At 42.9% G+C, this 123,555-nt stretch overlaps 1 protein-coding gene across 1 annotated transcript; it reads right to left on the bottom strand.

Moving 5' to 3' along the window:
* Positions 1 to 19,658: 19,658 nt before the first annotated feature.
* Positions 19,659 to 107,666, bottom strand: Rnf130 (ring finger protein 130). The gene is given in 10 exon segments (XM_032912039.1): positions 19,659 to 19,868; positions 24,931 to 25,024; positions 28,334 to 28,538; positions 30,799 to 30,895; positions 37,593 to 37,675; positions 39,272 to 39,343; positions 56,499 to 56,749; positions 79,622 to 79,816; positions 107,421 to 107,648; positions 107,651 to 107,666. Coding segments are annotated over 10 exon segments (1,257 nt in total). The 3' UTR covers positions 19,659 to 19,852.
* Between the last annotated feature and the right edge of the window lie 15,889 nt (positions 107,667 to 123,555).

Genomic DNA, 123,555 nt, shown 5'->3' with positions numbered 1-123,555 from the left:
TGTTTGCTGGACCACCAGGCAAGCATGGTCCTGGGCTACAGACATAGGTGTCTTATTCCAACATTCCTTCCAGTCCACAATAATCACAGCCTGTAAAGCATTTCCCCAGTCTGGCAGTGATCTCAACCACATCCAAGCATCTTACAATTCCCCCTTTCCAGACAGCTTAAAAATGATGCACCCACAGGGCCCAAACACGGCAGAACTCCATGCGCTGTTTGTAAGCACTGCCTCCTCTGGATCTGCATGGAAAGGCGCTTGTTTTAAGCTGTGGGTATCCGGTCAGTCGCCCTGTGTTAATGATCCCTTATTCTCACCTCCTCACACTCCCTTTGAGCTTAAGGGCACAGACCTCCCGTTCTGAACACTGGAGGATGGGAGCTGCCGGGCTCACCTTTCTTGAGTGGAGAAATCACGCACAACCATTTCTCTACACCAGTTTCTCTGATAGCCTTTTCTGTGTGCTGTACATCCCAATCAACGTTGTCTAGCCCAGGGTCTCTCTGGCTGGCACCATCACCTGTACTGAGTGTCCACCTCAGTCAGGGTGGGCATGTGTGCCCAGTGCGCACCTCTGCACAGGGTTGGGGAGAGGAAGAGCAGAGCCTCCCAGTGCCTGGGATCATGGAGACATCATTCTGGGGCTGAGTTTTATGGGTTCTCCTGCATCCCACTAATATTCACTCAATCACTGAGGTTAGAAATCTACCTTCCATTTCTTTCTCACAACATCCCCACTCCTGTGTTTCCTACATTTAGTCAGTTCAGTCTGGGGTCCCTTGGTCCCAAGCCAGCCACTAGGATGCCAGCCCCCAGGAGGGCCTGTCTACCCTCTGCCTCTCACACTGCCTACAGCTCAGTGTTCTTTTCCCAAGCGGACCGAGAAGGGGAGATGGTGGCTCCAGTGTAAGGACCTTGCCTTACTCCTGCTGCTCCTCATGACCCTTCTCCACCCAGACTCAGCAGGCTGCACTCTACCTTTCCACCTATGTCCAGGGAACTGTCCCCTTGAGACCCACCCCCATGTCACATGCTCTCCCTCTGCAGAGTGTTGCTAACACGCCAGATTCCAGGACAACCACTGAAGTGCTTGAGCGCTGAGTGCACCCCGAGGCTCCCAAGTCTTCACCACTACTCCACCCGAACGCTCAGTGTACAAGTCAGGTACACAGGGAGAACTTTGTAAAATGCCTGTCGACAGGCTAGGCATGGCGGCACATGCCTTTTAAACCAGCACTCTGTGGGGAAGCGGGGAGAAAAAACCCCCCAGCACTCGGGAGGCAGAGGCAGGTGGATCTCTTGAGTTTCAGGCCAGCCTGGTCTACAGAGTAAGTCCTAGGACAGCCAGGGCTACAGAAAAATAAACTCTGTTTTGAAAAACTGAAAAAGACAAAAAGGGCGGTTGTCGAAAGTAACTGTATGGTCTTGCCTTTCCCTTCTAAGTGCCATGGTTTTAAATTCAGCAGTTTTCTTTCTTGACATTTATGAGCCCTTGTCAGGAGGACTCCTGATGTGAAATAAGTCTTGTTTTTGTTTTTGTTTTTTGGTTTTTTTTTTTGCAGCAGGTCGAGGACCCTTAGAGCAAAGGTGAACAGCAAAGGAACTAGTGGCTTTCTTTCCCTCGGTTTGGTGTCATTTAGTGCATAGATGAGGGAGACCATGGAGGTGAAGGGTAATAAAGCCAGGGAGGCTCACAAAGTCCGAGGGACATGCCGGTTAGTAAGGTTCAGCAGCCTGTGGTTTATGCCTTTCCGACTACACATTTTGGCATCCCAGGCTGTCATGCCTCAGGGCAGATGGGATGGAGGCACAGGCTCAGCTTCAGGATGGACTGGCATTCAGGGACGTGTCCTATGAGGGAACAAGTAGAGGAGCCAGGAGAGAGAGAGGTTGATTCAAAAGAAAGGCTTAGTGGGCCTTGGGGGTTTTAAACTGTTGATGGTAGAACCTGTTTTCCTAAGAGGGGAGCAAAGTTGGGGCCCTGGATAGACACACTCATTACTTCTGGAGACCCTCTGGGGACTTTATACCTGATGTCCAGGCCAGTGAGCTGTCCTTTCTCCCTGAAGTAACAGGACCAGAGTGGCCCCTCCACAGGGAAGCTAAGTATCTCAAAAGCTTAAACCTCCGTATCCTGGCTGCTGCAGCCCCCTTCGCAGCTAATGCCACCCGTGGCTGTAGATCCTGATGGGCCTGTGCTCTATGGCACAGCCAGTGACGGCTGTGCACCCCGCTCCACCTGGGCATCCAGGGTGGCTTCATGGGAAGTCCCCTCATCATGGCTCCTGGTAGGAAGCGCTTATCCTCTGTACTCCCAGAGCACACGCCCTCAATGAAGACGCCAATGACCTTCCAGACAAAGACAGGGCATCTGGATCTGAGTTGAAGGAGACCCCAACTTTCAGGAAAAGGGGGCCGCCCTGGTATCTGGAGCACTATTCGGAGTGAACTCCGTCACAGGAACTGCCTTCTGGCTGTTCTACAATGACCACATGCCCCAGTTCTTCCAGGGATTCAAACACTGTCTCAGTAGATTCTAGAGGACTCAATTTAAAATTTCCCCCAAGAAGTCCCATTTCTATTTTTAGTAAAGAAACCGTCTAGAGTGGGACTTAATGTATATGCCTTTATAAGACAGGTGAGACCTGAAGAAAACGAGTCGCTGGGATGTGAGTTTTGGTTGTGGAGAAGACAAGGCCAGGCTTCGGAAAACACGGCAATTTCAGCATCCATCTGGTCCACCACACCAGACACTTCTATCTGAGCCTGTGACCCTCGTAGTCTAGTCTCCTGCTGAAATGCTCTCACTGAGAACCTGTCTTTCAGAACGATAATCTACTGAAACTTTATCAAAAATATTTTTATAGTACAAAGACTATAAAAAAGAAAGACAAAAGCCCTTGGTAAGCAGTAAAAGTGAAAGCAGGTTAGACCTTGGACGTCGGTCCTGTTCCAGCCTCGCATATTCAAGCAAAGTGCGGAGGCTCACCCTGCAACCACGTTCTTACAGCTGTCAGCACTCAGGCTCTCTGAGGGTCTGCTTCAGGCACAGGGGCCTCTGAGGGATCTTAGGGACACGTTACAAGATGCTGTGACAGAGAAGAAGCCACATGTGTGAAAATGACATGTACATGCCACAAACTTACGACCCATAGAGCCAATGAGAGTGTCAGGGTAGGAGCCTGTCCCCCGCTGTCTGTGTTGCCATGCGCATGGCTAGACACAATGGAGATGCATTCTCCTAACAAGGGTCTGGACACCTTTGCAGCTCTGAAGAGAAGCAACTTCTCAGAAGTTGTGAAGAGGCACAAACTTCTATAGAAGGGAGGTGTTTTGCTGATCCGGGTTCCACAAGTTTCTCATATGTTAACTTGATGTCATTCTGGATGTGTGGGAAGATCACACATGTCCCCAGTGTCCACCATGGTGGCCATAGCATCCTCTTCTGTAAGTCTGTCTGCCAGTACTCCAGTGTTTCTTCATGTTGGTGCTGAGGCTGGCAGGATGGCACTGGATTGGACAATCAAGATGGGGAAGGAGGAGCCCCCATTTGGTATTTAAGAGTAGGAGGTTGGTTTGCACTTCCCGATAAAACATTCAGAACCATTTTGGTGTTGATGACTGTTGACCTTATCCCTTGCAGTCATTGTGCTAGGCTCCTGGTGCCACCTCCCCATAGACACTACAGACAGCGGGGACGAATGCCTCCCATGTCCAGTGCCTATGTAAATACTTGTCATCGTAGGTCATGCTCATCACAGATGCTGGAAAACAGATGACAAAGCAGATGACTGATCCTGTGACAGCAGACTCTGGGCCCCATGGCCTGTGTCCTCCAAGCTCTGGAGGACGACAGGAGGTCGGAGTCTCACAGGGGGAAAGGAAGATGAAGCTTCTCTTGAAGGACTCCCTATGGGAAGAGGCCTTTTACCAGAAAATACAGTAAGGACAGAGGACAAAGGGAGGAGGTCGGGGAGCCATGATTCATACCCTGCATCAGTGGGACGTTTTGTCTTCAGGCTTTCCTGTGCATGTGAGGATCACAAAATGTATTTTACAAAACCCCCATGCCACCCTGACACAGACAGCGTGCAACTACTTGGGGACACAGACACATTTGCAACAAACGCATCATTCACCCCTGGCCCTGCCTCTTCTCTGGAAACAGCAAGGCTCCTGAGGTGCCCATGCTCAGTGATCAGCTCTGGGTGGTACCATGAAGCTCACTTGGGCAATAGCGCTGCCCTCAAACCTCACTGTGGGGGAACTCTGTAATTTAACCCTGAACCCCAACTTGCGCCCAGAGTTACTGCCATTCTTCCCAGATGGACGATGACAGAGGAATACAAAGTAAGAAAGGTGACCATAAATCAAATCTCAAAAGGAGAGACCCCCAATAGCCCATTTTAAAAAATCAGGTTTTGTTCTCATCATACATGTCCAAAGAAGGTTCGATTGTGGAGAATTCACTTTCATACACCAGGCTACGAGGCGACAGGGAGTTCCGGTGAAAGACGTGCCCACCTGAAGAAGGAACAAGAAAACAGACTTAGTATGGCCTTAACCTGGGTCAGTAGGGCCTTGGAGGAAGATGTTGAGTATCTTTGAAATGCTGTCTCTCATCACTAGAATGAAGATAATATGGGGGATCTGTTCCTGAGAGCTGGTGCTGGAACACAGGGCCTCTGACGTGCTTGAGGAGTTCTGCACCTTTGAGCCACCTCTGGGCCTTGTAAGCATGATTGACTTGGTTTTCGACTTTGCCTTTTTATTTATTTATTTATTTTTGAGATAGGGCTTCATATAGTCAAGATTAGCCTTGAACTCACTATAGCTGGCCTTGAACTTCTGGTCCTCTGGTCTCTATTTCCTGAGTCCTGGGGTTACAAGCATGTGTTACCTCATCTAGTTTATGAGATGTACAAACCCGGGACCCTGTGCACGCTAGGCAAGCACTCTGCCAACTGAGTCACATCCACAGCCCATTGTGGGCTCCTTTAAATGCATGCATTCCCAGGGCTGGAGAAATGGCTCAACAGTTAGGAACACTTGCTGCTCCCGCAGAGGTCTGGAGTCCAGTTCCTGTGACCCACATCAGGACTCAACTGTCTACAACTCCAATTCCAGGGGATCCAATGTCGTCTTCTGACCTTCATGGGTGTTGGTCGCAGATGGCACACATACACATATGCAAACATTCATACACATAAAACAAAAATAGATCTCTTTAAAAGCCTTCCAAGATATGTATACCCGGTTAGGATCCCCGAAGGCATCACTGTGTCTCTCACACACAGCTGCAGGTGCTCTTGACAGGAGTCCATTGATAAATCTGAAGACTTCTTATGGACACAGTCATGTGAAGAACTCCAATCCTCCCCGCCCCCTGAACATCTGTCCTGGCCTAGCCTGCAGGCGCGAGTACGCAGAAGCACTCCAGCCGCTGGGAGACCCTGGGGATTCTGGGTGGTGAGTCTGAGGAGCTGATAACACATCTAAAAGTTGTAGACAGAAGAAGATGGTAAAAGTGCGTGATGTCGAGTCTGGTGCCTTGAGTTTGATCCCTGGGACTCATCACGGTGGGCCCAGAAAACGAACTCCTGCAAGCTCTGCTCAGAACTCTATATGTGTGTTACAGCAAGTATGTGTTGTTGTATAATTATAAAAATAAAACGGTAATGTTGGTCTTTTACCCCGCTAGGTCCTGCACCTCAGTGCCCCAGATATCTGCTAGATATCTTGGCAGAAACACAGCCCAGCCCCACACTTTCCTACATTCAAACCCTCACATAAAAGAACACACAACACAGTATTCTTAGATCCAATTGGTAAGATATAATTGCCCACTTAAACATACAAAGTCCAGTACCATCTATCCCTTGAGAACATTAATAACAACCTATAAATATACAGAACAGAATCTTAACATCACCTGCCATGGCTTCTCCCCTCTCTTCATCTCCTGTCTCCTCCTCTCTCAGTTCCCCATCGTGTGCTTAAACAGTCCCTTTCCCACTTTTTTCATTACTAACTCTGCCAACTATATCAACTGTTCAATGCTTTCCCCCCTTCTCAGGTTCTACTGGCTCAACTGTCGCCAACTGTCTTCTCTAACCCTATTCTCTGAATCTAATCCCCCTCTCCGACTCCTCCCTCTCTCTCCCCTAGTCTCCTCCTCTTCCTTCAAACTTCTCTCCCGCCCATCCTTCCTTCTCCTCCAATGACAGGCCTCCTTCTATCCTGTACCTGCCCCTCACCAGTACATTACAAATTCAATGGAGAGGTGGCTCTGGTGAAGTCACCTGAGTTCTGAGTCCATGACTAGGCAGCTGTCCTTGGGGCAGTGGAATTAGCATCAAAATACAGTAACTTCAGGGCAAACCACAACAAGTATGTGCTTGGAAACATAGACTAAGTCAAATTTAATAAAACAGTTTTTAAAATTAAATTTTAATTTAGGACCTAGTAGGCAAAAGTGCTCCAGAGCCTAAGGGCCCTAGTCCCACATCTACAGTAACATAAAAGGCCGAGTGTAATCCTAGGTCTGGGAAGACACACACACCCCAGACCAGCAGACCCAGGGGTTCCCTGGCCAGACAGTATAGCCTAAGAATCGAGCTCCAGGTCAAAACAAGGCGGATGACTACTAAGAAATGACAAATTCCCAGTCACTCTTCTTGTCTTTGGGACAGAGTCTGGCTAAGTTTTCCAGGGAAGCCTTGAACCGGCACTCCCTCTGCCTCAGTGACTGCGCAGACCTACAGAACCAGCTGAACTACGTGTTCTCAGGGGCACAGCCGCCCACTTCACTTCGTCAGGGTGTACAGTTTTTAGTGGCTCTTGTAGAATTTATGCTTTAAATAACATACTTAATTTTTTTTTTCACTTTTAAAATTTATTTTGTGCCAGGTGGTGGCGACACATGGCTTTAGTCCCAGCATGAGTATGGAAGATCCTGGGCAGATCGCTGAGTTCAGGGCCAGCCTGGTCTACAGAGCGCGATCCAGGACAGCCAGAGTGACATGGAGAGACCCTGTCTCAAAAACAAACAAAACAGATTTTATTTTGTGTGGGTGTCGGGGATGGTGACTGCGTGTCATTCGGCCTGTATGGGGGTCAGAAGACAACTTTCGGGAGTAGATTCCACCTTGGGGGCGTGGTTCCTAGAAACCGAAACCCAGGCTGCAGGCTTGGTGGCAGGTGCCTTTTCCTCTGAGTCATCTTGCCTCAGAGGTACCAGTATGAGATGCCAATTCTCTCTTGAATTCCCACTAAGGAACGTTAGGATTTTTTTGCCCTATCTTTGTCCCCTCCTTCTCCCATAAACCATGGTCCAATTAATTACTTTTTGAAAGTTTCATACATTTAGTGTTATACACTTGACTGAGCTGCTGAGAACTAAGCCACGCTCCTGTTTTCTGCATGGCTCCGTTTTGTTGCTGTGGTTTTGTTGAGGTAACAGGGAAATAAAGTAAAATGAACATGATTAGAATTTACAACATCAAGGGCTTCTGTAGGGGGCTAGAGAGACAGTTCAGTGGTTACAAGTGCGCTGCACAATCATGAGGACCAGAGTTCAGATCCCAGTACAGAAGTACAGCAAGCCGAGCTTCTCATGTCCAGCTATCCAAGCCAAGCTATCTCATATGGTCTCTCCTGGCCTCTGCATCTGCACAAACAAGCCCGCCAGCACATATTTGTATACACTCCCTCACACACAAATGAATACAATAAATCTAGGAAAATGGAGATCTTTATGCGTATACCTACCAACATAGCCAGACAATAAAACATGAACATGTCCAACACCTGCCAAAATTTCCTGGAATCTTTTAGTAATCCCTTCCTCTCTTACCAGCCTACTCCATCACCATGGAAACAGGCTATCTTGTATCCTTTTAGAATGTTGAATCCTTGAAAGTTGCTATGAACATTTATGTACAAGCTATGTGTGATTATATGATTTCACGTCTCCTGGGTTAAATGCCTAGGAGTGGAAAGCCTGGGTGGGGGTGTCTGTGCTTAACTTTTTAAGGGGCTCCCAGGTTGTTTTATGCAAAGTGCTTGTGCTGCTTTCCGGTCCTCTGAGCACTGTATGAGAATACCAGTGCTCCTCACCACCCCTGTGCCAGTCTTGTAAATCTTAGTCCTTTAAGAAGAATGTGAGTGGTATCTTCTTGTTTTCTTACCCTTCTTCTCTCCCCCTCTCCCTTCTTTCCTCTCTCACTTCCTTTGAGACAGCGTCTCAGTAGCCCAGGCTAGCCTGGAACTGGCTGTGTAGCTGAGGATAACCTTGAACTCAGGATTACTCTGCCTATACCTCCCAAATGCTGGACTCACAGGTATGTACCGCCCCACCCAACTTTCCTCATAGCTTTTAAGATTCTATTTTCATTTCTTGTGTATGAGTGTTTTGCCTGTGTGTGTGTGTGTGTGTGTGTGTGTGTGTGTGTGTGTGTGTGTGTGTGTGTTGGTACCTACGAAGATCAGACCAAGGCATTGGATGCCCTGGAATTGTAGTTATAGATGGTTGTGAGTCACCATGAAGGTGCTGTGAACTGAACCTAGATCCTCTGCAGGAGCAGTGAGTGCTCTTACCTATGGAGCCATCCTTCTAGCCCCTCTCCTTGCAGCTTTGATTTGCCCTTTGCTGGTGATTAACCAAGCCAGGCATTCTGCCATGCTTGTGTCAACAATTCTATTTCTTTTTCAGGGCTGGGTGCTGGGGCTTGAACCCAGGGCACTGAGCACACGAGACTAGAGCTCCACCATGCAGCCACTCCTCAGGTCTCCTCCTTCTTGGCGGGGAGATCTATGTTGCCCTGACTAGCCGGGAATCTGCTGCACAGACCAGGCTGGCCTCAGACTCCCAGAGGTCTGCCTGCTTCTGCCTTGAGTGCTGGCATGAGCCATCTGCTCTTGTTTTTTGAGTTACATAAAAAAGAACTGAGATCCAAGCCCTTCGTCAGAAATGTTCTGAAATGTTTTCAAGAGAAGCTTTTCATTTTAATGACATGAATTTTGAAGAGCAAGCTCCAAATTTTGGTAAAATCCCATTTATTGACTTTTCCTCCTTTTTCTTTCTCTCTCTCTCTCTCTCTCTCTCTCTCTCTCTCTCTCTCTCTTTCTTTCTTTCTTTTTGTCTTTTCCCCCTTTCTTAGCCTGCACTTTTGTGTCAGATTAAGGAAATCTTCACCAATTTCAAGGTTATTGAGATTCTTCCCCTATGATGTCATTGAGAAAGGCATCGGACATCTTATAATGTTTGAATTGGTAGGGATTAAGGTTGAAGTTCCATTTTATACACACAATATCTTACTGTCACGACTGACAAATGCTTCAGCAGCTAAGAGAACGGCAGCTCACAACCCCCTGTGCCTCCAGCTTCAGGAGATCGGGTGCCCTCTTTTGTCGTCTTTGGGACCTGCATGCACACGGTGCAGGGGCACAGATGCAAGCGAACTACACATACACATAAAATTAAAAAAATATATCATATTTTAAAAACCAGACTGAATTTAAAGATACTTGCTGACTGTACAAAGTGGCCCTCAGCATCAGGTCCCAGACAGAAAATGAGTTACATGTTTTCTGACAACTGAATCTTGGTTTCCAGTTCAACCTGTATAATCTAACGGTAGTAAAGAGTACAGCATGTTTCAAAGTGCTAAGTCTGGACGCTTTCTGTTCTGCAGGAAGAGCTAAAGCCATCAGAAGCTCGGATGAGTCAATGTTTTCTGTTAGGATCAGCTGAGACCATCTGACCTGCCCACCTCCCTCGCTGGTCAGAATGGGGCTCAGTGGTAGAGCGCAAGATTATTATGCTAAAGCTCTGGGTTCAAACTTTAGCACTTAGTAAGAGTAGAAACTTGGGGCTGGAGAGATGGCTCAATGGTTAAGAGCACTGACTGCTCTTCCAGAGGTCCTGAATTCAATTCCCAGCAACCACATGGTGGCTCACAACCATCTATGATGGGATTTAATGCCCTCTTCTGGTGTGTCTGAAGATAGCTACAGTGTACACATGATAAATAAATAAATACATCTAAAAAATAAGAATAGAAACCAAGAATGTCCACACTTCGTTCACTAACCTGTATCTGTTAATTAGTTTCACTGAAAGCAAACACACACACATACACACACAGACACACAGACACACACACACACACACACACACATTTTCAGACAGAGGTATGAGGCTGCATTTGTTAAGGAAGTAAAGAGTGTCTGTGAACCCTTTCTTGGTTTTGCTGCTGTTGTTATTGGCTACATGATATTATTATTAAATGTGTGAATCTCTGAATTCCCACAGACGGCACACCCCTGGTCTTGGAAGCCGAATGCTACTGCAAGTTCCAGTGCCCTGCTAGTCCTCTTGGGGCTCTCTAGCATGATCGCCTCTCCCTTCTCCTTGGGGAGGACCATGTCCAGACTCTTCCTTGAACCTGGACCTTCCCACCTCAGCTCTGAGCACTGAGGTTACAGGGATACCCTGCTAGCCCTGGCCATCTTTATTCTGAGCCAATCTTTAGTGATGGATATTTATTTCAGGAATCTTTTCCCAACATAGTATATTCTGATAATTTTCTAATTGTGGTGTGGATCAACTTATCTATCACTTGGTGTGTCCTTTTTTTACATTTTTATTCATTTATTTTTTGAGACAGGCTCTTTCCACATAGCCCTGACTGTCCTGGGACTTTACTGTGTAGACCAGGTTGGCCTCAAAGTTACAGAGATCTGTCTGCCTTTCTTTCCTGAATGCGTATACTAAAGCCATTCACTACGATGTCTGTCTTGGTTTGTGTGTGTGTGCGTGTGTGTGCGTGTGCGTGTGCGTGTGTGTGTGTGTGTGTTTTAAAAAAATTCATATTTATGAGTACACTGTAGCTGCCTTCAGACACACCAGAAGAGGGCATTAAATCTCATTACAGATGGTTGTGATCCACCATGTGGTTGCTGGGATTTGAACTCAGGACCTCTGGAAGAGCAGTCAGTGCTCTTAACCGCTGAACCATCTCTCCAGCACTCAATTTGTGCTTTGTTAAAAAAAAAAGTCACAATTAATTCTTTGCTTCTTTGCCAAAACCCAAAGTTTTGAAGATACTCAATTTTACTTTCCAGAAGCTTCATTTTTTATTTAGCCTTTCATATTTAGGCCCAAATTTTCAAGTATAGCAGGACTTTTGATTCTTTTTTCACCTGTGCAGACATGGTACCGTCCTTCGCCATCGCCTCTTGCTGCAGTGTCCCTAGATGTAGTGTTTGGGAGTTAACTCTGTGATGCTCCTGTCTGTCCTTGAGTCAGCACTGCATGGGCTTAACTGTTCTTGGTTTATGCAGTCTCTGTAAGTCCTCTGCCTATCTGCCCCAATGGTCTTGCTATTCTTGCCCTTTTCATTTCCACATAAATTCTAGAATTTAGCAAATTTTTAAAATTATGCCTTTTCACACTTGCCTCCTAGAATCTTACAGAATCTTCAGGGGATCTGTAGATTAATAGGAGACAATACTGAGTTTATCCATCCTCCAACTTGTGAAATTCCTTTTATGAGATCACCTCAAATGTCTTAGCAGTGCATGGTAGCGCTCTGTGTAAAAGCCCCACGTCTCTTTCAGCGTTTTTCCTTCACAGGCTGTCTACTTGATACTCTTGTAAGCAGTATCATTTTGAAAATTTAATTTTAATTGCTTATTGTTGGTGTTTTGTTTTTGTTTTTGTTGTTTTTTTTTAAAAGACAGGATCTTGCTGACTGGGTCCAGAGCTGCTGGGTCAGATGGCCCTCCTCCCTCAGCCTGTGTAGCTGGTTCATACTACTGGGCCTGGCTTGATACCGCAATGTGTGACTGATTCTGCTAAATTTGCTTATTCATTTTAAGAGCTGGTTTGTAGGCTCCAAGGATTTTCTAAGTTGTCTGTGGACAGTGGTAGTTTTAGTTCTTACTTTTTACTTACAACTTTCATTTCTTTTACTTGCCTTATTGTAGTAGCTAACACTGCTGATGGTGTGGCAGATTTCACAGTTGGTATGCTTCTTTCCACGCTTGTGGTCAAGATCTGGCATCGGTGATAGACGTTGTCTGAGTAAGTTGCCATATGCTATGTAAGCTCAGGGAAAAGCTGGCTCTGGAGGTGGGGCTGCCACACACCCTGCCCCCTTGTCCAGCACAAAGCATAGGACTCAGTTACAGTTTATCCCGGGATTCAAGAGCGCCAGATGTGGGAAGAACTGACTGAAAGTCTCATGGAGGAGAGGACACTTTGCCTGGGACCCTCTTCATTGGTTGGACACTCAGATGGACTCTTTGGTGCCTAGGTTTTCCAGTCAGCCTGTTGGACAGTAGAAGTGTCAGATCGAACACTCTACTGTCTTTCTGATGTACACTGCTTGCTTCTTTCCCTCAGTCTTCCTGTATATCCAATACTCTTTTGGAATGAAAGTCATGGGTTTGTGGTTCATTCTCTTTATGAAACAGCATGGAATTCTAGCAATTTTTTCTCCTATAATTATTAAGATAAAAACACAACCTTCCACTCCCCTCCCCCTGCTTGTCAATTAGTTCAAACATACTCATTTTCAAAGAAACAAACCCAAAGATGGCCAGGGCCAGGTCTGTAGTACATGGCTGTAATCACAGCACTTGGGAGGCCGAGACAGGGATGTCCTAAATTCAAAGCAAGTCAGGAATATCAACAGAACCTGTCTCAGAAGAGACACACAGACACATAGACACACAGACACACAGACACACACATACACACACACACACACACACACACACACACACACACACACCCCAACAAACTCTTAGGTTTTCCTACTTACATGCTATCAAGATTCTTTCCCCTAGTATTTTGTTTAAAACCCCTGTATCTTTGGAGCTGGGATGGCTGCTCTTCCAGAGGCTTTGGATTCAATTTCCCACCCACATGGCAGCTCATAACCACCTAGGGGATCCAATGCTGCCTTCTGTCCACTTGGGGACCAGGTATGCAGGCAAAGCACCCATACATATGCAGAGAGAACAAAACCAAAACCAAAATATTCACACCTATATTTGCAAAATAACCTACCTCTCCTTTCTTTCCCTTTCAACTGTAGTTAATTGTTACCAATGATATGTGGATCACAGAAAGGAAGTTTCTACCTTTTCTACTCTTCCTTAAATGTCACAAAGAATTCTCCAGTAGAAGCCCCTAGATTAATGATTCTCAACCTGGGGTTCGTGACCTCTTTGAGTGGTCAAATGAGCCTTTCACAGGGGTTGCCTACCACCATTGGGAAACACAGATATTTACGTTACAGTTCATAACAGTAGCATAGTTAGTTACGAAGTAGCAAGTTTACATAAGGTTGAAGAACTGCAGTAAAGTTTTGCATTAGGAAGGTTGAGAACCACCACTCTGGATCTTAGGGTGTTGTTTGAGGAATGATTTTTAACTTAAAGGTTTAATGCATTACTTAGATGTTGGTGAATTTAATTTCCTATTTCTCATAGCAATTTTGAATTGGGAAACATTTTATCAACATTTAATCTTCAGCATTTATTGACAAAATTATAGTTTTTTTTATCATTACTTTAAAATTTTTCATTTTGTATTAATGTGTTTGGGTCTGTATGAATGTATGCCACATTGAGTGCAGATGCCCAAAGAGGCCAGAGACGGCACTGACTTCCTGAAGTTGGAGTTACAGGCAGTTGTGAGGCACCTGACATGGTTACTGGGAACTGAACTTGGGTCCTCTGGATGAACAGGAAGTGCTGTTAGCTGCTGCTCCAGACCCCATGGCTACTTTTAAAATTTTGAGACAAAAAGTACTAGCAGCATTTGGTATTTTCATCGTTTAGAAACGTTAGTACATCTTGAGCACTTTCACGTATGTTATTGTGAAGGGCGTCTCCAGGGCTTTTCAACCTGCAAGCCTGAAATGCTAAAGCCACCAAACAGCTCTCCATTCCCCTCCCCAGGACTGATCTCACTGCTCTCTCCGGTGTTTCTTTGTAGTTCCTGATGTGTGCACTCTCTAGTCATGTATTTTCATTCTTAGTATTGGGTATTGGTGCCTCCTTGATCAGGAAATGGCATTAATTTCATTATCTTTTTAAAGGAATGCCTTTGTGCTTGATTTGTTCATTTTTCTCCATTCCTGACAGTTCATTGAGTTCAGTTTGCTGTTCTTGAGAGAAATGCCTAGAGCACTGGCTTCTAGCCTCTCTAAACTCAGGGTCATAGATTTCTAACATAAAAGGGGCATCATACAGGTTTTAAGACATTTTTAGTACTTTAATAATCACTTAAAATTAAACACTATTACCCTTTCTATTCTCTATCTTCTCCTGAATTTCTATTTGTAATTATTTTCCTTATGTGTTTTTGTTGAGGTCTCAACTATGTAGCCAAGGATCCTCCTACCTCAGCTTCCCAAACGCTGGTTCCCTACTCCACTTTGCCTAACTCAGCCTAAGTCATAACTATTTCTACACTAGAAAGTCTAGTGACCTAGTAACGATCACTTCTGAGACAATCAAAACTTAATCGAATTTCAACAGCTTTCCAGGGTCTTTAGATGAAGTGGATCCAAGGTTGTTATCCTGTCTTTTGATGAAACAAAAACAAAAAACAAACAAACAAAACCACCACAAAGTGAAGGCAGCGGGGCCCAGCGGTATCCAATAAGCCCACTAAATAACTCGGATTTGACAAAATTTAAGAATTAGTTTGGAAAGGCTGGAGAGTGTAATCAGTTGATAAGTGCTGAACTAGCATGCATGAAGCCCTGGGTTTGAGCACCATCACTGGGAGAAAGGGGACAAGAAGTTTAGGACTTCAAGCTCACCCTTGTCTACCTGTCAAAGTTGAGGCTAACTTGAACTACTGGAGGCCTTGTCTTAAAACAACAAAAACAGCCCTCAAACTCTTCACTGTGGGAACCTGTGTTCTAAAATTTAACAGTGGCTTATAAATCTATTGTCTTGAATATTATTTTAAAAAACTAAATAAACAATGTTCAAAATCTGCTCTGATTCTCACGTTAAAAAGGCTTGGATACTGGTACAGGCCCTATTTCCAGGTCAGGTGATGGTTCATGATCATAGGTGAAGGCTGTTTTGTCACTGTGTCTTGGGCTTCATGGTTACTGCATGGGTGGAAAGCAGCACGGCTAGGATTTCCACAGAAACCTTTCCTCATATAAAGCAGTGGGAAGGAGAGTGAGTCTTTCTATGATTCTGAGCATTGGCTATGCATTCTCCCTGAAAGAGGGCCCTCTTGTTCTTTCGTGGTGAACAGCTCAGCCTACCCACTGTTCAGTTTGTGAACAGGAAGGAAGGAAATGAAGATGAGCTGTAAGACCTCAGTGGTCAGAGTCTTTCTTAGGCTGAATATGCCTGACAAGGCTTTCCCCTTTTCAATAGCAGGAAAGACTTTGCAGGATCAGCTCTTTTTTTTTTTTTTTTAAATAAAGATAGGAAATGCAGAAACTACTAAGCCAGGTACCTTCACTAACACAAATTTTCAAATCTTCCAAGCCCTATATGCTGCTACTGTAACCTTTACTCATTGGTGAGGAGACTGAGGCTAGATGAAGCTCAGTGAGTCAGGCAAGGGTCTCATGCTTGTCTGCTACACATTCTAATGCAGACCGAGTCAACATAAAACAGACACTGGTTCACAGGTCAGCTTTAGGCCCAGGTGAAGCTCTCTGGACAGACGGTGAAGATTCCGTTTACTTTGTCCAAAGCTTACGCCTGCCTGGACACAAGCCTAATGCCACAGGCTTCTGTTGCTTGTCCTTATTTCCAAATGAGAGAGGGTCCCAGACCAAAGCTGAGCTGCAGCACTTGCAAGAGTAAGTAGAGGGAGGGAGTAGACAATGGCAGGTTCAGTGTTTGAGTTGTCTGGTGCTGTTAAATCCAATTCTTAAACTCTGGATAAGGAATTTACTATAGTAAAACCAAACAACTGGTAAGGAAGTACGTTAAGGACACTTTGGAATCTTTTCTCTGCTATTTAAAAAGTCTAAAGCTAGAACTTTGCTGGCCAAAGGGAAACAGGCTTGCTTCTCCAGGCTTAGTGGCTGCAGCTGCCTTTGGCCTGACATAGGACCAGAGGACTCTGCAGGTTTCTCTTTAGACACACTTATCAACACTTATCAAGACACACCAACTCTGGGTCCACTGGTGCCAGGGCTTCCCTGACACAAAGTATTCTTACAAACATTCATTTTTTTGTAAAAACAAACAAATAAACAAACAAACAAAAGAACTAAAGTAAAAACAACGTATGCTTTACCTATTACAAAAAACTTCCCCAAGGATTTAGAGCTGAAATACCTGCCTTAGCCTAAATACGCTCACATTCTAAGGTTTAAAATACTAAGTGAAAAAAAGCATTCAATTTTATATATTAACTAAACCATATCATGCATATCATGTCGACAAAAAGTAAACAATTCCATTCTGATGCTAATTCTGTACGGTGCCCAATGTACAACACACACACACCCACACGAACACACACCCACTCCACTGCTTTCTTGGTTACTGAGATCACGGTTAGAACATGAAAACCTGATGTCACTTAAATATCAAAGATACAAAATACCACATTCTTTTTTTTTTTCTTTTCTTTTTTTTTCGGAGCTGGGGACCGAACCCAGGGCCTTGTGCTCGCTAGGCAAGCGCTCTACCGCTGAGCTAAATCCCCAACCCCAAAATACCACATTCTTATCTCAGTTACTGATGACCTGCATTTCCAGTCTCAACCTATACATTTATTCCTTTTTATCTTTTAGTTCTTGCAAAATTATTTAACAATACTGTTTTAGAGACACAGTATGGAATGTTAAAGACTTAGAATCTGTGCAAAGAGGACATACATCGACCTTGCAGAAGCAGTGACACTGATGTTTGAGCTCATCCATCTTCTGACGACTGTTGTGAAAGAAAACAGCTGATCACAAATGAGAAGAAAGAGCAGAGGCAGAGGCTCTTTGATTGCACTGGAATAAAATGAGGTGGCAGGGACTCTACTACTAACTCTCCAAAGTGTACTGAGGAAGACGGCAGGTCCACAAACTCTTCTGTTGGAGAACAAGGTCAGCTGACAGCTATGCCACAAAGAGGGCCCTTGAACCAGTGAAGCTCACTGTGTGGGAATGTAAAGAGCAAACTGTGTGGCTTAAGCATTTCTCCAATTCCATATGCATGACAGAAGAACCCAATGTGCACGGGTAAAACCTAATTGGATCAAAGGGAGAAGCAGAGGATTTAACAACAGTAGGTGAGAGTCAATGCCTACAGTCGGTGGCAGGCAGAACAGACAGACGAGAAGCACTAACTAACTAGACACGACAGACACCCACACAGCCCTGCACCTAGTAACAGCAGAATCCTCCCAGGTGCGCACTGAGCGCCCCCTGCCTCAGATGCGGTGCTCGAGTAAAGAAGCCTTGGTACATTAAGCAGGGTAAAGGTCACAGGTCCACCTACTCCAACCAACACATCTGGAAGAATTTAAAATGAAATTGGAAATCTGTAACAGATTGGGAAAAATCTATAAATATGCAGGGTTTAAAGAATATAACTGCTAAATAATCAGTGTGTCAAAGAAATCGCAGGGGAAAGAAGAAATTCGCAAATAGAAATAAATATGGTTAGGAGAAGTAGGACTTGGAGGGTCTGGCTACAAACTTGTATACTTTAAACAGAAGTGAAGCATGCATAATCCTGCCTACTGAGGCCACTGAGAGTGAGGGTTACTGGGCTTGAGTTCTAGGTTAGCCTGGTACATACAGACTGTTTCCATACAAAACAACAAACCTAAAATACCAAAAACTCCCTGAAGACTTCAGATCAACAACCTAACCGAGGGAAACAAGCCAGGTGTGTGGTGCACATCTGTAGTTGAACATTTGGAGGCAGAGGCAGGTGTGAGTTCAGCCTGGTCACATTTACAGTGCCAGGACGATCAGAGCCATGTGAGAGGGCGAGAGGTCAAGTGGTGGGCGAGCAAGTGGGCCCCAACCAGTGTAGGAGCACACGACTGTTGTGGGAACACTAGAGAAACTCAAAACTCTCTAGGAGGAAGTGCCTGGACCATGCAGGTTCTCAGCATCTGAAGAATTACCATCCGCCCTTGCACTCTTCCTAAACACAGAGGTCAGAATGTCAGCGTTCCAATGATGCCAATGTAGGGGAAAAACAGACGAGGAAATGTTAGCCATCGATCTCTTATAAACTGAATTTGTGTCAGAAAATCCTAGCTAACTGGGTCCAGCGGCTTAAAACGACTCCATGAGTGAGATTGCTCCTGGACCGTGGGCTGGTTCAGTAGATGGAAAAAGTGTTATCGTTGGGATTTGCATGGGCTGCGGACAGCACTTGGGAGAATTGTAGGTCTGAGGTCATTCTGAACTGCATAGCCAAATCCTGTGTCAGAAAACCAACATCATAGACTACGTTAATATGGGACAAATTGTCACAAGATCACTGGGATAGTCACAGGGAAAAGTTGACACAATCTAAAAGTCCCATGGTAGAAACACCCCATAACCTAGGGATATATTACTTTCTCGAGTTGATGGACAGTAAGTATAAAATCCTATAGCTAACTTTCCACTGATGATGACAAACTGAAATCTCCCTTCTCCCACCAAGATTGCAACACAACATGAAAATCAGTTCACATCCTTTGTGTTCACTGTCCACCCACGGATGAACAAGCAGGAAAGTAACAGACTATAAAAGACACAAAAGACCTCTCTACTCAAATGACATGATCCTGTATATACAAAGTCCTAAAGGACACCAAAGATTAGTTAAATTCAGCAAATTTGTAAAAACGGCTTGCAAAGATAAATCACCTTTCTATCGGAATGAAGAATTGCTACATGATACGACACAGATGTAAAAGGCTGCACACTGTAAGACTATATGCATATGAAGTGCTCAGTAAGGTACAGAGAAACACAGGGTTTTACAGTTCCCAGGGCTGGCATGACTGGGAGGTCCTGTCAGTGGGTGTGAGGTTTCCTTGTGGAGTGATGAACTGTTTTGGAATTAAGAGACCTGTGAAGACCCACAGAAATATGACAGTTCAGAGATCTTAATGTAAAAGGCCAAGAATTGACTACTCTATGGTTTACAAATATCGACCATACTTCAAACATGCAATAGGACAAAATAGCTCAACATTTTCCTCAATAAGGCAAAAATATTTCATTTGCACATGTTAAAATGGATAATTCTTTTGTGTTTACTTTTTAAAAATATGTACTATACACACTAAGTGAAAGGAGTATCTTGGTTTGCCAGTCCTAATAACTCATTCCTTCATCCCACAATTTATTGAGCACTTACTACATGCAAAGCACACTCCCAGGTGTGGGAGATACACCTAAACGTTCTGAGTGTGAAGCTAATGTCCTAGGACCACAGACAAAGGAAGGAGAGGTTACCAGGTGAATAGGCGTCCTTGAAAATAAAAGAGAGTAAATCAGCTGGGCACTGAGGGGCAGTGCCACACAGGATGTCCCTGCTCTGCCATGCCAGTCAGGCACATAAGGAGTCCATGGTAAAGACCATCAGCCATACTGTCCCTACCCTCTTATGGAGTCATGTATCAAAATCAGCCTCTGAAACACACGCTGGCGAAGGATACTTAGCAACACGGTACTTTTATTTTATTATTTATTTATTTTAATACAAAGCTTTGGCATTAGCAATTTTATGAAAAAATAAAATGTACTAAAAATAAACGCTTGTGTGGCATGATTGGTAAATGATGCACAAAAATAGGTTCTTTTTTCCTTCAAGGCAATCAGTCAGAAAGCAGTGTTTTCCTTCTTCAAAACCATTCTACCCTATGGAATAAAAGGAAAAACAGAGGTCATTAATTAGTTAAAGGGAGGTTGTCAACATTCTAAAACAACAGATGTGATCCTAACTGCAGGATGGCCTGGGACTGTCCCCAGTCCCTAGTATTTGTCAGAGACCAGCAGTTTCTCACTAGTAGTTAAGCAGCTTGTTCTTTCAAAGTGTTTTGATATTCCCAGAGTGAATACAGGGAGAAGATGGGCTAACAGTGCCCGTTTTTCACACAGGGATAGTGCTATCCACGCTGGGTTTGTGGCTGCCTTGGTTGAGCATGCTCCTCTTATCACCCTGGACTACTATGGCTTATTTGGAAGAGCTAAAGAGCAGACTGCAGGGATATGTGGTGCTGTTTCAGACTTGCTCAGATTTTGGTGCATGGCATATGACCTTAGAGCCTCTATTAACAGGAGCTGAAAAGTGCCTGCAGTCCTCTGGAAGTTCCCTGGTGCCCCAGGACCCGGTTTGTCCTTTGCAGCCCCTGACCTATCTGGCTTCCTGGCCCTTTGTACTTGACTTATTCCCTAAGCAAGGCCTCCCTGCCACCATATCTGGCTCATTTGCACTGTCCCAAATCTGAGATTTCCCCTGTGCTGAGGATCCATGCTTCAAACCATTAGACCTTTGGCTGTCATACAACTCTGTAGGGCCTCTTCATTCTTCCCCACTGTGATCATTTCTTCCTTCAGCTCCCACTTTATCTATCTTTCTGCCTCCATATGTACCTTCAAATTTATAGCCACCATGAAAAGCCGTAAGACACTCCCAGCACTCCCACCTCCAGTGGAAGCATCGGACCACACACTCCTGAACCTGCTTTGCCTCCCCTCCCTTTGCTCCTCTCTCCAGCGAGGCTCCTCTGCAAAGGCAGCAGCACTCTTGGGTGTGCCCCAAAGTGCACAGTGCCCCCTCCCTAGCTCCTTTCTGCTTCTTTCTTCACTTCTAACTCCGCAGAAAGGGCTAGGTCTCTAAGCACACCCCTGATCCCATGAGGCTGGTGCCTAGTGTGCACTGGGATGTGGGATTGAAACGAGTAAGGGAGCTAGCCAACGCTTTCTGGATAAGGCTCTGATGTGAACAATGGTCACTTGTCATAAGCGCCCCTGCTCATCTGTCGTAGGCCCCACTGAGGGTACCACGTCTTCCTTGTAGTAATCTCAGAAAAACTGGGCCTTATGATACAGGAAGGCTTTTTAGGAACACCTCAACATTAGGTAGTCGCTCTGAGAAAAAGGAAAATGGCTACTGCCAAAGACCGACAGAACTAATGCTTTCTTCGGTCTCTTCTTCTGAACCATCTTCTCAGAAACTACACTTTCTTCTCTGGTCACAACTGCATCCCTCACTGTTCTTTGGAGCAGTCAGAGCCAAGTGGTGTAAAGAAAGGAGCTGGGATCAGAGGCACAGGCCTGAATCCCACTGTCCTCCTCTGTGGTTAAAGCCTCACACTCAGATTGGCTAAAGAGAATCAATATGACAAGAAGACTTATTGCCCACACACACCTCAGAAAGTAGCATTAAATCTTTGTGTTCACAAGAAAGGTATTCACGGTAACATAAAAAAACAAAAATGGATGCTGGTCTGACCAAGAGTATTTGGCTGAAAAAGTAGACATCTAAAATTCTTGACAAGTGTTTCTCAAACTGCTCCTGAGGTTAGTTTAGAGCTTGTATTGACAGGGTAATAAAGCACAAGACAGTTTACATCACAGATGTGGGAGGCAGTAAAAGCCACCTTTGTGAACTTTTGTTTTTAGTCATGTAAGAGAGAGTACTACTAGGTCACAAGGTAAAACAGCTTTCACTCTGGGAGACGGCAAAAAAGATGTCTGGTAACTTTGCTTTTGAAATTCAGTCTTGTAAATGGGAACTAGAAAGCAGCCAGATCCTTGTCACATGGGCTGGTCCTGCCCAGTGGCATGTGACTCAAAGGGTGACTGACCTGCCTTAAAGCCCTAGACTGTAGGTTCTGGGTGAAGAGCCAGGCAACAACTGGCAAATTCATTAGCTTACCAGTTGTCCAACTCTGCCTGATACAAAGTTACTTGCTTCCACTAAATCCATTTCTATGTGGTGTCTCAAGGCTCTAGAACTATAGTGAGCACTGCCCTCTTCTTCACTAGCTGTACAGTGTGAAACCTCGGTGCACACAGAGGGGCACACATCCACAGCAACCCTTCTCTTCTCTACCAGTCCTTGAGACCCTGCAAGACATCTAATGCCTTCATTCTCGGGGCCTTCTATACATCAACACTCTGCTCATCTGTCAATGTTCTTTTCAAACAGAAGCCTAATGAACTGGCTGTGGTGATACATTCCACGTCTTGGCTATAAAGTTATAGAAAAAGGCAAAATGAGTATGTAGATTTAAAAAAATCCACAAATGAATTATAAAATTGTTTAAAAAACCCCTTTTATCTGGAATAAAATCATTTAGAAATTTCAACCAACCTGTTAGAAAGACATTGGCAGATTGATCTTTCTTCCAATAAATGGTCTTTAAAAAAAACCCCAAAAAACCAAGTAACTTATGCTTGCAAAAACAAACCCCAAGTTACAGAAGCTCACAACGGAGAAGAAAATATTATCGTAAACATAGAACCTAAGGTACTCACCACCAGTATTTTGGTGACTATCTTTTTATGTACCCTCAGGTGTGTATACACACATGTGCACATGCACACACACATTCATTCAATTTTTTCTCTAAATGGGATTATGAATACTGTCCTTTAGGATGGTTTTGAAGGCAAAGAAGTAACAGTCAAATGAACCATTGCAAATCACCCATCTACAAAGGGTAATGGGAGAAGGGCTGTCTAAGACATGGCTATGAAGACCCATGACTTAGGTTTATGCATGCAACTGAAGCTTATGACCAGGTACTTGGGCTCCTTCGGCGTCCTCTAAAGTATCTGATGTATAGACTAGCATCTGGGAAGAATCTGAGTGAGAGGACCATTGAATTGTCTAGTGATTCTAGACAAGTGCCCAGAGCATCACTCTTTACTTATTTACTTGTACAGGTTGTTACTTAGAGTTGAATTCTTTAAAATATTTAATTAGATTTATGTGCAGAAGAAACGTGTGTGTGTGTGTGTGTGTGTGTGTGTGTGTGTGTGTGTGTGTGTGTGTGTGTGTGTGTGGTGTGGGTGAGAGGACAACTTGCAGAAACCTTTTTTTTGTTTCTTCCATGAGGCAGATTCTGTGAGTGAACTCAAGTCAGGCTTGGCAGCAAGCGCCTTTACCCATTGAATCATCTCACCGGCCCCCTCACTGGTAAAATCTTAAGAACTGGGCTTATATTATTATCTAGCTTGATTGGGAATAAGCAAGACAATTGGCTACAGACCAAACAATGACTTCACTTTAAATGAAAGTGTTTTTGAAATCATGGGCACCCACAGAGTTCCTATGCTCTGTATCTGATTTCATGGATAAAATTAAATTAATTGGCTTTATAAAGGTAAATGGTCGTATCTTAATTTCTAAATTATATTTATCTATTTTTGTCTGTGTGTCTGTTTGTGTGCATGGTGTGTGTGTGTGTGTGCCTTTGTCCGATGGTGTTTGTATGTATGTGTGTTGGTCAGAGGAAAACTTGTAGAAGTTGGATTGAACTCAGGTCATCAGGCTTGGCAGCAAGTGGCTTCCCTGCTGAGCCTTCCCACTGGCCCCAGGTGGCCATCTTTTACACAAAACTATAGCAGAATCTCAGTGAAATTTGGTTAACATTTATTGAGCACTTATTACGAACGAGGCACTATACTAAGTCGAGAGCCCTATGATGTAGACTAATCATCTATTTATTTTGATGATTAAAATAATCTTCAGAAAATTTAAATGCCCGTCTCACAACTGGAGAGGAGGAGCTGAGTGACACCAAATCTACGTGTCTGACTCTAGAATAAGACACTATGTTCTGATGTAGCATCAACAGAGGTAGCTAGCTGCTGACCAACCTAATACATAGGTGAAGAGCAGTCCTCTACAGGGTGAAGAATGTCAGTGAACCACAACAGCCTCTCAATATGTATGGGGTCATGGATGCCAGAAGGTATTTCCTGTATTTGTCAACAGATAAGATTAGAGGTAATAGTCAGCGGAAGTTAAAGTTATTTTATTTCCTCAGCTGAACAATATTAATTAATCCAAGAGACTGGTTATTGTTGGCAACTTAAAATGCTAGGTCTACTCCCTGACAGAGAGCACACGATGGGCAGCAGCAGCAATGTAGGCTTGAATGAGTACTGGCCCAGGGTTGCACCCATCTCTAAGGAGTCTGAATACTCCAGTAAAAGAAAGGACTGAATAGAAAATGGCAACATTTAAAATGAAGGCAGACAAGACCCCCCAGTATCACAGCACTGTGGATGCTACTTCTGGAAATCACTGCATCAGAATGACCAAGATGTTTCCCCTACGACAGCCCTCATAGTAACACGCAGCTTCTGCCAACATTCCCAGCTCTGTACACTCCTCGGGGGGCAGGGCCATCTCACCATTAAGAAGCCTGACTGATGTTCTTCCTCATGGAGGTCAAATTTGACTTTCTGTATCCTGTCATGGCCTCTGTCTGCCCTTTGAGAGACTGTCTGTTCTGATACTTCTACTCCCAACTGTGTTCTGAGAGCTGTGGACTTCCTTCCCATTTCTTTCCTGTCCTTGATCACAGGCAAAGGTTTCAGTGTTCTCCTGTAAAGTCCTATGAGCACACACGGAGTGGAGTTATTCCTCTCAATGCTGAGGCCACTGACATTCTTCACATACAAAGACTGTTCTGGTGTCCTGGCATCTACATGACGCTGTGGATCCAGCATGCACTAAAGAGAGCCTCCAGAGGCTCGTGTATGCTGGTCTTACTGAACAAAGTGAACTCCCATTCTGTGTGACTAAAATAGATTCTCATGAAATAAATTATTTTGCTAATTATGACCCCATTGGGATCAGCATGAAATAGGTGGGAAGCTAAGTCTCACCACCTTCATAAAAACTACATGTTTTCTTGGGATCATCTGGCACATGCAATCCAAAAAACGATTTGTTACTTACTCATTAGCATTCAAGCTAGCTGTGGCTCTGATGATCATGTAGCAGAGTGTGAGAGCACTGAGGAGGCCAAAACTGGCAATAATAAACCATTCTTCTGTTGACAAAGGAAAGGGAGGAAATCACTCTGGGGAGAAGGTTTAAGTCAAATCGATGTCAACACTTCCCTCAAATACGAAGCAGACGTCAACGGAGGTGTAAGCCAAGGCTGGCTCAAGGAAGTCAAGCAGGAGAAGTTTGCCAGAAAGCTACTAACTAGAGAAGGTTAGTGGAAGGACTGGGAAAAGCTGCAAGGAGAAAGGAAAGCATGGCTCAACCATCTCTTTCAGTGTAGATCCAGAAGTACACGAGGGGTCTGGCCACCAAGAGGCACAGGGAAGTGAAGCAGGGGGTCTGTACATGGACACATGCCACTGCAGACTTAGAGGACAGAGCAACCATACTTATAACCATCTCCAAATTTCCTTCTGCTATTTCTGCATGATTCTAATGCTCGGTCTTAGATAAGGGTTAGGAACGAAGAGTGGGTTCTCAGAAGTCTTGTGGGTACACTAAGCAGCAAGCTACCCCTCCAAGCCACTCATGTCTGCCTTGTTTTCTCTTACTTGGAATCTTCATATTAAAAAGATACATCACAGTTGTGTCAACAAAATAGGTTCACAACTCCTGCTGGGAATGGGAAACAAAGCTGTCTATCTGCCTTTGTAGAGAAGTAGGAGGCTGGTGACCGAGAAGATACTTGGCTCATCCGAGAGTTGAAACTCTGGTGTGTACAAGTCAAAATCAAAGTCATGCATGCCTGGGGAGGCCGGGAGACTAACCTGGAGCCTTAGAACCAATCCAGAATCTTAACTATAAAACATTCCCACAACAAACTAAGTAGAGATAGTTTAACAAAGTAATTCTATAAAGTTCCTCTACATTTGTATCAAGGCACGACAAATGTTCATTTGCAAAATTGTGCCTAAAAGGAGAAGAAATCTTCATTTTAACATTTTAAAATTAGTATACAAAATAATGGCTTTCATAAGACTTCATATATGTGACATGGGTACTTCTTCAGGAAATATTTTAAATTATGTGTAAGTGCGTCTGTAAGTATGTGCGTATGCATGGATGTGAGCACAGGTGCCCATGGAGGCCAGAAGGTGTGGGAGCGCCCTTGGAGCTGGAGTTCTCAATGGTTGTGGGGCACCCATGTGGGTGCTGGAAACCAAACCTGGGTCCTTCTGGAAGAGTATGAACTACTCCTTACAGTCCCACCTTGGGTATTTGTTAATCTGGGTTTCCTGAATCCTAACTGCATAAACTGTGCGTGCACACGCACACTCTCTCTCTCTTCTTTTCTCTCTCTCTCTCTCTCTCTCTCCCTCCCTCCCTCCCTCTCTATCTCTCTCTTTCTTTCTCTTCCTAGAAAAGGCGTAGGGAACCTGTTCTCTAGGTTCCCAGGATGCTGAGTTTGTTCCATGAGCTAATCTTTGCAGGCCTGATTGGTTTATATGATTAAAATTCCTAGTACGCTCTTTTCATAGGACACTGCAACCACTGCTTCTTGGATTACAGATTTCCATAGCATTAGATTTAAGCTTTTTATTGACATCAAGATGAACACTCAAGAGTCCTTGTAAAAATCACTGTTTTAACCTATATATTTTTTTAAAAGTTGGGAATAACATATACTGATATTCTTAAAAAACTCAAGAAATGAATGACTATCGACAGCAAGGAGCTTAACACAATATTCATTTTGTTCTCCTTTTCTGTTTAGCTACAGCTGAGGCTGGTCTTGAACTTCTAACCCTTCTGCCTTTCCTCCTAAGTACTAGGAGTGCTGGGATTATAAGCATATCCCACTGTGCCTGTTTCTTACTTGTCTTCCTTAAAGGCAGACTCCTCCACACTGGGATTGAACCTCGATCCTCACAGACTGGATCCTAGCAGTAAGCTGCCAACCCACTTTCTAATAAACCTTTGATAATGATAAGCAGACTGCTATTTAGAAACTTCAAGTACATTTGTATTTCTGAAATCTGAGAAACCACCCAAGCACCACCTGCGTGGTGCCACTCCCCAGTACTGCAGCACCATCTGCTGCTGCCGGGCCACCCTTTGCCCTCCCACTGCTTACTCAGCACAGGGCCTTCCTTGTGCACAGTGGTGCTGGCTGAATAGACTGTACTTGCTCAGGGCAATGCAGGGATTTGGATGGAAAAGAGGTACTCTGGCTCTACATAATCACATGAATTTTCTTTACCAGCATTATGTGTAAATTCTGATAAAGGTGTTTTATTTGGTATGTGAATTATTTTTATCATCAAAAGATTTTATTATCAAGATTTTGAAGACATTTCCACATAAAAATGATAAGATGTGTGCTTAATGTAGTAGGTGCTCAATAAATGCCCAGTTAATGAAGGACTTACAAAAGCGCAATTTTAATCATCTTTATCTTCTTTAATACCAGTGAACTCTAGACCATAAAACCTGAATGCCAAGGAGAAAAACCATGAAATGTTGCTAAAACAGACATTGGGAAATGGTAAGAAATGAGCCAAACTATATCAAAGAATAGTTTTACCCCTAAAGGAATGGGCTCTTGGCATTCAGACAAATGGCAATCTCTGGATGGTTTAAACCATGCATTTCAACAAAACAGAGCACAGAAGTCTTAACAGGTAGAGAGCAAGCTAGTCCATAAACTGTTCCCCATGTTTGTTACTGACTCCCAGAGTGCACGGAGCCTCATCAACTCCAGGCTTGAAGTCCTGGGCAAGCGCAGTGTAATTAGAAAAGGCAGCACCAGAGTGGCGACGAGAGATGGGTGAAAGGTTGTTAGATGGAAACTGCATGTAAGGATGAAAACAGGAAAGAACTTGCTTGTTACAAGATGAATGCCTACAACACCCATACACACGCCACCAGCCCACTCACACTGTACACAGACGGGCACTGCCCTCACTACATTTTTGCTTATTAACAGTTCAACAATTAAGACATTGATAACTATCTCAGAATACTTTCTAGGTTCAAATTCTACATTAGTTTTTCCCTAAGTTGCTGACAGCCCGGGAGATCTTGGGTAGCAGTGCTCAGCATGCAGCACCCCAACACTGCTGCCTGCCAGCCCACACTGCCCTCAGTGCTTCCCTTTAAAGTAACTATTTGTGATGCAATGATTTCAAAACACCAAACAGTCATTAAAGCAAACCTTTAAAGAAGTAACCACATAATCACCAGCATACACATTCCTTATTATAAAGTTTGTTATCCCAAACGTGTTTAAATGTACACATTACTCTTTACAAAACTGCTGGACCACGTGGCTGCAACTTTCTCCTTGACAATCATCAGGTGCTCAATACAACAGCAAGGCTCTCTGGTGCCTGGAAAAAGGGTCCCCACTTACTTGTTACTGCAATGTTGATTTCACCCGTTCGAGGAGTGAGCTCCCCATCTTGAGGAAGAGGCGATATCCCCGAAGTTCTCAGTGGCTCAAGGCCAAGGGAACTGTCATTGGCAAGGTCACCAAGGGCTGATCTTCGGTTAACTGCCTGGGTTCTGGTGAGCCTTTCCATATCAAACGCTACATTATCAGTACATGGCAGATTTGGCTGCAAAATATTTCCAGATTAAAAATCATTACAAGAACAAGTTCATAAAATCCTGAATGTTTACACCCCCTGCAAAGACTTTGTCATGCTTTCCCCACATCTCATTTATCTTTCCTGTCATTTAAGAAACCTTCTTCAAAGAATGAGCTCATTCCTCCTTTACCGAACTCCCTAAGTGGTACAAAGGAAAACCAAAACCCACAGGTCCAAACCGGCCACTGTAGCTTTGCAAAGAAATGATAGCCATTTGTAGCCACTGTCACGGGCAGAGGGAGGCTAGCATCATGTACAAAGCTGGAAAGCTTGCAGTCTGAAAATATAGTTCATTATCTTACTTAACACTAAATGCTATTGTTGAGGGTCAGCAGGTAACAGAATTCCTCGTTCACTCTGTAACCTCTCTAAAATGCTCCATTTACTTGGTACCTAGTAAAGAAAAACAAAACAAAACAAAACTTCTACCTTTAAAAACAAAGCATGTAACCAAGAGCAGATCAGAATCCAGGCTTGTAAACTGTAAGAAAGGAATCTGCTTCAAAGCCTAGTACTCGCTCCAGCCAACCGTCTACCTGTGTGCAGTGAGTGAGAGACGCTAACAGCAGAGGAAGAGGCTGCCCTGTCTGCAGTAGGCAGCACAGGAAAGGCAGAGCCCAGAAAAATGGCTCACACTAGGGACAGTCATGACCCAGAACCTATGGCTTCTAGGGCAAGAGAATTCTGTTTTAGCGCCTCCCAAAGTTCTATTAAAAACAAAAACAAATCTAAGAGCTGATGCTTATAGTAGTGTCATATCCAAAGAACCATGACAGCTATCATTTATTCCAGAAGGCTCCATTAAAAATGGACACAGGAGGGTTAGAGAGAAGGCTCAGTGGTTAAGAGCACTGGCTGTTCTTCCAGGGGTCCCAAGTTCAATTCCCAGCAACCACATGGTGGCTCACAACCATCTGTAATGGGATCCGATGCCCTCTTCTGGGTGTCTGAAGACAGCTACAGTGTGCTCATGTAAATAACATAAATAAAACTAAAAAAAAAAATAAAATAAAATAAAAATAAATAAAAATAAAAAATGGACAAAGGACAAGTTAATATTTCTATGTGTTGGCCATGTGAGAGTGTCTGTAAAATTAGTCTCACATGGAGGATAACTTTGCTCTCAGAGAACAGTTGAGAGACTTAATTTTTTTATAATAAAAAATATACCAGGGGGGGGTGGGGATTTAGCTCAGGGGTAGAGCGCTTGCTAAGGAAACGCAAGGCCCTGGGTTCGGTCCCAAGCTCAAAAAAAAAAAAAAAAAAAAAAAAAAAAAAAAATATATATATATATATATATATATATATATATATATATATATATATATATACACACACCATGGACTATACCTTTATCGGCATTTTGTCAAAAGTCTTAGCCTTTAATGGCTGAGCTATCTTTATTCCTACATACCTTTCTTTCCTTTCTTTCCCTTTCCTTTTCGTTTTTCTTTTTCCCAAGACAGGGTTTCTCTGTGCAGACCAGCTATCTTTATTCCTACATACCTTTCTTTCCTTTCTTTCCCTTTCCTTTTTGTTTTTCTTTTTCCCAAGACAGGGTTTCTCTGTGCAGACCTGTCTGTCCTGGAACTCACTCTGTAAACTAGGCTGTTCTTGAACTCACAAAGATTCGCCTGCCTCTGGCTACACGGTGTTAGGATTAAAGGAGTGCACCACCACCGCCTGGCTTCTACACACCCTTCTTACGGAATGCAAGGAAGTCTTCCACATTCTCACGGTATTGCTCAGGCACCTGTCACACTGACCTCTCGGCAGCACACCTGGCTCACACACCTGTAAGCTGTTCGAGGTTCTCTAGGGACTTTGTTGTCACCATCTGCTTTCGCTGCTTACAAGTTACTGACACTCAGAGACGTGAAAGGCAAGCTTAACTGGCAGAATATGACATCACTTCATACTATGCCAAATATGAGAAAAATTACCACTGAACCACAGTTTGCTACGTCCTTTATGTACCCTCAACCAGAAGCACACTTCTCAAAGTAGACTAGTACAGTTACTTATATTCTCTTCTAGTGCTCCCAAAAGGTAGTTTAGAGCCTCCAAGTCATCTGAAATGAGGGCACTGTTGCAGCAACAAGGTCTGTGTGGTGAAGAGAGCTAGTGTATTCTAACGAGATCTGGGCATGGCTTGTGTTATGTCAGTTGTATTATATTATATATGGATATGATACTGCATAAAAGTAGGGACAATCAGAGGACATACCACAATTCCTAGGGCTTTCAAAATATTAAGTTTGCACATAGGACAGGTACAGTGTTCACTGAGCCAGGGATCCACACAGGATTTGTGGAAAACATGCCTAGAAAAGAACAGAGAATTACATCATAAATTACACAGTGAAGAACTCCTAGATCAACATTGAAAGATTTAGTGTTTAGTTTTTTTTCTGCTTTAAGGGATTTCAACACTGAAGAGATAGTGGGGGCATATAAAAACATAATTTACAGACACTCTTCTGTACCCAATCTCGTGTGGTAACAGCACTGAATAATGAGAGTGAATAAGATGTGTTTCTGTGTTGTGCTGGAAATCTAACACAGGCCTTATGTACGCTGCAAGTGACGATCTTGCTGAGCTGCCCAGGATGGTCCCAAGCTCAAGTGATCCCACAGTAGCTGGGGCTACAGGTGTAAGCTACTGTTCCCCAGCTTACCTTTCCATGCCACTGATTCCAAAAAAGGCTTGCGATCTAAAAAAATGTATTAAGAATAAAGACAACCAGACTTTATAAAGAAGCTATATTTTAGAAAAAAATTAGAGCGCTTGCCTAGGAAGGCCCCTGGGTTCGGGTCCCAGCTCCGAAAAAAAAAGAACCAAAAAAAAAAAAAAAAAAAAAAAAAAAAAAAAAAAAGCTCGTGTAGAATTGCACAAAGATATTGTCACAAATGAATTAAGAGTACTCCTGATAAATATTAGTTTTATGAAACTCAACCTCATGTTGAACGTTGGTAGAAGTCCCAGGGCAGTTAGAACTGTTTTAATGTGGTGAACTGTATTTAAGAATAAGACCATCAGCTGCAGTTCTCGGCTGAGATGCTAACGGGCTAAGGACTGGGGGAGTGGGAGGTGGATGACATACTCTCCTACTCAGGAGAACAGAAAGTCACATCCTCCTGATCTCTGTCATCCACCCAGGGAGGGTCTGTATTCTGTGACGAGGAACGTTTTCACATGGGCTCCCCTGCACAAGAACTCGAAGAAGCTGCCACCCATCATAGGGCACCTGAGGTGCTAGGCTGACGCAAGGGACCATCAACCGATACAGTTTTAGAACATGTTGTAATCTGAGTTTAGAATAAAAGACAATTTGACAGATAGCAAATAGGGCCATCAGATCTTTAAAACCTTAGTTCTTAATTTATAATTTAATGTTTTGTTACTGTTTATAACCTAACTGTTCCTTTGACCTTTGATTTTTTCTTACGTTGAATGTTTAGTTATTCTCTTTTAGATTTTGACTTAGAAGAAAAAGTGCCCCGTCCCATGTTCCCTTTTGTAAGAGAAGGTAATAAAGACTACATGGCTGTCTGTAGACTCCGTTAGCTAACTCAGAACCTGTAAGTAGTACTTTTTTCAAAACAAATGTTCCTTTTCTATGCAGCCTCACTTGCGCCCCAGACACTCCAACTCTGCATCCCATAACTCAGAGCCAATCTTTTCAGCTCTCCGCTAGTCTAGCTTCTGTGTATCTCACCTTCTGTCTCTAACTCCCACAGCTTTTCCAGGCCCTGTGGGGAGGCTGTGATTGGAATATATTGTACGAGAGATGAAGAAATAAATTTAAAAGAAAAAGAAAATAAAAACAACACTCCCTACCCAAAAACCAAGCCCTTGCTCTGTAGCAGTGGCCTTGGGCACTCCTGCACTCCCCACCTGCTCCCCGCTGAGCAGGTGCTGGCAGCTGCCCTTCTTCACCTATTGTCTCCACGTCCGTGCTCATCTCCGCAGCTTACTGCTCACCATACCATACCTACTCTGCCCTTCATCTTCTTCCTGGGCAACGCTTCGCTACTAAGCTTCTGGAGCCTTGGCCCACCTCCTCTTAGCTGTGGCCCCCGAAGGGAAGGACTATGTGGTGGGAGAGTGGGAAGGCAGGTTTGACCACCTTACGAGGCTAAGTACAAGGACAACTGTCTGTGAAATACCTTGACAAGTTCTAAGAGAGGGAAGATGAAAGCTTTTCTAAACTGGCAAAATGACCTCAAGGATCACACAGTATCCCAGTAAATGGCAAAGAACACTCCTGTAATGAGCCTCAGGCACTAGCACATCCATCACGGTGCCCTCACACTAGCCAGAGGGAGCACCGCAGGGGCCAGAACTTGAAAAGCAACCCTTCCATCACTCTTGAAAAAAACGCTTGTAATAAAAATACACACAGCAGCAGAGAGGGGTAGAGGTGGACTGAGAAGTGTAGAGCAGTGCACTGATGTGTCAGAGCTTCCACCATGTCCTTTATTTCAGCAAGAAATGCTGTGAGATACAGAGTGGGAAATGCACAGAATATGGAAGGAACAAAGCCTGTAGCACTGAAATGCAGGGCCTCTTCCCTCCTACTCCCCAGGGACCAGAATAGAGAGGTCAAAAAGCAGCAGGGCTGGGGGAGGAGTGTGCGCTGGAGGTGAGCTGTTTTCACAGCTCGGCAGCACCCTGTTAAGGACCTAGCAAACATAAAAGGATCTAGGATTATTAAAGGTCAGAGACAAGAAGTCCTTTCCCAGCCAGGACTGGCTGACACTGTTTAAGCTGACCTCCCTCCGTGGTGGGGGTGGCTGCAGCAACTCCCCAGCTAGCAACCAGCCAGCATCCTGTCTGTTTTAGCTCCAGCAGACATCTTCAGCTGCAGCACTCTCCTTCTGGGTATTTTTACCTCCTCAAATCTTTGGCTAACCTTTAAATAAGGTGACTGTTTTCAGTTTTGAAGCCATAATGGCTAACATCCAAAAGATGATCAACTGTAATCAACTGACACAAGCAGGAGGTCCCCAAAGCAATGCTGACTGCCATCTGTCCACAATGAATTAGTGCAGCAGAGGAGAAAAAGAAAAAAAACACGTGACAAAGCAATTCACAAGAGGTTTGCTATCTATAGAGAAAGGTTTGGTTCAGAATAGGCTTGTTAAAAATGAAGGACAGAAAGACATAGGCATCTGCTGTCTTCCTCCAACTGAGGAGAGACAGTGAACACAGATTCTACCAAAAGCTGGCTGCAGGGCAGTATGGGTAAGGGATGGATTTAAAACAAACTATAGGCTCAAAGGCTTGAGTAGGACTAAATGCCGATAAGCAAAGACAGACAGAACAAAGACAAGGGAACAGTGAGTCAATAAGTCAAGGCCCCCTGGGAAGGGAAAGAGCTGATAGAAAAGACCCAGGCAGGGACAGCAGTACTGGACCAGGACCAGGCAGGGACAGCAGTACTGGACCAGGACCAGGCAGGGACAGCAGTACTGGACCAGAGCTGAGCCGCCTCCTTCATCCTAGGAGGTGCCCAGGGGGCTGGGGGCACACAGATGCAGATGCTGGAGGCCTGGTGATGTAAGTTCAGGAATTCCATCAACTACTCTCTCTACAAAGCTCACTTGGCCAAGAAGGAGAACAATGGGGTTAGGGAGGTGTTTAAGGAGACCCTGCTGTGATAGATAGGGAAGGCCAATCAAGACAGGAGACCGGTGTGGTTAGCACTTGGCATCCAGCCAGGGTGGAACTGTTGCTGTCTGTTCAGTCTGTTCAGTCCAGGTGGAAAGCAGTGAGGGGCAAGAGCGCTCAGCCACAGCGGATGAAGAAACCATGGAAGGCTCACAGTCAAAGACCTTAAAGGTAGAAGATGGAGGGTATTCCAAGTGGAAGGACACTGAGCAGGAACACCAGGTGGAATTACCACAGGCACCAGTGTCACTGACTGGAAACAAGAAGCTTGGGGAGGATTTGGGGTAAGACGAACTCCCTGGGTGGACATGTTCTAGGTTAGTGGTTCTCACTGGGAGACATCTGAGTTGTCAAGATGTGTGGTTTTGGGGAGTAGTGTATAGGCTAAGGACACTGCCAAAGTCCTGTGACGTACAGAACAGCTTCCCCTATCTTCTCCTGCAAACAGAGACTTATCTGATCAGAACGTCTGCAGTGCCAAGGCTGAGAAACCCCAAACAGGTCAAAGGTTGTCCCAAAAGGTTGCTCAATGGGAAGAGTTAATTTTTACTGCACCTGGGGATGTTGTTAGGGTGAGGAGCCAGCATACTCTGACCTGGCAGAACAGTATAATTTAGAGAAAGCTGCAACTTGCTGAGACGTAAGAGAGTAGCTGGCTGCAAAGTAACATGGAGAACAGACACAGGCAGTGGTAGCACATCTAGCATAAAGTAAGGAGAGACAGTGAAGGGGATGGTGCTGCAGCTGGACTGCAAAGAATTCCCTAAAGTCTGCCAGACTGGTGCTCTTTAAAACAGCTCACAGACCAAGGCTAAGCAGCTGTGTGGTTTTAGCTTCAGTAGCAGCTAAGGACCCACAAGACTGCAGACCCCAGCAGGGAGTGTGACCCTGTGATATCAGGGTCACTCAGGGACTTACTGAAATAAAGATGTATGGTGGGGCTCCACTTTGGATCTTTATAAAAATCTCTCATTGATCTGATAGGGAGTCAGGCTGAGAAAACTTGGTTAAACTAGAGATGGGGGAAGGAGAAGGAGGGAGGGAGGGAGGAGGAGAGAGAGAGAGAGAGAGAGAGAGAGAGAGAGAGAGAGAGAGAGAGAGAGAGAGAGAGAGACAGAGACAGAGACAGAGACAGAGAGACAGAGAGACAGAGAGAGAGACAGAGAGAGGACAGAGAGAGGACAGAGACAGAGAGAACACTCAGAATCAACCTGGAAAAGCCAAGGCTTCAGGGCTGGCAAGAATGGGAGCAGCAGCCCAGAGTCATCTATTTTAGGATCAGACTCCCTTGAGGAAGACACTTTCATTTCAGTAATAACCACAACTCTTTTTCCCCCTACTTTAGGTACTAGCTGGGTCCAGGGGTTTCTGGGCAGGGAGAGGAAGACAAGCAATGTCTTACCTCTCAGCTTCCTGGTCAAAGCAGGCAATTGCTGACTGATTTTTAGTACACCCCACAGACCCTTTTCCTCACTTGCTTCTTGAATGTGTTTTCTTCAGCATTACACACGTAGATTTTAAATAACCGAATGAAGAAAAATGGTCAGTACATAATTTCCACAGGGCTGCTTACATTGAGCTTGCTAAGATTTCCCTTTATATAACCTAGAATTAAAATGCTTACTCCAGAATCTTGCATTTCTATTTTTGTATACAGGATTCTTCTAGAGATCCAGATCTTAAAAAAAAAAAAAAAGGTAATCTATTTTGTATATATTTCCTAAGGCACAAAATGTTACTTTCTGAGTAAGTAAAAGAGGACTGTTAGCTTCATGGAGACACAACTGCCTACGAATATTTTACCCAGTCCCAAGCTGACAAGGCAGAGCCATGTGTCTATCTTCTCATGAGATAAGAGAGGAAAGTAAGTCTTTGGGTAGGCTTCTTAGGTGACATTTTACACTCAGGACAGCACATCCTGGTGTTTCCCATGCCCCAGCTCTGGACAGAACCATGGTAGACATCATCATGCTTATGAGAAAACCTGCATAGCCCAGTCTGATGGTGCAGTGTTACCTTAGCTACACGGGAAGCCGAAGCATGAGTTTGGCTGGAGTGAGTTTGCGGTCAGCCTGGGCAATGTAATGAGAGCCTGTCTTAAAGTAAAAAGAATGCTCAGGATATACCTCAAAAGAGAGGGAGGAAGAGAGAGAAAAAGGAGGGAGGGAGAGAAGGAGTGAGCTAGCTAGCTAGGCATTAGCAAGGGAAGAGAGTCCCTTTCACTGGCTCTGCCATATTTGATCTGAAATCTACTGTTGCTTTACTATTCTTCACCAGACAACTCTGCTACGGTCTGGGTACAGTCTGAGTGTCACTCCCAGAGGCCACTGTGGTGAAACTCTGGTCATTGGATGGTACTTGGTACTTCTGTAGGTTGCAGAACTTCTGGGGTTCTAAGGGCACTCACTGGTGGTGCAGGTATTTCCTATGGACCCTTTTGTTGGTTCTCATGAGGTTGTTACAAAGCAGCATGCATGCTGTCATCCATCATCCTCACCAGAGATAAAACCGCAGGACGTTACACTGAGAACTTCCAAGACTACAAAACAAACCTTTTTTCAGTAGCCATGTCAATTTAGCTCAGTGGTAGAGTGCTTGCCTAGCAAGCACAAGGCCCTGGGTTCGGTCCCCAGCTCCAGAAAAAAAAAAAAAAAAAGTAGCCATGTCAGATACTTTGCCACAGTATGAAAAACTAGCCAATATAAATAAGAGGAACAGCCACTCTGGATTGTTGTGGGAATCAGAAAAGACAGTAAGTGTGATCCACACAGGGTAGTGAACTGGCTCAGAGCAGCTATAAAGTAAATGGCAGACCTTCCATTCTGCATAACTCAGGCCCCTAGCCTTGTGGAACCCAGAGCAAGTGGTGGAGGACTCATGGAAGGGCTTTGTAATGAACTCTGACTTGAGATGGAAAGAAACAAGAAATGGTTTTTGTTTGTTTGTTTTGTTTTGAGCTTTTTTTTTTTTTTTTTTTTTTGGCTATACTAGGAATTACACCCACAACTGGAACATGCTAGGCAACTGCTGTACCACTGAGCTAGGGCCTAGCGCAGGGGGATCACTGTGATGGTTTGTATATGCTTAGCCCAGGAAGGTTACTTAACACACTCTTAGGTTATGATGTGCCTGGATGTTGACATGTTTTCTTATACAAACAATTCTTTCATATGCAAACAATTGAGAGGGACTCTGGACAGAGTTGACCAAGACCTCCCATTATCAGCATTTAGTCCTTAGCCTGTTAGCCGAGCTATTGGTCAGGAGGTAATTCAGGAGCAAGTAGATACCCACACTGGAAGGGAGACATTAACACCATTCCTTTCAAACAAAGAAAGCTGACATACTTGCAGGGGAGAACCCGAACAACATCATTCTGCTTATAGCTCTCTATGCAGACTGCACAGTGATCGAAGTCTGGGTCTGTTTCCTGAAACAAAAGCATAAGAGCTGAGGAGCATGTACACACGAAAGCTGCAGACAACTCAGCTGAGAACACTCCTACCACGAGCGGCTGGCTATAAAGGGAAAGAAACTAAAAATAACAAGTTTTCATTTGCTTAAGTATGTTGACCCAAATTACATATGAGTCAATCATATAATTCATACCAATTCTATTTATGATATGCCTTAGAATAAGTCAGAGCTCTAATTTTTCCACAGTTCACAATGGATCACCTTGGATTATCATGTGTGTATCCCATTTGCTCTATAACTACCTACTCTCAATAGGTTTTACTACTACAATCTAAAAAAAATGGAGGTCCTCATCAGGATGCTCATGTAGCAGATCAATTCCTGAAGCTGTTCAAACAATGTGGAGTGCTGAGGAGACTCCTATGCTACAGTCCTAACTCAGGTATAAGGATTGTGCTCTGGTCACAGACTTGGGGCAGTCAGTAGTTTAACTCAGTAATGGGCATTTATAAAGAATCGGCCAACCAGTTGTTCAGTCAGGTTAACTAACGTCCTTCACTCTCCGGCCTGGCCCGAGAAGGGTTCCATGAGACTTGTGTTAAGACAAGTAACCAATAACCCGAGCCATGGCCATACGGTTGGCGGTCAACCTTGGCAGATGTCGGGTACAAAAAGTATACTAGCTTTAATAATCACAGGAAAGATTACTTGGTAGGGAGGGGTAGAGAATGATATGGTAGGCTGTACCAATCCAGGGAATTTCTAATTCATAGCGGCTGGCCAAGCCAAGAAAGCATTTTTACCAGGAACTGGTCTGAGGCTAAATCCAGCTGTCTTGATGCAGCCTCTACTTTCTGCAAGCGCCTTTTCCTTCCCTAGTGTGCATGACACCCAGTGAGAATGCTTCTCCCTCTGGAGCTGTTTCAAGATGACAGGCTCCAGTATTCAAAGGCATGGGAACAAAAATAGTAAAAGAAAGAATGTGTCAAAACAAAGAAAATAGAGAATCACACAAAACCCTCCTACCAGAGCTTTCTGCTAAAATATTAGCACTGGGTGGAGGATGGCACAGTCTTGTTTTTTCACCTCTAGAGCTTTTTACAATTTTTAATTCTTGATAAGTTTGAATCCATGGAATGCAGAAACTAACAGTTAGCTGCTATAAGCATTTGAGTTCTGACAGGAACGCTGATGAAAGGTTTCCGCTGGTCTTTGTCACCATCTCTTTGACTCGGTCCTCTTAGGCTTTAGGTCCAGCACAGGTCACCAGAGTGTTCTCTAATCCTTGCTAACTGAGACACCCTAGAATGAAGGTCTTAAAGTCTTCACGTAACCGGGAAGAAACAATCCAGAACAGATGCGGCAGTCTTAAGGAAGGGAAGAAAATGTACCTCTGCTGGCTATTTTATGTGCGATCTGCCTCATCGGGGCTCCTGTGCTAGGCTCTAAGGGCAGAAACTACAGAGGAGCAGCCAGTGCAAGAAGGCACTTCTGCTACTAACAGTGAGAGCTCGTGAAGCCCAGGGACGCTGAGAGACTAGCTGAAGGCTCTCCAGATAGGTAAAGCGCAAGCGAGATTTCCAAGGGAAAAATAATTTCATTACTGTACCTTATCGCCCTTTTTCACTGTTCTAGTTGTCAATTTACTGATGGCTTTCTTGGCTGCGTCTCCAAGACGACGCTAAGAATATAAAAAATACAAAGATTAAATGAAAGATATCTGAATAATAGCCCTCATTTTCGTATGTGATGCTGAAGTGAGTACAGGATCTCTATTTTAAATAATTAAAGGTATGATGCCTGTCTATTATTCTAGACTACTTCTGCCATATTATGTAAATGGGTTCTGAAAAAGCAATAAAAATTTAGAAAACTGGCAGCTATACCATCAATTCTTCATCCTAGTTGAAAAAAAAGTGCATTTGGTGAGACAAATCTGTGAATAGCCACTTGTGTTTCTGTCTACTGTGTGAGGCCATGTTATCAGTGCTGCTGTGTCCTCTCGGGCTCCCGTTCCTGCCCAGAGGCTTTCCCAGAGTGCTCTAACAGCGAAAGAAACCTCCAACTCCCCACTGAGTTATCACAACTGCACTGAAAACAGATACAGCATCAAGTCTACTTCTGGCTTAGCTCACAATATACTCTGTGATCTTAGCAAAAGGTGAATGCTTGTCTAGGTTTAATAATTTCTAAAATTGGACTTAACTAACATTGCCAGACACAAACAGCAACACTGGGCATCAACAACCCAAACACAGCACGACAGTAAGTCTGTGGTCTGAGAAGCCACCTGTACTTAGGAAATGAGCAAGGAATACACCTCATGTGGTGGTGGGAGATGGGTCAGGAAAAGCAAAGAATGCCTGGGACGGCTTTGAGGAAGTGATGCCAGAGCTAAGACTTGGGAAATTTGGCCAGGAGAAGTTAGTAAAGACTCAGGGACAGGATGGGACTCTAAACAGAAGAATCCGAATGCTTCGGGAGTCACACTGGGATGACAGATGCAAACTGAGACCGTCTCAGACAGCCACTCTAAATACAACTATATTTTAAACCAAGTAGAGGCAGATAAAAAAAACCTGAAGGAATGGGGAGGGGAAAGAAAACCAAGGCAGACCTCGCACTGTTCTGTAAGGACTTAAAAGGAAGACAACTAAACAGAAGAGCATCAGAGGAAAATTCAAAATATATTACACAAAATAATTTAATAACACCTTCATCTCTATCAGAATGGTTTAACTATCAATATTTTGCTTGTAATTTCATCTAACAATCCCCCGTAACTTAAGGTTTCAAAGTGTATCATATCAACTCATCATTCCATCCATCTTCATTTGCATCTGACGGGGGCTTTTGATGATTCTGTCCTACTTAATGTAATCAACCCTTAATCAACACTGTCGCTTACTGAAACTATGTGCTTCAATGGCTACGGAATATCTTTTTAAAATGTTTTTAAGATTTACTTTCATGTTACGTGTGTGTGTCTGTGCGTGTGCGTGTGTGTGTCTGTGCCTGTGTGCGTGTGTGTGTGTGTGTCTGTGTGAATGTATGCTGGGTGTACATGCTTTCAGAGACCAGAATAGAGTTCAGTAGAGTTGCAGGAGGTTGTGAGCCACCCAATATGGTGTTCAGAATTAAACTTTGGTCCTCTGGTAGAGCAGTAAGTACTCTTAATTGTCGAACCATCCAGAATGTCTTTTGATAGGTGGCTTGTATAAATCAGGATATAATGTCTAAATGGTTAGTATTTAGCTGTTATGCTTTTCAAGTTTCTTTTGGCCCAAGTCTCATTTATCATACTTGAAAAATCAAAGCTGCCCTTTTAAAGATATAATGGGCTTTCACTGTCTATATAAGGGGTACATGTGATACTCATTTAAAGACACTGGACACCCCATGGTCAGAGCTTAGTCTATTTTCATGCATTGCTTTAGAGACATCATTCTAATTTTCATAGACTGTTTTCATTTGAGGGTTCCTGAGATTTTCCTGTTATCAATTTATTTAATGTCAAACACATTGTATTTTGTGTAAACTTGACTCTTTTGTTCTGTGGTCTGGAATGTTTATTTTGCTTTTGTTGGATGGAGTTCTCTAAAATGTCAACCAGGCTAAATTCGCTGGCATGTAACTATTTCCTACATTGGCTGCCATTGGCTGTCTGTCCTTCAATCACTGAGAAGGCAGAAGCTTCTGGGGTCCTTCCTCAGTGCAGGTTAGCTCGTCTCACCTCCCACCTGTGAAGCTTGGTTACTAAGCATTTAAGATTGTTCCATCTTCTTGTTTAAGTGACTGCTCTGTTAAGAATAACTCTGATTTCTAGAGTGATGGTTATTCCCGGTTGTCACCTTGACTGCATCTGGAATGAACTATAATCCAGAAATGGAGGGCACACCCGTGATCCAGATCTTGAGGCTGGAAGACACAGACTTCTGACCTGAATCTTGTCATGGAGATCTTTAGGCATAGTGGCCATGAAAAACTTAGGCCCAGGTAAGGTAGTACATGCCTTTAATCCCAAGAGATGATGGAAGCAAGCAGATCTCTGAGTTCAAGGTCAACCTGGGACAAACCAAGTTCCAGGCAGGCATGGTGCAGGTGGAGCTGAGAGTTCTACATCTTCATCTGAAGGCCTCTAGGAAAAGACTGGCTTCCAGGCAGTCAGGACCTGGGTCTTAAAGCTCCTTCCCACAGTGACACACTTCCTCCAACAAGGCCACATCTATTCCAACAAGACTATACCTCCAAATAGTGCCACTCACTAGGCCAATCATATACAAACCATCGTTCCCAGTGACAGCTCCGCTTTGAAATTTACACTGGCATTAATGCAGCCACTTAAGGTTTATTTTAATTTGTGTCCTAAGGGATGGCTCATTCAGGTCTTTTTACATATTTGCATTTTCTCACTCATTTATACAAGCCGCGCTCCTGAAATACCTCCTCAGCCAGGCATTTTATATTTAAAGTGGCTTTTGTAGGCAGCACATAGATGGTTCTTGCCCTTTTAAAAAGCCCGTTTTCTTTTTTTCGGAGCTGGGGACTGAACCCAGGGCCTTGCGCTTGCTAGGCAAGCGCTTTACCACTGAGCCAAATCCCCAACCCCAAAAGCCCATTTTCTTAATCTTTGCTCTCAACTGACGTGTTTACACCAAGTATTTCAGATCCCAGGATTATTGGATCTTTTATCTGTAAATCAATCCACCTGAAACTTGCTCCGTACTCCATATGTCCTTTTCTTCTCCTCTGTGGGCAGGATTATAACATTTACCAGTTTTTACTTTGGTTAATTGTGTGTGTGTGTGTGTGTGTGTGTGTGTGTGTGTGTGTGTGTGTGTATGGGACTGAACTCCAGGCATCAGTTAAGTGCCTTTAAGCACTGAGCTACCTCAATGACCTCAGTTAAGTAACTCTTTATTATATTATTTTAGTAGCTGCCTTAGAGTTAATGCATATATTTTTAATCAGTTACATCATTGTGCTTTTAAAAGTATATATAGTTCTCTCTCTGGCTCTCCCAATCACTTTGAGAGAAGGTCTCATTCTATATTCTAGGTTGGCATGAAATTTACAAGTAGTTAGCCTGGCCTTAATTTCATTCAATCATTTTTTAAAAAATTTATTGGATATTTTATTTCTTTATATTTCAAATGTTATCCCCTTTTCCAGTTTCCCCTCCAGAATCCCCCTATCTCATCCCACCCACCTACTCCTTCCTGCCTCCTCACCATAGCATTCCCCTACACTGGGGCATTGAGCCTTCACAGGACCAAGGGCCTCTCCTTCCATTGATGTTTTGCCCTCATTCTCCAGTTGCTAAGATCCTGGGTGTGATCCACCATGCTGTCAGTATCCTGTCATTTCTTCCTCTTGTCTTTTGTGCTATTATCTCCACCCTCTCTGCTTATTCAAATTCTATAAAATCAACAATATACCATAACCTCATCTCATATTTTTAAAAATTAAAAATTGTGATTAACATATATAATGTTAATGTAACATGTATGTAGCATAACTTGACCATCTTAAACATTTGTGGCGCATTATATCTGTGGCTGCATCCACTCTCACTCCTATAGGTCTTGGTAATCACTATTATGATTTTCTATATTCTAGGTAGATTGCAGAAGCACCACACAGTGTTTGTGACCAGCATATTTCATTTTGCATAGCATTTCCCAAGGCTCACTGCTGTGGTAGCATGCCTCAGAATCTTTCCTTTCTGAAGCTGAATGACGCTCCACTTGTATGTATATACACATGTTCTTGACAAAGGCTCTTGCTATGTACCCTATGCGGGTATGTCACATTTGACAATCTCTGCCTAAGTTTTGGAAGTGCTGGTGTTACAGACATGCACTCCTATCACATTTTTTTATCTCTTCATATGCAGATAAACTATGGAGCTGCCTCAACTTTTTGACTGTGAATTATGCTGCTACCAAAAATACATCTGAACTCCTGCTAATGTCTATCTCTGTAGAAATGTCTTACACATTTCCATAGTGCACCCATGACTTATTTATCACTGGCAATGCACCAGCAGTTTCAGTCCTTGTTCCATGCCAGTAGTTACTTTCTATTGTTCCTATCACACACACACACACACACACACACACACACACACACGCAGACACACACATGCATACACACACACACATGCAGACACACACACACAGACACACACATGCAGACACACAGACACATACACACAGACCCATACTCACACAGACAGATACACATACAGACACAGACACACACACTCAGACACACATACACTCAGACACACACACACACACACACACACACATATACATACAGACAGACAGACAGGCAGACATACACACACACACACACACACATACATCCTGACAGGTGTGAAGTGACTCTTCAGCATGACATTTTCATTTGTACTTTCCTAATGAATGATGGCTGAGCATCTTTCATCTGTCAATAGGCCATTTTCATATTCTCTTTGTAGAAGTTTGTATTCATGTCTTTTGCCTTTTTTTAAAATCATTTTTTTGTTTATGAAATGTAGGAGTTCTTTATAGTGTTTTAATGCTTTATAAAATCTACAAGTGACAATTTCATTACATTTCAAGGATGTCTTTCTAATTTGTTGGTTGTATCCTTTGTTGTAGAGGAATCTTTGATTTTGATATAATCTAGAATTATCAATTTTACTTTTGATAGCTGTGCTTTTGGTTATATCCAAGAATCAATGTCAAATCAAAAAATCTGCTGTCCTGGTATTAAAGTTTTTATGGATTTTATGTTAAGGCTTGGTTCATTTTAATTTTCACATACAGTTTAAGAATCTAATCCATGCTTTTATTTGTGGACCTCAGATTTCTCCAGCACCATGACCAAGGATCAAACAATCTCCATGCTTATGCTGAAAGTCTTCTGGCCAAACTTCCACAGGTTCATATATTATATGTGTTACCTAGTACCACATTAATATACTTTTTACATTTTATACCAGTATCACACTGATTTAGTTCTGCAGTAAGTTTCAAATCACAAAGTTGGAGACCTTCGATCCCTTTTAAAATTATTGTTTCGGATATCTTAGATCTTTCCATGTTTTGTATAAATATTATGGAGGATTTCCCTGGCCATTTCAGTAAGAACTGACACTTGGGGTTTTAATAGGGATTCCTTTAAATTTGAAGATCACTCTGGGTAGCGCAGATGTCTTAGCTACCTGAAGTCTATGAACGTCTTTCCATTTATACTTGGAATGTCACTAATTAAAAAGTCTGAAACCGGGCTGGAGAGATGGCTCAGTGGTTAAGAGCACCCAACTACTCTTCCAGAGGTCCTGAGTTCAAATCCCAGCAACCACATGATGGCTCACAACCATCTGTAATGAGATCTGATGCCCTCTTCTGGTGTGTCCGAAGACAGCTGTAGTGTAATTATACATAAAAATAAATAAATTTAAAAAAATAAAAATAAAAAGTCTGAAACCAAAAGGATTCTGAAATCACGTGCTATAAAAAATGTCAGACTTTGGCTCATTTTAGATGTCAGATTTTTACATTAGGGTTGTTCAGAAAGTAAGATCTAAACGAGTATTTCGAAATCCCCAAATCTGAAATCCAAAATAGTTCTGGTCCTGAACTTCAGATAAGGAACACTCAGCTTACATTTGCGCCTTCATTTCTTTCATACACATTTTGTAGTTTCCAGGATTCCAGTCTTCATGTTCCCATGGCTGTGTTCATCACTACAGATGTCAACATTTGTTCTCTTTGACGTTACTGCACCAGGAACAGCCTTTCATTTTTGTCTGCTTTCCTTTCACCTCTTTAAAAATCTCTTTATTTACTTGTATTTTCACTCAGGGCTGTATGTATGTATGTATGTATGTATGTATGTATGTATGTATGTATGTATGTGATATATATTTACATTTCTTTATTGTATGTATGTGCATATGCCATGGCATACATGTGGAAATGAGAAGACATATCTGTGAACTTAGTTTTCTCCTACATTTATCAATTTTAGGGACTGAACTTTGGTCAACAGGCCTGTATGCTGAGCTATCCTGTTAGCACCTGGAATAGCTTTCTTCTTTCCTTCTTAGAATGTATGGTTAGGATTCAGTTTTCTGAGAAAATGACTTGGTTAGGCATGAAACAGGATTAGGTGATACTGTGACTTAGAGCTGGGCAGTTTACAGAAAATAAGCTAATCACCATGTAATGTCATGAAGATGTAGGGAAAGCAGGTTTTGGGGAAAGAAAGTGGTATTAGTTCCGGATATGTACCATTTCCAAAAGTCTACTTGAGTGACTCTCGCACCCCTGTCCTACTCAGCCTATCAGAACTCATATCAAGTATGCAACGTGGTGGGACCAGGTCAGCTCTCAGGGCTTTTCTCCCTAGGCTTATCCATTTCATTGCACGAATGCTGGTCATCCCGTTCTCCCTGGCCTATGGCTCGGCCTTCTCACATGAGGCAGCCTGCTTCACTGCACTGCGGTCCTCTAAGTGGTGTGTCCTCAGGACTTCCTGAAGGCGTTTATGACAGATACTCCCAGGCACATCTCATTTGCTTCCTTCCAGTTTTCGGGGACCCCTGATTCTTGTTGCTTGGTGCTCAGTGTCTTGAAATTGTTTTACATTTTTAATTTAATTTTCCCTTACAAACTGTATCAGGTAGGAGATCAAACCAGGCTCACTACTCCATCTTAGTCCAAAGTGAATGCACCATACACTGTGTGTGTGTGTGTGTGTGTGTGTGTGTGTGTGTGTGTGTGTGTGTGTGTGTGTAGATGAAAGAAGGGGGCAGGGGAGAGATTAAGAGAGATGAGATAGGCAGATAGACAGTATTTTGTAGCCCAGACTAATCTTGCATGCTATGTTTCTACCTGGTACCTGGTGAGTGCTAAGTTTATGGAACTGGGCTTCCACACCAGGCTTTTATTTATCATTTAAAAAAGACAAGCTGGGTTATTTGTTTTATATAACACCCTACACTTTAAATCTGGCCTTTTGTTTCTTCTTGATATTATTTTTCACTTGGTCTATTACATTTTTTTTAAAGATTTATTCATTTATTATATATAAGTACACTGTAGCTGTCCTCAGACACACCAGAAGAGGGCATCAGATCTCTTTACAGATGGTTGTGAGCCACCATGTGGTTGCTGGGAATTGAACTCAGGACCTCTGGAAGAGCAGTCGGGTGCTCTTAGCTGCTGAGCCATCTCTCCAGCCCGGTCTATTACATTTTTATTTTAATTAATTAATTTATTGCATGTGTCACATGCTTAACATGCTGACTGTGCAGAGATCAGAGTATAGCATATGGGAGCCAATTTTCTCCTATTATATGGGTTCTGGTGGTGAAACTCAGATTGTCAGGCTGAATGGTTAACAACTTTAGCTACTGAGCTATCTTGATGGCTCTGCCTCATTTAAAAAAATTTTTTTAAATTAATTTATTTACTATGTATAGAGTTCATGTACACTTGCACACCAGAAGAGGGCATCAGATTCCATTACAAAAAGGTTGTGAGCCAACATGTGGTTGCTGGGAATTGAACTCAGGACCTCTGGAAGAGCAGCCAGTGCTCTTAACCTCTGAGCCATCTTTGCAGCCTCTCTGCCTCATGTTTTACTAAAATCAGTTGTTAGCACTGGAGATGAGACTCAGTTGGTAGTATGCTTACTGAGATGCATGGAGCCCTGGGTGTCCCACACAGAATAAACCTGGTCATTTTTATTCCTTGTGTTTTCTCACATCCCCTTCTAGGATCTAGACAGATGCTTTAAGATGACACGCAGATTGGCTAGCACATACAAGGCCTGGATGTTATTCTTAGGACTACAAGACAAAAGCCAGAAAAGAAGAAGACATCTAGACACGTTTAGTGCTAACTCTAGTATCTACAAACAGTGGCCCTGCTTCGTGGCAGAGGCTCACCTTACAAGGTCTTGGGAAGCGCATTTCCCAAGGGTTTCTGATTGTTCTGACTGCAATGCATACCACTATTTCTCAGTTTCCTTAATTTTTGTTTTTCTCTTATTCCAAAATTCTCACAGGTTTTGTTCTCTCTATGTGTCTGTGTATGCCGGGGTGTAGGTCAGAGGTTGACTCTCTAAGTCTTCCTTCATTCTGTTTTGGAAATAGGGTCTCACAGAACATGGTGCTCACTAACTGCCTAGACTGGCTAGCCAGTGAGCTAGGGGATCTATCTATCTACCTGCCTTTCTCTTCAGTGCTGAGGTTACAGGCATTTTATGCAGGTGCTCTGGATCCTAAGTCAGTCCTCATGCATGTAGAGCATGCACTTTCCCCCTGAGCCATTTCCTGAGCCCTGAAAAATCCTGAATTTCTATATTATTATTATTATTATTATTATTATTATTGACAGGGCTTTTCTGTGTACTTCTGGCTATCCCAGAACTCGCTCTGTAGACCAGGCTGGCCTTGAACTCAGAGATCTGCCTGTCTCTGCCTTCCAAGTATGGGGATTAAAGGTGTGTGCCACCACTACCTGGCTTACAATTCTGATTTTTAATTTCATTAATTGTGTTTTTATCCTACTACTGCTAACAATTAGGACTACAGATTGAAACTTAAATTTTAAAATAAGTCCTTAGACTATACTCCAAAGGAAATGTACAACTAGAAATAGTTCCTTTGGAGGGCTAGAGAAAGCCCATGAATTAAGAATACTTGCTGCTCTTGCAGAGACCCAAGTTAATTCCTACCACTCACATAATGGTTTATTGTCATCAGTAACCCTGGTTCCAGGGTATTCATCACCTCACCCTCTTCAGACTTCTGAGGGCACAAAACATGTAAATGGGGCAAACACACACACACACACACACACACACACAGAGAGTTATATATAAACACTCCCATGCATAAAATAAAAATAAATAAGTCTTTTTAAAAATGTTCCTTGAAGTAGACTAGTGTCTTCTGGGCATGAGAGGACTCCCATCCATAGTTGCAGCTATGGTTGCTTGTACAAGATCAAGGTAGAATGTTCGAGCATGGAGAGGGAAAGGGCTCATGATCTTCAGTCCTAGCTGAAGAGATACTGGCGAGCTAATGGCTTCTGGGGCAGGGAGAGTCAGTTTTCATAAGGATGTGGTCCCTGGTAAGTCAACCATGCTCTGCTGGACGGCTCTCACAAGCACGAATGGGATACAGGGCTACTTAGAGAGGATATGAAGTTGGAAATGGGAGGGTGGATCTAGGCAGAATTAGGGGGTCAATATGATCAGAATAAATTGTATAAATTTCCCAGAGAATGAATTATTATATTGATACAGAATCTCTGAATAACTTCCCTCTGCAATTGTGCTACCATTTCAAATAGAGTTAGTTGTTTACATTTATTTTATTTTTTTTTTTTTAAAGATTTTTTTTCATTTATTATATATAAGTACACTGTAGCTGTCTTCAGATACACCAGAAGAGGGCATCGGATCTCTTTACAGATGGTTGTGAGCCACCATGTGGTTGCTGGGAATTGAACTCAGGACCTCTGGAAGAGCAGTCGGGTGCTCTTAACCGCTGAGCCATCTCTCCAGCCCTTACATTTATTTTTAATTTTAACTTATTATTTATGTTTCCCAAGCTGCCATCCACCACCTTCCTCTCACTCTGGCCATTAATACGTTGTGTAAGACAGGTGACTCCAAATTCAGACCCATGGAATGAAGGACAAGAAGTTTAACTTCCAGCTTCTTCCAGCCTGTTCCCTTTCCTCTCCCTGTAATAATTACTGTTTTATCCTTACATGTTTCATTCTGAAATTAAACATACAGGTTAATTATACATATATGTAAATATATGTATACATACACATGTGAATGCATTTTCATAGACCCTTTATCTACAACTACATATGCCTAATTTCTGTAGCTTGCTTTTACCTTAATAATACACCCAAGGGATCACTCTACAGAAGCACACACAGCCACCAGCGCTTCCTTCATGTTTACAGCAATAGATGAGTCCAAATCACTCAGTATTGATTACATCGAGTACTACTTAAGCAACCAGATCTCTACTGCTGTGCATTTGATCATTTCGAGTCTTGTTATCATAAGCAACATGAGAACGATGAGACTAGTACAGCTACTTTTGTTTGCTTGTTTGTTTTCTGAAACAGGTTTCTCTTTGTAGTCCTGGCTGTCCTAGATCTCACTCTGCAGACCGGGTTGGCCTTGAACTCAGACATCCACATGTACTCTGCCTCCTGAGGGCCACCACCACCTCGCACAGCTGCCATCTTTATCATCAGGTTGGACTATTAGTCTGCTGTGAAGTGAAGGATAGTAACTTATGTAATTAGACTAGGCAGTATAAATGGCCTCCTCACAGGAATCATTATTAACCTACAAGAATTTTCTCTATAGCACTGCCAAAAAAGCATGTCATCAAATTTTAGATTTCCTTGGCAAATGACACAATAAGAAATGCTATTTCAATATGGTCTTATCATATATCTCGCCTGTGAAGCAGGCTGAGTATTCCTCACTTTAAATATTACATGCATTTCATTTTAAGACGATTTCCATTCATTTTACTTATTTATCATCTATGCAACTTGTGTATGGTATATACATGTGTGCAGATGTGCTTGAGTATGTATGCATGTCCATGTAGAGCCCAAAGGATGACATTAGGCATCTTCCCTCTTGCTCTCCATCTTGAGACAAGGTCTCTCACTGAACCTGGGCCTCATCATTCTGGTTTAGTATTAATTATTGTACCTTTAGAAAAGCTTGGCTGACCCCCTACTCCTTAGAGAATCAAACCCAAACTCTTCAGCCTCTGATTCAATCCCATTGTCCAACACTGGTTTACAGGCCTTGCTTTCCTTTCCTCCATTCCTAATGTGCCACTATTCAACTCTCTTTTCTCTGTGGAAAATGATCCACTTCCCTTCGGTCGGTCTGATGAGGTCTTAGGTCTTATTCATTCTCTGAAATGAAATTCAGCTCAAACGTCACTACATCCTCTGTGAAGTGTCTATGACTCACCAAGAACAACAACTGCCTCCAAACAGGGTTTCCATCAGGCAGGGCCTGCATTACACCCGGCTGCCTTCTCAGAAGGACAGAGGCCCACTCTATTTGCACTGACTCAGTGACACTCCAAGCAAGCTCTTTGCTAAATCCTAAGGATTTACAATGAACGCCTTCAAACACCCTGATCTTGAAGGAAATCTTAAACCGCTGTCTAACATTGGAAAAGGTGTGAGGTCTCTCTATGGGAAGTTCTATTTATTTACATACACTGATCATTAATAAAAGGCATCTGAATAAACAAATGACAAAACACTAACTATTCAGCCCAAATATGTACTTTCCCAGTTTTTCAGAAATTGTTAATCCCTGAAAACATAATAAACAAAGTTCACTCTACCATGTTAAAATGATAAACTAAGTCTTGTCTTTTTTGATCATAGGCTTCTTCACTGGAGAAAAATCTTTATAATATATACACTATTTCCATCTGTCTCACTCTGGAGAGTAGTAAAACCTGTCATTTTAAAGATGAAATATGTAAGGGCAAAGCACCAGCTTCTCTGACGCAGGGACACTCACCATACATAAAATCCTTTGCTTGTGTGTGTTTTGTTTTTGAAGACAGGGCTTCCCTGTGTACTCCTGGCTGTCCTGGAACTTTCTTTGTAGACCAGGTTGGCCTTGGATTCAAAGATCCAAGTGCCTCTGCCTTTTGAATGCTGGAATTAAAGATGTGCACCACTACACCCAGCTTAATTCTATATATTTTGTATCAGGTATGCAAATTGCATTCTTGATTTTATACTAAGGTAAAACTGGGCAATAAAAAATTATTTCAGTAACTATGAGGCATTGACAAAACCAGAAATACTGTACATACATATTAAAGAAGCTTTATAATTTATATGCATTTTCTAAATAATTTTTCTGAGAAGGTATTTTAAACTTTAGGAGGCTATTAACTTACGAAAACCAACTATATCTGGCTTATTAGTCAACATTAAAATAACTCATTTTTCTGATTTTGGAATCAAATTTAACTGCTTTAGGATTAAAAACTGCTGTTTAATCTTGACAACTTGAGTGGATTGAGAGATGCCTAGAAAATTAGTACTGTACATCTCTGCTGCTTATGATGGCATCTCGACAGAGGATGAGGTTATCAGGCTCTGACCTAGTCAGTTAAGCAGTGCACTGATGAATAGACTCTGACAGACTATGGGGAGACAGTGAGTGTAGAAGGCACGGCCTACTGCAGGAAGGAGGTACTAGGAGGTAAAGGGTATCTTTTTCCCTCTTCTTTTGAGATAAAGTCTCACATAGTTCAAGCTGGTCTCAAACTTACTATTTAGACAAGGATAACCTTGATTAACTGCTTCTTCTGTCTCCAAGCACCTGGCTTGAAGGGTAGCTTGTCCATGCCCTGCCTGTCTTCCTCTTTGATTCCTGGTTGCCATGATGAAAGTGGCTTTCCCTGTCATGTCCTTCCTCCATATTTCTTCTTTGCCACAGGCCTAACCTGGTGATCTGGTGACCATGGGACTTAAATCTCTGAAGCTATGAGCCAAAATCTTTCTGTTTGTATCAGTTATTTTGTTACAGTGACTAAAGGTCTAATACAAAGGTACAATATTAATCATAGAATTGTTTTAAAAAATTACACCTCTCAAAAAATATTCATGAAACTTTCAATACAAAAGCACCAAACATCTACCATTAGGTATAAAATAACTCTCCCTGAAGGATTCAAAGGTCTAAGTCAGGCCGGCAAGTTAGTGGGTAAAGGTATTCTTGTGCAAGCCTGATAGGAGATCAATGCCTAGAGCCCACAGCTGAAAGCTGTCCTCTGATCTCCACATGTAGAAGGATGTGTGTACATATACACACAAGAAATAAGTAGGTCTAAATTTGCATATCATCTTGTTATCAACACAATATTTAAGTATTGTGATGGTTTATCAGGTTTGAGCAGTGAACTCAAAGGGAAACCATTTGATTTTCATTCCACATGCAAAATGATCCGCAGTGTAACCACTTCCCAAGGCTGCTAAGTTACTGAGAACACGTGGCCCTTCTGAGCAGCCAGCGTCAAGATGGCATTCTGTGAGGAAAATCTTGGTTTTTCTTTCAACTCAGTTTTTTCTTTGCTAATACTTTATTTAGGCTTCTTTTTTAAAATAGCCTAAGGTTCCAACCAGTTGAGCAATTGCCACCTTCACATTAAACTTTAATAAGCTAAGCTTTTTTTTTTTTTTTTTTTTTAAAGATTTATTTATTTATTATATATAAGTACACTGTAGCTATCTTCAGATACACCAGAAGAGGGCATCAGTTCTCTTTACAGATGGTTGTGAGCCACCATGTGGTTGCTGGGAATTGAACTCAGGACCTCTGGAAGAGCAGTCGGGGCTCTTAACCACTGAGCCATCTCTCCAGCCCATAAGCTAAGCTTTTTAAGCCACATAAAAATTTCATCAAGCATTTCTCAACCTTAGGGAAAACGGAAAGAGGAAAAAAGGTCAGAACATCACTTTCTACTAAAGGATCGTCTGGAGAGGAATGCTTTGAAAGGAGCTGCAACAAATGCTAGGAATCAAGCGCCCGTGTGGCCTGCACCAGCTGGTGAGTGTTTTACTCCTTCATCACATGCAGGACCCACTGAGGGTGCTAATTAAACACAATCATCAAATACCAGGCTCCTAGGACAACTGTGAGTTTTTCAAAGGCCTTTGGATGTGCCCCACTCAGGTCTAATATTATTGGTGGACTTCTGATTAAAATGTTTTCAGAAGAACTTCTGATTATCCTAATTTTGGTGTCCCATATAATATATTATAATAAAGCTATTTACTATTCATATGGTATTTAATAATAATAAATCCAAATCTTCAATTTCTTTTTAAGCTAGCATACAAGGTAAAGAGGAAGAGCTGCCTAGAGCTTGGCCTTGAACATACAGCAGGTGCTGAGGCCTCTCGTTCCACAGATTCCCAACACTGCTGCACAAGTCTTCAGCCAGAACTGCCTACAGGATAGCTACAGCCAAGAGAAGCCTGCCTGTCCTAACCAAAATACCCGGAAAAGAGTGGACTCATGTCAGAAGACCTCCAGAGCAGTGTCTGCTCCATTTTAGTCAAGTGCCAAAGAGAAAATTTTACTCATCCTCCCGATCTGGCACTGCTTTCACTTAGTGGGAAGGCAATCGATCGATCGATCTCCTGATTCTCACTGCTCACAGCAGCAAGCTGAGAGCATCGCTCGGACATCTCTAGCTCCCACTGCACAGCACACACGTTCTGTATACATAAAGCACCGAGATTAGCAAGTCTAAGAATGAGAAAAGAACTAAAACCAGAATGTCTCTGTCTCTGACCATAACACAAGCAAAGTAAGCATCATTTGCTCTCCTTCACAGCAGACTCTAAACAAGTAGAAATGAGGCAGTCCTTACTTAATACACAGGGCAAAGAAGAATAATTAAGTGCAAAAATATACAAGGCTGAGTGTGCTGCTGCATGGCTCCCACCCCACCACTCGGGGGCCTGAGGCAGGAGAAAATAGAACTGAATGAAAAGTATGTGCCAAAGTCTGTGAGGGAGAGCTAAAAAAGTGCTGAAAGAAACGTACAGCACAATGTGCACATTAGAAGAGAAACAGCTTCAGCCAAATGACCTGTAGACTTGACTCTAAAATGTAATGCTTTAAACATTTAGAAACAAAGAGAAAATCTTTGTGTGACAAAGAGCTTTTTACAATTGATACCAAACGATTTCAAGGGAAAATTCACAAATTAAACTTTATCAAAACTAGAAAAATCCTCAACAATTTGTTTTTTAAGACTATTAGAGTGACTGAATAGAAACTGGGAAGAAAGTTTTTGCAAAGCACATTATCTGACAAAGCAAATATCTAAATACACAAGAGTCTAAAGGCTCAATGGTAAGGACATGGCTCAGTGGTTAAGAGCACTGGCTGTTCTCCCAGAGAACCTGAGTTTGATTCCTAGCATCCATATGGTAGCTCACAACTGCGGATAACTCCAGCCCAGGACATCTGCACTCTCCCTGTTCTGAGGTCACTGTACACATGAGGTGCACAGACAAGGATCCAGGCAAGCACATATAATAAAAATGTATAAAATTAAAAAACATTTAAAAATCCTCAATAATAAAAGACCAAGAACTCAGGAAGAAACCGGGGAAGAGAATAAGTGGACATTTCAATGAAGCAACTGAAAATGTGCTCAGGGCAGGAAGACGGCTGTCAGCAGTGCCCGCTACGTAAGCATGTGGACATGAAACTACATTTCTGCACCCACAAACCTGGGGGCAGTGGACATAAAAAAAAACACACACACACACACACACACACACACACACACACACACACACACACAGAGAGAGAGACAGATGCTCATATAAGTGACCATGGGAGAAATGTACATTACAATCACAAAAGAAATGTTATTTCATTAAATCTTGTCAAAACAAGGAGAAACTGTCAGTAGGAATGTAAGATAATGAAGCCGTTTTGTAAAAGGGCATCACTTTTTTTTAAAAAATACTAAATCAAACATTTACTTATTTCATGTTGAGAAATTATACTTTTATTCCATAAAAATGAAAGCTCATGATCAGATAGAAACCAGCATATGACATCACAGCCATCGTCAGACAGAAACCAGCACATGAACATCACAGCTGATTATTAGACTCCCAAGTTAAAAATTATTTAGCTATCCTTCAATGAGTGAATAGACAAGTAAAGTATAGTACAGCCATACCATGGAATACTACTCACCAATAAAAGGAGAATTGCTGATGTATACAGCTTGGAAGGACTTCAAGGGAACTATGATGAACACAGAAGAAACCTAGCTCTCCAGGTGAAGTAAACTCTGATTGTCTATACAACATCCTTGAAATGGCATCAGAGATGAGGATTAGGCTAGTGGTGGTGAAGGGTTAGGGGAAGGGAGTCTCTGGCTATGAGAGAATACTGGACCCTTTCCTTACAGAAAAACTGTCCTACAGCTTCTGTGGTTAGTACATGAATCTGCATGAAATGGGAGTTGAACAGAAGCACACTTGCATGTCCATGAACACAAATCAAACAGGACAGCTCTAAAGACACCAGTGAATCCAGTACAGCAGTGAATCTGTGCTGTAGTATTTACTGTGAGAAATGGATCTCTACTGCTTTAGTATATCAATCAAAGCAAGGTTACCACTACCCTAATGCTTAAAAGGAGCTGGTGACGCAGACAAAATGCACGCAACCTGGATTGAAACCACAAGACACATAACACAGAGGAGTACAAAATACTTGGCCTATGTTCTTCTGAGATTCCAGTATCAGGAAACAGAGTAAAGAGACAGCACAACTGAATGTAACATACTTTCTGATCTAACTGATGGGGTTTTCTTTGCCAGTAAGGACACTTCTAAGCAGCTATGGAGAACCTGAGGGAGCCTATAGGACTGGGAACATATTTAAAAAACATTCATTTACTGACTTTGATAATCATAGTGTGATTGTGTAAAACAACATTTTCTTTCATTTCTTTTCCTTTTTAAAACAGATAGGATCTGGCTATGGAGCTAGCTGTAAAGGTCAGAGCAGCCTGGAAGTCATGGTGTGGTCCAGCTGGCCTCCAATCCGAGTGCAGGTATTAAAGGGTACAGTACCATACCTAGAATGTTTTTATTTTGTTGTTGTTGTTGGCTTTGTTTTTAAATACATTACATAAAGAAGTATTTAAGCTGTATGATCACAGGCTCTTCGTGGATTATGGCTGGTTAGAGTACTGGTTAGCTCACCTGGTTCCTGTCGCGAGCATTTGTATACCTGATCTTCTGAATGAAGTAGAATATGAGCCACGCTGAAGAAATAATCATCAAAACAATAAAGGATATTGTCACGAAGACTAGAGAGCCACGGCTGAAGTTCTTTGGCGGCATTCGAGTTCCAACAGCTATTGTCATTTGTACAGAGATGTTTTTCTCCAGATAACTCAAAATATCCTTACCCCTCAATTCTGTTATCATGACAGCAATAATATCTCCCGTGCCTGTAATGCAAAACAAATACACAGACTCAAGTGACATCTGGAATTCACAGAGACATCATATAAATATATACGTATGTTCCACAGAGAATCACCATAAGTTTTCCTAAGATTTACAGATTCAATGAACATGAGGCTGCAGCTATGCACACGGACAGGCATGAGAATGTGTGCAGTACTCCAAACAGGTAATGCATAAAGCAACTGAGGTGTTAGCAATGCACGAGCTGCCTTGCAGTTGCATTTAGAAGCATTGAGAAGGCAGCCACCTGTGACTAAGGCAGGGCGAGTCTATGGCATATGATCTTGAAAGTTCTAACAGAAGAGTGCTGTCACTGATGGTGTAAATAGGTGGTTCTCGCAGTGATCATCCTAGCATGCACGGCTGAGCAAAGAACTAGTATAAGAAACAGAAAGAAGGATCCTTCTTAGGGCACACACTTGGCTATGGAGTGACAACAAGTGCCAAATGACAACATCTTTTACTGACAAAATCTGAAACTAACTTTGGTCTTCTGTCTAGGATAAAGCTCCAGATTTCAAACTCCAACAATTTTCCCTACCCAGTGTGGAGACAGCAGCATCTCATGCTGTCTGGCTGGCCTCACCCTTGAGTTTTGTTACAGTTTTCACCTGCTTTAACCATGCCTAGTGTACTCAGATCCTCCAGGCAGGCCCAAGCTTCAGCTTTCTGGACTACTACCTGTAATGGTACCTAAAGCCTCCAGCTTCTAAAAGCTGTTCAGAGTTCTGCCCACGGGCACAGATTACATAAGTTAATTACAAGGACGGCTCAGTAGTTCTTCCAAGCCCTCTTCTTCCTGGTTTGTAGGGATCACTATCCCATCTGTCCCCCAGCGGGGAATGGCTTTTCAGTTTACTTTAAGATGACAGGAAGCTTTTCTGCCACATGCAGCTGTTGGCAGCTGTCCTTTCCTAAGGGACAGTTAAGTGTGACAGCATGCAGTGTTTATAATCTCTCTTTTCCAAAGTCCTGGAGAAAGACTGGAGGCTAGGCTTCCCATATTATTTTGGGGAAGGGAAAATCATAACCACTTCTGTGAGTATGAAGAGGGTGTGCATCCAAATACAAAATACCTTCTAAAAACAAGCAAGCGAAGTATCTCAAAAACGACCTTTTGAAGGCTCCTTCAGGAATATAAAAAATATTTGTTTTTATGTCTTGCTACCTTTAGCAGTCAAGATGAGAGGCAACAGAAATTTAGTAACAAAAGTTTGAGAAAAATATAGCCCAATGGAATATATATTTGTACAGTACTTTATTCAAAAGTTTTTAGTCACTTTATTAGAGTAGTAGTTTATTGGTTTATTTATTTTGCTTAAAATATAAACAAAAACAAAACAGCAAAATTAAAACTAGCATTATTAAGTTAACATCTGACTCTGGTCAGTGAATTAAAAAGAATCATGAAAGAACACTAAACAGGTTTAAATTTCCATTTAGAAACCTTAAGTCTGTGCTTTTACAATGTTGATCAACAGGCATGATCTATGGTGTTAAGATACCAGGTATGGCTATAAAGTAACTGAGACGGATCCCACAAACGACACATGACAATCAGTCTCATTGCTTTATAATCACACCGAGTACAAGTGGTTTTAGAAATCAGTTCTGAGGCTCCCTCTTGAAGACTCAAGCTGGAAAAGTAGTGGGGAGAGCTGCACAGGTAGCCAAGGGAACCAATCCAGTAATCGCCTTAACCAAACTAAATGGGCGCATCAACTAATCTCACCAGGAAAGCTGTTTGGGAAAGAAAAATTTAATTAGTTCAACACTTGTCAATATTCATTGAGCACATACCATGGTCAAGGTTTTCTCTCTCTCTCTCTCTCTCTCTCTCTCTCTCTCTCTCTCTCTCTCTCTCTCTCTCTCTTACTTTCTCTCTTTCTTTCTTTCCCTTCATAAGGGATAAGGAAATTACCTGATCTTAATTGATGTGAAAAATGCTTCTACTCTCAGAAGGACAAGAGTGAATAAATCTCACTGTAGCCTTCTCATCCTAGTACAAGGGGGAGACTGGGCAATGTTGCCATAGGAGACAGAAAAGGATCAAAAACAAAAGTCACAGCAGCACATCTGAATAGTAGTGAAGGCAGTGACCTCTTACAGAAGACGATGAAACACACTGAAAACTCTCCTAGAAAAATGTCCCTTTCTCCCTAGCATTGAGAGCTGGGCTGGTTCAAAAACACCTAACCAGATGGCTCATTTACACCTGGGATGGGACTAAAGAGATGGCTAAGAGCACTGGTTGATCGTGCAGAGGACGAGGTTTGGTTCCCAGCGCCAATATGGCAGCTCATAACTACTAAAACTCCAATTCTAGAGGGAACTGACACTCTTCTGGACTCCAAGGTCTCTTACACACATGGTGCACATAGACTCATGCAAGCGCCTGTACATACACACACACACACGCACACACACACGCACACACACACACACACACACACACACACAACTCTTGAGAGAGTTGGTGCAGATTCAAGAGGGATGATGACACCAGAGGAAACTTAATCTCAGGATAAAATTAGGATTACAGTAGCAGTAACTGGTAGGAGAGAAGGCTTTAGTTAGACTGCAGTAATGGAAACATTTAAGTAGATATAAAGTGTGTGGCAAGACCATCCCTCTGCCTGAGTTCTGAAACGCCAGGACATGGCTTTGGAGTTCCATCCCTTTCAACAACCAGGCAGCCATGTACTCCTTTTCTACTTCTGTGGTTAAATACCATAGCCAAGGGGTTGGGGATTTAGCTCAGTGGTAGAGCGCTTGCCTAGCAAGCGCAAGGTCCTGGGTTTGGTCCCCATCTCCGAAAAATAGAAAAGAAAAAAAAATACCATAGCCAAGGCAACTTACAGGAGGAAGGGCTTGTTTGGCCTATAGGTTCCATCATGGCGGGAAGCATGGTAGCAACCAGCAGGTATGGTAGTGGGAACTGGATGCTAAGAACTCACATCTTTTTAAAAACATTGTTAATTTTAATTTCAACTATGTGTTTATGTGTGGCTTTGTGCATTCAAGTTGCAGTTGCCTGCGGAAGTCAAAAGGAGTCACAGATCCCCTGGAAGGGGAGTTACAGGCAGTTTTGAGAGGCCTGATGTGGGTGCTGGGAACTGAATTCAGGTCTGCTCCAAGAGCAGAATGCACTCTAAACCTCTGAGTTATCGCTCCAGGTTTGTTTCTTGAACTATAAGCACTAAGCCGAAGAGCAGCAGTAAATTCTGGAAACCTTTAAACTGTCAAAGCTGGACTCTGCTAATATACACCTCTTCCAACAAGGCCACACCTCCAAAACATCCCCAAATGGTACAACCCACTAGAGACCAAGTGTTCAAATATGAGTACTTACAGAGAACTTTCTCATTCAAGCCACCATGCTTTTCTTAGAGATGACAGTGAGAAGACCTCATACTAATATTGTCCAAACTATTTCACAAAATAGAAACAGAAGGAACACTACTTAATTCCTTCTATGAAGCCACAATTACGCTTATACCTAAACCACACAAAGATCCAACAAAGAAAGAGAACTTCAGACCAATTTCCCTTATGAATATTGATGCAAAAATACTCAATAAAATTCTCGCAAACTGAATCCAAGAACATATCAAAACAATCATTTATCATGATCAAGTAGGCTTCATCCCAGGGATGCAGGATGGTTCAATATACGGAAATCCATCAACGTAATCCACTATATAAACAAACTCAAATAAAAAAAAAACACATGATCATCTCATTAGATGCTGAGAAAGCATTTGATAAAATTTATATCTGAAGTTAAACTCCAGAGAATCAAGTAACCCTATTAACAATAGGGTACAGAGCTAAACAAAGAATTCTCAACTGAGGAATACCAAATGGCTGAGAAGCACCTAAAGAAATGTTCAACATCCTTAGTCATCAGAGAAATGTAAATCAAAACAACCCTGAGATTCTACCTCACACCAGTCAGAATGGCTAAGATAAAAACCTCAGGTAACAACAGATGCTGGTGAGGATGTGGAGAAAGAGGAACACTCCTCCATTGTTGGTGGGATTGCAGACTGGTACAACCACTCTGGAAATCAGTCTGGAGGTTCCTCAGAAAATTGGACATAGTACTAACTGAGGACCCAGCTATACCACTCCTGGGCATATACCCAAAAGATGCTCCAACATATAACAAGGACACATATTCCACTATGTTCATAACAGCCTTATTTATAATAGCCAGAAGCTGGAAAGAACCCAGATGTCCCTCAACAGAGGAATGGATACAGAAAATGTGGTACATTTACAAAATGGAGTACTACTCAGCTATTAAAAACAATTACTTCATGAAATTCATAGGCAAATTGATGGAACTAGAAAATATCATCCCAAGTTAGGTAACCCAAATCACAAAAAGCCACACATCATATGCACTCACTGGTAAGCCCAAAAGCTCAGATCACCCAAGATACAATCCACAGACCACATGAAGCTCAAGAAGAAGGACAACCAAAGTGAGGATGCTTCAGTCCTTTTTAAAAGGGGGAACAAATATATTCATAGGAGGGAAGATGGAGACAAACTTAAAAGCAGAAACTGAAGGAAAGGCCATCCAGAGACTTCCCCACCTGGGGATCCAGCCCATATACATACAGTCACCAAATATTGCTGATGCCAAGAAGTGAATGCTGACAAGAGCCTGATATGGCTGTCTCCTAAGAGGCTCTGCCAGAGCATGACAAATACAGAGACAGATGCTCTCAGCCAAACACTGAACTGAGAACAGGGCCCCCACTGGAGTTAAGAGAAAGGATTAAAGGAGCTGAAGGGGCTCACAACCCCATAAGAACAATAATACCAACCAACCAGAGCTCCCAGGGACTAAACCACCATCCAGAGAGTACATATGGACAGACCCATGGCTCCAGCTGCATATGTAGCCGAAGATGGCCTTGTTGGACACCAAAAGGTTGAGAAGCCCTTGGTCCTGCCAAGGCTAGTCCCCCAATGTAGCAGAATGTCAGGGTGGGGAGATGGGAAGGGGTGGATGGATGGGTGGGGCAACACCCTCATAGAAGAAGGTGAGGGGGGATGGGATAGGGGGTTTATGGACGGGAAACTGGGAAAGGGGATAACATTTGAAATGTAAATAAAAAATATCCAATAAAAATTATCAGCAACAACAACAACAAAAAGAATATTATGATTCTTTAATCCCAGCACTCTGGAGGCAGAGGCAGGTAGATCTCTGTGAGTTGGAGGTTAGCCTGGTCTACAGAGCTTATCCAGGACAGTCAGGGCTACACAGAGAAACCACAGCTGGGAAAACAAACAAAACAAAACAAAACAACCCCAAACCTTAATTTTATGTTTATATGTATATGCTTGTTTGTCACCGATTCCCCGGAACTGGTGTTACAGGTGATTGTGAGCTGTCTCATATAGGTTCTGCCAACTGAACTCAGGGCCTTGGAAGAACAATCTCTCTAGCCTGCCAATTTATTCTTCCTCCTCAGTCCCAAATGAATTTTCAAATACAACAGTTTTAATACTATGGGAGCACTCAGAGTATCTTTGTTTAGATTTGCAAACAGGAAACACTTCTGCTTTTCTACATGCATTTTTTTTGGGGGTGGGGAGGCTGGGCCAGTTGAGAGCAGACTGCAACCAATAAGACATTTCAATCTTTAATAATTCAGCAGTATTTCCTAAGATCACAGTTATTTCAGATGAGTACAATTTATTAATTATGTTAATATTTTACTTCTGATAAAATATATTTATTTAATACACTTTATATTCAAATATTCTGACTCAGCCTAACTATGCAGCTAAGGGCTGTGACCACTGTACCTGACTATTTTGTCTCATTAGTTTTTCTGAAGGGCTTTAACATGCCCATATTTGGCAAACATGGCACTGCCAGGCCTTGCCCTTTTCCCTCCATCTCCCCTATAAACCATAGATTACAGCCCTAAAGCTAGCCATAAAGGTCTATTCCCTTATTTGGACATTTTCTCATGCTGGACTCATTCCTGAGGCTGACTACCAAGGTCCAGCAATCAAAAGCCCCCTTTGGTTCACGTGATCAGCATGCCCATCAAAACATAACCACTACATCCTAGCCCACTGTAATACAGACTCCCTTTTTTCACTTCTCAAAAATTACACCTGCAAGGTCATTTGCTGCTGTTTTTCTGCTTGAGTTAGAGAGCAACCATTTTTACCTTTATTCCCAGCTTAATGAAGGATCTCTCTGTGAAAATAGGTGTTTGTGTATGGTTTGTGCCTAATCTGGGCTCTGGAAGGGAGCCCTACACTGTGAGGGAGTTCCTTCATTTCCTTTGATCTAAAATAGTTTCTGAGTCATTTTTAGTCCACTGTTCATGATACGGACTTAAAAAACACAGATGTTTGTTTGTTTGTTTATTATTTATTTATTTACTGTGGGTGTTTATGTCCTATGATGCATTTGGTGTCAGAGAAAAACGTGCAGGAGTTCGTTCTCTCCTTCCACCAACTGTACTCCAGGGACTGAATTTAGGTTTTCCGGGTTGGTGGGAAGCGCCTTTATCTGCCTAGTCATCTTGCCAGCCCTGTTTTTGTTTTTCAAGACTAGGTATTACACAGTCCAGGCTGGCCTCCAAACTTGCTGTAGCTGAAGACAACCTTGTGCTCCAGATACTCCTGCCCTCACCTCAAATAAGGGAGTGCAGCTGTGAACCACCAGGTTGCAAGATGCTGCCCTTAGTGAAGAGTCGAAGACAGACATTTTGAAAATGCCTTTCTATCTGGATTCATTGGATCAGTTCCTGGTGGATGTTCTCTTATTGTTGGTAGGAGAGCTATGAGGTAATCTCTTCCTTCCTCTCCTCCCTCCCTCTCCAGGGAGTCACCTCAGGAAGCAAAGGGTGTTTACTTTCATTATTGATGGCAAGCTTTATGACTTGAGTAACTAATACCTGCCAGATTTCATTATAAATAAATGTATTTCTATTAATTAATAAGCAATCTGTAGAGTAATACTTTCTGATCCTGGGAATAGTGAGAGACTCAAAAAGCTTTTACTCAATGCTCTCAGTATCCACTGATGAAATAATTTCTATAGTGGCATCTACGAAACTGTTATTTTCTAATCTCCAGAAGTGATTCTGTCATCAGAGTCATTAACAAGACTGTCTATTCATCTTTACCCCCATGAAAACAGAACAGAGCTGGCCTGGTGCTGTGCCCTTGTAGTCAGTTCCTCAGGACGCTGAGGCAAGAGGATAGCAAGTTCATGGAAGCCTAGTTAAGTCAACAAAACAGTCTCAGAAAGGAGACTGAGGTGTGGCTCAGTTGGTAGAGTGCTTGCCTAGTATGCACAAAGCCCAGGTTTGACCCCCAGGATCACACAAAATCTAGGATGACGGCACACGTTGTAACACCTGGTACTCAGGAGGTTAAAAGGGTCAGAAATTCAAGGTCATCCTCAGTTATATAGAGATTCTGAGGCTGGCCTGAATACACAAGTCTCTAAAAGCAATAATGAAATAATTAAAAAGAGGCTGTGTAAGGTGGCTCATGCTTATCATCACAGCATTGGGGAAGCTGAGACAGGGGGATTTCACTGAATTCCAAGACAATAGGAGCTACAGAGTGAGATACTGTCTGAAAAACTACGAACACACAGTAAGATAGTTAAAAGGGCGCTTGGGGCCATGGCTCATGGCAGTGGGCTCAGGCAGCAGGTGTGATGCTCTAGTTCAATCCCCAGGATCACAAAGCTACTGCCACCAAAGGCCAGAGCTGCTGCTGGGTCATCTGTCTTTCTGAAAAACAAACAAGCGAGAACCCCAATACAGCACTGACTACCAGATACTCTGTATTTCAATGACAAAAGGCTGAGTGGAAAATATGCCAAATTGAGGAATCTTAGAAGTAGCCTCCTTTGGGGCTCTGAAATCAGAATGTCTAAGATTCAAACCGATACAAGCTGTATAACCTTCTGAATGTTAGTTTCACTTTTCATTAGGTACTGACTCCAAATTTCACAGCAGATGCTAATGCTACAGCTAATGAGTCATCTGTTGCTCTTCACGGAAAATAATAAAAGGAACTCAAAAAGCCTACCACAGAATGGAGAACTCCATTCCCTTCTCACTGTTCCCTACTAACTCAGGAGGCACTCAGCTACCTGCAGACCAACAGGACCCTCCCTCCTTGATGCCAAGAAGATTCAGGCCTCAGCTCAGAAAGTGAGTCTTCCCAGGTGGGAAGCAACAGAGATTCCTTCCTTTACCTCATCTTGGATAAGTCTCCTGCCCAGCACAGTGCATCTGGGATGCTGGCAAAGGCTCAGAAAGGTGCTGGGGGTGGGGAAAAGAGCTATCTGAGTCCAGGCTACAAATGGAGAAAGGCAGCTTAGCTTTTCTGCTGCAAGCTCACCTGTTTTCTAGAAAACAACATATCTGTATAAGATCCCTCTTAAAACAGGCCAACATTTGAATCTGTTAGTTAAGTTCAAATTACTTTGCAAAGCTTTAAGGAATTTCAAAACTCAGAGACAGGCAATTTCAGGAAACTTCCCTTTACAGAAGCTCAAGGGCATGCTCACCCCCTCTCCCACCTCCCATTTCTCGTTTTGTTTTTGTTTTGAGACAGGATTTCTCTGTGTAGCCCTGGCTGTCCTGGAACTCACGGAGATTCTCCTGCCTGAGCCTCCTGAGTGATGGGATGAAAGTTATGCACCACAAGTGCCTTCAATAGCACCTTTAGAACTAGAGCTATTCCTGCAGCACCCAGGATATCCAGCAGAACACCACAAGGTAAGTCAAAGAGACTGAAATCACCCCAAAATTCTAGAATGTCTACTGAGATGATAAGACTGGTGTTAACGGGTTGGAGATTTAGCTCAGCGGTAGAGCACTTGCCTAGCAAGCGCAAGGCCCTGGGTTCGGTCCCCAGCTCCAAAAAAAAGAAAAAAGAAGAAGAAAAAAAAAAAAAAAAAAAAGACTGGTGTTAACTCAGGGGTTTCTACAACACTGTTCAGCTGCCAGGGAACAGCCAAGCCCCACTCTGCTGTATCAGTCCCGTCTGATGGCTCCACTGACTTAAGTCCTTAACTGTGTATTTACAGTTTTTCCTTTCTTCATGTTTGGCAGATGTTTCAGTTACTTTTTTATTGCTGAATCAAAACACCATGATCAAGGTGACTTATAAAAGAAAGTTTTTAATTAGGCTTATGGCTTCAGAGGGTTAGAGTCCATGATGGCAGTGCACAGGCACTATGGCAGAAAACACTAAAGCTCATTCACAGTGAGGCAGATGGCACACTGGGAATGTGCAAGTCTTTTGAAACCTCAAAGCCCTCTCTCAATGACACATCTCCTCCAAGGTTACCTCCTAACCCTTTCTAAACAATACGAACCCATTGATGGGAGGTTTCTCATTCAAACCATGGAGGCAGAGCACTTGCACAGCAAGCTTGAGGCCATAGGTTTTCTCCAGCATCAGAGAGGAGCAGAGCAGTAATTCTGACAGATATAAGGAATGAATGTTCCAATTATAAATTTCTTGCTGAGATTTATTACTAGTTTCTTTCTTTTTTAATCTTTATTTTACACTCCAGATTGTATGCCCCTCCCAGTCCACCCTCTGACTGTTGCACATCCCATACACGTCCCTACCCCCACCCATCTCCATGAGAATGTCCCCAACCCCCATCTTCCACCTGCCAGACCTCCCCACTCCCAGGGGCCTCCAGTCTTTTGAGGGTTAGGTGCATCTTCTCTGACTGAACCCAGACCCGGGAGTCCTCTGTGGTATACGTGTTGGGGGCCTCATCCTAGCTGGAATATGCTTCCTGGTTGGTGATCCAGTATCTGAGAGATCCCAAAGGTCCAGGTCAATTGAGACTGCTGGTCCTACATGGTCACCCTCCTCCTCATTTCCCCTAATTCAACCAAAGGGGTCAACAGCTTCTTTCTGTCCATTGGTTGGGTGTAAATATCTGCATCGAACTCTTTTAGCTGCTTGTTGGGTCTTTTGGAGGGCAGTCATGATAGGCCCTTTTTGCAAGCACTCTATAGCCTCAGTAATACTGGCAGGCCTTGGGGCCTCCCCTTGGGCTGGATCCCACTTTGGGCTATCACTGGACCTCCTTTTCCTCAGGCTCTTCTCTATTTTTGTCCTTGCAGTTCTTTCAGACAGGAACAATTCTGGGTCAGAATTTTTAACTGTGGGATGGGAACCCCATCCCTCACTTGATGCCCTGTCTTTCTGCTGGAGGTGGGCTCTACAAGTCCCCTCTCCCCACTGTAGGGCATTTCATCTAAGGTCCCTCCCTCTGAGATTCTCTCTCCTCCCTTGTCTCTGGTGCACCCCCTCCCACCCCAGGTTGCCTGTTTCCATTCTTTCTGCTGGCCCTCAGGGCTTCAGTCCTTTTCCCATACCCTGATCATATTTTTCTCTTCCCTTCCCTGTCCCCTTTCCCACCTAGGAGCCTCCTGCCCCCAACGCCTCCTGTGGTTGCTTTCTTCTCCCTCCCAAGTGGGACTGAGGCATCCTCATTTGGGCCCTTCAGCTTGTTAACCTTTTTGAGTTCTGTGGACTGTATCCTGGGTATTCTGCACTTTTTTCCCCGTTGGCTAATATGCACTCATAGTGAGAACATACCATGAATGTCCTTTTATTACTAGTTTCTTAAAACACAGACTTGTCCTGTCACTTTCCTGTTCAAATGCATTTGTTGTTTCCTTCCTGTAAAATTAAAACCCAAATTCCTCGGCCTAATGTTCAGCATAGTTGGGGACCCAAATGGTTCATATTTTAGACAGTCTTTGTTCCAGTGAAACTGCTGCTCAAAGAAACTGATTGTGGGGCTGGAGAAATGGCTCAGCAGAGCACTGGCTGCTCCTAACAGGACCCAGGTTTGGTTCCCAGCACCTATGGTGGCTCAGAACAGCCAATTTCTAGTTCCCAGGGGACCTGGCCTCTGAGGACACCAAGAACACGTGTGCATGTACATACATGGAGGTAAAACACATATTGCCGTTTTAAGAAGGTTTATGAGTGAATGGTAATGACTAAAGAAAAATAAAATAGAGTTAGAAAGAAAACCAGGAAAAGATGGAAAACGACTAAGAAACTGGGATTTCCACAAAGCAAAGTGAAAGGAGAGGGACGATAGGCAGACAGTGAGCAGAAAGCAGAATGCTGAATGTGAGACTTGAGAGTAACAGTTCAATGAGGAGGGAAGACCCAGGGAACATCGATGGGATCAGGACCCTGACGAAATCAATTTGTCACAAGACCTGAGGAAAAACTTTAGGTTAGGATGTGTATCTGACGTTGCTCAGGATTACAGCACGACAATGAGTAGATAAGCAGCTGAGTGTGACACATGGAACACACGGGAACAAGGCAGTACGTTATGGCAAGGAGGGGCAGAGGACACCGTGACACTAGAAGATGGAGTCCCACCATCGAAGTACACTGGCACGAAAGCAGTTGCAGTGGACTGGTGACAATGTCAGCACTATAGCATCGCCCAACCCACGGAATCTCATGGCACCAACTGAAGACTGGACTCTCTGCCCTGAGACCATACGTGAGCCAAATGTGGCTGCTATCAAGTGAGGCCTCAGTCACTGATGTCATTAGAATACTGGACTAGGTTATCTTGAAAAGGAGCAAGGATCTTCTGAATCCATGTTCCATTACTCCTCTGAAGAGAAATTCTTCAATCGCACATAAGTAAAGCTAAGCGACAATATACAGTGCTGGACAGTGTTATGTCAACTTGACACAAGCTGTAGTCATCAGAGAGGAGGGAATCTCAATTGAGAAAATGCTTCCAGAAGATTGGTCTGCAAGCAAGTCTGGGATTTCTTAATTAGTGATTGATGTGAGAGGGCCCAGCCCATTGTGGATGGGTCTACTCCTAGGCTGATGGTCCTGGGTTCTCTAAGAAAGCAGGCTGAGCAAGCCAAGAGCAAAAGCCAGTAAGCAACATCTTTTATGGCCTCTGCATCAGTTCCTGCCTCCACGTTTCTGCCCTGTTGGAGGTCCTGCCCCAATTTCCTTCAATAGTGAACAATAATGTGGATGTGGAAACCAAATTAGCCTTTCCTTCTCCAAGTTGTTTTTTGGTCATGGTGTTTTACCACAGCAGTTGTAACCTAACTAAGATGAGTACTTAGTGCAAGTTTCTCTTCTCACACTGCTTCTTAACTGTGAGCTCACTTGATGATCTTGTTCTAGACCTTTCTCGTGTCATAAAAAAGGAAGAGATGCTAGGAATGAAGAGATATATAAATCTCAGTTTCAGGCTGAAAGACTTTGCAGTGGTTACCCACCTCCAACAGATTATAAGTGCCCTACAGATTATACCAGCCCTTGCAAGGTAACCAGCCTTGACCACAGGTAGTTAGAGTATAAAGAAAGTCTTCTTTACCCAAATAAGGACTTCCAAATGCCCATCTATGGCTAAATGTCACCCATGACTCTTGGCTCTGTACTTAAGAAAGGCAGCACCAAGTAAACTCTGTTTCATCTGCTGATTGTACACTAGCTGTTAAGGTGCAGCACTGCATATCATGACTTACTGACATATAAATCACGAAGTGACACTAACTATAAGGAACATTCCACTTCCAGGTTTTGCACTCCAGAATCAAGGAAAACTCCTTTCTCACATGATAGTCTTTCAACTACTCAAAAGCATCTTTCCTGGCGTCCTTTTTCTGGCATTTCCCCCACAGGAACTATTCCTAGAACCCCCAAATTATCCTCCCCTGAGTTCCAGACTGGTGGGCTACCTAAGTGAGACCCTGCCTCAAAAAAGCTCCACTGTGGATATACAGCACACTTTCCATCCATTCCGTTGCCGGTGGACATCTGGACTGATTCTGTAAGTGGGCCACTGTGGCTGCTGCTGAAATAACACGCTGACTGAGATTACCTCAGATGCATTCACAAGAGTGGTACAACTGATCATATGGTAGTTCTAGTTTTAGTTTTTGAGAAAACCCTCTGCTGATTCCATAGTGGCTGAACATATCTGCACCCCCACTGGTTTTACATAAAAATTCCTTGCCATTCTACCTACCACAGTAAACTCACCAGCTCCTGTTTATTCAGTTTCTGAGGGGGGGGGTGAGATGGACACTCAATGTAGTTTTCATATATATTTTCCAATTCACTAATTGAGAAAACCAAACTTTCAGAAAAGTTGTAAGTATCTATTTATTTAGAGCCTAGAACCTTTGAGGGTGAATTGTTGGCCTGATGCCCTGCCTCATTGTCCTAGATATATAGTATTTTACTATAAACACACACTCTCTCTCTCACTCACATACACACGCACACACGCACACACGCACACACGCTCACACGCTCACTCACTCACTCACTCACTCACTCACTCACAAGGGAGACGGGAAGGAGAGGGAAACAATCCCTTCAAATTAAACATGATTCTGAATGGATAAATCATATCATGTCATGTCAGAATCCTTTTCATGTCTCAGCATTTTCCCTCTGACGTGTAGACCAAAGTTGTCCAAAGTGCTTAGCCATCGGGGTTTTTGAAAGAACCCATCAGTTTCAAAAGTCCCTAAGTCTTCCCTGGATGTTGATGACCGTGAGAGTTTCCAGCTCAGCTGCTCTGTAGAAGGTGCTTCCTCACAGCTCAGTCCAGGTCACGCACCTTTGGCAGGACCAGCATGTAAGCCATGCTGAGCTTTGCTCTACCAGATGGTGTAGGCCTGATCCATCCATTACCAGTGTTTACTCTGATCATCTGTGCAAGTGACGTCCTCTAGCATCTGTACCATGAAGCTACTCTTTTCCCCTGTGTCATCATTCTGTGAGGAAGCACTTTGAGACCAGGCAAATACTCCACTTACCATGAAATTTCCATTTCTTTTATCTTTTATGAGTATGGAGGCAGTGGTTAAAATAGTTATTATTATTGTTCATTCTGACATTCAAATTTCAAGTGTGCTCATTAAGAGAGACTGTTGACAGTTTTTCCATGTTCTTCTTTTCTGAACAGCTGTGTCTTGCTAAAAGAAATGCTAAAAGTTAAGATAATATCTTCAATATCGAGTATCAGAAGGTTACTACTTCCTCATACTAGACTATGTGCACAAGGGCACGGCTGGGTATTTTCCTAGTAATCTGGCACACATTAGCCAATAATAGTGAACTCCCAAAATGAAGGGCTCAAGGATTTCTCCATCTGAACTCTTTCTTCCTTAAGCCAGATATCCGCATAAACCTATTACTGATTTTTAAAAATCCAATTTGCATGTCATCTTAATGAATGCCTTATTATTGTTTCAAGATTCTATCTCCCTAGTGTGTCCTTTTCAAGTAAAACTCTTACATTCATGCTTTGTCATACCTTTCTAATAAAATACTTCTAAGAAGGTGGGTAAGCGCACAACCGAGCATTCCAAGCAGGGAAGATCTGCGCTGGAAGACAGTGAAAGTGACAGCTTTCACACCAAGCATCAGAATACCTGTTAGTCTTCTAATCTGTGACCTATAAAATGAAATTCTATCTTGCATGTACATGTAGGGGTGCACATGAATATGTGTATAGCTCTGTCTTCCTCTACTACTCTCTACTTTTTAAAAACTTATTTAGTTTTTGCTTATTAATGTTTGGGCACAGCCATATGTCACTGAATACATGTAGAGTTGAATTTAGGTTATATCAGGATTGCCTTGTATGGCAAGCACTTCGCCTGCTGAGCTAGCTCACTGGCCCTCTACTTTTACTTTTTAAGACAGGGTCTCTGGCTGGATCTGGGGCTCACTGATTGTGTTAGGCTAATGAGCTGATAAACTCCAGGGATCTGGCTGTCTCCACAGCCTTAGTGCATATAGCACAGTGCCTGGCTCCTCTACAAGGGCACTGAGGATCTGAGCTCAGGACCTGCTGCTTCTAACAGCAGGCACGTTACCTACTAAGCCATCTCCTCAGCCCCAGGGAATCTATTTCTAAACCAGCATTGAAAACCTATGTGGAGTCCTAATATAGTTTTATCTTCTTATTCATCTGTGGTCAGTGGGAAAAAGATAAAGCACAAGACAGACAAAAAAGCACATCAGGTGATGGATTCAAACAAGAAGGGAAATAGAGCAGGTTGTATTCAAATACCCAAGAAGTAGATGGGATTCTCTATTCATTTAAGATATGTAAATGAAGGAAAACTTAAGAATGTATGGGGCAGTTTTAAAATGGATTCAGTACATTTATTTTATGAAATCATCTTTTAACTATTGCTTTAAGGGAAGATGGCTTAGCAGATAAAGGCTGCAGGCTCAATCTTTTCTGAGGTAATCAGGCCCACATTCAGAGAGAAGTTATAAAACAAACAGACAAATAAAAAAAACCAAACTCCTTAAGTGCCAACACACCAGCATGGCTATACTCTTCACTCATGTTAAGTGGCCCAAATTACTGCTCTGTAATGGTATTTTTGCACTATGTTTATGGCTGTTTTAAACTAATTTTTGTACGTTTTTATATTCAAAGTCAGTTTTCTGTATTTTATAAAGTATATTTTCTACTTGTTGCTAAGTAGTATTCCTCAAGAACTTGATAGGAGAAGGAGAAGAGCTGGCCAACTGCCTCTGTTCCAGAGAACATGAGATTGCTACTGATGACTGACATGGAGATTAGAAGAAAAACCCACTATTATTTGGTTAGGAATGTCCATTCATTCCTAAAGACATAAAAACCTATATGGAGATTCCAACTAGACAATGATCTGATAAGACTTCATTCAGAGAATTAAGAGTGGCAGTAAAGTCTACATAAAAATGCAAAAGTAGAAAACCCTAGTCTTAAGTCTTCAGACGAATGTGTTTTATTTCTCCTAGCCAAGCTCTTAACTCCCTTATAACACCATACACATCTGCAGGCCACACACCAAAGAACTCGTTCTGCTAACTGGAGTTAACAAGTAAAACCACATATTGAACAGTCTTTCCTGTTACTGATATCAGAGTGACACACCTTCCCTGCATTGTCTGAAGATGTCCTTCAGCCACCAGATGAAGGGCGTTCCCAAGGAAAAGACCAACGGCAGTTCTGGAAACATGGCCAAGGCAAGAAATCACAGTACTTCACTTAAAATGTGGAATTTTAAGATCTGTTTTAAGAAGTATGAGTAGAAAAGCTAAGTATCAAAACTAAACAGCTCAATGGAATCAAAGCTACATGGTTACTCCGCTCAAAGCATACTGCTGACTGATACAGAGAAGAGGAAGGGAAGGAAAACTCTCAGAGACTCAGGATTCTTTCCACATTCCAGTCAGTTAAGAATGAGGCAGCATCACAGAAAAAGGCCAGTACTATCAGGAGCAAAGAAGGTCTCTGAATATGGTAAGGACTGACCTGTAAACTTGCCAAGGGAAGGCATCTGTTTCTCTGTTCTTGTCTGTCGGTTCATGTTAGTTTATCTTCAAATGTGTAGCAACGAGAAGCATCGATCTAATGTTCCTTTACTGAAGTGAAGGGGTGAAGACAGATGACATAAAAACAAGAGGGGGCTCAACATGGATCTCTGTGTCTATCCCTTAAGAATCTGAGTTACAGGTCTAGGGGCAAGTGGAATTCTGGCATAAATATCTTTTATGATTTTATAGTTGCACCACAAGTAATTCTGACACAAGGTCCTTGAACAAGAAGCGCTGCCCTACAGCATGAGAATGGTGTCTGGGGAGGGTTGGAGATGGAGAGCAAGGAATTGCTAGAAGAGGACCATGGTTTGAAGACTCATCATCAAGAAATGCCTCCTTGAAAGAATGGGAGCCAGAGGGCTTCAGATGATTTATACATAAATTTGCTCTACTTAACCGTATTACTTAGAGGTTAATAGGCTTCTGGTCTATATCACCAGACTGAAATACTTAACCTTTTAATAACCAAATTTCAAGCAGTATCAGTCTGGGCTCTCCTAACACTCTTCTTCCTCATAGCATTTCATTTACCTTGGGGAACTGTGTTTTGTGGGTCGTTTGCCATACAAGTTCTACCTGATGCTTCTTTTAGGATTGTCCACGTACTCAAGTATTAGACATCAGGGAAGAAGCCAGACACGTTATGTGGGCTGCTCAGCTACTTTACTGCTACAGAAGGGAGGCTTCACACCTGTGGAGGACCCCATACCAAGCTGAGACAACACAGTACACAATAAATGGTATCAACCTCACTGACTTGGAGAACACCACCTCCCTTTTTCAAAATCCTCATGAACTGTTACTAAAGAATAGTTCTTGCTTTTGGCATCTCTGCCTGTAAATTTAGTTTGCTATTACTCGCCCATCCCTCCATAGCCAGCCATACTGGTTATTCACACCCTACTCCTATCCACACCCACCCTTAGCCCAGACTTCAAACCATTTTTGCTTTGTTCTTTTCCATATAGATCCTTTACTCATGAGGCACCTTCTGCCTAGGGTACTTTTCCTCAGACATTTGGGCTTTTGCACAAAGCCATTTCATCGAGGGAACCCCTCAGATCCCCTCAACTTAAAGCCTTCTTGCAACCATAATTCAATATTTATTTTTTAAGCGCGACTGAAGTCTGTAAAAACGATGTGCCATGTGTGCCAAGTTTATGCGTACAGATCTAATAAAAGCACACAAAAAAAGATCCAATTAACAAAGCTTCTTTCAGCCAGCTCAGCCTAGTTTTCTCCCGTTTACTCTCAGACTCCCTCCACAACAGTCACTGTCTGGACTGAGGGGGTTCCTCTGCTGAGAGCATCCTTTTCTCCGGGCACATTTTAGATCATCTTAACTATTTAGGGCCCAGCACAGTGAAGCCTTCTCAGTCGCGTCTTCTGATAAGTCCCTTACATTTAAGAGTCAGAAGCCTTTATGCCTAGAGGTTCCCTCAGCATTCCACCTCTGTCTCTCTCTCCAATGGTGGACAGGAGCCTCAGGAAAACACTGAATCCTACAGTGTGTTTCACAGGATGCTCGACATATAGTGTACAACTTCGTATCATAAACTTCTGTGCTCCATACAGTTGAAAATAATTAGCTGAAAACCATGCCAGAAAAATGAAGGAAGATATGCTTAGGAATAAAACAAGTACCAATCTCAAACTTAAAGAAATACATTGATTTCATAGTTTTGTAAGAGACGCTGTCATTGGAGGCACAAAAGTTGTATAACTTTAAAAAATCATTACATCAGTGAATTTCACATTCAATCTGAGGGGTATATATATATAAGGCAGAGAGATACTTTTCAGGTGTTTTTATGAACGAAGATATATTAAAGACTTACTTGTCCAAACTCACAAACCTTGTGATACTACTAGATTATAAGGTTCAAACTCTATTCAAGCTTCATGTCAATTTTTATACAACTTTAAAGATGTTCCATCATCAGACAGAAACCTAATTTTGTTTCTACAACCAAAGTGACAAATTTTAAGTTTGTGACAAACTTTTAGAAACTCTTGTATTGTGTGCGCGTCAGTGTACAAGAGTGCAGGCATTCAGGACAATAGAGCACAAGAGAGACAGGCCCTCCTGTTCACTGCTGCCTACATCAGGCTATCTGGCCCACGAGCTTCAGGTGTTTCCAGCTCTGCCTGCCATCTCCTGGCCATGTCCCTGTGCCCAGCTTTTATGTGGGTTCTGGAGATCTGAACTCAAGTTATCAGGCTTGCTACGTGAGCACTCTACCCACTAAGCAATGACACTCTTAGCCCTCAGCTCACGACAAACTCGGATAGGATTCTGAGACTAGAACAAAACAGAAGAGGCTGAGAAGCTGTAAAAATGGAGATCTGTAAGCTGGACAAAAACCAGTCATGTTTGTCTGACAGAAGAGTATGTAACAGGCGGCATATCTACTTGGAACAGGCTGAGACAGAGAATGTATTCTGTCTGGGAAAACAGGAAACAATGAGCAGCAGCCTAGGAGTCCAACGACAGCGGCAGGCAAAAGCTCTTCTGGAGAGGGAATGGAGAAGGAGCGGAGTGGCCCCACACGCAGAGATGCGCCCTTCCTGCAAGTGAGTCCAGAGTGAAGTGGCACAGTATTGTCAGGTCTTTAGAACATACAATTACACTGCAGAAATTGTGTTCCTACTACAACACCCATGGTTTTTCTCTAGATAACCATGTTATAGTTGTCTAAATGATACACTAATAGTGTAGTCTGGCTTGTATCTGACCAAAAGCAAATTCAGGATCTGTAGCTGATCTTTCAGTGTAACCCTCAAAGGCGCCCAGTGCATCCCCACTAATCTGGAGACAACACACTTCTCTCTTCACACATGTCCACTTGAGTACAGGCTCTATCCTTATAGGCTCTGAATTTCTACTCTGAACACTTAAAATGGAAATAAAAGTAACAAGAGACTGTCTCATGAGCACTCGATGGTGTACCAATCAAGAATGGTAGAGGACACAGAACTGTTTCAGTTAAAGAATCTTATTTTGTCAACTGTCCCCACTTATGTCCTTTATAGCAAAAGGAAGCAGACTAAGTATTCCTGTGACTTCATTCTCTTTAAATGAGTTTGCTTTGCTTTGTTTCATGTTCCCCAGTAGAATAAAATGACAAGTACTTGGCTGAAATTTATTTTATGTTCTTTATCTTTAATCTGCATTTAAAAAGTACTTTTAATCAAATATAATTTATATTGTATGCATATAATTATATATATTTATTTTTATATAATACATTTAAAATTTAATTATACTAAACAATAACTATTATGATTTAATTTTATATAATATATCATTTTTCTTGTTTGTTTTTTTGAGACAGGGTTTCTCTGGGAAGCCTTCGCTGTCCTGGAACTCACTTTGTAGACCAGGCTGGCCTCGAACTCAGAGATCCTTCTGTCTTTGCCTCCTGAGTGCTGGGATTAAAGGTGCATGCCACCACTCCTGGCTTTTTAAAGTATTTGTTTGTTTGTTTTCCAAGATAGGGTCTTACTATGAAGCTACTGCTATCCTGGAACTCGCTGTGGAGACCAGGCTGGTCTCGAACTCAGAGATGCACCTGCCTCTGCCTCCTAAGAGCTGGATTAAAGGTGTGTGCACTACAACACCCAGCTTACATTTCTCTCTTTCATATTTTTTCTTTTTGGTTAAAAAAAAGTAAGTGTCTGTATATAGGTATGCTCACATGAGTATAGGTATATACAGAGGCTAGGGGCCATCATGTCCCCTGGATCTAGAGTTACAGCTGGTAAGTGCAGTCAGCCACTGAGCCATCTCTCCAGCCCAGATTTGCCTTTTATAAGTGCACTTTCAGTAAGTTTATAGAGATGTACAATCACCACAATCCAAGTTGAGAAAGTTTCTAGCATGCCTAGAAAGCTCTCCCACACTCAATTAATTGTGATCCTTCATATTCATTAATCCTGTTTTCCATGTCTCTAAATCTGATTTATTAGGTATTTTACATAAATTTGAACTAGGCAATAGTTGGCTTTTCTGTCTGGCTTTTGAGGTTCATCTATAGGGATTTGAGACAAGGTCTCACTTTGTAGCCCAGGTTGGCCTGAAACTCAATATATAGCCTAGTCTGGTCCCTAACTCACGTCAATCTTTCTGCAGCCCAGTTGATTCCATCTTCTTGATAAACTGAATTTTACTCTATGGACATTTGTTTTGTTTTTCTACTCATGAGCTGATAGGTATTCAGGTGGTTTCCAGTTGGGTTATTGGAAATACTCTACTAGGACATTTGAATGTACATCTCTGTGGACATTTTCCCCTCATTCATTTTTTTTCCTTCTTCTCTTATGATGACTGCTAGGGGGATGACAGCGGCTCCTATGGTAACTCATATGGCTCGTGTGGAAACTGTTTTCTAAGCCTGCCCTACATTCCCAATAGCAGCTGCATTTACCCCGTGGGTGTGAGACAGCATCCTACTGTTTATAGATTGTTTTGTAATGACTAATAAAATGTCTAGTCACTAAATCTTTATCCATTGTAACATAGTTAACTTATTACTGATTCATAAGTTTTCTCTAAATGGGCTGACATATTTCTAGACATAGCTTGGTGCACTCTGCCACGTCTGCCCTTACGCAGAGCTCCACTCTGTGTGCTTATAAAGCTGCAGTTCCTGTGGAATCCACCGTACTCTACATCTGAACCTCTTGATTTTTGCTGTCACTACAATCGATGATAAAGAATTGCATGATCAAACAAGCCCAGCAAACAGTTTTGTCAGAGTTATTCCCTCTAAGACTTTTCCACAACCTCTGTGTGTCAATGAGCATGAAGGGACTCTGCGAGCACTTCCCGAAGATTTCCCTGCATGCTGGTTTTGTTTTTTTTTTTTTTTTTTTTTGCTGGTCCTCTATAGTATATCAGAATAAATGGATATAAATGGATGTTTTTAGTAAAGCAGATTAAAAATCTGCATCATCTGACAAACTTCCAGCTCTTTACACCCGTCCCCCTTGTGGCATGTGTGTGTGTGTGTGTGTGTGTGTGTGTGTTGTGCACGCACATGGGTGCAGGAGGTCAGGAATCTTTTCTACTGCTTTCCACCTTACTGCCTTCTGTGAGGGTCTCTGAACCAGAAGTCTGTTGTTTCAGCTGGGCTGGCTGGCCATCTAGCTCTTGGAATCCACCCATGGAAGACCCACCCCGTGGAAGGTGAGAAACTTCTCCCTCTAGCAGTTCTCTGACCTACACTCACACACATACAAATAAATAGCTGTAAAAAACAAAACAAAACAAAAACCAGGGTGTTTCTTTTATTAAAAAAAATTTTTAAAAAGCAATCTCTTAAGATAAGACACCGTACTATAAAATTTTCATGGGTGTAAAGCTAAGTTAAACCCCAGAAGCTCAGAGCCAGGCTCTTGAAACTAAATGGACATTAGTAAACTTGGGTCTACCTATCCTTTGCAGGCTTTTACCAGTTTAGGCTTCTGTTCTGTAAAACTGGGACTTCCCTAAATATGTGTGTGGGGGGAATTGGACCACTTGGATTCTTGGACTTCATCACAGGCAGTTGTGAGTCACCTGACACAGGGGCTTGTAAACAAATTTAGGTATTCTGCAGGAATAGCAAATGTTCTTCAGAACCTACAGCAAAGTGGTGGGCGCATACGTACATACATACATACACATACATACTGTACACATACACACACACATACATACTATACATGTACATACACCTACTGTACACACACATACTGTACACACGCGCACACATACTGTATGCATACTGTACAGTACATGCACACATGCTGTACATGTACACATAGTGTACACATACACACATACTGCACACATACATACATACATACTATACACACATACTGTACACGTACACATACTGTAAACACATACTGTACACATGCACACACATAGTGTCCATGTACACACACATACTACATAATGCAAATGCTCGATAAACTGCAGCTACTGTTATGCACAGTTACCCTAAATGCTTCCCACCACAGATGAAGAAATGCTATCTCACTGCTATGTGTTCATCACCAAGGCAGCGTCGACATTTATTCTAATGTCATGGAAAGAATTCTTTCTGGATAGGTAATCCTTGAGAACCCAAAGCAGTCTGGGAGAAGGTCCCCATATCAAGTACATGCCAACTAAAGTCATCATACAAAGCGTAGAAGAGCAAAACTGCTGTTAGCTCGATCCTGAGCGCCCGTTAGGAAGCTTCACAGATTGTTTTGGTTACTATTAAAGAAAAACCAGAGGGGAAAAAAGACATGGATCTCTACAAGTGACAATGCCAAAAGTTAACATGATGTCAGATTTCCAACAAATTATGACTTAACCAAAGGCAGAAGAATGCTCAAAGCAGTAATTTCAAGAAAAAAAGAAACTCTAAGGCCCTTTTCCCATTTACCTGGATGAGTCATGGTGACTGGCTCCTCTTTGGATTTATTATTGTAGATGACTACAGCAACCGCATTGTGAAAAGCAGCCCGTGATATTTTTTCTTTAAAGGTGCAATTTCCTCTTTGGAGCAAGGCGATCCACTGTTTGATATTAGGAGGGACAAAGAACCGTGTTTGAGGGTCACAGCCCAGATGATCAGCAACTAGACAACAGAAAGAAAAGGACATTAAAGATGGAGTCAATAAATCTTTATCAAAGCTTCCTTCTGTTCCCTGACTACTACGCATAGCCGCAGCTCACTGCAGCAGGGCTGTACGGATTTCCACAAAGGGCAACACAATGTATCCAATCAGTGTTTGCAGAAAGAGGAGGCTCCACAAAGATTTTACTTGTGCTACAAATAAAACAATGGGGATTTTTTTAACTTTACAGATAAAATACAAAAATAAAAAAGGACAGATAGGAGAGAAGAGAAGACAGAGAAACCGAGGTGACAGTTCTTGTCCTGTCTTCTAGTTTATTCTTCTGCGCTGTCTAGCTTTAAACACACTGCTGCCACCACCAGAATGAAACAAATAGTTTTGCTTGGAGTAAGTAAAGAGGCCAAAGTAATTCAGCTACCAACCAAGTGATCACACTGAAACACAAACATGGCAAACAAACTTAGTAACAGATGTCAAAGGAAATCACAAAATTTAAATTTGGGTCTATATTTAATTGTGAAAGTGATATGAAATTAAACACCATTCTTCTAATTTTCATTTATTGGAAAAATAACTCTATAAATCTACACTAAGAAATATAATATAGTTTCAGGGAAACACCAAGACTATCCCCTGGTCCTACAAACAACGTGGCCACAGTTCCAGACTTTTGGAGAGACTTGTTCCAAATACAAACACATTTGAGTCAGTCAAACTAAGTTCCTTGATCTTTGGTCCTACACATATGGTACTTTCTACAAAACCACAAAGGAGTCCCCACTTCTGTCCATTTAGAACAAGTCAAAGTGAAAGAAGAGGGTGACCTATAAGGAGAAAGGTGACTTTTTTTTTTTTTAAAGATTTAATTATTTATTATATATAAGTACACTGTAGCTGTCTTCAGACACACCAGAAGAGGGCATCAGATCTAATTACAGATGGTTGTGAGCCACCATGTGTTTGCTGGGATTTGAACTCAGGACCTCTGGAAGAACAGTCTGTGCTCTTAACCGCTGAGCCATCTCTCCAGCCCGAGAAAGGTGACTTATGAGAAGCCACCAAAGGCAAGGCTGGAGACTGTCAGCCAGCAAGCAGGGACATAGAGCAGGGAGTAGCGAGCAGAGGGCAGGCCACCCCACACCTGCCTCCTGTTGTCTCTTGTGTCTACTATGAAGAAAAGAAGGAAGGGATCACAGCACACTGACCCCGAAAGGTAACTTTGCAGGCAAACCAATCATAACTAAGTATTGAGTGCTAGTAATAAAGTATAACCATAAGATATAGAGAACACTAGTAGGAAAATGTTTTTCTGTAAGCAGGTTGCCAAGCAAAAGAAACCAGATGGTTATAGTATTTGCCTACTAAAAAATAAAGATGTCACTAGAATGAAAAGTCACACCTACTGCTCCCATTTAAATTTTGTTCTTCAACTTTTCTTATGAAAGAAAGAGAATGGGAGGGAAGGAAGAAGGGAAGGGGAGGAAGGGAGAAGAGGAGAAGAGAAGGGGGAAGAGCAGAAGAGAAGGGGAGTCGCAATAAAAACATTTTCTATGAAAGGGCTTTAGATTTATAGAAAGTAGGAGGTAAATGTTTCTACAATGCATTAAATAGGCACTGCCTACAATTTCTGCTGCTTAACACACTATACCTTCATTAAGAAAAAAAGTGGTGTGTTCAAGTGTGTGGAAAGGGAGAATAACACAGTACATGTAAATTGCTGGGAATATAACTCATTTGAGTAACACATGAAGGTCCTGGGTTCTAGTCCCAGCTCAGAGAACTTAAAATTAAAAAAAAGCTTGCCACACAATTTTCCCCAACTAGTGACAGAGACAGTCATCACATTATGAAACTTTAAAATCCAAGGCAGATTGTCTATTTCCAGCAGTATCTTTTACACAGATAATTAAGCTGGTTTTTTTTTTTTTTTTTTTTAAAGCACTGAAAAGGTGTGGTATAGTAACCTCTTGACTCTTAGGAAGTTATCCAACACTACAGTAAATGGGGCAACCATAAACAGAAAAACAAACAAAAACAAAAAATCCCCTGGATTTTAAGTGTTTCATTTGTTGTTTTTCAAAATGGACTGGCAGAAAATGCAGATTAAGGAACACCTAAAGAATGCCCAGATGTTGTGGCACACACCTTTAATTCCAGCTCTCGAGAGGCAGAGGCAGGTGAGTTCAAGGCCAGCCTGGTCTACAGAGTGAGTTCCATGACAATCGAGGGTACACAGAGAAACCCGGTCTCAAAAACCAACCAAACAACAGCAGCAGCAGCAGCAGCAGCAGCAGCAGCAGCAGCAGCAAAAGAGTATCCAAAGGGATCTGCACATTTTTCAGATATAAAACTTCCATTTTCTGTGATGTCCTTTCTCTCTGTGGCTTCACGTATTTTTACAATGCAGTCAAAAGGAAACTGTTATCACTGAATCAGCAATGCCAGATGTACAAAGTCTAAACCAACTACTTACTAGCTGAAGAGCTGTGACAGGTCTCTTAATCTCTCTAATTTTTAATTTATACAAAACTGGACTTGTTTACTGGTGGTGAGAAAACATCCCTAGTGTTCTCAGGCTACAAAAAGACAGCAAAGGTACACCAGACAAAATCCATCAAACCTGCTGAAGACAACTCTGAAATTCTGCAGGGTCCCCACCCACTAAGAACAGATTCTAGAACAACTGCTGGATCCAAACGATCTCTAACAATAGACTGTACATACTTACTCCTACTCCATAAAACTCACCCAAATGCAAAAGGTTCCAAAAGCATTTACATCAGTAAGAATGCAATGTATAACTACAAGAATGAGACATGTGAGTTCCTGTTCCAGGAAGCAGTATTTATTATTCAGAAGAAGAAAATGAGGTTTTCACAACCACTTAATACTGTAGTGTATCCTACCTCATTATTCCTTCTAATTATAAAAATAAATGAACAATGAAATAGTATTAATAGCTCTGAAAGAGCTGCCCATTGTGATTAAGTGGTTCTACTGCAAATTTAATGCCAATTGTTTATATTTGAACAATTTATGTGAAAACATATCGAAGCATGGATTAACTATGCAATTATGAACTATTAAAATATGTCATTAGCAATTTTGTTCAAATTCAGAACCACTTTACTTTCATATTCTTCAAATTTCTTAAGAGAGTACTGGCTGATTTCTTTGCATTCATTAGTTATAGAGCTGAGAAAACAACAAATCATAATGGAAATCTGATATTACAAGATATTACACTGTGTAAGAACTTGAGGCTTGGAGATAGCACAGGAGTAAAATGTTTGCCCACCATGTGTTGAAGACCTGAGGTAGAGCCCCAGCACCCCAAAATATAGTAAGAAAAACTCAGTCTTAAATTGTTTCCTATATATGTTTTTCTGCTGAATGCAAAAACCATAATGAGGCTTTCATTTCCTTCTTGATAATCACCAAATAAGAATGGGATCCTCAAAAAAAAAAAAAAAAAGAATGGGATCCTCATCTTGATGAGCTTTTTATGCATTTGTGTGCATGTGCATGTGCAAAGTGTATGCATGTTCATGGGGAGGCCAGAGGACAGCCTCAGGTGTTACCCCCTCAGGAACATTTTTCATCTTCTTTAAGACAAGGTCTCTGGTCTGGCTCACCAATTAAGCTAGAGTGGCTGGTCAGTAAGTTCCAAGGATCTTCCTGACGTCACCTCTCCAGTTCTGGTATTATAAACACATTGTACATGCCTGGCATTCCTTAAGTGGGTTCTGGGGACCCAACTCAGGTCCTCTTGCTTGCAAGGCAAGTACTTTACCAATTAAGCCACCTTCCCAGCTTAATAAGTACTTTTTAAAACTTATGTATTCAGAAGCAAAACAAATATCAAAGAAAAACAAAATGTGCTAATCACTACTCTTAAAATTTATAGAACCTTGGCAGGAGCAATGGCTCAATGGTTAAGAGCATTTGACTGTTGTGCAGAGGACTAAGGTTCAATTCCCAGCACCCACATATTGTCTCACAACCATCTGTAGCTCCAGTTGCAAGGGTTCTGAACTTCTCTTTAACCTGTATGTGTGATGCAGAGACATACATTCAGGAAGAACTCCCACATAGATAACATTTGAAAACTAAAATAGTATTAATAATAAATAAAAAAGGAAGAATTTATGGAACCTCTAAGCTCACTGAGGTGGTATGATTGACACAGCATCAGCACAATAGGAGAAAACACTGGCAAGCAGAGTGTTTAGAAAGGCAGGAAAGGAAAAGAACATATGGTACAGGGCCAGTGCCAGGTAAACACAACCCTTGAAAAGTTGTCCAAGCAGAAAGGATGGGGCACGGTAATGTCTAAAATACAGGATGGGGCTGGGGCTGAGGCTGGAGCTCAGCTGAAGAATCCTTGCCTAGTATGCATGAGGCCTTAGGACTAGCAGTAAAACAACAAACACAGTGAAACTTAGGTCCACCAGACACACAGAAACACAGACGTGTACACACACACACACACACAAAGAGACACACACATACACACATGTACACACACCTGCATGCGCACATACACACATGTACACACATGTACACACAGACACAGACATACATGTACACATACACACACATACACGTCCACACACATGCACAAGGAGTGGGGAAGTGTAGGCATCTTGAACTTGCATGAAAAAATCAGGAAAGATGGGTACACAACAGAAAGTGGAGTACAAATTTAAAATGACAGACTTCTAGAAAGATTTTATTTGGAATGGGAGAAGGAAAATATTCCAGTATGAAGAAAAATGTAAATATTTAAGGATTTTACTTTATTTGTATTATTTGTGGTGCTGGAGATCCAACCTGGGCATGTCAGACCAAGTGTTTTACCGCTGACCTGTACTTCTGGCCCTTGACATATAGAAATTTAAAAGGTTGTGGAGCAGTGAGATAGCTCAGCTGGTAAAGGCACTTGCTGTCAAGCCTGATGACTTTAGTTTGATCCCCAGAATATACACAGTTAAAGGATAGAATCATTTTCCACAAACTGTCCCGACTCCCACATGTACACCCTGCCACACTAATCAATACAGACACAAACACAAGATAAATACAGTATTAAATAAGTAATGCAAAATTTCAAGGTTACTTGTATGGGCTAATAAATACAATCCATTTTCACTTTCTACTAGTTTGAAACTTGGCACATGATTAATTTAACAGAATTTTACCTAATAAAAATCAAATTCCTCATATATGGAGCAGTCACCCTGTTCTGTGTGGGTTAATGATTTCCTCCCAAGCATCAAGAACCATCAATTTGCTGTAAACCTCTTGGCATGAGGGTGGTACAGAAACAAGAAGCCAGCAAAGTGCTTTTCTGTTAGTATGGTTAGACCAGGTTATAGTCTGCTCTAGGCTCACAGGGCCTCTTGCTCTCAATCTGTGTCTGACTTCCCTTGGCTGTGGTTACTTTCTGAGCTTTTGAGTTATGTCTTCTCTAGCATGCTTTCCTTCCTCCAGAGACTGACGTGGGTAGATTTTCAAGTTGCCATGGTACCCTAGAATTACATCCCTTTTGGCATTCATTGTACTGTATCAGTTGGCTGTTTATTTCTGACTCTCTTTTTAGAAGGTGAGATCCAGCGTCTCCTCCAGTATGTCTGGCACACGGAAACACTTAACATATCTGATGTAAGGAGGCGCTAGGCATGAAGCTTTCTGGCAGGGCATCTGCCTAGCTTCATTTCTTAGTTAAAAATAAAAAACAAAAACAAACTTGATGAAAGGAGTGATCAAGTGAAATTAAAAAAAAACACTAAAAAGCTTGTGTCAAACATCTTTTTTTTGGCATGTGAGTTGTATGATATGTAACTGTATTCAGATGTGATTAGGTAGATATGAATGTGTGCATGTGAAGGCTTGGGGCTGATGTCCAGGGGATCGAACTTCTGCCACACCCACCCAGCTTTCACTGGGGAGGAGGAATCCCAGCTGTGGTCGTCACACTTGTGCAGCAAGCATTTCATCTGTGGAGCTCGCCCTAGTCTCTGTGTCAATGATCGTTGTTTGATGACTCATGTTTTATGAGTTGATTCATAGAAACAAGTAAAATTAAACTCACCAGAGTTGAAGACTTCCCTGGGCAGATCTGTTCTGATTATTTTCCCCTTTCCAGTCTGAAAGATTATAATCTCTTTAGAAATTTCCTCTAACTTTTTTTCCTTGTACTGTTTGAAAAGTGATAGCCTTTATGACTTAAAAAACAAAACAAAAACAAACAGCACCATGAAGGAGAAACCAGTATTCTTTATTTTTGTTCCTAATTTTAAAATTCTTACTTTTCATGGCCAGTTACTAGACTTGAGTGTAGCTCTCATTCTTTTGTCCACTTGTACAGACAGGACCAATGTGTGTTTCTACACTTTCACTGAGCCAGTGTTCTCAACCTTTCTGACAAGGAGGACTGGAGCAGAACACTGCTCATATTACTTTTCCTGAGTAAGTGTTGCTGAAAATGTTTTATATTTCCTTTTCTCTTTTCTGTTCATTTCCGTTCTCTTAACCTTGTACAAATGATCATGCATGGCTTAATGGCAGGGCTCTGTTCTGAGAACTGTGTGGTCAGGAGATAATCCTTGCAGTATGGACATTATATGGTATGCTCGGACAAGCTAATAGGGTGATGATGTCACTAAGTGATATAATCTCATGGGACCACCTGGGTACACACACCCGCTCGCTGTTGACAGAATGTCCTGTATGGTATATGCAAATGCTTTATTCCTCTAATCCCTTTTTTCTGGCAGGGTTTAGTATTCTAACGGAGTAACAAAGACCCACTCTATCCTCTTCACAGGAACTTTCTATCAATGACTGTTCCTGCTTTTGCCTTCCCTCTGCTTAAGCCTGCTGATCTTGTCTATTTCAAAGAAGTAAAACTAGGATCTTAAAACTCTTTACTGCTGCTGTATCTACCACCATGCTGATGTCCATCTGTCCCATCGACATTTTACATCTAACTTGTCTGCCTCCAACCATTCCACTGAAACTACTGACTTTGGTCATCTCAAGACATTTTTCCAAACTGACCTCTAAGCAAGTAGTTCTCAATCTGTGGGTGATGACCCCTTCATGGCTGTGGGTGTGTGTTTAATGATCCTTTCACAGGGGGTCACCTAAGACCACCCTTCATATCAGATATTTATATTATAATTCATAACAGAAGCAAAATTACAGTTATAAAGTAGCAGTGAAAATAATTTTATGGCTGGGGATCACCATGACATGAGGAACTGTGTTAAGGAGTCACAGTTTTAGGAAAGTTGAGCTCCACTGCAGTAAGCAATGGTGTACTAGCTGTGACCTGCTCCAACTGCAGGTCTTCATAGGGTCCTCCTGCTCCAACTGCAGGTCTTCATAGGGTCCTCCTGCTCCAACTGCGGGTCTTCATAGGGTCCTCCTGCTCCAACTGCAGGTCTTCATAGGGTCCTCCTGCTCCAACTGCGGGTCTTCATAGGGTCCTCCTGCTCCAACTGCAGGTCTTCATAGGGTCCTCCTGCTCCAACTGCGGGTCTTCATAGGGTCCTCCTGCTCCAACTGCGGGTCTTCATAGGGTCCTCCTGCTCCAACTGCAGGGCTTCATAGGGTCCTCCTGCTCCAACTGCAGGTCTTCATAGGGTCCTCCTGCTCCAACTGCAGGGCTTCATAGGGTCCTGGGTACGCCATCTTTATCTCTTCTTCCTCTACCTGACCCCTAGGTGGCGATTTCTGAGACTGCCCCCTAAACATAGGTCTAGGGGTTTTCACAGTTTATGCTTTTTCTTCACAAAATAATGCTATACAAAGTAGCCATATTTTTCAAATGTACTTTTCATTTTTTGCTTTGATGAATCTGAGTACCCATATCAAGTCAACGGCAAGCCAAGAACTGGGAGAGGACCATGGGAGATGCTGGGAGAGGGAAAGGGGTCCATTTCTTCTCATCTCAAGAAAAACCTCTAGTCTTGATCTACTGAGCTAACAGTAATTCTTGAGCATTTTTACCTAGTTCCAGGAAAGAAGGCCTGGAAGACGTCTTTGTAGGTCCATCTATGTCAAATCATTCTGGTTTTTATTTATTCGTTTGCAGGCTGCTTTCCCTCACTTCCTAGGCAAGACCATAGGACCATACGTAGCCTTTCAGCTACAGAAGGCCACTTCCAAAAGAATGCTGTGAGACAAGGGAGAAATGTTTATTTACCCTCTGGGTGACAACTAGGGACAGGAGAGCTCTTAGCTTCTCTCTGACTTCCTACAGCAGAGTTGTAGTTTTATAGAAAAGATTAAACCAAAGCCCGAGAATGTGCAGATGCAGCCTTCTTTGTGAGACGAGTTGTCAGAACAGTAAGAATCCCTTATTAAGAGGTGAGTTCCTTTTTGAGCAGCCAAAGCTTTCCTGATTCTAAATTTCTTATCTTTTTCTCTCTGCTTAGGATCTCCTCAGGAATCTAATTTGTCATAGTCCATTTCCTCACTAGTACACTAGTACAGTTGGAAGTTAACACTTTGAGCTGTCTCCCAGCATCTACTTATTTAAATGAACAAAAACAAACACCAAAAATCATATTGAACGCAGATATGTTAGGAAAGTGCTCTATTCTGAGCTAAACAATGAACCCCTAGAAATTCCATTTAATCCAGCCATCTTCTTCCAGGGACCCATGAGCTTTAATGTGACATCTATTAGCTAAGGGATAAGGGGGTGAGAGAAGAGATGACAGAGTAAGTCACAGAAGTAAGGAACCTAAGTGACATATTTGAGGGACGGGATTTTTCTGTGTCTCACTGGCCCAGGGATTCAGACTGAAGGTAAGTCGAAGCCAAAGGCAGATAAGCAGGCAAGCATGCAGGAGACAGGTGAGAAGAATGGTCTTACCAGGGAGAAAGTGGGCCTTCCTGTTCTTTACAAGCCTTCTATGGAATGCACAGGGCTCCCTCAAATTAGGAAGGACTGTCAGTTTTACTAATTTATGAATTCAGGTGCTAACATCATACAAAAATACTCACACAGAAATTTTGGTAACAATGTAAGACCAGTATTTCAGCAACCCTGAGCCCAAAAAGTAGGTAGGTGGGTAGGTAGACAGACAGACAGACAGAGAGATATATCATCTCTATTATCTCTATCAAGTCCTCCTCACAGCTCACCTTCCATTAGTAGTCTCCATCCTTCACAAATCCTTAAAGGAAAATGTTATAGTAAAGTTGCATTGTTATATCTAAAAACATTTCTGTTATTCCCATTCTTGAATGTGTATCCATTTAAATATTAAATAAAACTAATCAAAAATTCAAAGCTCCTTTCAATTATCCTCTAGCTTTATTTTTAACAAAGACAATATTCAAATTGTGTGGTCTCTTGAATATTATTCTACTCACTTTTTACTTTTGAATATAGTATTTTAAAAAGTACATACATTTATTTTTCTAACTGGCAATTTTTACTTCTTTGGCCATGTTCTAAAGAAATCTGTCAAAAGTTACTCTCTTTCTATTCAGGATTTTAGAGGAGGCAACAAAGTATCTCCTACCCACTCACAGTGCTAGCTGTGTGGGACAGCACTGCAAGAAGAGTCTGTAGCCCAAGCGTCAGCAAGCCGAGCTGTCAATAGCTATCCATTATCATTTGTCTTCTGTACTTAGTTACTGTACATCTCAAATGGATTTTGACTATTTTTCACATCCTTAGAACTCGAATATATTTGCTGGATGTTCTCCATGGCATAATGAAAAGCATCTTAAAAGCAATTTTAAATGATGGCTAATACAAATCACTTTACATGAAAAGTCATGCTCAAAAATAATTTTTATTACAACCGATGTAACAAATATCGCATTCAAGAGAGATGCTATAAATCGAAGCAAGTAAAAATGGTAGCTCAGTCCTCAGACAAAAGTGGTATCTGAGTACACCAGGAGTGTTAAGTATTTAAACTACCTTGCTGCCTGCTCCATGAAAGGATTTCAGCATTGAATATGATTCCTTCAGGCCCTTTCTTTACTTGGCTCCTGTTCATCATGCTTTCTGCTTGCCTCTGACCATTCCTTCTCATTTTCCAAGGTTCTATCCACTGCTCAATTTTCTCAACAAGCAGCCACCTACATGACAATAATATATAAGTCTAACTCTTTCTTGAAATTTAGCATTTATCACTCAACTGTCTGCTAAGTATTTCTCTATGAATTTGTACTTCTACTCGGGTTATCTTCTGGTGCTAAGATCCTAGCCAACCAAATCATCTACTTAAACACATGTGGTTGGATTCCTTGTTAAAAGCCAGGAAGTGACTATCTAGAGACCCAGCTCAGTCAACAGAGCCTTCTGGTTTTGTCTGCCACAAGACCAACCAAAGTTAATGACTGACCCACTAATGCTGATACACACAGGGATCTAGGACACCACCAAGAATCCAGAGCAAAGCCAGGAAGTAACAGATGTTAGTAGTCAAAGCACCAAGCAGGCTGAGAGATATTTGTCAAATTCTGGTCAGCCTGGGCTATGTGGTGAGGCCCTGTCTCAAACAACAGTTACGATACAATTCAGAGGAAGCTGAGTGCAGTGTAGTAAGCCTGTAGTCTTAGAATCTCTGGATACTGAGGCAGAAGCATCTTTTGAACCCAGGGGTCAAAGCTAGCTTGGTCTATATAACAAGACCCTATCTCAAGAATCCAGAACAGTATCCAAGACATTAACTCTTGGGCAGAAAAAATAAAGAATATTGGTACACTTTTGTTGTATTTTAAAATCACTTCTTTATTTTAGCACCATTAGGCCTAGTACATGACGAGAATGACAAAGACTAGACTATCAGGTCCAATAACGTCAGGTGCAGGAAACAAGCTAGGAATTGTATAGCTGACCCTTACAAGGCAGAGAAACTTGTCAAGAGATGTTTAAGCTGAGTTGCTGAGACAGGAGGTAGAGAAGAAAACATGGAAAGAGAGCAGAAGAAGTGTGTCACTGTGGTGGCAGAACTTTGAGGTCTCAAATTCTCAAGCTAGGCCCAGTGTGAAATAAATCCAGTCTCCCACTGTCTGCCTTTGGATCAAGACGTAGAAGTCTAGGCTCCTACAGCACCAGCTGCTATGTTGCAGAGAGACTGTCAAAAAGCAAATGCTTTCTTAGGATGGGTGTCTCTGGGATTATCACAGTGTCTTGGAAAAACCAGTTTATAGCTTATGCATTTGGTCTGACTTCTTCAAAAACATCTCTATTTTGTCTTTTCCATTAAAATGATTGGTAATTACACGGCTTCTTTAACTCTGAGACATGCAAATTTTAAAAAGGACATAGTTGCTTTCTTCTAAATTCCCAAATTACTTTCTACCACAAAATGCAAAGAATTTTCTTTCTTCCCCTAGCACAATACCTTCCTCCTAAGTGTCAGACAAGGAAAACCACTTGGCTTCTCATCCCAGCACTCTTGGTTAAAAACATTATTTCCTCTCCACTGAACTGTATAGGTAACCTTGTCAAAAGTCACTTGACCAAACCTAAGGGATGATACCTGGATTTGAGTCCCACATCACTTATCTATGCACCTGATCACATACCTGCCTTATAACCAGGTTTAGGAGCAGGAAATATGTATCTGGGTACGTACGTACATGCATGCGTGTGTAAGCCCTAGGTGGATACTGAGTGCCTTCTTCAACCACTCGGCACAGTATTTTTGGAGACAAGGTCTTTTGTAGACCCTGGAACTCACTGGTTCCACCAGGCTGACTGGCCAGCCAATGAGCTGCAGGTATCTTCCTGTGTTAATGCATCCAGTTCCTCTGAGGGTGCTCATCTCCCAAGTCCACAACTGTTTTGTTCTTTTTCAAGACTGTTTTTATTATGTCCTTTATACTTTCATGTGAGTTTTGGGACAATTTATCAATCTCTCTAAAACAAAAAGAAGAAAAGCAAACAAAAACACCAAGTAATTTTTATAGGGTTATGTAGGCCAATTCAGAGTAGTGCTATATTAAGAATACTCTCTGCTAGACATGGTGGCACACGCCTTTAATCCCAGCACTTGGAGGCACAGGCAGGTTGGTTTCTGTGAGTTTCAGGCCAGTCTGGTCTCCATAGCACGTCCCAGGCAGTTACTAGTAGAGAAACCCTGTCTCTTAAAAAACAAAAACAAAAACAAAAACCCAAACATTAATAAACAAACAGAATACTGTCTCTGAGTCCATGAACATGAAAAACATTGTTTACTTAATCTCCTTCCTTACAAAATGGTTTATAGTTTTTGCTACCAAGACTGTTTTCACTAAACTTTCACTAAACTAACAAATATCTTTAGAAAGTTGTGCAAAGAAACACAAAAACAGGCAGAGCTAATACTTCAGCTTATGAATCTGCTCTCTTTAGCTACCATAAAGGATTATTTTTTTTTAAAAAAATAAATCAAATTTGGAAAAGAAAGGCAGGGGGTGGACTATGTGAGACCGGGAAGGAGAGGGCTGTTCCTAGGATGGTTAGGCTCAGACATGACGCCCCCATGAACTTTATGCTACAGGTCACAGTAGGATCTCAGACTACAGGGAAAGAACTGGGAAAGAACAATGGACACGGGAAGCCAGGTAAGAACTATGTATAGTCTAAGAGAGGAGTGATGGAGGTAATAAATGTGAAAATCATCACATTTTAGAGGTTAAATTTAGGAGTTTGGATCACCATGCCTATATAGGTTGGGGATCTAAGGAGGAAGAGGCCTAAGTTTCTAGCAAAACAGGACAATGCTAAAATAACATTGGATGGAGTTGGGACTGAGTTTTGTAGGAACGAAGATGAACTGTCTCAAAGGCTGGGAAGGAGAAGGCCATTCTTAGGATGGTTAGGCTCAGACATGACACCATCAAGGGCAGAGAACCTCTGTCCAACTTCAGTCTCCTGACAGTCTTTCTCCTCTTAAGCAACTCGAAAGAACCAGAACTCCACAACTGTTCTTCCCAAAGGTAGTTAAAGAAACTATCCCTGTCTGTCGAGCCAAGGGTGAAGCCTAACGAGGTCTTCCATTCATGGAAGGGCCCTGCTTAGGAGGAAGGAAGGCTGCCCAGAGGCCACGAAAAATCTGAAAAGGCAGACCCTGTAAATAAAAAAGTTCATCTTGAATCTTCTTGTTTATTTTTTGTGTGCATACATTGATGTGTGGGTGTGCTTGCCTGTGCACTCCTGTGAAGGTCAGAGGTTGACACTGGGTATCTCCTTTACCACTCTCTACCTTACTTTTTTGAGGCAGGGCTTCTTCCTGAACCTGGAAGTCACCATTTTGGCTGCCCAGTGAGTCCCCACAATCTACTGACCTCTGCCTTCCCAGAAGTGACATGAGTGCTAGGGACACACACTCGGCTCCTCGTATCCGTGCTCATTAATCTTAACTGTTAACCTGACTCAACTGAGTGATGCTTAGGAAATTTGTAAAGGAGGCTGTGTCTGTTAACATTTCCAGACACTGGTCAGGGCAGAAAGCTAGAGTAAGGAGGAAGCAGAGGCTTTCAGTTTAATGAAACTTGGGTTTTACAAGATGAAAAGAGATTTAGAAATTGGTTACAAACAGCATGAATGCATTTAACACCTGTGAACTATTTCTCCTCAAATTATTAGAAGTGCTAAATTTATATTTATACTTAACGTGTCATAATTTGTTTTATTAATTTTATATGATCAAAGTGCATTAAACACATCTATGAAAACATTACAATGAAACCAATTATTGTGTACACTATGTGCTCATAAAGATGTCTGAAAACAAACAAGCTAGCAGCATCTCCCGTCAGGCTCCCCCTCATTACTTTTTACTTCTGTGGTGTTGGGAATTGAAGACAGCCACAAGCTGAATGGAGGTGATGCTGCTGACAGGTTCATTGTCCCAGTGTGACTCCCACTTGGAATGACACCTTCACTAAGGACTGTCACATGTGATAAGCACGAACTGCTTCTGAGTGTAACCTCAGCTCCATGATTTTTAAAAACTCACAAAGACTTCTCCCCATAATGTTTTGTCACTCTTATAAAGTCCCAAGCCCCAAAAGACTAGGGGACACTGCCTCCCTTTTCAGCCCTTCTGTATAGCATCCTCCCCTTACTCTCTTAAATGCTGTTCATGGAGTATTTTGTACCCTTTGGTCTTCATGCCAAAAAAAAGGAAGTGATCTTCCTCTCTGCCCTCCTCTTTAGTGTCTGCTTGTGCTCTGGCTTCTGCCTCAGCTTAAATACTGTTTCTTTAGGGAAGTGGGGTTGAACTGTTAGTATCACAATGTTTTAGACTAGTCAGAGAGATTATTAACAATTACTTCAAAATTTTTATTTCATGTCTCTTCTCTCCATCACAGAGTACTTGTTACACTTCCCTTCCCTTCCCCACCAAGAGCACAAAGGTACAGTAAGTACTTAAAAACGTGACAGATGAAAATGTGTACCAACTGCCACCACCTGGATGTAGGATTTTTAGTTTCATGAGTTAGTCTGGTGACAACAACAGAAACAAGAAACTCCATCACTGATAAGAACTTTGAGGAACCTCAGAAAAGAGACAGTAAGGAATAAACACTCCAACACTTACAAATAAAAATGGAGAATTGTACAAATATAGGACCAGTTAAGCCACTATAAACCATTAGCAAAACTAAGAAGTTATTATAAAGAAATAATCTGTAGACACTGAAGAAGAGAACGGTAACCACAGGGTATCAGTGCTAAGGCATTATGTACAGAAGACAGAAAAATGACTTCGCCTAAGATAACTAGGTTTTATCTCTAGAACCTGTAACAATGTTCTTCATAAGCCTAGGTGGAATACAGTTATAGATCAAATAATGTGCTAATCAGCTGATCTTATGAGGAAGGGACCATCTTGGACTAGCCAAGTGAGTTCACTGTAATCACAAAGTTATTTAAGTGTGTGTATTGGGGGGGGGTCAGAATCAGTGGGAGGTTTGAAGATGGAGAAGGGCTGTATGCTAAGGAATGCAAGGCTACCTCTGCATGCTAGAAAAGGCAAGAATCTTCTTTAGAGCTTCTAGTAGAAGTGCAGTGTGATAGCTTAACTCTAGCCCACTGATACTCAATGCAAACTGGGGGCAGTGGCTGGTTTTGTTGTTTGTTTTCTAAGGCAGGGTTTCACTGCCTAGTGAAGGTTGCCCTCAAACTCAGGATCCCAGCCTCAGCCTCACAAGTGCTGGGATTATAGATGTGTACCACCATGCCAGCCTAGAGTAAGGATTCTTAACTCTAGATCCATGAATCATGTGAGGCTTCAAGATATAATCTAACTGTCTCTACCTTACATATTCTGTGTACATCTACATAAAAGATATATTTTCCTGTAGGAAGAGCCACAGCTTTTATCAGGGCCACTAATTTTGTCAAGATCGATAAGTCCATAATCTATAAGATCTAAAAGCAGATAATATGTTCATGACATGGAATAGTAATAAAAGTCTACTAGAAACAGTAAAGACTGATGACAAATCAGGATTCAAAAATTGTTTTTACAGACTGAATGAATAGAATTATGTGGCTTAGGATGAGACTCTATGAAAAAAGACCATGGGTTTAATCAAGAGTGAGCCCAGGATGAGTCAGTGTTCGGATCACCAACGCCATCTGTAGAGCTTCAGGCCTCTATCCACAGACAGAAAGAGCTGCACTTCTACACTGCCAAACCAAACCTGCGAGACTGTTCAATTTTGGACTTTTCTTTTTATTAGTTTCCTGTGGCTACTATAAAAAAATCATCACAAGTTTGTTGGATTATAACGTCAAAAGTCTGTTGTATCAGAATTCTGGAAGCCAAGTCTAAGATCAGGCTTCTTTCCCAGTTTCTGCTGAAAATCCTTGGTGCTCGCTGGATGGGGGAGAATCACTGCAATCTCTGATTGACTCCTTCCTCGGGTTCTCTCTCATGAGCTCTGAACCCTCCTGCCACTCATTGGTCACTAGATTTTGGTTTATGCTAATTAGTAAAATGTCATCTTAATCTATAACTAAAAACACATTCAAAAGTTCTACTTCCAAATTAGGTCACACTGCAGTTCTAAGTGGATATGGCTTCTCTTCAGCCTCTTTTATAAGGGCACTAATCCCATTCATGAAGGTTCCACTCTCATTATCTAATCACTCCCAAAAGATATCACCTCTAAATATTGTCACTATGGGGGAGCAAAGTCCAGCACAGTAATTCTGGGATGACACTAACACTCAGATACAAAAGACTGGGTGGAATTTTTATAGACAAGATGGATACATTCTGAGGCCCAAGATGCCAAATTCTTAAGAACGGCCAAAATTAAACCAAACCAAACCAAAGCCAAACAAACAAACAAACAAACAAACACCCCCACAGGAACATTAAGTCCAAAGGTTAGAGAACTTGAGTCAAGATAAGGAAATTTTCAACTATGTAGGAACATTTAAACCAAATTTTCTTTGGGGAAGAACATTTTGTGACCCTCTGTTTTCAAAGGATGAAAGTGGTAGTCCTTTGTCACTGTCCTTATTAAAGTATCTATTATGTAAGACACAGGCTTCATGGAGGGGTTAGACTTGCGGATCACTGATGAGTTAAATTCTGAGTCTATAACTACTTCCCTTGTCTGTCTCTTTAATGGCAAGTAACCCTCTACCAAGAATGCAAATCATGTGTGTGTGTGTGTGTGTGTGTGTGTGTGTGTGTGTGTGTGTGTTGTGTGTGTGTGTGTGTGTGTGTGTGTGTGTGTGTGTGTGTGTAAGGGATATGTGTTGGTGAGACACCAGGCAGAAGGTACACATGGTAAACAAAATTTGGAAGTCCTAAGAACCAAAGGAGCTCCAAGGTTTAGCACATAAACTGCTAGTGGTGAGATGAATGAGTAGCATGAAGGAGAGTGAGGTCAGAGCTAGATCAGAGTCCAGGCTCCCATTCTAGGGATGAGAAGCTACTGAGGGAGTTTAAACAAGGAATGGCATTGCTGTTTTCAGAAAATTCTGGATACTGCAACAGACTGATAGAAGTTAAGGGTAAAAACAAAAAACAAAAAACCAGAGACCAAGAAAACAAAAAGGGCAGGAGATAACAGCTACCTCCCGAGACTCTGGAAGTGGCAAGTACGCAGTGAACAGATAAGCTGGAGGAGCAGATAACAGGTGGACTGTCAAAAACAAGCAAGCATGACTCCCCGTTCTGTTTAAAACTGACTGGACAGTGGCATTACTTACTGGGCTGGGAAGACTAGAGAGCAATGGTAGTTGACTGGGAGGTGAAAACTGAGCTGCAGCTGCACTGGGAACTGATTAAATTAGAAAAACTTGAGGGTACTTAAGTAAAGATATCAGGTAAGCAACTGCATGTATGAACCTAGAGCTGAGGATGGCAGAGGCCATGTCTAAGTACACAAGAGAAGGATTAAAGGAGCACACAGGAAGGAAAAAAGGACTGCTTTCAGAGCTTTGATTAGTCATGCTGGAGATCAAAACTGGAGTTATCTGTGCTGCACAGATGCTCTACACCGAGGGCTACATTCCTAGTCCTGCTTTTTGAGGCAAAGTAAATTGCCCAGGCTAGCCTTGAACTTAAAACTTCTCCTGAGTTAGCTGTCTGAGTAGCTGAGATTAATCACAGATGCATGCTATCTACTTGACTTTCTTTAAAAGACAGTATTTTTTGATTATTGGATTAATTGAGTTTTGCTTCAAATTTATGATCTCAGACTTCAGCTGGATTATAAGGTTCCTTACCCCCAAACTCAGCCCCAGCATTCACCTGCTTGACAATAGGAAACTGGGAATTAAAAATAAAAAAAAGGTTTCTGGCTTGTCCATGATGTGGTTTTGCCAAGATGATCTGGAATAGAGGAACAATGGATGGATATGCAGGAAAAAGTCATGTTAGAAGTCAGGAAGAAGCAGAAACTCACTCTATCCAGTGGGGCCACTGAAACAGTTGAATGAACGTTGAGTTTGAACATAATTGAGTAGTAAGGAAGATACCTGCTAGAGAATAAGAAAAGACTAGAAAGACAATTTGGTGGCTACAACATTAAGTTATTTTATGCCTGTGGACCTAGATCTGTTTATGAAAAAAAAAGGCAGTAACTGTAACTCCTGATCTCACAGTTCAAGTAGACCCTGAGAAGTTGCTTAGTCTTTACACAATCCTAAACTCCACCCCATGTCACTGGAGCTGGAAAGGATCTCAGATATTGAGAAAATGAGGAACCTTTTCAAAGAAGGAAAGGAAATATAGGAAGCAGATTCGTTTGCTGTGAGCAGGGGGAAAGGGTGGGATTTTACAGTAAGAAAAGGCAAATTTACCCAACGGCTCACAGACAAGCATAGCTATCTCATCCCCCTGGTACCCAAAGACAACCAACTTCTGGTTTTAGCTCTTTCGCTGGCAGCCTTCACAGTTCTAAAATAGTAAGAGCCATTATTTCTTTGTCCACTTTACACAGCATCTGTGGATTTATAACTGTCACAGAACAAGGTTCAATTCAGTTATTCTTCTAAATTTGTTTTGCTTTTGTTTTTCTTTGTTTTCCTGTGTGGTTAAACCTTTCTAGCATCTGCAACTCCTGACGACCTCTTGAGTCTCACCCTGTGAGAGGATTGTACTGGCTCCCCCGGCTGCATCTAACATGCTATCCTCTTGTCTTTCTTCAGCTTTGTCATCTACTTATAGATCCTTAAGGTCACAAACTTTCTGCTCTGAAATTGTAATTAATTCCCCCATGCTTAATTTCCAGATTGTTTTTACACAGTGAACAAACAACATAACTAACACAAATGCCACCACCACCCTTTAAACAGGAAAGGTGAGACCTTGTGCTTGCATCTCATTTCCCTTTCTAGGACTGGCTACTCAAAGTCATATCCTAGATTCTGTGCTTCACATCTGGACCAACCAATCACAGCTGCTCCTAGAGTACTTCTTTTTTTTTTTTTTCCCCCAAGACAAGGTTTCTGTGTAGCCTTGGCTGTTGTGTAGCCTTAGGTGTCCTGGAACTCCCTCTGTTGTTGAGGTTGGCTTCAAACTCATAGAAATACACCTACCTCTGCTTCCCAAGAGTTAGGATTAAAGGCTGGCACCACCAACACCCAGAGAGAATACTTCTTATTTAATGAAAAGCAGACTCTGCTAACATATTCTTGCTCAGGCTAACCACACCTTGAAGTCATCCTGATCTTACTTAAGGTACAGAATAAACTTAAGAGTAAAAGGGGAGGGGGTATAACTCAGTCATGTTTGTCTAACATGAGCGTGGCCCTGGGCTCAAGATCAAATACTGAAAACAAACCAATTTCCAGATGCTTCTTCCTTAGTCATCACCTTCCGGCGGTGAATACCCCCATTTTGCCCTCATGAACACTTGTCCCCACATTTTCTAAGAAATCCATTATTGTGTGTGAGGCAGTATTCACATGAAGGTGACAACTGTGTGGAGTCATCTCTCCTACTTCTATGTGGGGTCTAGGGATCAAGCTCAGGTTGTCAGGTTGTCAAGTCTGCATAGTAAGTGCTTTTACCCTCTCAGCCACCTCACCAGCATACTCTCCCCTGTCAATGTAATAATCTGTGCTTGTCCTGGAGATGAAGATGAGGGTGTAAATACACACGGCACTGACCTCTACCCATAGCCCTGCAGCAATTTGTTTTAATCCAGAGAAATGCATTGATGACCTAATCAATACAAAACCCTTATTTTGCATATTACTTTGAGCCCTTGTCCACTGTAAACAAACTTAACACAGTCATACATTCAAACAATTTGTGTTTATTTTTGTAGCCCATACAGAGCTTTAACGATGTCCTCTTTTATGGCTGTGTAACATTCCACTGAGTGGATTTATCATAATTTATTAAACTCACTTGGGAAGCAACACAAAGAGGTGGTTAGAGTATGGCACTGCCGTCAGGCAGGCCTACCTCAAGTCCCAGCCCTGCCCCATTTCCAAGGCCACAGTGTGCTAACTCATTCTCTTTAATTCACCTTACACTAATTGCTCAGTACCACTCTTCTATGTTCCAAATACCATATGCATCCCTGAATATACAAGAGTGGACACAAGAGACAGGCTCCCTGCCCTGCCTCAGAAACAAAGAAACAAGATACATTTCAGTTATGTTAAGTGCTATAAAGAAAACAAGCACCAAATGAAAGACTGGAGTGCCTTGAATTCCCCAAGCACTGAGAGGATAGAGTACCACCTGCAGCTTTTAGGAAACATCGGTACCACTTGTGGGACACAGCACATACCCAATAGCTATATTATTGTTCCAGACAAACTGAGAACACCAAAGAAACAAGATTCTCTCCTACCCCCACTCACCAGTCAGTGTATCTCTTGTGCATTTTCAAGGCTAGCGCTCTCTAGAGAATTCTGATCTACAATGTTTTTAACTTTCATTCTCTCTCCTCACGTTCATGTTTCCTTTTCCATTCTTGAACACATAGTATATTTCTAAAGATTGGCCTAACATTATCATCTGCAATCCTGTCATCTGGTTATAGGTCTTGTTATAGGTCATTTTCCTGCTTCTTCATAAGCCTGGTGATTCTGGACTGGGTCAGTTTCAGATTTTATGATTTTACATATTAAGGCATTCCTTTAAATATCATCTAGACATTTGGAACAGATTACATGGTCTCAGTCAGATTCTTTAAAAGTTTGCTTTTAAGCTTCAATGGGGAGAGGGTCCCAGAACAGCATTGCTCTAGGAGTAATCTGGCCTCACTCACTACATGCTTCTGCTCACCAAGTTTTTCTATTCTGATGAATGAGAACCTCATGGATTCCCAGCTTTCTGTGGACTCCTGGAACCATCCTAACTGCTTCTTTTTGGCAGTTCTTCTCCCAGCCTCCAGTAATTTCTTCACACAGATCGGTGCCTAGACTGGAGGACAGTCCCCTGCAGCAGTCCCACTGGCTCTCTGCAGCCTTCTCTTCTGCTCCAGCGGTGCCTCACCCTCCTCAAGTTCTGGCTCATCAGCTCATGAGACTATAGACCTGTATCTGAGCTGCCTGTCTCTCTGCACTGAAGCCTAGAGATTCCCAGAGAGTAGGAGGCAATGGTGGGGCTCTTCTCTCAGGGATTCACACCCCATGCTACCTACTGACCTTATCTAAAACTTCTGCTCATAGGCTGTCTGGTATTCTGATTAGTTAAGGTTGAGAGGGAACCAACAGCAGTGAACATACCATAGCCAGAAGTGGATGTTCTCATGTTTGACTTCAAGTCCCTTTAATGGGGAAAAGACAAGGTCGACCTCTTTTTCTCAATCTCTGGCTGGCCTGGAACTTGCAATATGGCCCAGGTAGGCCTTGAATTCACAAAGAACTGCCATCTTAGTGCTGAAAATTAAAGTCCTGTGCCAATACACCCAGCTAAACAAATCTCATTTTAAAAAATGAAACCTTTCTAGACTATTAGTTCAAATAATATTTTTCATTTTTCTGGTCTCTATACTATACAATACAATAATGGAGTCTTACTCTGCTCATCCCTGTTCTACCCTGTCCTAAGATCCTGCCGTCACCTTTACCAGCACACCAAGCACCGCAGGGTTAAGCACAATTACATATCTAAATCACTTGCTAGTATCAGATATAGCCTTACAAGCTTGGCTCAACCGAAGAAGATAAGACCTGTTACTTCCAAGAATTCAGTCTGGGACAATTGAGCAATCAAAGCCTCAAGTTATAATACAGTCAGGCTTTAATGGGGAAATAAAAGAATGTTCTTACAGGACTGGAGAGAAACATTTTATCATAGGTCCTGTAGGCTCTCCACAAACATAAACCCTGAAGGTACTGAATGAAAGCAGCTACTGATGCCAGCTAGCATGTGGACAAAACTCTATTTCAACAGAATGATCTGGAAGTCCCTGCTTCAGAACAAAATCCACCTGCAAAATGAAGAAAACCTTTAGTCTTTCAAAGTGTTATGCCTGAGTAGTACTATTCAGCCAAGTTTGATCCTGTCAACAAGATGACCCAAGGTTTTTTCATGTCAGAATTTATACAGGTCCTTTTTGTGCATACACAGAGCTTGCATAGCACAAGCACAGAGTAGGCTTTTAAATTGTTTTTTTAAATGATATTTGAAGGGTTCACTTTGTTTTACTCAACATTACCTCTAACAATAAGGAAAACCTCACAATTAAAATCATGAAAAATAACAAATGCCTACTGCGCACAAAAAACCTTAAGAGTAATAAAACAAACGTAATAAGACAAACGTAAGGGCTGCATTCTGTGAATGGGTCAAGTGCTATACTTTAAAAAAACTAGCCATGAAGACACTCCATTCATGCCACTGACATTGATATGACTGAACCACTAAACCTCCTTTTCATCAATTACATAAAGGATGAAATATAAAACACAAAACGCTCCTCTTTTTTGTTTATTTTATACATATTAAGTTCATATAATACGGGCTGGAGAGATGGCTCAGCAGTTAAGAACACTGGCTGCTCTTTCAGAGGTCCTGAGTTCAATTCCCAGCAACCACATGGTGGCTCACAACCATCTGTAATGGGCTCTGAGGCCCTCTTCTAGTGTGTCTGAAGAGAGTGACAGTGTATATATAACATAAATAAATGTTTTTTTAAAGTTCTTATAATATATGAACTTATGATATATATCAAAAATATTTTGTTATGGAAGAAGCTAGCTCTGAACCTTTGATCCTCTTGCCACAGCCATTTGAGTGTGGGCTTCCCCTACATATCTAATTTTAAAACTATTTTTGAAATAATTTTAAATTACATGGAGGGTATGTGCATATAACTGCAGTTGCCCACGGAAGCCAGAGGAATCAGACCCCCTGGAACTGCAGTCACAAGTAGTTGTGAGCAGCCAAACATGTGCACTGGGAATCAAACTCAGATCTTCTGCAAGAAGTACATTCTTTTAACCACTGAGCCATCTCTCTAGCCCCGTCGCCTCTATTTTAAATAAAACCTACCTACTCCCAACTGCCTACAAGTAATTTCTGATTGTCAAAATTCAAAGTTATCTAGAATTTAAAGATGTTGTATGTTGAATCTTTTTAAATTGTTCGATAAAAAACCAGAAAGCAAATACCAACCATGTTGACTGATTTGTTGCTCTAAATGTGCACGTATATGTGCATACGGTCTTCGAATTGACTGGTTCAAAAGAACAATATTCTTGGGCAAGGATATAGCTCAGTAGCAAAGTGCTTGGCAAGCACTATGAGGCCATGAATTTAGCTCCTAGTAGGACAAAAAGAAAACTGAGCAATATTCTCTTTAGTGAGTACGTATATTTTGGCAGGCTTCTTAAAGATTTGTCTTATTTCAGCCACGTCTTGCCCTAGGTGAGAGGATCTCAGAAGACATTAGTCTATTCTTAGCAGTGAAGGATTTCTTCTGTAACATTCAAAATGAAGTTATGCAGTTTGTCTGTCTCTTACAACTTTTAATAAGAATTAACTATACATTAAAGGTATGTATGGCCTCTACAAAGTATGAGAGCCGCCCTGCATCCAGATGCAACCCAGTACTGGCCTGGGCAAAGTCATGAGAATTTACCAGCTGTCACATATGTGTAAGCCTTATCTCCATTAACAACTCTCAAACAAGGCAGCGCTTTTAACATTTGTCTCTACTAAAAAGTTAAAACTTTTTATTTTAATTTGGCCCATCGTTCTATATACATCAAGATTCTAGGAATCCTGACCAAGTCATCCAACATGTTGTTTTTATCAAAATCACTAGCATAGCAATCAAAGACTTTCACTGTGTAAGGAAGAGCAGGAGGTAAAGGGGAAGCCAGCAAGGAAAGAAACATCAGACATTTTGCTCTGACAGAAACAGAAAAAGGAAGGTAGTAGTAGGTTGGGAGCCTGGTAAGGAGAGTGGGTAGTTCTACGTTTTTCATAACATTTATATGCTAATAGAAATCAAAAGTGACAGGGAAAACATACCATGTAAAAAATACTGTCTGCACGGCACAGTTCAATACAAACGAAACATGCACACCCCACATTTCCTTCTTGCCCCTCTAGCTCATTCTTTCAGCGCTGTTTCCAAAGCCTGCAGCTTTTCTTGAGTTCTCTTCCTGAATATTCAGAATACCTGCTCCCGGGATCACATGTACCTTTTCTGTAACTATTTTGAGATCTCTATGTCTAGTGGCCTTCCTCTGCTATTATCAACTGTAATGTTACGTGATCTCTTTCACCTTTGGTTTTATGTCAGTCTCCTTCACTGTTCGTGAAAATTCCTAAATCCAACTTCAGATTTGTTAAAGGGAGAATCAGGGTTTCAGCACAACCACAATTTCAAACATAAAAAACTGAGACAAACCTTTAAAAAAAAATTAGTTTGCAACTCTACGATCAGCAAGGTATCAGTAAGGTTTATTACTTGACGAGGCTGTTCTCTGAGGTTTTAACACGCCATCCTGAAATTTCTGTACAATGCATAAAGTGGCCAATGCCAAACTCTTGCTGCCAGCAATCTGCATACATACTAATTACATCACCACCATAGGGCTTTCTCCTTCCCCAACCCCCACTCTGGGCTCAAACAAAAAGCCAGTGTGCATGCACATAAAGCACACTTACAATGTCTGTGCCACACACTAGTTAGGTCTGCTCTGCAAAGGGATTAGGGTGATCCTAATTCAAAACTGATCACTGCACCAAGCAGCCGGGAAGCAGCCATGATCTATTCAGAAATGTACAACACAGTCCTTCAAAACTCCCTTTCTCAAAATGAGTACTTTTTATCAGGTAACATAAAAATGTTAGTCCAGAACAAAGAGCATCTCCACTCACTGATAAATTCTGTTTAATGAAAAATATGTTTCAAAGTATACTTGTTTAGGAAGTATTTTTTTTTACAAAGTAGAATGCTAACACTTTCCAAAATGTACTTTTAAAATAACAACCTCTTAAGGATAATTAGAGTCAATCTGACCTTTATAAAGATAGAGCAAGTAAAACTCAGTAACTCGTATATGCCTAGCTGTGCAACTCACATTGGCCTGGAAAGAGCACTGTAAAAATAACAAGTTTCTAACTTCACAAATCAAGCCATGAGTATAGAACTAGCCATCGTGATAATCACTATGAAAACTTTAAATTTCTTGTGTCTTTTCAAGTAGGTATTATTGTTTTTGTTTTGGGGAAGAGGGTCTCACACCACAAGCTGTCCTGGGATACTCTATGGAGAATCAACCCACTGCTGTGATAACAGGTGTCTGCTTTAAATGGTTTTCTTAAACACAAATAATTTTACCAGACTTCTTTTTAAAATACATTCTTAAGTTTCTAGTGCACAAGCAGAATGTCACCTTGGAGTTCTTATAAACCCACGGGTGTAGAAACACTTATGGGTAGACTTCCTGGGGGAAAGACCAGCTCTGAATGGGAGCTTCAGAAAGACTCCTTTAACCGCTTTACTCCAGGCTACTGCTCCTTCCTTTTCTGCAGTGCTTTTAATGGTGCTTGGCAAAGTGGGTTTCAATCGGCGCTGGCTGGACTGAAAGACCACATGGGTAAAGGCCATTTGTCCAAACCTTGACTGAAGTCACCTACAGTGTCCCGCCATAGCCATGCTGAGAAATCCTGACACAATTCTCATGTGGTATGGACTGGAAAGATGGGTCAGCAGTTAAGAGCAGTTGTTGCTTTTGCAGAGGACATGGGCCTGGTTGTCAGCACCCACAGCACGGCTCTGTAACTCCAATTCCAGGGGACACAACACCCTCTTCTAGTCTCTATGGGCACTACAGGGTACACATATGTTTGACAAAACATCCATATGTAAAATAATTAATTTTTTTTTTGAGGATACAATAAGGACACCTTTTCTTCACAGGAGAGGTGAATACTCTCTCAGTCCATTTTTTTTTTAAGATAAGAAATGAAGACACCAAGCAGAATTATGTTGCTGGTATCATACAGTGTGTTTGTTGCAGAGGTCTGATATAGACCCTTCAACCTCACAATGCTATTTCCCAGTGACAGGTTAAGACAACTTTCAGTTTCCCAAACCTTTCTACTGGCCTCCTACCACATTATCCAAGATGGGCCCTAACTTGGAGGTGAAGACAAACAGCTGACAGTGGCACTTGAAACACTGCATCTTAAGTGAGGGTGGTGGTCCGGGTTGCCTGGAGGGGGGGAGGGAACCAAGCCCCAAGCACAAACCACAGATTTCACAACACTTTACAGATCTTTCTGCAGAGTAGCTTGCCTCTTTCTTCCTCTTCCTCCCCTTCCACATGACCCTCACGGTCCTTTTCCCCTCCAGAAAATAGTGTAGCATTGTTACTGCCATAGTTTGGCAACATTACATGTCCCAACCACAGTGACTGGCACAGAGCAGGCAGCAAATATTTATTGAATGGAGCAAAGAAAAAACTGTTTCTGTGGTCAAATAGGGGCCTTAAGTGCTGATTCTAACCTAGTGGACTAAGAAATACACACCATAAGCATTTGGTCGCTGGTGTAAAAATGAACGCTTAAGAACCAAATCTAAGCTAAAGAAAGAAACCTTATGCCCCAAGCCAGTATGTCTCAAAAGCAGCAGCAGCAGCAGCAGCTTAATATGCATTATACAAATAGTGAACTCTGAGGGCACATTTTAATATTTTAGACTATAAAAACAAACACCATTATCCTAAAGATTTCCTAAACATCTAAACAGGAATCATAGTTTTGTTTTTTTTAATCCTCTCAACATTGTAAGGTGAGAACGGGAGATAGGATAGGAGACATCTCCCCAAAGTCCAGCCTGCCAAAGCCCCCAAATATCACACTCCACGGAGCAACGTCCTTTAAAACACAACCAGTAATTAACATAGGAGTTTACACCAAATCATTAAGTATGCACAGCCGGCATACACAAGGGGAACGCCAAGGCTAAATCAAATGGCTTCAAAGACGATTCCTGACCATTTTACCTCTTTCCCTCTGGATGGGCACCCGTGACCAAAGACTTGGCTACTAGTTCAGCTACTCTCACATTCTTTATAATGTGAAAATCTCTAGCGTTTCATGACAGCAAAAGTACCCGGGCCAGAGAAAGCCAAAAACAACAGGGACCCTCTCCCCTTAGCCATTATCGGGGGGAAAAAAGAGAAAAGAAAAGAAAAAACCCAAAAAACAAAAACCAGCACGTTTTGACGTTGGGAGTGGGGGGGTGAGTAGGAAAGGCGGGGGTGGGGGAGTGGGGGGGTTCTCATCCCTAAAGATTCACTGCAGTGTTAAATCCGTGGGATTTCAGGAACAAACCTGCCGATTCCAAAATACAGGTTAAGCATCTCATTCACCATGAACTAGTTCTGCGCCCCTGCACCACCTCCTTTGTCTCAACTGTCCCTGCAAACTCGCATTCCAATGCCCTCCAGTAAACAAGCTACCTAAATGAAAAAGAGGAGGACGTTTTAAGTCTCGCTCTCTTTTAATTTCAGGGGGAAATGCAGCAGGGTTTCTGAAGCCTCTTTTCCCAGCGGGGAGCAGGCCAGGCTCCACAGCGCGGGGACCGCGATCCCCTTGGGCCGGCGGCCGAACGGCGCGCAGACACCGGGCCACGCCGCCCCCGCGACCCCCGCCCGGCCTCAGGCTTCCGCTCCCGCCTCACCTCCGTGGATGGGCAGCGGTGCCAGCACCTGGCCGCGGACCTCGGCCTTGGGTGAGTCGAGCCCGTAGCGCCCGCGGTCGATGCGGAACGTGAGAGGGGTGCCGCGGCCGGGCTCCTGCACCGTCACGTTGATGAGCGCCGTGTAGTACTCCTGGCTCGCGTTGTCCGCTCGCGTCGGCCACAGGCTGCAGGTCAGCAGGGCCAGCGCCGCGAGCCGGGCTGGCCCGCCCGCGCCGCGCCGCTCATCGTCCCTCCGGGCCGCCGCCGCCGCCGCCGCCGCCGCCGCCGCTCGCGGACCGGGCCGGGGCCGGTGCTGAGAGGCGGGGCGGGCGCGGCCCGGCTGCGGCGGGAGCGCGCGCCTCGCGACGAACCGGGCACGAGCACGGCCCTCCTCGGCGCCGCGGTTCCGTCGTTCGCTGCCCTCACGTCCGCGGCCCCGCGCGGGCACGCGCCCCTGGGTCCCTCAGGGGAGGACGGCGCGTCAGGCCGCGTGCTGCCTCTCAGGGCAGCTCGAGTGACGAGGGACCAGGCTTGCGGACAGGGCACCTGAGAAGACTCGGGGTGGGTGGGACGAAGCAGTCCCGACTGCTCCGGGGATGGGGGTTGGGGGGCGTAGGCGATGCCGCCTCAGGCGCGTGCCCGCTGCCTCCCCATTCCCTCCAGCCGAGCGGCAACGCGCAAGCCCGAAGCACAAACCCGTCCGCTACGCGTGCGCACTAGGCACTGCCTGCTCCCGCCCTCCCGCACGAGGGCCAGGGCAGTCCAGTCACCTGCTTGCTGGCACCGGACTCAGTGAACTGCCCCGGGCTTCCTAGCCCTCTATGACCTGGATCTGTGAAGCTTTCCAAGAACCTATAGAGATGTTGGAGATACGACTAAAAGAAACCAAGCTAAACGTTAGGTTTTAAATTAAATGTCTTTGAGAGCTAACATTTCCACTCGGTTGTTTGCATGCTGTATTGAAATCAGTCGGGAGGGTGTCTTTGCGTTTGGGGCCCGGTAGAATTGGACCCAATAAGGCATCTGAGTGGTTAGCAATGTCTGTTAGAGACAGATAGAAACTTCATAAGGTTGGTATGGTCCTCTTCCCCAACCCTGACTCCCCCCAGAATACCCAGACCCACAGACACTCACTTCCTTTCTGTAAAGTAGAATAGTGCTTGCGGCATTCAACAAGGGCTCTGCTCGGTTTCTTCTGTAATTGGGCCTCTCCTCACTGGGGAAGTGGACCACAGTACCTATTCTCAGGATGAGACCCTAGAGTTGCCTGCCAAAAAGTTACAGGCTATGTTTGGCCCCTATATGGGGCTTTCTCTTGTAAGAATCTCCTCTTCCACTCCCATTTGTTGGTCCTGTCTTCTCTTTGCATACTTATCTCCCCCCCCCCAGTTCTTACCCTTAGTTCTTACCCTTTAGTGTGGGGGTGCTTATGCCCCCAGCAAGAAGTGATATTACAGAAGTCCACACACACCCACAACAAAACCAGGGCAGAAGAAATAGCGATGAAAATAATTTTATGGTTGGGGGTCACTACAACATGAGGAACTGTATTAGTGTCACACCATTAGGAAGGTTGAGAACCATGGTATAAGAGTATATGGTAAATGAGAATATAGCGTTTGGGGTACTTGGGTGTGGGAGGTCTCCTGGAGGATGTGGGCTGAAGTCTGAATAGAGCCCTCGGTTGCCTGTCAGTGAGCCACCCTCATGCGCACCACCTTGACAGGGCCGTTTCTCTCTCTCTACCATTTTCTCTGTCTCTTAAACCTCTCTACCTGTCTCTCTTCCCATTTCCCAGGTCATAAGAATGCCTCAGTCACCTGTATGCCCCATGTCAAATTCCCTTCTTCCCAGAGCTCCACTAAGAGCTACCACCTTCCCAGGTCCTAGATTCTATGAAGGGCTTCAGTCTATCAGGATCTGATCTGCTTGCTACCTCTAGGTGTGCAAAGTCATGTGTGTAAAACTCATTGAACAGTGCTTGGGGGACTCCAGGGGTCAAACCTAAGCAGTGCTGAACTGAAAGGGTTGTCCAGATTCTCAAAGCCTGTTTCCTCCCCCTCCTCTCCCTCTCCCCTCCCCCTCCTCCTTCTCTTTCTCTTCTTCCTCTTGTGCTTCCCTGTTTGTTTTATTTTAAACTTCTAAACGATCCCAACTGGTCCTACAAAACCCTGCTCTTATTTTACTATCAGCATGTTTACTTTTTTACTAGGATTCCTAGTCTGATGTTCTGCCCCACAGACAGCCATTCTAATGTACTTAATGTATCTTTTCTTTGTGTTCTTGCAACATTTGTATCGTCTAGTATCATGTACTTTTTAATTATTAAATAATGCCCGGTTGTGACTGTCCTCTGTCTTTCATTCTCTTCATTCACACTGAGCTTTTAGATTTACAGTTATTAATGTGTGTGTTGAAATGTAACAGCTGAGGGCTGGGAGGTGGCTCTGGGCAGTGATTACTGGGGAAACACTAGAACCTAAGTTCTGAACCCCAGAATTCACATAAAGACAGAGATGGGAAGACATGTCTGTAATCCCAGAGTTTCTATGGAAAGATGGGAGGTGGGGCTAGGACACCTCAAACAACATGGGAGGGCAAGGACAGATGCCCATGGTTGTCCTCTGACCTCCACATGTGTACCGTGGCGTGAACACATCCACACAGTGAACAAGCACACACATACGTGGTTCCTAAGAAATGTAACATCTGTAGGAAAGTACAGAAATCTTGTGTGTGCACCCAGCAAATGTTTCCAAGGTGAAAGCCCTTTTGTAATAACTAGAACAAAATAGAGAACAGCATTAAAACCCTGGAAATCTCCCTGGCTGCCTCGTGATGAACGCCCCAGTGCTCTTATTCCCATAGCTGTAGATTAGTTTGATTTACATAAATGGAACCACACAGCACATACTCATTGGTGTCTGGTTTCTTTTTTCTAATGTTATGTCTGAAATTAATTTTCTGTCATTTTAATTTAGTCATGGCTCTTTTTTATTTCCTGTGTAGTATTCCACTATTGATTTATCCATTTTTTTTCCTATTCATGAGCATTGTTATTGATTTTTCTCCTGGGACTAGGAAAAGCAGAGGTGTTGAGAAATCTGCTTTGTTTCTCTGCTGCCACACCTCCTTGTTGTCCGTTCCTCCTTCTGCTGCTGGACTTTGAGCCTGTGGCCTTACTCGTGCAGGACAGCTGTTCTGTCACCAAGCTTTAGCTGTGTTACACCCTATTTGCTATGGCTTGAACATTTATTCCCAAGCGTTTATGTGTGGTGACGTGATCTCTAAAGTCATATGGTGATGATATTTGGAGGTCATTGGGTCAGGAGGGTGCTGGCTCATGAATAGATCGATCTATTTATAGATTGGTAGGATGACTTAGTTATAAAAGCAAGGGGAGGTCAGAGGACAAGCATGAGTGTCTGTCCTTGCCTTCTGTATTGTTTGAGGCAAGGTCTTTTCTGGTTATTCCCCAATCTGTGGTTTGCTGGCTCTGATCTTCCCCATGAAGCCTTCTACCATGATAAGATACAGCAAGAAGGTCCTCCATAATGGTACCATGATCCCGGACCTTTCACCCTTCAGAACCATAAGCCAAACACATATCCAGCCTTTATCAAGTACCCAATTTCAGGTAATATGTCATAGCAACAGAAGAGACACTGTGCCAGCAGTTTGGGGGCTGCTGTCTTGCATCCCCGAGAGTGTGTGCTTTAGAGTTGCAGGGCAGGGGTGTACTCAGCTTTGGAAGAAGTGCCACTATCTTTTCTTAGCTATCCTCCCTTGACTCCAACTCAACTCTCTCTTTTCTGTGTTAGAGGCCTCCACTGCTGTTATTGATCGCATTTCATCCCCAAACTGGATAAATTGCTACAGAAACTCATCTAATACTATAAAGCAGGCTTGCTGGAGGTGTGTCCTGTGGACACTCCAACCCCCAGGGTGCTACAGATGGCGTATACCCCTGATGCAGAGCCCCATAGGAACTGCTTCTAATGTTAGCATATTCAGCCCAGAGTCACTCGCTCTTCCTTGTGAATGATGTGAACAGGCGTGTCCTGTCCTATAAAGGCTTCACAGAGACAGGCTCTAGGGTCCCAGAGCCCAGTCTCTGAGTCATCAGATCCAACACATAGCGTCCGAGTTACTTTTCTATTGCTGTGATAAAACACCGTGGTCAAGGTAACTCACAGAAGGAAACAGTGATTGGGCATCCCGATTCCAGAGGATTAGAATCCATGGTCATCATGGCAGGGAGCATAAGAGCAGACAAGCAGTCCTGTCTCTGGAGCCTTATTTTCTTTTTTTAAGATTTATTCATTTATTATATATAAGCACACTGTAGCTGTCTTCAGACACACCAGAAGAGGGCATCGGATCTCTTTACAGATGGTTGTGAGCCACCATGTGGTTGCTGGGAATTGAACTCAGGACTTCTGCAAGAGTAGTCGGGTGCTCTTAACCGCTGAGCCATCTCTCCAGCCCCTCTGGAGCCTTATTTAAGAACTTACATCTTCATCCGAAAGCAGGAAGCAGAGATAAGTAAGTAGGAGTGGTGTGGGCTTTGAACCCTAAAAGCTCACCTCCTATTGGCACACCTCCTCCTGCAAGGTCATACTTCTTGATCCTTCCCAAACAGTTCTATCAACTAGTGACCAAGTATTGAAATATGTGAACCTATGGAAGAAGGGGGAGGGGCATTCTCATTCATTTTAGCCAGACGTGGTGGTTTACAGGTATAGTCTCAGCACTCCAGACGGAGGCCAAGGCAGGAGAGTGGCTCAAGATTCAAGGCTATGTCCTTGAGGTCCAAGCCAGAGAGTAAGACTTTGTTTCAGGTAAAGTACTTTTGTACTTACAAATAGTCTCCTGTAGCCCAGGCTGGCCTGGAACTCATTATGTGGTCAAAGATGTCCTCGGAACTTCTGACCCTCTTGCTTCTACTTCCCAAATGCTGGGATTACAGGTGGGCCACAAAGTCCCGTTTTACAATGCCAATTTCAATGTTATCTTCCCTTTTGTAGTGAGTGATTCGATTTTCAATGATAGCCTTATCACCTGCCTAGAGGTATCACCCGATTGGCCAACCTTGAAGAGACCCTAGATTCTATCCCCAACCACAAAAGGAAAGAAAGCACGTGGTGGGTGGGGCAGCCGGGGAAATGGCTCATCGTTTAAGAGCACTAACTGCTCTTCCTGAGGTCCTAAATTCAGTTCCGCATGGTGGCTCACAACCACCTGTAATGAGATCTGGTGCCCTCTTCTGTTTTATCTAAAGACAGCTACAGTCTCACATAAAGTAGATAAATAAATAAATCTTTATAAAAAAAGAAAGAAAGAAAGAAAGAAAGAAAGAAGGAAAGAAAGAAAAGCAAGCAAGCACGTGGGGGAAGGGAGTGAAAACAAGGGAAGGGAGGAAAGATTCTGGAAGAAAATTATTTGAATAATAAGCAAATGGGACCTGAACATAGTGAAATTCCGAAATTGGTTTTTTGTTTTTTTTTTTTTTTTTTAAGTCAAAACATAGAACAACTGCTGGGAAAGAGCGGGAGTGTGGAATGAGAGAGACACTCGGGCCTGGGCTCGCATCAGTGGTGCACTAGGGCCTGTTGTTAAGTATTCAGGAATTCAGAGAGCCAGTTGTTAAGTCGTTGATACCCTGAAATTGACCATGATATTGGGGTAACATTTACACAGGCAGTCCTTAGGAAGTAGGATGTTCTCAGGACTCTGCGTGCTCCTTCTTTCCCTCTCCCTCTACTTCTTCCTTATTTTTCAGGGTGATTTATATAAATGCCGGTGTTTCACATAGCTGTTTGGCCACAGGTCAGCTGGATGGAGTTCACTTGTCCCATTGTCTCAAGGTCAGCATCCCTCAACGAAGCAGAGACAAGATTCCTGGCCTCTCTGATTTTTTTTTTCTTTTTTCTTTTTTTCGGAGCTGGGGACCGAACCCAGGGCCTTGTGCTTCCTAGGCAAGCGCTCTACCACTGAGCTAAATCCCCGACCCCGGCCTCTCTGATTTTAACAGGTTCTAAACTGATGATGAGTAGCTGCAACCTGTAACCACTAGCCAGCACATCTGCTCATGACTTATTCCCAGAAAGACGGACTTTGGAAAGATCTAGGTCGTGGTCAGGTGAGTCTCAAGTCCTAGAACGAGCATGGAGTACATGAGTGCACACTTGGGTACCAGAAGCCGCCCTGTTAACCAGGGGACAATTATAGAAAATCCACAACCTATTTGTGTCGTCGGTTGTTCTGGAATGCTGTCCTCCAAGTTTAACAGCCATTACCACCTCAATTAGAGCATCTGTGATCACCAGAAGAGGCCAAGATGGCACCTGTTGACTTCCCTCATAGAAGGAATGTGGGGGATCTCTCTGAACATCACAGCCAGCAGAGTACTAATCCATGGGAGGCAAAGGTAGTTAGTGTTGGTTCAAATTTTTGGGAGACTGACCCCATGTAGTTTATTTTAGGCATATTTAAGCACAGCACATTTTGGTGAAATTCTTCCTGGCGATAACTAACTCAATCCGACCTGCACAATAAAGCTTAAGATGTGACCACATTAAACTTTCCTGTGTTATTCTGCCACAGCTGTCTATGGCCTTGGAAGATGCTGGAGTTTATAGAGTGGGAAGTTAACTTAAGGGGGACTTCATCTCCATAGCTGATTACCCATGCTCCTCTGAGACTTTACTAACACTGAGGTTTTGGGGTCTCCCACAGTCCTGTGTGAGTGTCCCCTCACTCCTGCTCCTTCCTCGAGTAAGCCCTCACTGCAGCTCTTGTAAGCAAGCCCGATAAGCACATTACATCACCAAGCTAGACCTGTGTGGGATTGTTTCTTTGTTTTGTTGTTGTCGATTAATGGTGAGGTGCGTTGAACAGTTTTTGAGTATGCCTTTTCAAGAAGAATTTGCACAGCAGGGATTCCCTCCAGAGTGCAATGTTACTTAGTAAGACAACGGCCAGCATGAAGGGTTTTAAAATGGTGTTTGCACGCTTGCTACTTTAACTCAGCCATGGGCATGACTATTTGGTCAGACATGCTGTCTTCACATGGTTTTCGCTTTTGCCTGAGTTGTTTGATGGCAACTTAATCTATTTTCCATCACTCTAGAAAGGCTCTTTCATAGAGAAAAGGTCTATTTAGCTCACAGTTCAGACCAGTGGGAGATCCTGTGCCATAAACAAAGACGGGTACCTCCTGAGGAATAAGATCTGATGTTGACCTCTGACTGTCATATGCCCATGTGCACACAGGTCCCCACCACACACAACAATATATACTCACACACCTGCATACCCATAGACAGTCGTACACACACACACACACACACACGCACGCACACGTTGAGGCTTTAAGCTTGTTTTCTGCCAAGGACTGCACCACTCAAAATTTACCAAGAAACATATTGAGTTCTGCAATTACTTTGCCAACAAATGAGTGCCTTGTGGTTTTTCTTTTTCTGTTTAAACACTGATATCATAATTACTATAACTTTATTTATTTTTTTCATAAGCTGGGGACCTCAGGGAAAAAAAAAGGAAGTGGCCCAGACTCCCCTTACCTCTAAGTGGATGGCCTGGAGGAAGAAAGCTGGCCTCCTTTCCTTTCCTGCTAGAGTCTTTTTAGGGAAACCACATGGTGGAGTGCATAGAGGGAAGGCCTGTCACATTGACCCGTCCCACTGACCCATCCCACAAGCCCAGGGCTCACAGGCCACACTGGACACAATGGCTTTGTGGTCAGGTGAGATGTAAAAACTTGTATAAACAGATAGGCCGGAATGTAACTCAGTTGGTAGAGTGCTTGCCCAGCATCCAGGAAGCCCTGGGCTTGTTCACCAGCCCCTTATAAATTAGTCATGGTAGTACAACACCTGTGATCCCAGCACTTGAGAGGTAGTAGCAAAAGAGCAAGAGGTCAAGGTGGGCAGAGGAAGATTGAGGTCAGATTTGGAGCCTGTTGTGAGCAGCAGAGCAGAATTTAATTCTCCAGAGGATAGTCGGATGAGGAAATCGAAGCTCAGTGAAGTAACTCCTTCTCCCAGTAGATGAGGCTGAAGCAAAGGCCAGGATGTCAAACCTAATCCTGGCTGGTCCCAGCATCTAACCCCCGGCTTGGCGCCAGGCTCAGGATTCAGATGAACTGTATTTCCTTGCCTTTGGCTCGGTCCAGGAAGCCAGAGACCTGACACTGAGCTCTGTCCAGGAATTTGAGTGGGTCCTGGGTTTGATCCCTCCCCTGGGATGCTGAGCTGGGATGAGCTGCCAGGGTGGCTGCCCTTTCAGTCGAATCGAAGGCATCTCTTTGCCCTTTGTCAAGATCCCTTTGGTCGGAATGATGAATGATCGAGCCACAAAGAGCTGAGAGAGCAAGTAGGTGACAGCTGGCTGGAGCCAGCCTGGACCAGCTGGCCTTCTCGTCGTCTGACCATTGGCACTCAGGCTGACTTGAAGTGGGCATCCTTAGGGTTCTGATGGCTCCGCCACCAGGGAGTTTATTGTACCCAAGGGGCCTTCAGCACATAAACAACAGAAACAGATTCGGTCAGCATGTACAGAAAAAGATTGGGAGAGGCTACTCAGCTGCTCTTCTGCTTAAAAGGGAAGGTGGCAGGGCTGGCTTCAGAGAGGACAGGACACCCCAACCTGGCCCTGGGGGCCTGAGCAGCTGGAATCTGGGGGCAGCTTCATGAGAATGCTGCTGCTCAGCTAAGTCAACAGTGCATTCCTCCAGGTTTCCCATCGAATTTCTCTGTCTGCGCCAGATATACCTGAACCACCAACCGGCCTTGCCTAGGGAGTATGTGGTGGCAGATAAGTAGCCCCACCAGGGCCAGCATGATTCAATGGGCACGGGACAAACAGTGTTAGCCTTTATCTGATGCAGGCAGGTGATGACCTCACTTCTTGCCAGGTGAAGTCTAGCTACTTTCTTCCAGAAATAGAGTTGGGGTTGTGAGCCTTTCTCTTTAGACACATCATCTGTCATGTCTTAGGGGCTACCCCTAAAGACTCATATAGAAGCTTAGCCTCCAAAGTCATATATTGAGGATACTTGGCATGTTTGGGGGGATAATTTGGGAAGGGCTCTGGTGATTGCATTGGTAACAATGAGAAAGAGACCTAAGCTAGCAGGCTCCTGGCTTTCCATGTGACATCCAATGCTGTCTGAGGATTCTGTGGCATCTCAACAGCAAGACCCTCCCTAGACTCAAAGCTGGTACATGGAACTTCCCAGGATCCATCCCATCAAACTCAGGTCTCCATGCTTGCATGACAAGACTTTTTCATAGTGCGTCATCTCCCCAGCCTCTGACTTGAGATTTTGAGATAGGCTCTTGTGTAGCTCAGGCTGGACTTGAACTTGCTGTGTAGTCAGACCTGATCCTAAACCCCCGTTTTTCCTGCATCCATCTCCCACATGCTGGGACTCCAGATTTGTGCCACCTCACATGGCTACAAACCATTCTTTATCAACTTCCCAGTGTGTGGTATTCAGTTATAGCGTCAGAAACCACACTAAGATATCATCCAGGAAGGGGACCACAGAATTTCCAGGTCGCTTATGGTCAGTGGAGAGTCTGATACTTGGGACCAAGAAGCTCTTCCATAACCAGCAGCCTGGAGACTTAGGAGGAACAACAAGACAGTGTGGGCTGCCAGCCCCAGCTGATGCCAGAGTGCAGGCTACCACCAAACCAACTTCCCAACACAAGAACAAACAAACTCAGCACACAAGCATGTTGATTACAGCGTTTGCTATCGGGACAAAAAGTTGGGAATAGGCTCATTTGTCTGTTAGGAAAATTATGGTGCAACAAATTTGAGGATGAATAGAGGCTATTAATATAGCACAAAGCTGGAGCAACAGGGAGGGCTCCTGACATTTTGTCGAGTGCAAAAGTGGAATGCAAAATATCTGGTTGCCACTGCATCAAGTTAAGTCCGCACGTGTGAACAGGCACTGGAAGGAAACCAGTGAATAAAAATAGTCCAGCTTATTTGGGGCAGGGGGTGGGTGGGTGGGTGACTTTTTAGGTGCCTCGTTTTCGTCTTTTCAAAATAAGTTCAGTTTGGCAGTGACAAAAAGCGCTCTTCTGATGCCTTACCAAGAGGCGCCAAGGAGCCTAGGACAAAAGTCAGACTGCGGAAGGGAGAAGCAAAGGCAGGGGAATGTATGGATAGTGTTAAGTCTGAGGCTGGCAGAGTCGGGGGGGGGGGCGGCCCCAAGTGACCCTTGGTAATATACAGGCCCCAATAGAGCTGCATTATCGTCTGCTAAAACACTCTAGCAAACTCCTCTAAAGTGGATGGCCTAAATGATACATGTTTTACCTTTTTATGTGTACCTTTTTGAGTCTGGGTATATGCTTGTCTCAGATGTGAGGGTCAGAGGGACAACCTCAGGTGCTGGTCCTCGAAATCCATATTAGTCAGAGTTCCCTGAATATACTTATATCTGTATTGTGTTTGGCAGTATGTATGTCTGTGCGTGTGTGTGCCTGGTGCCAAGATAGGACAGAACAGAGCATTGAATCCCCTGGAACTGGAGTCACAGATGGTTGAGGACTGCCATGTAGGTGCTTGGAATTAAACCTGGGTCTATGGGAAGGCAGGGCTTCTAATTGCTGGGTCATTTCTCCAGCTGCTATAGAATTCTCTAAAGGAGCAGAACTGATAGAATGAATACATATATTAAATGAGGATTAGCTAGATTAGCTCTCAGGCTGTGATCCATGTAGTCTCACACTGCAGAGGCCAAGAATCAATAGTTCAGTCTACAAGGCTGATGTGGTCCCACCCTGGTGCTGGAGTCCTTGACTATTCCTGAAGAGCTGCTGGCCTTTAGTCTACATTGGAATCCTGAAGAAGATTCTAATATCCGTGGAGGGATACCCCAGCAACAGGATAGATGAATTTTCCAGTGAGAGTGAGCTCAAGCAGGCAAAATACTATTTATCTCTTCCATGTCCTTTTATATGGGTTGCCAATGGAAGGAGCCACCCAGATTTAGAGTGTGTCTTCCTGCTTCAATAATCTGGTCAGGAAAATCTTTCACAGGAGTCCCCAAAAGCATGGGTATGGGTTAATTCCAGATGTAACCAAGTTTGATAACCAAGGTTAGCTGTCACACCTTCCAACTTGTTTTGGCAAAGTCTCTCTTTTTCTTGCTCTCTGCTGTATGGGTCAAGCTAGCTGGCCTATGACATCCATGGATCCTCCTGTCTCCCACCTCACAGTAGGTGCCCTGGATCACATATGAGCTACAATGCTCAGCTTTACATGGGTTCTGGGGATTTGAACTCAGGTCTTCAAGCTTGCATAGTAAGTGCTTTACCCACTGAGCCACTTATCCAGATCCTAAATGGCAAACGTCTATTTCTCAGTAGTTCTGGAGCTTAGAAGCCCAAGATCATATGCTAGCTAAGTGGGTCCTGCTGAGGGTTTTCTCTCTGGATTGTAGATGGCCATCTTCTCACTGTCTCTTTACTTGACAAGAAAGAGTACAACTGTCTTCTTTCTTAATTAAACATTATTACTATGGTGCCCATAGGGGGCTTCCCCTTCTCTGAGGTGAAAGAAAGGGGGTAATGAGAAAGGGGGTTGTGAGGTGGGACTGGGAGGAGAGGATGAGGGGGGGCTGGGATTGGGATATAAAATGAATAGATTAATTAATAAAAGCAATTATTATTATTGGTGTGTGTGTGTGTGTGAGAGCATGCGTGTGTGTGTGAGCGTGTGTGTGTGTGTGTGTGTGTGTGTGCGTGTGATGTATGTGCAGGCAGTAGAGTGCTACAGTATGCATGTGAAGGTCAGAGTACAACTCTATGGAGTTAATTCTCTCCTTCCATCTTCATGTGTGTTTTGGGGATTGAACCCAGCTCATCTGGCATGTACAACAAGCCCTTAACCAACTGATCCATCTCCTGAGTGATCCCCCTTTTCTCTTCTTACCAACCCCTAATTCTATCTTAAGAGCCTCATCTTCACAACCCCACCCAATCCCAATGACTTCCAAAGAACCTAGTTTTCAAATACCCCAGCATTGGGGGTTAGGGATTCGGTTAGGGCAATGGGGTCAGCAGGCACACTTCAGCCCACAGCACTGAGGCCTCTCTGGTGTTCTCCGTGTATTGATTGAGTTTAACTACATCTTTTCAAGGGAAAAAAACATAAATTTGGTTTTACTGCCCATACTTCTGTTAAATGAAAATCTGCCATGTTTTCCACACATGGAATATGAAAGTTTCACTAACCCGGGTGAAAACTGTATTCGTTTCCTGTTCACTGTATTTACTAAAGGCAGAAGGGGACAGACAGGCCATGCATCTGCTCAAGCTGTGATTGAACGGTAATCCTGCCAGTTGTTTTGGCCTGGGAGAACTTGTAAGAATTGGAGGAAACATCTTTCCAGAGGAACACACATGCTTTGGAGGGTGAGGATCTCCTAACAAAGGTGAGCGGGACAAGGTATCTAGATCTGATTAGATACAGGGGGAAACCTCTCAAGAAACTTTTGTGAATGGTAAAAGCCCATGAGCGGTGTCAAGACATCACTTGTCTAACTGTCTGGGAACCAAGGTATCAGACATCGTTAGAGTCACCTCGTGCTCGTCATCAGCCCTCTCTCAGACTGATTCTACTTTGTAGGCTATAGGAGGTGAAAATTCCACTCTTATCTTCCTGAAGAAGCATCCATCATCTACCCATTCACCCTACACATGTTTATGAAGCAGGAGCTCTGAGACTTAAGAGTATGTCAGCAAACGATCAAAGATTCCCACCCTTGTGCCACAGTTTGGTCCCTACGAAGTTCTACCTCACGGAGAGTTGGGAGGGGAGCTGTTGCCTCAACTCGTCCTTTCTCCAGACCCTGTGGGACCTGAGCAGCAGCAGCAGCAACAACTTGTAGCCTGGAGAAGCAGCTAGGATGGGTAGCAAAGCTTCCCCTCAGTGTATTTGTCAAGCTGTCTCCATAGAGATTTACCTAAGGGGAAAACTTGCTCTGCATGCGGGCAGTATCAGCCCACAGGCTATGGGCCTGGATGTAGTAAGCAGGACAGGAGAAAGGTTGCAGGTTAGGCTTGCTCTCTCACATCCGTCCCCTGCTTTCTCTCTCTTTGTCCCCCCTTTCTCCATTGCCTGCCTGCTCTACCACACCCTTCCTACCCTCCACAGACTGACAATTCTGAAACCATGAGCCAAGATAAATCTTTTTCTCCTTGAAGTTGCTCCTTGGGTGTTTTCCTCACAGTGCTGAAAGTCTTGCTAATGCAGACAGGCACAGAAGCAAGGGAGAAGGTGCATGGGTGGAGAAGAATTCTCTTAGAATAGATGCAGAACCAGCCCCTTTCTCCCTTCTCCTTCCTCCCCCCTCTTTTGCACTTCTCTCTCTAAATCACTCTGTGAAAGATTTCCTGCTAATTGCATCAAAATGCAGCCCTGACGGATATAAGTGGATTAAAAGCAAACAAATTAAAAGGAGAGATACTCTAAGCCTGGAATCTGGTTTCTGTCGTCTGGAGGTTTCTCATGCTGTTTAAGACACCCAGATTAAGCCTGGCCTAGAGAAATGAGCCAGCTAAGAATCGATTCAGCTAAGAAGGACCTGAGGTCTCTGGCTGAGCAGGGAGGGTGTCTGGGAGAGCCTCAGAGCAAGGTTGAAGCTGTACCCTGACTGGCATGTCATCATTGGGCCCGTTTTAGTTGCTGGAATTCCAGCTCGGTCAGGAGGAAATTTATTGGGACTTTTATATAAAGTCTGGGGCTTATTCTTACCTCAGGCACAACTACCACAGGAGAATAGGAACTGGGTAGAAAAAAAAAAGTCATGGAGATTGACATGTAAAACAAGCCATTTTACAGAGGAAGACTGGAAACCCTGCCCTTCCCTTGGCATCATCTAATGAATAGAGCATGCTCATTAAAAAGAAAAAGAAAAAGAAAAATCAAGCCCTGGGAAGCACAAGGCAAAGGGAAGGGATATAAAAGACCATGAACCCGAGGCTTCAGGCTCTACCCTCGGCTGCCTAGCATCCTTAGGGCCTTTGCCTTTCTTGCGCTGTCTGTGTTCCATCTTGTCAGGTCCAAAGCCCCTTCTCCCCCACTTCGCGGTGGTGACAACTACCAAACAGGACTCTGGCTGGGTTAAAGAGAAGGAGTGTCATTGGGTAAACAAGTCTGAAGGTGGGTTTCTGCTTACTAAAAAAGCGTGAGTCTTCCAAGAACCTTCCTTAACCTTCAGCCAAAGTTCGGCTGTCTCAGACCAGGGCTTGCAGTCCAATCGGTCTGGGCAGCCCGTATCAGCGCAGATCCTCACCCTGCTGACTGTCATAAAAACCATTGCCCGCTTTTCTGTCATTTTATTCTTCTCTCTGCCCGACCACTGAAGATGGCCTTGGCAGTGATCCCCAGTAAACTTTTCATTCTGCAGTAGTTTCTTTCTGCCATAGCTTATATTTGGTGCCCAAACCCAGTAGGGTTACTGGACCTCCCAAAAGGATGGGCCTTCATAACTGAACCAAACTGTGGATGTTTGACCCTCCTGTGTGCAGATAACTTGCTCCTGCTGCCTCCATGCACCATATTTGACATCAAATTTTAGCATCTGCCTCTCCAGCCGCTGCTCTTCTGCTCTAACAACCAACTCTCCTCTCCTACTTGGTAAATGTCTCCCTCAGAGCTGCCTGCTGTTTCTCTTGGCACCTGGAGCCTAGCACAAATCACACCAGTGTATCGGGTAGCCTTCCTATGTCCTGTTAGGTTGCTCCATCCTGTGAAGGTGAGGTGTCTCTCTTAGCAAGTCTCTCAATCAGCTTCGGGACACCCTGGATAGAAATTCTTGTCCCGCAGCAGTTTTACCCTTGAATGTGTCACCTTCTCTGTTTCTTTTTTTTTCGGAGCTGGGAACCGAACCCAGGGCCTTGCGCTTGCTAGGCAAGCGCTCTACCACTGAGCTAAATCCCCAACCCACCTTCTCTGTTTCTAATACTGCACTGGGATCCTCCTGGTGGAATTCTGGCTTACGATTCCTTGAAGCTTCAGCCATCCCCTTACTCTGCTTCTGGATGCCTGCCCCCTTCTTCTAGTCCTTGCTCTGTGTAGCTCCCTTCTGGAACTTGCTCTCTAACCCTGGCAAACCACTTGTCTCTCCTCACTTCTCCTTTGGGCCGTCTGCTCAGTCTCTGTCTCTTTCGTTGGCTTGCTGGAGCCTACCCTACAGAAGTCCTGCAGGTACATCAGATTCTCTATTCTCTCCTGGGCCTCAGTGATATTGGGATCCTCTCCCTGGCAGAGCTCCTGTTGGTGATCCCTTTCCCTAAGTCTTCCCTACCTCTGCTTCACTCTGCTTCTGAAGTTTCTGTCTTCCCCTGCTTGCTCTCTCTCTCAGCAAACCCCTGTCTCCAACTGATCAACTCCTTCCTCAGCTGCTTCTTTTCCTCCTCGGACTCAGAGATTCCCTTAAGGCACACTGTCTTATAGCAAACAGCTCGGCTTCATTCAGTGCAAACTAGATAATCATTCTCAATGACCAGAAAATGGCACACTTGAATTCCAAATTCAGATTGTAACAACTGCCACTGCCCACCCAAATGTCCAAATGTCCAAAAAACAAAAAAATAAATAAACAAAAAAAAAAAAAACAACCAAAAAACAAACAAAAAAAAACCCACTCTCGGGTTAGGGATTTAGCTCAGTGGTAGAGCGCTTGCCTAGCAAGCGCAAGGCCCTGGGTTCGGTCCCCAGCTCCAAAAAAAACAAAAACAAAAACAAAAACAACAACAACAAAAAAGCCACTCTCCTCGCCTCTAAGTTCTTTTATTCCCTCTTGCAAGTCTCATCTCTCTAAGACTTATCTGCTCTCTGCTTGTTCTCCTCTTTCCCGTAACCACTAAATTCAATCTTACAGAGCTTCAAGTGTGTTTTGGAGGATATTAAAACTTGTTTCATCCCTGGGTTCGGTCCCCAGCTCAGAAAAACAAAAACAAAAAAAAAAAAAAAAAAAAAAAAACAACAACAACAAAAAACAAAAAAACAAAAACAAAAAAAAAAAACAAAAAACAAAAAACCCAACTTGTTTCATTTCTACTCTACTAAAAAGCTGTCTCTGGAG

The sequence above is a fragment of the Rattus rattus genome, chromosome 9, assembly GCF_011064425.1.
Source record: "Rattus rattus isolate New Zealand chromosome 9, Rrattus_CSIRO_v1, whole genome shotgun sequence".
Taxonomy (NCBI): Eukaryota; Metazoa; Chordata; class Mammalia; order Rodentia; family Muridae; genus Rattus; species Rattus rattus.
The sequence above is the reverse complement of the archived record's forward strand: the minus strand, read 5'-3'. Positions and strand labels throughout refer to the sequence as shown.